General features: G+C 46.4%; 5 protein-coding genes across 5 annotated transcripts; 2 read left to right on the plus strand and 3 right to left on the minus strand.

Annotated features, from left to right (window-relative positions):
- Positions 1–25357: 25357 nt before the first annotated feature.
- LOC138788401 (aldo-keto reductase family 1 member D1-like) lies at positions 25358–54172 on the plus strand. The gene is made up of 9 exons (XM_069966239.1): positions 25358–25490; positions 44920–45087; positions 46837–46953; positions 48178–48255; positions 49086–49208; positions 49298–49407; positions 51436–51601; positions 51748–51830; positions 53915–54172. Exons 1-9 carry the CDS (start codon positions 25398–25400, stop codon positions 53955–53957), a joined length of 981 nt encoding a protein of 326 aa, XP_069822340.1. The 5' UTR covers positions 25358–25397; the 3' UTR covers positions 53958–54172.
- Positions 54173–55848: 1676 nt separating this feature from the next.
- Positions 55849–69349, minus strand: LOC138788381 (prostaglandin F synthase 1-like). The gene is made up of 9 exons (XM_069966190.1): positions 69146–69349; positions 68915–68977; positions 65154–65321; positions 64696–64812; positions 64351–64428; positions 62987–63109; positions 62298–62407; positions 56158–56323; positions 55849–55999 (listed from the first exon to the last, which is right to left on the minus strand). Exons 1-9 carry the CDS (start codon positions 69263–69265, stop codon positions 55913–55915), a joined length of 1032 nt encoding a protein of 343 aa, XP_069822291.1. The 5' UTR covers positions 69266–69349; the 3' UTR covers positions 55849–55912.
- Positions 69350–74776: 5427 nt separating this feature from the next.
- LOC138788475 (aldo-keto reductase family 1 member C1-like) lies at positions 74777–99933 on the minus strand. The gene is made up of 9 exons (XM_069966358.1): positions 99309–99933; positions 90859–91026; positions 84407–84523; positions 81377–81457; positions 80696–80818; positions 80071–80180; positions 79425–79590; positions 77534–77616; positions 74777–74841 (listed from the first exon to the last, which is right to left on the minus strand). The coding sequence occupies exons 1-9, from the start codon at positions 99384–99386 to the stop codon at positions 74799–74801; spliced, it is 969 nt and encodes a 322-aa protein (XP_069822459.1). The 5' UTR covers positions 99387–99933; the 3' UTR covers positions 74777–74798.
- A 6072-nt stretch (positions 99934–106005) lies between these two features.
- On the plus strand, positions 106006–115294 carry LOC138788444 (rho crystallin-like). The gene is made up of 9 exons (XM_069966310.1): positions 106006–106092; positions 107127–107294; positions 109002–109118; positions 109828–109905; positions 110290–110412; positions 114246–114355; positions 114420–114585; positions 114889–114971; positions 115120–115294. The coding sequence occupies exons 1-9, from the start codon at positions 106006–106008 to the stop codon at positions 115160–115162; spliced, it is 975 nt and encodes a 324-aa protein (XP_069822411.1). The 3' UTR covers positions 115163–115294.
- Positions 115295–121334: 6040 nt separating this feature from the next.
- LOC138788480 (estradiol 17 beta-dehydrogenase 5-like) lies at positions 121335–134087 on the minus strand. Its single transcript, XM_069966373.1, has 9 exons — positions 134010–134087; positions 127293–127460; positions 127013–127129; positions 125008–125085; positions 123491–123613; positions 123271–123380; positions 122723–122888; positions 121861–121943; positions 121335–121468 (listed from the first exon to the last, which is right to left on the minus strand). The coding sequence occupies exons 1-9, from the start codon at positions 134085–134087 to the stop codon at positions 121426–121428; spliced, it is 966 nt and encodes a 321-aa protein (XP_069822474.1). The 3' UTR covers positions 121335–121425.
- Between the last annotated feature and the right edge of the window lie 10092 nt (positions 134088–144179).

The raw sequence follows: 144179 nt of genomic DNA on the forward strand, positions 1-144179 counted from the left end.
TTCCCTGCTCTTCCTGCTAGTGTAAAGAAAAGTGTACTTCTTAGGGACACTCTGGTGGCGTGGAAAGCTAGCCTCAAGGATCTGGGTCTACCCTTTTGTATTGGCAAATGTATGCCCTTATGGTCACACCCTGAACTCCACCCTGAGATCAAAAGCAGGTTATACCACAAATGGAAAGAGAAGGGCATTATGCTAGTTGAACATGTATTACACGACACCGAACATAGATATCTCACCTTTGAGGAACTCAGAACCAAATACTCCTTGGGCCCAGGTCATTTCTTGGTGTACACTCAACTCATGGCCTTCTTGAAGCCCAGGCTGCGGGGGCTTTCGCCTTTATTTCAATCATCATTTTTAGATGACGTTCAACGAGTAGAGAACCCCATACATTCCCTATCCTATCTGTCATGGTCACTGAGGAGACAGATCTCGTTGCGTTCGGCTCCACGGGTGTTCACACATTGGGAATCCTATTTTGAGAAAACTGATCTCTCTAAATCAATCTTGGATGCTTGGTCCGCAATCTGCAAGGCGGTTGTCAGCGAATTGTGGAGAGAAACACACTTTAAGATTATGCATAAAGCCATTTATGGCTTCACTCTTCCGAGAACACTCGCTAACCCTGAACGTATCGAGACTTGTCCAAACTGCAACGAGCCTAAGACCGACCTAGTGCATGGCCTGGCCTTGTGTCCCTTAACAAGGCTCTTTTGGGTACAATTGAAGGGACTTCTGTGGAGCAAACTAAAGGTTACCATCTCTCTTGATCCACTGTCTCTTCTGTTCCATGTACCACAGACTGATGATCACCTTTCTTCCTTAACCCATATATTCTTACTGGTAGCTAAGAGATGTCTCCTTGCCAACTGGTTGGTCCCACATATGCCTACCCTTGGTGATGTGATTCTGCAAGTTACCCGCTATATGCAATATGATCAGTTGGAGGTTTTGCGTAACAAGGAGAAGTCTACACAAGGTTTCTTTAAAAAGTGGACAACCTTTATTTGTAGTTTCCTCTCCCGAGAGGATATTGCAAAGACTGTATTACCCTTCAAAGATACACTGTGGTACATGAAAAAAGATGTGGCAGGTACTCTGGGTAAATTGAAATTGCCTACGACGACACAACAGCAGTAGATTGCTAGGCGTGGTGCCGAGTGGGTGTAGCTGGGTTTTGTACTGAAGGACTGTGAGCAGGGGGGGGGGGGGGGGGAGGGGGGCGTTTTGTTTGTTTGTTTGGTTGGCTACTTTTTGGCTTGTTAAGTTCGCATCTTCCTTGTACGCAACTGCTTTGAATAAGTACCTTGAGACGTGCGTATTGATGATGTTTTCTTGTTTCAAGATGACCTTTACTGCTCTCCTTGTTGGGAGATTGTCTCCCTTCTCAGTATTGATATTTGTAAAACTGTAAAATGAAAAATAAATATATAAAAAAGAAAGGTATTCACCAGGAACACCACGGGGTTGACCATACACAACCCCCCTTGTCTCCTCGTACGGTAAGTAATGACCATACACAACCCCCCTTGTCTCCTCGTACGGTAAGTAATGACCATACACAACCCCCCTTGTCTCCTCGTACGGTAAGTAACCTCCCTCTTGACTAGGTTCAGTCTATTCCCCCATAACAGTTGGAAGAACACACTGTAGACCCGAGTCCAGAGAGGTTCTGGCAAAATGCAAACACTGCCCAGATATATCAGCAAAGGGAGCAGGAAAGTTTTGATCAGGTTAACCCTTTCCCTGAGGGTCAAAGACCAACCCTTCCACTGATCCACCCTCTGAGCGGCGATCTTAAGCCTGCTGTCCCAGTTTTGTTTGGGGTAATCCCCTTGGCCGAATTCGATGCCGAGAACTTTTGCAAACTCCTGGGGCTCTGGAAGGGTGTCCGGGAGATCAAATCCAGGATCTCCACCTCCCAGCCAGAGACTCTCACACTTATCCTGGTTGATCTTGGACCCAGATGCCTCTGAGTAGCGCTCCACCTCTGACATCACACACTGCACCTCCTCTTGCGAGGAGACGAATATGGTGACATCATCGGCGTACGCTACCACCCTCAGAGTTGAATCCGGCACCACAGGGTCCATTCTCACCCCTGCCAACGGTCCACAATCAATCCTCCTAAGGAAAGGATCAATTGCAAACATGTACAACAGTGGGCTCAAAGGACAACCACATGGCTGCCTGTAAGGTTACCCGGCAATACGCCAAACATATGGAGAGTGTCACATACCTGACAGTACTGATCCCCAGTATTATACCCCAGAGCTGCACTCACTATTCTGCTGGCGGGGTCACTGTGTACATACATTACTGATCCTGAGTTACATCCTGTATTTTACCCCAGAGCTGCACTCACTATTCTGCTGGTGGGGTCACTGTGTACATACCTTAGATTACTGTATACTCTTCTCACAGCCTGTATACAGTGTAGACAAACCTCTGTGTGCCCTCAGGGCTGTTACCTGCACTAATACACTGTAGCAAACAATCAGCAATGGAGAGAGAGTTGTGTCTGATTGTCTAGACTGAAAGAAAACATGACCTGTGAGATGTGTAGGGTCAGGAGCGCTCCTCACTCTTCACCCTGTAGATGTAAACCGCTGTGTCCCCAGTTACTGCAGTGCGCGGAGAACATGGTGAGGAGTATTAGGAAGTTACAGATCCCCAGGTCCAAGGTGCCGATCCCAACTCTGGGCCCAGGACTAGTAGTACATATGGACCAGGGCTGCACAACCCGCAGGCCGCATGTGGTCTACACAGCGGCCAATTGTGTCCTGCACAGGGGCGTCACTAGCATACCATTTACTGTCATTGGTTTTAGGAAATAGCCATGAACCCCCTCACTGCACAGGGAACATTATAACTTTATGGGGGGGCACAGGGGGCATTATTACTATATGGGAGCACAGGGGACATTATTACTATATGGAGGCACATTGGACATTATTACTATATGGAGGCACAGGGGACATTATTACTATATGGAGGCACACGGAACATTATTACTATATGGGGACACAGTAGGGGGCATTATTACTATATGGGGACACAGTACGGGACAATGTTACTATATGGGGACACAGCAGGGGGCATTATTACTATATGGGGACACAGTAGGGGACATTCTGACTAGAGATGAGTGAATCAGTTAAAAATTCAGTTTGCAGTGTTCGTGAACTTTGCAAACCAAAGATAACAAATCTATACTTACCTATCCATGCTCACCCGATGTTCTCTTACATGTGTTCAGCTGCGTGCTCAGGCAATCACTGACTGTGGTACAGCACTGCAGCCAGTGATTGGCTGAGTGAGTTGATACTCTTGAGACAGCCTGCTCAGCCAATCACTGGCCGCAGCGCTGTCCAATCTCACTTATTGTTACTTACTGGCTGAGCAGAAAGTGACAGCCCACTTAGCCAATCACTGACTAACTGAAAATGGGCAGCGCTGTCACTCTCTAGACAAAAGAGTGACAGCCCACTCAGCCAATCACTGGCCGCAAAGCTGTCTGAAATCAGTTAGTCAGTAACAGTAGGCTGTGATTGGCTGAGTGGGCTGTCACGTTCCACTCAGCCAATCACAGCCCACTCAGCCAATTACTGGCCACGGTGCTGTCCCTCAGTCAAACATATCTGACAACAAAATGGGCTAATTTTATTGATAACAATGTTGAATGTGGATAAAGCATCACTTATACTGGCGGCTTTAGAGGCGGTTATACAGGGCCACATTATTAGCTATATCAGTCATCAGAAAAAGGAACACTCCACCCTATTCCAAACGTTACATGCAAATCTCCGTAATGCTCAATTACAGCACTCCACCCAACCCTCCTACATTTCTGAGAAAGAGGTAACGCAAACTATACACTCCCTCGCAAACAACGAAACAATCTTACTACTTAAACTCCACAAAGACCCATCACTACCTCAATCCTACCGCTCCATTGCCCTTCGTAACCAGAACATACTGACCATGCTTCTTCTTAGCCATGGGCCTTCAATCCTTCGAGTACGTGTGGAAAGTGGTGGCAGGTACCATCAATGCTCTAAACCAAGCCATTTGTCCAACAATGCCTGGACGCAGAGAAGGCTTTTGGCAAGGTCTCCTCACCCTTTCTGTATGCCACCCTTTCCGAACATAATTTTGGACATATCTTCTTATCTTTCATACAACACATCAACGATCAGACTACGACATCCCTCACAGCCAATGACAAAAATAATCCACCCATAGACAGTTCAGTGGCACACGCAGGGTTGTCTCCTATCCCCCCCTTCTTTTCAACATCTCCATAAACCCACTACCACGTCATTGTCACCTCCGTAGGGGAATAGTCAGCCCTAACTGAACCCAGCCCACTATTCTTGCCTACTTGGACGTGCTGCCAACTGGGACAGACGTCCCTACGCTGCTAAGAGAGGATAGTCGGAAATCCACAAATCAGAATACAAAAGGAACGTCCGATCGAAAGCCAAGGGTCAGACTCTAGAGAGCAGATACAGTACCAATACAGAACCGATAAACAAGCCGAGTTCTAATACAGACCGGGGCGCCTGCGGCATCAGCAGAGCAGCCGGGTGTCTGGACACAGCTTCACCTCCTTTGAGCCCACGGACAAGAGGCGGCCAGTGCTGGGACATGGTCAGGTAAGATCCTTGGGTGAACCTTCGGTATTTTTAGTAGCGAAACCTACTGAAAATTATCGAGATCCCCAAACTTTTATACCTTTAACAAAGATCAATGGACGAATGAAACATTAACCTTTATCTAAGGTGATAAAAAAAATCTAAACTCTCCTACAGAAGCTAACAAAAAAACCAAACCCCCATGGTGGCCTCAATTTCTTAGATCAACACAAAAGAAATTCTTGTCCGGCACTACTTGATATTTCACACTCTACCTGTTGGTTGTGGATAAATCCAATGTCTTGACCCAGTATTGCTATATAGCAAGGCATAAGAAATATGTAGAGTATAGAAACAAAGAAAGGCTTGTGAGTGCCGGGCAGAGACAAAGTGTCGGGAAGGCATAAAACGGGCCGTCGATGCCCTGCGCTCACAGCCTTTCTTCCTCCCTTGCTATGTTTATGTTGAACACATGAAAATAAAGAAAACCGCTCGGCTGGTTTCAATATTGAACGTAATTCCTAAGACATTCGTGACTGTTTCCAACATACCGAAGTCCATACAGATGCGACCAGGGGCGGTCTTGGCATTTCTGGGGCCCCAAGCAAAGTTATGTCTGGGGCCCCCCCCTCGACATGCGTTCCAAAACAATAGACCGCTGTGTGTTGCCCCCAGTAGTATATACCCCTTGTGCGCTACCGCCAGTAATATATACTCCTTGTATGCTGCCCTCAATAGTATATACCCCTTGTGTCCTGCCTCCAGTAGTATATACCCCTTGTTTGCTTCCCCCAGTAGTATATAGACCCCTGTGTGTTCCCCAGTTATATATAGCCCCCTTTGTGCTCCCCCAGAAGTACATAGACCTCCTGTGTGCCTCACAAGTAGTATATAGACCCCCTGTATGTTCCCCCAGTAGTATATAGACCCCCTGTGTGCTCCCCCAGTAGTATATAGCCCCCCTGTGTGCTCTACCACTTGGATATAGACCTCCTGTGTGCTCTCCAAATTGTATATAGACCCCATTCTGCTGCCCCAAGTAGTATATAGACCCCCTGTGTGCTGCCATCAGTAGTATATAGACCCCTCTGTGAAGCCCCAGTAGTCTATAGCCCCCCTGTGTGCTCCCCATTTATATAGACCCCCGCTGTGCGCTCCCCCAGTTAAACAGACCCCTGTGTGCTCCCCCTGTTAAACAGACCCCTGTGTGCTCCCCCTGTGCGCTCATTACCAGTGCTTATAGTTACAGTTCAGATGGCAGCAGCGAGCGGGGCAGCGACCCTGTCCAGAGGTCTTGAGCATAAGAGCGGGGCGTGGGGGCCCCCCTGGATGTTGGGGGCCCCAAGCGATCGCTTGGTGTGCTTGGTGCCAAAGACCGCCACTGGATACGACCCTAGACCTAGACCTAGACACGGCCTCCACCCTCTCACTTTCCAACCTACTACACATTCCTCTAGCGGGCTAAAGGTGATCCCCTCATATTATCCTGAAACTAAATCCAAATTATCCCGCATCTTGACCCATATTCTTCTTATCACTCTAGAATTCCAAAATGGCCACCCCGTCCTCACATTTATCACATGGTGAAGACAAAAATACCAAACAACCTCTCGCTCTTTAAACTCTTAAGGACACTTATCCAAAATACCTCTGTACGTTACGGTCCACTGAGTGGGATACAACCTCAAAGTTCTAAAAATATTAAGTTCCTCTAGAAACCCAATATCCATATCTTATTGCTACCTCAACCCTTCCATACACTATAGAACAGAGACGACTGGCCTCTCCCGTTGGACCCAAACACAGATATACCAGACCAGCTAGACCTTGTGGAAATCCAGGGGTTACTGTATTAAGCTTTAGAAGACTTGAAGTCTGGAGAGTAGGTGGACTACCCTAAGGAGGACCTATTTGGACAGTATTGTGCTAAGCTAAGGGTAGAATTGTTGGCCATATACAACCTGTACTCACGGCTATGATTGATCCATCTATTGCTGGTTAAGGGCACAGTGTGAGGTGACACATCCAGTTAGGATTGAGCCAGCCATTGGGGGTCCCCGTCAGGTCCTGGCAAGTTGTAGCGGGGGACGTCCAAACCGCTGTCTTGAGACTGAAGCTCCTGGTGAAGTCAGGGCTTGGATAAATCAGGGTAGATCAGTGTCCAATTTCCCCGTCAACATTATTCGGTATTATTAGGTATACATACTAGTCTGACATGGCTAATAGTCAGGAACAGGATCAAGAGGCACTTGTGGAACCTAGTAGGTGGGCTCTGGTTGGATGTTCAGACCCAAGGAAGACACTTAGCACCAACCAACTAGACTATTCTCACTAGACTGGTACTAAAGAGCTAAAACACATGGCCCGCTCCACCCTTATAGACTTTCTGGAGGTTTCTGATTGGTGGGGATATAGAAAAAGTAAAAAATTTGGAGATTTGGGCATTGGACAGAAAGTCAACTCTCCACTGGTGTCAGACGGGGAAGACGTGCTTTGGTACATACACCAATAACCCTTATTACATTCACATTCAGCTGTACTTTGCCATAGTGCCAGAGCAGACAGTGACATCTAGTGACTAAAATGCAGTACTACCTTTACCATCCACAGAATGCCCAATGATATATACCGTCTGTGCCGACCCACATTTACATACAGTGGCACAAGGGTTCTGGGACTCTGCAGACATCTCGCTAAAGACATTACCCTTCATGAGGTTTTAAGATGAGTTTTCATCTGAAATATTGTGAACCCAGGACTGACACAGCCGGCCGCCTCCGGCAATGTATGGTGGTACATTCTTTCTGAGAGATTGCGGAATGATTTGCAAAATCTAATTTGTACCATACGGTGCTTTGCGGAGGCATCCATCCTAGAGGAACGTAAGGTAGAATTTTTTTTCACTCTTAGGGAAACCTTTGTTCTCATGGTAAAGCCATCGCCCAACCCCAACCTCAAGAGAAATCAGAGGTGACCCACCATTATAAGGACTATGTAGACCTTGCCCATGGCAAGATGTATGGATGTGAGGCGGGAGGACTCCAGACGCGGCACACCCCCTTCCTTTCAGCTCTTTTTTTATACTGTTTGTATGTATCTTTTATACATCTTATTTTCCCTCAAACTTTTCCACTATGGAACAAGAACGTTTGAAATGCCAGAGAAAGCTAAATGTGGTCAAGTCACTCAGTGTCAGTGACCCCGGAGGTGAACCTTGTGATCACATGTCCCTGGATTATCAGAGGAGGCGTCACTGACCGTCACCTGTGGTGCTACTAAACTAAGGAGCAACCACATCCGTCCTATCTATCCGTCTATCTATATCTAGTTATTAGGTATATTACTCTCCCCCCACCCGGACCAGTCTCCCTGTCCCCCCCACCACCACCACCACCATGCCTCACTGTATATAGATAGGATGGGGTAGGGATAAGCAGTGCCTGGTTTCCTCCAGATATGATGCTGACAACTGAGAACAAAAAGTTGAGCGAATCTTGTTTCTCACAATCCGAGTCCTTTGTGTGAACGTCCGTCTGCTTTCATGTGTCTGTCACGCAGAGCAGCTTCTTCCTGGCTAACCTGCCATAGAGCCGGACAGGTGGGGGCTGCAGTGATGGTGACTTTCTGGAAGTTTCTCCCCTCTGCACACAGGATCTTTGAACCAGACTGACCCTTGGGTTATTACTCGCCAAGACCCTTCTCCCCCCGATTACTTAGTGGGGTCGGGGAGGTAGATCTACGAAGAGTCCAACTTATTTCAAACCTCTTCATGTAGGAAATATGGAGGTCACTCTGCTTTTATGCACTTTAACATTTTTTCCCCTTAAGCAAATCTGCTCCTCCACACAATCCTGTCTCTGAGCTCTACAGGCAGGGGCGCCGCAATGATGAGGCGACCTGAGTCGTCTGCCTCAGGCGGCGCCACCAGCTATCTTCATGGGGGCGGCATTCGGGGCCGCTTTAACCAGAGGGCACATGGTGCACGTGCACCGGGCCCACTGGTTAAAGGGGCCCCCCCCCGAGCAGGCCGGCCGTTGCTATGTGCGACCAATGCGGTCGCACAGGGCTCCGGCCACCAGCCTGTCATGGGGGAGCGCCATGGATGGGTAATCTACTTACCCCTCCATGGCGCCCCCTGCAGGGCCCCCCCGTCCGCCGCTGCCCCCGTCCGCTGCTGCTGCGGCGCTTCAGCGCTGCAGCAGCAGCGACACTGACAGAGAGAGAGCCATTGGCTCCCTCCCTGTCAGTCACTCTTGTGGCCGCACTTCCTGCGGTCACAAGAGGCCGCGCTCTCCCTCTAGCGCCCGACGTCACTGGAGCGTCGGCGCGAGGGTAAGGGGAGTGCAGCCTCTTGTGACCGCAGGAAGTGCGGCCACAGGAGGGAAGAGAAGAGGAACGCGTGGACCCAGGTGAGTAACAGTGTTTGTTTTTTTCAATGTTATATGGGAGGGGGAGCTATATACTACGGGGGGGGGGGGGGGGGGGTTTAGGGGGGGCACAGGGGGCTATATACTATGGGGGGCCACAGGGGGCTATATACTATGGGGGAGGACGGGGCTATATACTATAGGGGAGGACAGGGGGCTATATACTATGGGGGAGCACAGGGGGCTATATACTACTGGGGAGCACAGGGGAGCTATATACTATGGGGGAGCACAGGGGGGCTATATACTATGGGGGAGCACAGGGGGCTATATACTATGGGGGAGCACAGGAGGCTATATACTATGGGGGAGCACAGGGGAGCTATATACTATGGGGAGCACAGGGAAGCTATATACTATGGGGGAGCACAAGGGGCTATATACTACTGGGGAGCACAGGGGTCTATATACTATGGGGGAGCACAGGGGAGCTATATACTACTGGGGAGCACAGGGGAGCTATATACTACTGGGGAGCACAGGGGAGCTATATACTACTGGGGAGCACAGGGGGCTATATACTACTGGGGAGCACAGGGGGCTATTTACTATGGGGGAGCACAGGGGGCTATATACTATGGGGGAGCACAGGGGAGCTATATACTGTGGGGGAGCACAGGGAGCTATATACTACTGGGGAGCACAGGGGGCTATATACTACTGGGGAGCACAGGGAGCTTTATACAATGGGGAGCACAGGGAGCTATATACTACTGGGGAGCACAGGGGGCTATATACTACTGGGGAGCACAGGGAGCTTTATACAATGGGGGAGCTTAGGGGGCTATATACTATGGGGGAGCACAGGGGAGCTATATACTATGGGGGAGCACAGGGGGCTATATACTATGGGGGAGCACAGGGGAGCTATATACTATGGGGGAGCACAGGGGACCTATATACTATGGGAGAGCACAGGGGACTATATACTACTGGGGAGCACAGGGGTCTATATACTATGGGGAGCACAGGGAATCTATATACTATGGGGGAGCACAGGGGGCTATATACTATGGGGGAGCACAGGGGGGCTATATACTATGGGGGAGCACAGGGGGCTATATACTATGGGGGAGCACAGGGGAGCTATATACTATGGGGGAGCACAGGGGAGCTATATACTACTGGGGAGCACAGGGGAGCTATATACTACTGGGGAGCACAGGGGAGCTATATACTACTGGGGAGCACAGGGGGCTATATACTACTGGGGAGCACAGGGGGCTATATACTACTGGGGAGCACAGAGGGGCTATATACTATGGGGGAGCACAGGGGAATATATACTATGGGGGAGCACTGGGGAGCTATATACTATTGGGGAGCACAGGGGACTATATACTATTGGGGAGCACAGGGGAGGTATATACTATTGGTGAGCACAGGGAGCTATATCATATTGAGGAGCACAGGGGTCTATATACTATGGGGGAGAGCACAGGGGGGCTATATATTATGGAGAGCACAGGGGGGCTATATACTATTGGGGAGAGCACAGGGGGCTATATACTATTGGGGGGAGCACAGGGGGGCTATATACTATTGGGGGAGAGCACAGGGGGGCTATATACTATTGTGGGAGAGCATAGGGGTCTATATACTATTGGAGAGCACAGGGGGACTATATACTATTGGGGGAGAGCACAGGGGGGCTATATACTATTGTGGGAGAGCACAGGGGGGCTATATACTATTGTGGGAGAGCACAGGGGGGCTATATACTACTGGGGAGAGTGCACAGGGGGGCTATATACTAATAGGGGAGCGCACAGGAGGGCTGTATATAACTGGAGGAGCACATGAGGGTCTATATACTACAGGGACACCTTAAAACTATGGAGGCACAGAGGGGTGTAACTATGTAGGAGTACAGAGGGGTGTAACTACTGTATAGGGGTACAAGGGACCTAACTACTGGATGTGTTGGAGCCTAAAATATTTGTCTGGCAGATTCTGGAGAGAAGATTCACAGCCAGGAGAAGACTTCAAGGTGGCCCAGGCTGGATGGAGAGAAAAAGAAAAGGTGACAGACTCTGATTGGAGAAAACACCCCCGGTGAGTCACTGGATGTAACTGCACTCTGTTATAGGGCCTGTAGTGTTAGGGGTCATGATGTGGCGGTATTATGTAATGGTATCATTGGTGATATCTTTCTGTTTTGTTTAGTGCAGTTTTTATGTAATATGTAATCACTGAATGGTGGAAATAGTGTTATAAGGTAACTACTGTATGTATTGGGGCTCTTGATACAGTGTGGGGGCAAATTCAGTACATTATACAATGTGCAGAAAGGTAAGGGGGGGGCCACTCTTGAGGGCTGTGCACTGGGCCCACCAATGTATTAAAACGGCTCTGGCGGCATTCAGTGGCAGATTATAATATGGGCGGTTCGGGCGGCCGCCCACATTATAATCCGCCACTGATTGTACCATGTACTGGAGTCCCCCCGCGCCCGGGCAGTATCTGTAATGAGATGCTGGGAGCGGGGGAGACTGTATTCATAAGCGCCCCGCTGTACTAAATCAGCCGCGCCGTGCTGATACTACAGCGCGGCGCTTATGAATACAGTCCCCCCCGCTCACAGCATCTCATTACAGATACTGCCCGGGCGCGGGGGGGGCTCCAGTACATGCAGACGGATCACGGAACGTGGGAATGCAGCCTTAGTCCCCCGGGTGATGTGCGGCTGCCGGGGGTGTCCCGTCCTGTCCCCGGCAGCGCACGCATCAGAGAGCTCCCTGTGCGCCGGAAGTCACAGGCGCACGGGGAGCTCTGTGATGCGCGCGCTGCCGGGGACAGGACGGGACACCCCGGGCAGCCGCACATCAGCCGGGACCAGACCAGAGAGGCTCGACGGGGGAACGGAGGGTAGGTGAGTTGTGTGCTGTTTTTTGTTTTTGTTTTATCTGCTGTGCAGGGGGGGGGGGGAGAGGGGGACCATCTATAAGGTAGGGTGGAAAGAGGGGGACGATCTATAAGGGAGGGGGGAAAGAGGGGGACGATCTATAAGGGGGGACCATCTATAAGGGGGGGGACCATCTATAAGGGAGGGGGAGAGGGAAGAGGGGGACTATCTATAGGGGGGGGAAGGGGACCATCTATAAGGGAGGGGGGAAAGAGGGGGACCATCTATAAGGTAGGGGGGGAAGGGGACCATCTATAAGGGAGGGGGGAAAGAGGGGGACCATCTATAAGGTAGGGGGGGAAGGGGACCATCTATAAGGGAGGGGGGAAAGAGGGGGACCATCTATAAGGGAGGGGGGAAAGAGGGGACGATCTATAAGGGAGGGGGGAAAGAGGGGGACGATCTATAAGGGGGGGGGCCATCTATAAGGGAGGAAGAGAGGGAAGAGGGGGACCATCTATAGGGGGGGAAGGGGACCATCTATAAGGGAGGGGGGAAAGAGGGGGACCATCTATAAGGGGGGGAGAGGGAAGAGGGGGACCATCTATAAGGGGGGGGGGGAGAGGGGGACCATCTATAAGGGGGGGGGGAGAGGGGGACCATCTATAAGGGGGGGGAGAGAGGGAAGAGGGGGACCAACTATAAGGGAGGGGCGAGAGGGGGACCATCTATAAGGGAGGGGGGAGAGGGGGACCATCTATAAGGGAGGGGGGAGAGGGGGACCATCTATAAGGGAGAGGGGACCATCTATAAGGGGGGGAAGAGGGGGACCATCTATAAGGGGGGAAGAGGGGGACCATCTCCTAAAAGATCAGCACCCTCCTCTCCTGACATCCTCTGTGCTGCTGGGACTTCTCCTATAGGATTAGCACCCTCCTCTCCTGACATCCTCTGTGCTGCTGGGACCTCTCCTATAGGATTAGCACCCTCATCTCCTGACATCCTCTGTGCTGCTGGGACCTCTCCTATAGGATTAGCCCCCTCCTCTCCTGACATCCTCTGTGCTGCTGGGACCTCTCCTATAAAGTCAGCCCCCTCCTCTCCTGACATCCTCTGTGCAGCAAGGGACCAAACATTATGTTTATTGGGGACAGCAGTGGGGGGGGGGGGGGGCAGTAGTGGATTATAATGTGGGCGGATTGACCGGGGGGGGGGGGGGGGGGGCGTCATTCTATAGTTCGCCTCGGGCAGCAGAGAGGCTAGAATCACCCCTGTCTACAGGCAGCTCTTTCCTCCTCCTTGCAGTCCTGTCTCTGAGCTCTACAGGCAGCTCTTTCCTCCTCCATACAGTCCTGTCTCTGAGCTCTACAGGCAGCTCTTTTCTCCTCCGCACAATCCTGTCTCTGAGCTCTACAGGCAGCTCTTTCCTCCTCCACACAGACCTGTCTCTGAGCTCTACAGACAGGCCCTTCCTCCTCCCACATAGTCCTGTCTCTGAGCTCTACAGGCAGCTCTTTCCTCCTCCATACAATCCTGTCTCTAAGCTTTACAGGCAGCTCTTTCCTCTTCCACACAGTCCTGTCTCTGAGCTCTACAGGCAGATCTTTCCTCCTCCATACAATCCTGTCTCTTGGCTCTACAGGCAGCTCTTTCCTCCTCCATACAATCCTGTCCCTGAGCTCTACAGGCAGCTCTTTCCTCCTCCATACAATCCTGATCCTGAGCTTTACAGGCAGCTCTTCCCTCCTCCTTGCAGTCCTGTCTCTGAGCTCTACAGGCAGCTCTTTCCTCCTCTATACAATCCTGTCTCTGAGCTCTACAGGCAGCTCTTTCCTCCTCCTTGCAGTCCTGTCTCTGAGCTCTACCGATAGCTCTTTTCTCCTCTACACAGTCCTGTCTCTGAGCTCTACAGGCAGCTCTTTCCTCCTCTATACAATCCTGTCTGTGAGCTCTACAGGCAGCTCTTTCCTCCTCATGGCTGGGTGGTTGCTCTGATACTTTGTCAGCTGTAATACCTTATATAGACAGGGGCGGAGTCTCTCAAGATCCCATCCAATCAGCTAACTCCAATCAAGGTGCAGAAACATCTCGGAGATGGTCAAGAGAAATGGGAAGAGCCAGAGCTAAATTTCAAGTGTCGCAGCAAGAAGTCTAAAAACTTGCGTCCATAACAAATTTTAGATTTTTCTTAATAAATTAGCAAAAATTTCTATTTAAATGAAAAATGATTTTTTCTATTTTGATTTTTTTTTTTACCATTTTAGCACAAGGTTTCAACATGAAGGGGGAGATTCATCAAACTGGTGTAAAGTGAAACTGGCTCAGTTGCCCCTAGCAACCAATCAGATTCCACCTTTCATTCCTCACAGGCTTTTTGGAAAATGAAAGGTGGAATCTGATTGGTTGCCGGGGGCAACGGAGCCAGTTTCACTTTATACCATATTTGATAAATCTCCCCCAAAATGTGAACAAAATTGCAATGGTCTGAATACGTTCCTATTGCATTGTATATATCAATCTGCTCAGCTACTTTTGCTTTACAACATGCTGCTAGAAGACCGGATTAAACGTTTAAAGTGACAGATCCCCTTTAAGAAATCTCATTAGTGAAAGGCCCCTTTAAGAAGCTGATGCTTGGAGTCTGGTTTGCAGAGTGTGAGGTTTCCCCTGGAGCGAAGGCCATGGATTAGTCACTGTCAGTACGAGGTTGCTGATTGTGAAGGATGAGTTGACATCGGGGGGTTGTGACCACGTTTCATAACAATCAGGACGTGGCGGTCACATGATGTTCTCAATCTGTACATTGTTCCCTAAAATCACAATGGGGCCCCTGAGTAGTAATTTCACAACAGCTGAAACTCATCATAGAAGACGGCTGACTGCTCCAGGCAGGATACCCCCACAATCCTATCCCAATGCCAGTTTCTTCCATTAGATGAAACTCAAGCCGATCCGGTTGGTTTTTTTTTTTTACCTGTCCAGTCTTGTGTTTCTCCTGAGATAACTAGTGTCAGATGTGTCTGGAAGATCCTGATCCCCACGGAAGAGTCAAGCTGTTATTTGGAAAAACTAAATATTTCATTGGAATCACTGTCAGGAATTAAAGGGGAAGTCCGGTGAATTTTTCTTCTTTCAAAAGTTATATAGTTACATAGATTTGTACTCCAGAGGGGGAAAAAAACAACAGATCAAACGGTGTCAGAAAGTTATACAGATTTGAAAAAAAAAAAATTCTATTTAAAAATCTCCAGTCTTCCAGTACTTATCAGCTGCTGTATGTCCTACAGGAAGTGGTGTATTCTTTCCAGTCTGACACAGTGATCTCTGCTGCCACCTCTGTCCATGTCAGGAACTGTCCAAAGCAGCAGCAAATCCCCATAGAAAACCTCTCCTGCTCTGGACAGTTCCTGACATGGACAGAGGTGGCAGCAGAGAGCACTGTGTCAGACTGGAAAGAATACACCACTTCCTGCAGGACATACAGCAGTTGATAAGTACTGGAAGAATGGAGATTTTTAAATAGAAGTAAATTACAAATCTGTATAACTTTCCGACACCAGTTGAATTTCTTTTCACCGGAGTTCCCCTTTAACATATAATATCACAAAATAAGTCATTCTGCGTGATATTATACGACACCGCACAGGGGTATTCCGTGTTACAACATAAGATTCGGTTTCACAAAAAAGTCGTTCCCTGTTCAAACATTGGCTCGGGGTTACTATGGCTGATGTGCTAAACTTTTGGCTCCAACTGCTTCAGAACCGCGGCAATTGTGACACAGCGATGACCCAGGATGGCCCAGATTCACCAGTTTGTCTGAGGACAAACATTTTTGAGAAGAGTAAGACTAGACAGACTGTCTAGTCTAAGTTTACACTCAACATGCCGTCACAAAAAGTATGTTTGTTGTACATTATATTCCCCGTTACAAACAAGTCCTTCCATTTCATTATATTGGGGCTGATTTACTAACGTGTTCCTTTTGGTGCGGTGTCCCACCACGGGTGTTGCTATTGGTTACACCCCTCGCAAACGCCTGTACTTCTTGTAAGTGGTGATGTAGTAGTGATAAAGTTTCGCCACAAGGTGTCGCTATTGTAAGTATGTGTCGCTATTGTAAGTATGTGTTGCTGCACAGCTGAAGGATGGAAAGGGTTACAGGGATCTGTGAACCTATGAGAGTATCTTTTTCTTCTGTCCTATCAGCTCTCACTTTACTTCTTCACCCATTCTCAGCGCACCTTGCAGGGAGCTGTAGATAGGAAATCACATGGATAGAGGAAGTGTATAAGTCTTTTGTATTGGACTCTGTAGGGGAAGGACACAAGCTGGAACGCTCCCTACAGTGGTTCCTTGGGGCCCTGGCCCTCTGCCAGGTCCCCAGCCTTCGTATGAGGTCTTTTGTCACTAGACTCTGTAGAGCTAGGACGCACCGAACAGTTTCTCTTCAAGTAACCTCACTCAGCACTATGCAGTGTTAAAACTCTTACAGGAGAGGACAAGTCAGAGATCATCTCAACCCACGCCGTGGACTAGGAGAGTCACAGTGCAGGACAGTATCCACAAAGGCAGAAAGCTAGGAACTGATCCGGATAAAGCAAAGTTGCTAGAAGCCTATGAACTCTATCTCGCGACGCGGTTGTCAGCAGTAAACCCTCAGCATTCCGCTCATCCCAGGTAACAGGGTCTGGGGCTTGTGTCACCCTCTAGGACGGGTCCCCCGACACTGGTAGGGCAACAGGTGGTTCATTCCGACAAGAGTCGATGCATGGGCACAAGTATTCTCTCTCAAGTATTCTTATATTTCTACTTCATCCTCCAACATCCCAGCAGAGTACAGTACTACTTGGGTTGGGACTCTCACAACATCCTCCTCTCTGATTCTTCTGTATACCTCTCAACAAGCAACCCAGTCAGCACGACTGTACTCCTCGCTATACTCCTATCACAGATCTGGATCCTGAACTATTAAGTGTTTTATCAAGTTTAACGTTTTCTGTCAATGCAAAGCTGTATGTTCTGCTGCACACAAGTATCTTCAGAGTAAAGAGATTTTATTTATGGTAAAGAGACTCTGTGATTCTTCATCCCGCACCGACACAGTGTACACACTCTCCTTGGGACATCTCCCCTTTCTGTGGGTGGCAGTGCCAATAGTCCGGGTGGGTCATTACACCACTCCGGCCCACCGTGACTATAACCCAAGGGACCCCGTAGCAGCCCGGCAGGTCACTGACCCCAGGGCAACAAGGTGTAACCAGCCCTCTAAAACAAAAGCAGGTGTGTCCCACATTCACATTTATATTTTGGCATTATTTTGGGGTTCAACGTTTTTCTTGTGATTTTTCTTGTATATACCCATGTGCCCAACCGGCACTGACGTCACGACAGAACACCCTAGGGTCCGGCTACATCTTGGCCAACCACCATAGAGCTGGCATCACACTCCACCACCTAGCAAGTGACCGGCCGTACCACCTCCATACTAACACGGGGGTGGCACACCACATTAGTAAATTATCAGGTTTTGTCCATTTCCCCCGCTGGTTTGGTGTTCCGACATCGTTACTATAGGTGTACCACACAGTTTTTCCAACAACCCATTAAACCCGTTATTTTTGTCCAAAAACCAGCCAAGTGGGTGTGTCATGGGTGTGTTGTGGGTGTGTCATTGGCATGTCATGGGTGTGTTATGGGTGTTTTATGGGTGTGTTGTGGGTGTGTCATGGGTGGTTTGTGGGTGTGTTATGGGTGTGTCATTGGTGTTTTGTGGGTGTGTCATGGTTTTTTTTTTTTGGGGGGTGTTGTGGGTGTGTCATTGGTGTTTTGTGAGTGTGTCATGTTTTTTTTTTGGGTGTGTTGTGGGTGTGTCATGGGTGTGTTGTGGGTGTATCATGGGTGTGTTGTGAGTGTGTCATGTTTTTTTTTTTGGGGGGGGTTGTGGGTGTGTCATAGGTGTGGTTCAGGGAAGAAACAGAGTGCTGCACCTCACACCTATGGCTGATACTAGTGCCGCTAGGCTAAATAAAAAACACATCAGAATTCTGTATGTGAATTGATCAAGCCATACTGCCCCATGTACCTCGTGCCGGTATCTGATACACATGGGTCCCTACACTAAGTCCACACCGTGCCAGTCAGTGGCCACCAACCCCGCAGGCGTGCACAGTCAGGGAACGGGGGCCATGGGACGGCCCTGCGACCCCCATGCCACAGGACCAGACCCAAAAACACCACACCAGAACCCGGCCAGCACCGCCGGCGGAGAAGGTCGCCCCCAGGCAGCACAAGTCTGGATAAGGAATTACACTCACCATAGCGGCAGCAAACAGAATGGGAAAAAACAGGAGGGATTAAAACCATGTGCACTCAGGTTTGTTTCTCTCTTTTCTCCGTGTTTTGCACTCCTCCTGGTGAGACCCACATGACCGCAATTAGCAGGAGACACCTGAGTGCACATGGTTTTAATCCCTCCTGTTTTTTCCCATTCTGTTTGCTGCAGCTATGGTGAGTGTAATTCCTTATCCAGACTTGTGCTGCTTGGGGGCGACCTTCTCCGCCGGCGGTGCTGGCCGGGTTCTGGTGTGGTGTTTTTGGGTCTGGTCCTGTGGCATGGGGGTCGCAGGGCCGTCCCATGGCCCCCGTTCCCTGGCTGTGCACGCCTGCGGGGTTGGTGGCCACTGACTGGCACAGTGTGGACTTAGTGTAGGGACCCATGTGTATCAGATACCGGCACGAGGTACATGGGGCAGTATGGCTTGATCAATTCATACACAAAATTCTGATGTGTTTTTTATTTAGCCTAGCGGCACTAGTATCAGCTATAGGTGTGATGTGCAGCACTCTGTTTCTTCCCTGAACCGCATTTTGTGTCATAGTTGTGTTGTGGGTTTGTCATGGGTGTGTTGTGGGTGTGTCATGGGTGTGTTGTGGGTTTGTCATGGGTGTTTTGTGGGTGTGTTATTGGTGTTTTGTGAGTGGGTCATGGGTGTGTTATGAGCGTGTCGTGAGTGTGTTATGGGCGTGTTGTGGGTGTGTTGTGGGTGTGTCATGGTTTTTTTGGGGGGGGTTGTGGGTGTGTCATAGGTGTGTTGTGGGTTTGTCATGGGTGTTTTGTGGGTGTGTTATGGGTGTTTTGTGAGTGTGTCATGGGTGTGTTATGAGTAGGTCATGGGTGTGTTATGAGCGTGTCGTGAGTGTGTTATGGGCGTGTCGTGGGTGTGTTATGGGCGTGTTGTGGGTGTGTTGTGGGTGTGTCATGGTTTTTTTGGGGGGGGTTGTGGGTGTGTTGTGGGTTTGTCATGGGTGTTTTGTGGGTGTGTTATGGGTGTTTTGTCGGTGGGTCATGGGTGTGTTATGGGTAGGTCATGGGTGTGTTATGAGCCTGTCGTGAGTGTGTTATGGGCGTGTCGTGGGTGTGTTATGGGCGTGTTGTGGGTGTGTCCTTTAAACCCGCCACAATCAACAGATTTACTAAGCAAACTGTTTTTTTTTACGGGTTTTCTATTCTAAAAACCATCCACTTCTAGGCTGGGTTCACACTACGTATATTTCAGTCAGTATTGTAGTCCTCATATTGCAACCAAAACCAGGAGTGGATTAAAAACACAGAAAGGCTCTGTTCACACAATGTTGAAATTGAGTGGATGGCCGCCATATAACAGTAAATAACTGCCATTATTTCAATATAACAGCCGTTGTTTTAAAATAACAGCAAATATTTGCCATTAAATGACGGCCATCCACTCAATTACAACATTGTGTGAACAGAGCCTTTCTGTGTTTTTAATCCACTCCTGGTTTTGGTTGCAAAATACTGACTGAAATATACATATACTGACTGAAATATACGTAGTGTGAACATAGCCCTAGAGTGTCAGGATGGTCAGGTTTTTACTAAGGACGTGCGCCACATGAATGAATTTGACCCGAAAAAACCGACACAGCAGCCGACAGCAGGTCAGTTCCTACGCTCGGTCTGCCACTATAAAACCCTCACAAATCTCCCTTCCCTTTTTATATTTTGTCCCCCCAAAAATTCTTTCTATGTTATATAATATTCTGGATCATAAAAGTTCATTCTGTTCTTACAACATTGTACAGTAACAGCTCGGTGTCCGAACATAATCAGGGGAGGTAACTGATAAGAGTGATCTATTGCTGGGCTGACCGTTACTGAGGTGTTCGGACACCATGGTTACAGGAGCGGGGATCCCTGTCATTATGAGGGGAATCCCTGCTCCTTCACAGTAAGTAGTGGTGCACAATGTCTTTACACTCTGTGGGCCGAGCGCGCTGCACCCATGGAGGGTAAGAACCTATTACACACATTAACATTGTTCCCTATGGGACCACACAGCTCCGTTCTGGAACTGCCCGGTTCTAGAACAGTCTTCCAGAAGCCATTGTGTTCAAGAACAGATATATTACTGTATTGTGTATGACAAAAATATCATCTGTTCTGTTACATTCTGTTCTATAACGTTGTGTCACAGAAAGGTCACATGTTACAGCATCACAGCCCCACCACATTACATTCTGCCCCACCACATCACATTCTGCCCCACCACATCACATTCTGCCCCACCACATCACATACTGCCCCACCACATCACATTCAGCCCCACCACATCACATACTGCCCCACCACATCACATTCTGCCCCACCACATCACATACTGCCCCACCACATCACATTCTGCCCCACCACATCACATTCTGCCCCACCACATCACATTCTGCCCCACCACATCACATTCTGCCCCACCACATCACATTCTGCCCCACCACATTACATTCTGCCCCACCACATCACATTCTGCCCCACCACATCACATTCTGCCCCACCACATCACATACTGCCCCACCACATCACATACTGCCCCACCACATCACATTCTGCCCCACCACATCACATACTGCCCCACCACATCACATACTGCCCCACCACATCACATTCTGCCCCACCACATCACATTCTGCCCCACCACATCACATTCTGCCCCACCACATCACATACTGCCCCACCACATCACATTCTGCCCCACCACATCACATACTGCCCCACCACATCACATACTGCCCCACCACATCACATTCTGCCCCTGTTTTTGTTATATTCTTCGCCTGCTACATATTAAAAGTTATAGAGATTTGTAATTTATTTCTATTAAAAAATCTCCAGTCTACCAGTACTTATGAGCTGCTGTATGTCCTGCAGAAAGTGGTCTATAACACAGTGCTCTCTGTCCATGTCAGGAACTGTCCAGAGCATGCCGCTTATCTCTATGGATTTTCTTCTGTAAGTACAGGTGAGCAGCAGTATATAGATGCCGCTTATCTCTATCAATGTTTCCCTGTAGGTACAGGTGAGCAGCGGTATATAGATGCCGCTTATCTCTATGGATTTTCTTCTGTAAGTACAGGTGAGCAGCAGTATATAGATGCCGCTTATCTCTATCAATGTTTCCCTGTAGGTACAGGTGAGCAGCGGTATATAGATGCCGCTTATCTCTATGGATGTTCTTCTGTAAGTACAGGTGAGCAGCAGTATATAGATGCCGCTTATCTCTATGGATTTTCTTCTGTAGGTACAGTTGAGCAGCAGTATATAGATGCCGCTTATCTCTATTGATGTTTCCCTGTAGGTACAGGTGAGCAGCAGTATATAGATGCCGCTTATCTCTATCGATGTTCTCCTGTAGGTACAGATGAGCAGCAGTATATAGATGCCGCTTATCTCTATGGATGTTCTTCTGTAAGTACAGGTGAGCAGCAGTATATAGATGCCGCTTATCTCTATGGATGTTCTTCTGTAAGTACAGGTGAGCAGCAGTATATAGATGCCGCTTATCTCTATGGATGTTCTTCTGTAAGTACAGGTGAGCAGCAGTATATAGATGCCGCTTATCTCTATGGATTTTCTTCTGTAGGTACAGGTGAGCAGCAGTATATAGATGCCGCTTATCTCTATGGATTTTCTTCTGTAGGTACAGGTGAGCAGCAGTATATAGATGCCGCTTATCTCTATGGATCTTCTTCTGTAAGTACAGGTGAGCAGCAGTATATAGATGCCGCTTATTTCTATCAATGTTTCCCTGTAGGTACAGGTGAGCAGCGGTATATAGATGCCGCTTATCTCTATGGATGTTCTTCTGTAAGTACAGGTGAGCAGCAGTATATAGATGCCGCTTATCTCTATGGATGTTTCTCTGTAGGTACAGGAGAGCAGCAGTATATAGATGCCACTTATCTCTATGGATCTTCTTCTGTAGGTACAGGTGAGCAGCAGTATATAGATGCCGCTTATCTCTATGGATGTTCTTCTGTAGGTACAGGTGAGCAGCAGTATATAGATGCCGCTTATCTCTATGGATTTTCTTCTGTAGGTACAGGAGAGCAGTAGTATATAGATGCCGCTTATCTCTATGGATGTTCTCCTGTAGGTACATGAGAGCAGCAGTATACAGATGCCGCTTATCTCTATGGATTTTCTTCTGTAAGTACAGGTGAGCAGCAGTATATAGATGCCGCTTATCTCTATGGATGTTCTCCTGTAGGTACAGGTGAGCAGCAGTATATAGATGCCGCTTATCTCTATGGATGTTTCTCTGTAGGTACAGGAGAGCAGCAGTATATAGATGCCACTTATCTCTATGGATCTTCTTCTGTAGGTACAGGTGAGCAGCAGTATATAGATGCCGCTTATCTCTATGGATTTTCTTCTGTAGGTACAGGTGAGCAGCAGTATATAGATGCCGCTTATCTCTATCAATGTTTCCCTGTAGGTACAGGTGAGCAGCAGTATATAGATGCCGCTTATCTCTATGGATTTTCTTCTGTAAGTACAGGTGAGCAGCAGTATATAGATGCCGCTTATCTCTATCAATGTTTCCCTGTAGGTACAGGTGAGCAGCGGTATATAGATGCCGCTTATCTCTATGGATGTTCTTCTGTAAGTACAGGTGAGCAGCAGTATATAGATGCCGCTTATCTCTATGGATGTTCTCCTGTAGGTACAGGTGAGCAGCAGTATATAGATGCCGCTTATCTCTATGGACGTTCTCCTGTAGGTACAGGTGAGCAGCAGTATATAGATGCCGCTTATCTCTATGGATGTTCTCCTGTAGGTACAGGTGAGCAGCAGTATATAGATGCCGCTTATCTCTATGGATGTTCTCCTGTAGGTACAGATGAGCAGCAGTATATAGATGCTGATTATCTCTATGGATGTTCTTCTGTAGGTACAGGTGAGCAGCAGTATATAGATGCCGCTTATCTCTATGGATGTTCTTCTGTAAGTACAGGTGAGCGGCAGTATATAGATGCCGCTTATCTCTATGGATGTTCTCCTGTAGGTACAGGTGAGCAGCAGTATATAGATGCCGCTTATCTCTATGGATGTTCTCCTGTAGGTACAGGTGAGCAGCAGTATATAGATGCCGCTTATCTCTATGGATGTTCTCCTGTAGGTACAGGTGAGCAGCAGTATATAGATGCCGCTTATCTCTATGGATGTTCTCCTTTAGGTACAGGTGAGCAGCAGTATATAGATGCCGCTTATCTCTATGGATGTTCTCCTGTAGGTACAGGTGAGCAGCAGTATATAGATGCCGCTTATCTCTATGGATGTTCTCCTGTAGGTACAGATGAGCAGCAGTATATAGATGCTGATTATCTCTATGGATGTTCTTCTGTAGGTACAGGTGAGCAGCAGTATATAGATGCCGCTTATCTCTATGGATGTTCTTCTGTAAGTACAGGTGAGCGGCAGTATATAGATGCCGCTTATCTCTATGGATGTTCTCCTGTAGGTACAGGTGAGCAGCAGTATATAGATGCCGCTTATCTCTATGGATGTTCTCCTGTAGGTACAGGTGAGCAGCAGTATATAGATGCCGCTTATCTCTATGGATGTTCTCCTGTAGGTACAGGTGAGCAGCAGTATATAGATGCCGCTTATCTCTATGGATGTTCTCCTGTAGGTACAGATGAGCAGCAGTATATAGATGCTGATTATCTCTATGGATGTTCTTCTGTAGGTACAGGTGAGCAGCAGTATATAGATGCCGCTTATCTCTATGGATGTTCTTCTGTAAGTACAGGTGAGCGGCAGTATATAGATGCCGCTTATCTCTATCGATGTTTCCCTGTAGGTACAGGTGAGCAGCAGTATATAGATGCCGCTTATCTCTATGGATGTTCTCCTGTAGGTACAGGTGAGCAGCAGTATATAGATGCCGCTTATCTCTATGGATGTTCTCCTGTAGGTACAGGAGGTGAGCAGCAGTATATAGATGCCGCTTATCTCTATCGATGTTTCCCTGTAGGTACAGGTGAGCAGCAGTATATAGATGCCGCTTATCTCTATGGATGTTCTCCTGTATGTACAGGTGAGCAGCAGTATATAGATGCCGCTTATTGGATGCGCAAGGAGGTCACCAATCTGAGAGCAGGAAGAATCCTAAAAAATTGGAAACCTCCTTTAATATCAGAAAACTTTAATAAATCTCCGCAAAGTCCCCTCCACCTGCGTCTATAGGAAGTCGCTAGCGACAATAGAGGCGCACAGAATGGCGCACTGATACCCAGTCCCCGATCATTGTGCGACCGATCAGCCCCAGTCTCCGGGGGTGCAGCTCCTGTCCCCAGTCTCCGGGGGTGCAGCTCCTGTCCCCAGTCTCCGGGGGTGCAGCTCCTGTCCCCAGTCTCCGGGGGTGCAGCTCCTGTCCCCAGTCTCCGGGGGTGCAGCTCCTGTCCCCAGTCTCCGGGGGTGCAGCTCCTGTCCCCAGTCTCCGGGGGTGCAGCTCCTGTCCCCAGTCTCCGGGGGTGCAGCTCCTGTCCCCAGTCTCCGGGGGTGCAGCTCCTGTCCCCAGTCTCCGGGGGTGCAGCTCCTGTCCCCAGTCTCCGGGGGTGCAGCTCCTGTCCCTAGTGCCCGGGGGTGCAGCTCCTGTCCCCAGTCTCCTGGGGTGCAGCTCCTGTCTCCAGTCTCTGGGGATGCAGCTCCTGTCCCCGGTGCCCGGGGGTGCAGCTCCTCTCCCTAGTGCCCGGGGGTGCAGCTCCTCTCCCTAGTGCCCGGGGGTGCAGCTCCTGTCCCCGGTGCCCGGGGGTGCAGCTCCTGTCCCCGGTGCCCGGGGGTGCAGCGGCCGGTCCTGTCCCCGGTGCCCGGGGGTGCAGCGGCCGGTCCTGTCCCCGGTGCCCGGGGGTGCAGCTCCTGTCCCCAGTCTCCGGGGGTGCAGCTCCTCTCCCTAGTGCCCGGGGGTGCAGCGGCCGGTCCTGTCCCCGGTGCCCGGGGGTGCAGCTCCTGTCCCCAGTCTCCGGGGGTGCAGCTCCTCTCCCTAGTGCCCGGGGGTGCAGCGGCCGGTCCTGTCCCCGGTGCCCGGGGGTGCAGCCCTCCTCCCGGTGTGGTCTCCTCCCCCTCCCGCCCCCCTCCTCAGCGCCACTTATGAGTTGCCGGTGCGCGGTGTCACTCTGGATCGCAGCAGCATGGAGCTGAGCGCCGAGCAGCACCGCATCCCCCTGAGCGACGGCAACAGCATCCCGGTCCTGGGGCTCGGTACCTACTCCTCCCCGGCCACGGTCAGTGCCATAGCCGAGAATATAGATAATAATAGACATCCCGGGACTGATGGAAACTCTGCGGCTGTAACCGGACTGCTTCTGTTCTATCACTGGTACTGCCATACTGGTACTGCTGCTATACTGGTACTGCCATACTGGTACTGCTGCTATACTGGTACTGCCATACTGGTACTGCTGCTATACTGGTACTGCTATACTGGTACTGCTGCTGTACTGGTACTGCTGCTATACTGGTACTGCTGCTATACTGGTACTACTACTATACTGGTACTGCTGCTATACTGGTACTACTATACTGGTACTGCCATACTGGTACTGCTGCTATACTGGTACTGCTGCTATACTGGTACTGCTGCTATACTGGTACTGCTATACTGGTACTGCTGCTATACTGGTACTGCCATACTGGTACTGCTGCTATACTGGTACTGCCATACTGGTACTGCTGCTGTACTGGTACTGCTGCTATACTGGTACTGCTGCTATACTGGTACTACTACTATACTGGTACTGCTGCTATACTGGTACTGCTGCTATACTGGTACTACTATACTGGTACTACTGCTATACTGGTACTGCTGCTATACTGGTACTGCTGCTATACTGGTACTACTACTATACTGGTACTGCTGCTATACTGGTACTGCTGCTATACTGGTACTACTACTATACTGGTACTGCTGCTATACTGGTACTGCTGCTATACTGGTACTACTACTATACTGGTACTGCTGCTATACTGGTACTGCTGCTATACTGGTACTGCTGCTATACTGGTACTACTACTATACTGGTACTGCTGCTATACTGGTACTGCTGCTATACTGGTACTGCTGCCATACTGGCACCACTACTACTATACTGATACTACCTGATAACCTGACTGCTTCTGTTCTATCACTGGTACTACTACTATACTGACACTACTACTATACTGATACTACCTGATAACCTGACTGCTTCTGTTCTATCACTGGTACTGCTATATTGGTACTACTACTATACTGGCACTACTACTATGCTGGTACTACTACTATACTGATACTACCTGATAACCTAACTGCTTCTGTTCTATTACTGGTACTACACCTATACTGGCACTACTACTGCTATACTGGTACTACTGCTATACTGGCACTACTACTATACTGATACTACCTGATAACCTGACTGCTTAGTACTACTACTAATATACTGGTACTACTACTACTGCTATACTGGCACCACTACTACTATACTGATACTACCTGATAACCTGACTGCTTCTGTTCTATCACTGGTACTACTATTATACTGGTACTACTGCTATACTGGTACTACTACTACTATACTGACCCAACTGCTATACTGGCACTACTACTACTATTACTATACTGATACTACCTGATAACCTGAATGCTGTTACTATCTAAAAATACTGGTACTACTTCTGCTATACTGGTACTACTACTATCCTGGCTACTACTATACTGGTACTGTCCCTACACTTCTGCTACTATTATTAGAGTGCTGGTAATGTTATAAATAATTCAATTACTCTTGTAATATTTCTACTCCTGGTACTGCTGTTATTATATTGGTATTACTGGTTTACCTCTCTCACAGCCTCTATCCTGGTATAACTTTAAATTCTACTACCTGCGTTATGGGTACTGCTTATACTCCTGCTACTACTGCTTTACTGATACTATTACTGCTACACCCCTGGTAATATTACTGGTACTACTGTTTTACTGATGATACTACTACTGCTATACTCCTGGTAATATTACTGATACTACTACTGCTATACCCCTGGTAATATTACTGATACTACTACTGCTATACCCCTGGTAATATTACTGATACTACTACTGCTATACTCCTGGTAATATTACTGATACTACTACTGCTATACCCCTGGTAATATTACTGATACTACTACTGCTATACTCCTGGTAATATTACTGATACTACTACTGCTATACTCCTGGTAATATTACTGATACTACTACTGCAATACTCCTGGTATTATTACTGATACTACTACTGCTATACTCCTGGTAATATTACTGATACTACTACTGCTATACTCCTGGTAATATTACTGATACTACTACTGCTATACTCCTGGTAATATTACTGATACTACTACTGCTATACTCCTGGTAATATTACTGATACTACTACTGCTATACTCCTGGTAATATTACTGATACTACTACTGCTATACTCCTGGTAATATTACTGATACTACTACTGCTATACTCCTGGTAATATTACTGATACTACTACTGCTATACTCCTGGTAATATTACTGATACTACTACTGCAATACTCCTGGTATTATTACTGATACTACTACTGCTATACTCCTGGTATTATTACTGATACTACTACTGCTATACCCCTGGTAATATTACTGATACTACAACTGCTTCTTCTACTTCTTCTGCTTCTTCTTCCAGCCATTCTTCTGCAATTTATACAGCTTGAACCGCTTTACGCACAGACTCCATTCAAACTGTGTTTCGAAGCCCTCGGCGGTGACAGGTGTGCTATCTATTTTTGGATTTGATTGGATTTGTAATTTTTAAGAAATTTATGTTTAAAGACCCCTAATTTCCCATAGGAAATAATGGCCCATTGGTCATTGCCTTACAACATCCACACAGTCACATGTCCACTATTGACCAATAGAAGGGGTAGAAGATGGAAGCTCCTTAACGATTTTGTCTCACTGACATGAGTAAGATTGTCATGGTAACCGAGCAATGTTCTTTAAGTAGCAGAGTTCAGTCAGTAAAGTAGCAGAGCTGAGCCAGCCATGTAGCAGAGCCTATACCTGCACTACGTAGCAGAGCTGAGCCAGCCATGTAGCAGAGCCGATACCCACACTACGTAGCAGAGCTGAGCTAGCCGTGTAGCAGAGCGATACCCGCACTACATAGCAGAGCTGAGCGAGCGGTGTAGCAGAGCCGATACCCGCACTACGTAGCAGAGCTGAGCCAGCGGTGTAGCAGAGCCGATACCCACACTACGTAGCAGAGCTGAGCTAGACGTGTAGCAGAGCTAATACCCACACTATGTAGCAGAGCTGAGCCAGACGTGTAGCAGAGCCGATACCCGCACTACGTAGCAGAGCGGAGCCAGCGGTGTAGCAGAGCCGATACCCGCACTACGTAGCAGAGCTGAGCTAGACGCGTAGCAGAGCCAATACCTGCACTACGTAGCAGAGTTGAGGCAGCCATGTAGCAGAGCCGATACCCGCACTATGTGGCAGAGCTGAGTACGTAAAGTAGCAGAGCTGAGTCAGTAAAGTAGCAGAGCCGATACCTGCATGATACAGCAGAGCTAAATAAGTGAAGTAGCAGAGGTACCAAAGTCACTCTTAAAGGGGCATTACATAAGTCGCACTTAAAAACACGGTACCAAAGTAGCTCTGAAAAGCACAGTACCAAAGTCACTCTTAAAGGGACAGTACCCAAGCCACTCTTAAAGGAACAGTACCCAAGTCACTCTTAAAGGGATAGTACCCAAGTCACTCTTAAAGGGATAGTACCCAAGTCACTCTTAAAAGGACGGTACCAAAGTCACTGTTAAAGGGACGGTACCCAAGTCACTGTTAAAGGGACATACCCAAGTCACTCTTAAAGGGACAGTACCCAAGTCACTCTTAAAGAGACAGTACCCAAGTCACTCTTAAAGGGACAGTACCCAAGTCACTGTTAAAGGGACATACCCAAGTCACTCTTAAAGGAACAGAACCCAAGTCACTATTAAAGGGATGGTACCCAAGTCACTCTTAAAGGGACAGTACCCAAGTCACTCTTAAAGAGACAGTACCCAAGTCACTCTTAAAGGGACAGTACCCAAGTCACTGTTAAAGGGATGGTACCCAAGTCACTCTTTAAGGGACATACCAAAGTCACTCTTAAAAGGGCGGTACCCAAGTCACTCTTAAAGGGACAGTACCCAAGTCACTATTAAAGGGATGGTACCCAAGTCACTCTTAAAGAAACATACCAAAGTCACTCTTAAATGGACGGTACCCAAGTCACTCTTAAAGGGACGGTACCCAAGTCACTCTTAAAGGGGTTGTCCGGCGAAAAAAAATTATTCACAGAATAACACACATTACAAAGTTATACAACTTTGTAATGTATGTTATGTCTGTGAATGGCCCCCTTCCCCGTGTTTCCCCCCACCCACGCTAGACCCGGAAGTGTGGTGCATTATACTCACCGCATGTCGTGTCGTCCACGGTCTCCGATCGTCAGCAGTGACGTCTTCTTCGGGAGCTTGGCGGATCTTCCCGAGTGCCGGCCGCCCTCTGCAGCGTCATCCGAAGCTCAGCCGCGATTGGCTGAGCATAACTGTGCTCAGCCAATCGCGGCTGAGCGGCTGATGACGCGGCCACGTCATCAGCTGCTCAGCCGCGATTGGCTGAGCACAGTTATGCTCAGCCAATCGCGGCTGAGCTTCGGATGACGCTGCAGAGGGCGGCCGGCACTCGGGAAGATCCGCCAAGCTCCCGAAGAAGACGTCACTGCTGACGATCGGAGACCGTGGTCGGCACGCGACAGGTAATGTATAGCGCACCACACTTCCGGGTAAACGGGTGGGGGTGGTGGGACACGGGGAATTGGCCATTCACAGACATAACATACATTACAAAGTTGTATAACTTTGTAATGTGTGTTATTCTGTGAATAATTTTTTTTCGCCGGACAACCCCTTTAAAGGGATGGTACCCAAGTCACTCTTAAAGAAACATACCAAAGTCACTCTTAAAGGGACGGTACCCAAGTCACTGTTAAAGGGACGGTACCCAAGTCACTCTTAAAGGGACGGTACCCAAGTCACTCTTAAAAGGACAATACTCAAGTCACTCTTAAAGGGCCGGTACATAAGTCACTCTTAAAGGAACAGTAATAAAGTTGTTCTTAAAGGGCCAGGGTCAAAGTCACTCTTTAAGGGACATCACTATAGTTACTCTTCAAAGGATGGTACCTAAGTCTCTTTTAAAGGGACAGTACTTAAGCTGGTCTTTTTTTTTTTTAATAAATTGTTTATTTTAAAAGTTTTTAAGTAATACAACACAAGGAGTAAACCCGGAGATAATCCAGGTAACAAGGGCCTCAAGGCCTGTATAACTTATACATAGATCATAGAACCGCCATGCTGCGTCAGGTCAGCAAATAAACATCAACTTTCCAACTGGGGAAAAATAAGACAAGGACAAGACCACGACAGGCAGTACTTGGCTAACAGACATTTTTCAGTGGTTAATATGGAAGGAGCAGTCTGGCTGAGGACCTCGGCATAGTATTAGGTGGGACATTAAGAATATAGGTCACTGGGTCCAGGGGTAATACTCTACCCAGTACCGCTGCTAATAAACCTTGTATTCCGGGCACTCCGGGAAGATGTGCTGTAGGGTCCCCACCGCCCCCAGACATCTCCAGCATACTGAAGGGGCGTCAGGGTAAAGCCAATGGAGGAACTCAGGGGTATGATACCAAAAGAACAGTATTTTATATTGGTTCTCCCTAAAAGAGATGCAAGAGGACACTTAAGCTGGTCTTAAAGGGACAGAATATAGGTCACTCAAAGCATTCGCACCAAAGTCGCTGTTAAAGGGAGGGTATCAAGGGTTAAAGTTTCTCTTAAAGGGAAGTCACTGTTAAAGGGGAGCTCTTTTTCAAGCACTATGTATTTCCCTGGAAGTGCAAATCTAGTTACCTCCATATTATCCCTGTAAGGCTGTGCCCTCCCTATTACTCCCCCTATTATTCCTCTATCCTGACTACTCCTGCAGCATTCATACCGCCAGTGTATTATACTACCCCAGGAGAGCTGTAATACCCCGTATACCTGCACAGTACCCTATTACCTCACAGCTACTCTGCTTCTTCTATAATACTATGTGTATCTCTTATTTATACCCTCATCACATGACCTGATACAATGTCTCCATCTGGGCTGAGCCCGTATCCCCTGTATCCCCCCTATCCTCCGTATCCCCTGTATCCCCCCTATCCCCTGTATCCTCCGTATCCCCTGTATCCCCCGTATCCTCCGTATCCCCCGTATCCCCCATATCCTCCGTATTCCCTGTATCCCCCCTATCCCCTGTATCCTCCATATCCCCCGTATGCTCCGTATCCCCTGTATCCTCCGTATCTCCTGTATCCCCCTATCTTCCGTATCCCCTGTATTCCCGTATCCCCTGTATCCTCCGTATCTCCTGTATCCCCCCTATTTTCCGTATCCCCTGTATCCCCCATATCCCCTGTATGCTCCGTATTCCCTGTATCCCCCATATCCTCCGTATCCCTTCTATCCTCCGTATCTCCTGTATCCCCCCTATCTTCCGTATCCCCCATATCCCCTGTATGCTCCGTATTCCCTGTATCCCCCATATCCTCCGTATCCCCTGTATCCCCCATATCCTCCGTATCCCCCATATCCTCCGTATCTCCTGTATCCCCCCTATCTTCCGTATCCCCTGTATGCTCCGTATTCCCTGTATCCCCCATATCCTCTGTTTCCCCTGTATCCTCCGTATCCCCTGTATACCCCCTATCCTCCGTATCCCCTGTATGCTCCGTATCCCCTGTATCCCCATATCCTCCGTATCCCCTGTATGCTCCGTATCCCCTGTATCCCCCGTATCCCCTGTATGCTCCGTATCTCCTGTATCCCCCATATCCCCTGTATCCCCCATATCCTCCGTATTCCCTGTATCCCCCATATCCTCCGTATCCCCCATATCCTCCGTATCCCATGTATCCTCCGTATCTCCTGTATCCCCCCTATCTTCCGTATCCCCTGTATGTTCCGTATTCCCTGTATCCCCCATATCCTCTGTTTCCCCTGTATCCTCCGTATCCCTTGTATCCTCCGTATCTCCTGTATCCCCCCTATCTTCCGTATCCCCTGTATCCCCCATATCCCCTGTATGCTCCGTATTCCCTGTATCCCCCATATCCTCCGTATCCCCTGTATTCCCTATATCCTCCGTATCTCCTGTATCCCCCCTATCTTCCATATCCCCTGTATGCTCCGTATTCCCTGTATCCCCCATATCCTCTGTTTCCCCTGTATCCTCCGTATCTCCTGTATCCCCCCCTATCCTCCGTATCCCCTGTATGCTCCGTATCTCCTGTATCCCCTGTATCCTCCATATCCCCTGTATCCCCCGTATCCCCCATATCCTCCTTATTCCCTGTATCCCCCATATCCTCCGTATCCCCTGTATCCCCCATATCCTCCGTATCCCCTGTATCCTCCGTATCTCCTGTATCCCCATCTTCCGTATCCCCTGTATGCTCCGTATTCCCTGTATCCCCCATATCCTCTGTTTCCCCTGTATCCTCCGTATCTTCTGTATCCCCCCTATTCTCCGTATCCCCTGTATCCTCCGTATCCCCCCTATCCTCCGTATCTCCTGTATCCCCCGTATCCTCCATACACCTATTATAGTGGATTACACGCAGTACTCGGCAGCTGTGTGCCTACAGATGGTCTGTGCCTCCAGCACTTCATGTATCATTACTCCCCCCCTTCCTCCTCCTCCTCCTCTTCACATGACTTCTGTATACAGACCAGGCAGCTCTTACAATACAATATAGAGGAATTCTCGGGGGTCTATAGGGATAAGGGGGTAACATGGTACCCCAACTCTGCAGAATGGGATAATCTGTAAATAATACTGCTATACTACTGTTACATAGGGAGCATTGCCTATAGCCAGGTCCTGGGCCGTCATATAAGTGCTGAATATCTCGGACTATACATATGACTAGGCATGTGTGCTCAGTGCCAGGCGGCTGCCAACAAGGTATATAGATACAGGGCTAGGCCATTATCTCCCCACCTTAAAGGGATTGTTCACCAAAATCTTTCTTCTTTCAAATCAACCGGCGTCAGAAAGTGCCAGAGATGTGTAATTTACTTCTATTAAATAAATCTCCAGTCTTCCATTACTTATCAGCTGCTGTATGTCCTGCAGGAAGTGGTGTATTCTCTCCAGTCTGACACAGCGCTCTCTGCTGCCACCTCTGTCCAGAGCAGCAGCAAAAACCCATAGAAAACCTCTGCTGCTCTGGACAGTTCCTGACATGGACAGAGGTGGCAGCAGAGAGCACTGTGTCAGACTGGAAAGAATACACCACTTCCTGCAGGGCATACAGCAGCTGATAAGTACTGGAAGAAATTTTTTAATAGAAGTAAATTAAAAATCACTGGCACCAGTTGATTTGCCTATGAGTGTATATATACTGTATATATATCGCCACTCACTGCCCTCACTAGGACACCTCTCCTTTCCATCCTCTATACTGTGGTCAGTATGAAGCCGGCTGCTGCAGTCAGTGTGTGCAAATATTTTTGTTTGCCCGACACCCGTCCCAGTAGTTTCCAGTTCTCTACCTAAATACCTTGTGAGAAGAATGGTTAATGAATACAGTCTCTGTATGGCGCTGAGTCATATAAATAAAGTGTAATGGTAACATTGAGCAAAGGTCTCGCCACGGTCGTAAAATCGAATCAGATATTCCCTCCATGGTCTCACCTGGACGGGACGTACTTTGGAAGGGTGCGAGCGAATGGGCAAATAAAGTTATTACCTGCTGGGGTGAAGTTGTTCCCAACCCCCCCGCCTGTGAGGTGGAAGAGGTTCTTCTGTATTCAGCATTTTTTTTTCTAGTCCAGATGTGACTAATTTCCACTTTTTTACGTCCCCCCCCCCCCCAATTATTATTATTCTGCTGATTTGAATTTTTCTTTTTTTTTTTCTTCACGGTTTAAATTTTTTTTTAATATTCTTTAAAATATCAAAAACAGATACGAATAATGCAAACTTAAAAGGAACAGTTTAAGGGTACGTTCACACTTACCAGATCCGCTGCGTATTGTCTGCTGCGGATCCGCAGCAGATTTCATTTAAATAACTGAACACAGCATCAAATCTGCTGCAGATCTGCTGCGGATCCTGTAGGTGTGAACGCACCCTAAGGCTATGTTCACACAACGTTAGGCTATGTTCACACAACGTAAAACTGCGGCCGTAGTTCTCGCTGCAGAAATACGGCCGTAGTTTTGCGGTGCGTAACAAAGCCTTATGTGCAATGGGATCCCGGCCGGAGCGTACACAAATAGTATACACTCCGGCCGGAATCCCATGTGGCGCCGGAAAAAACTGACAGGTCAGTTTTCTGCGGCCGGAATTCAGTGAATTCCGGCCGCAGAAAGCCCTGTCAGTTCAAACAGTGAAGCGAGCGGCTCCGGCCACTGTGGGCTATGGTAAGCTCTGATGCGGGCGCGCGCTGATGCGCCCGCATCAGAGCTCTGCGGCCGGAAAGATCACCCGGCCGGTACTTAAGTACCGGCTGAGATGATCCGGCCAGAGACAGAATTTATTAAAAAAGTTTACATTTGGGGGGAATTTTTGGGGGGAATTTTTTGAAGCCTTCGGGGGAAAAAAAAAGTTTAAAATATTAGTGCAAATGAATAATTGCTCGGAGTGTTTTTTTTTCCTTTGTAGAGTTTCCACATTTTGAGGCCGTGACCACACCGCGTCGTTTTGTGGACGTCTTTTTTTGGATGGCCGTCATTTTGCCCCCAACAACAGTTTTTTAAAATACTGATCACGTCTTTTTGTGGCCATTTGACGGATGTTTTTATTGAGAGCTGTAATTTTGCACCCAAATAACGACCGTTCTTTTGAAATATTTCCCCCCCCTCCGTAAAATGTTTTTTTCTTTGTAAATTTTTCACATTTTGAGGCCGCGACCACATCGCGTCTTTTTCTAGTCGTTGTTTTTGGACGGTCCTCATTTTGCATTCAAATAATGACTGTTGTTTTAAAATACTACTGTGTTTTGTTTTTTTATTAAGAGAGTTTTCACATTTTGAGGCCTTGACCATTTTTGTGGCCGTTTGACGGATGTGATTTTGCACCCAGATAACATCACTTATTTCAAATTCCACAAATACTAACCATTGTTTTGACATATAGGCGGTTAATTGTGGCCGTTCAAAAAAAGTGGCCGTCAAACGGGCAAAAAAAAAGACGTGGTGTGGTGGGGGCATAATGGCATAGTGACGTAGGACCGTCTCCAGGACTGATGTCATCCAGGTTTTCTACAGACCATATTTTACACAGAGCTTATTGGCTGATTAGTGATCATGTGGTAACCCAGGGGTGCTAGGTGGAACGTGCAAGGGCAGATGTTGCTTGGAGTGGTATATGCCCCCCCGGATCCCAACAACGCATGTGTTAAAGGTATAGTCCCTGTGGTGTGGTGTACAGAAACAATACGCAGACTCCAGAATAAACTTAAACAGGTTAATACTTGTAGTTCTCTTAAAGGTTTTCTTAAAGCTTCAGTCCAGTAAAAGTAGCCTGAGAGTTGGCTTGAGAGTCCCTGATGACACTTGAGGATACTTAGGAATACTTGAATGACTGGAAATCCTCGAGTTACTGCTTGCAGCAATTTTGAGTTTTGATAAGAATAGTCTTAGTTTGATAATGTCTCTTTAGAGGTGGATTGTTTAGTTGCTTGACTTGAAGACCAGGGGGACCACCTTAAGGGGGACCTATCCCATTAGTACTGTACTCTACGCAAAGTGGCTCTAATAACCTTGGAGTTAGTGGCGATATACTTTAATAAATACCTGTACTCACGGCTATGACTGATCCGCCTAATGCTGGTCAAGGGCACCGAGTGACACATCCAGTAATACAGGATCTACTTAAGGGTTCTCTGTTAAGTTCTGGCAAGGTGCAGCAGGTAAACCAGCTTTATGGTACCCTAGGGAGGAAAAGCAGACATGGTAGCACATACATATACTTATAACTGATCCTTCTGCTCCTCAGCACTATATACTACTAACAATCCGCTGAGTGAAGCCCCTGGTGAAGTTTACACGGCTTAAAGAGAAGAATCAGGAGAGCCCCTTGGCCTGGATAGGATTCGGATAGCAGTGGCACTTGGGTTCTGGGCTGATCTGCTTGTTGTGACCTGTGATGGCAGTACCTGAGTGATCCAGTGATTGTTTACGCAGATGAGGATGCTGGAGCTTTTTTATAGACCATGTAAACGAGGAACCTATCCACAAGATTGCCCATAACGCTATAACCAGGAGTAGAGCCTAGCTGTATATGCATCTGACCTGCCTTTCGTTCTCCTGTGTATGGTGACCTTAGAGAGTCCATGTGAATTCTGCTTCCCATTGTTTTCAGTCGGACGCCCCACCATGGTTCACACTGTGACATGGTGCACGCATGGGTTAGCAATGAGGCCACACTGCAGATGACCCCATGGCTGAATATACAGTATAGATGGTGCAAACCCTAAAGGCCCTATTCCACGGAACGATTATCGTCCGTATTCGGCCGATATCGGGCGCTACGGACGATAATTGTCCCGTGGAATAAGAGTGCAACGATCAGCCGACATCATTCATGTCGGCTGATCGTTGCAGTCGCTTGTTTTTCAACATGTTGAAAAACAAGCGACTGATATAGCAGCGATCTGCTGCTGTCGCTCAGTTGAATAGGAGTGTCGGCAGCAGACGCTGCTGTATCCTATGGGCTGCCCGGACGATCTAGCGATCACCTGGGCAGCCGCCCTGCAGCTCCCCGCCGCCCCCTCCCGCACTCACCCGCTCGCTGCAGCCGCGTTGAATAGCGGCGGCAGCGAGCGGGGAACGAGGAGCAAACGAGCGCACGTTTGCTCCTCTGACGACCCGTGTAATAGGCCCATAAGAGTTACTCCTCGAGAAGAGCGTATGTAATACAGGTGGAGACTTGTAGGCCATTCATGCTTCACTGAGAATTCCCGGCAGGATATGCACAGATAGATGGGTAACGTCTAGAGATGAGAGACACAAATACTTAGTACCAGATACCGACACCTTAGAGGGACATGGACGATATAGGGTTAAAGTCTTTTTAGCAGCATATTTGGATGCACAGTATTTTTGAAGTCACTGGTCACTTTCCCAAGAAACCAAGTACATAAATTACTCAAAAAGAGAAGAAGCAGGAGAGGGCAATTTATAAATTGTGATCTTCTTTATTTCAGTGTTCAATAAAAAGCACACGGGACATACTGGCCTAATTCAACAGGACGCCAGCACTGCGATGTATACAGGCAACAGCTGGTTCGCGCATGCGCGCTTCTTCAGGGTCTGAAGAAGCACACATGCGCGCAAACCAGCTGTTACCTGATTACATCGCAGTGCTGGCGTCCTCCTCCTCTTCTCTTTTCGAGCTAGAGATGAGAGAAATTCAAGCACGCTCAGATTTGTCCGAACCTGAACGTTCGCCATTTGATTACCGGTGGCTGGAGAAGTTGGATGTAGCCCAAAGGTTGCCTGGAAAACATGGATACAGCCATAGGCCATAGCCTGTATACATGTTTTCCAGGACTCCCTAGGGCTGCACCCAACTTCTGAAGCCACCGGTATTCAAATGCTGAGAGTTCAGGTTTGGTCGAATCCGAGTGTGTTTGAGGTTCATTGCTCTCTAGTAACGTTTTCTTCTGAGGAGTTTCTGGCCTGGCTTATTAAAATCTCCAGTCATGTTCTGAGGCTTCTTAAAGGAGCCATACACAGGTTAGGCCTTTAACATGTAGTCAGGCCAGGCCCGATCACAGAAACTCCACTGTCTATGGGGCTGTTGCCCACACCAACCAATCACAGACAGCTCTAGAAAAATGAAAGCTGCAAAGGGATTGGTTGCTATGGGCTATGGGGATCCTCATAACTCTGACGTGAAACCGATCTCTGCTGAGATTTGGGATCTAGGAATCTGGTTGCTATGGTGACCATGGCGACGGCTATAGGCATACATAAAGCTGGCGGCACATTGTACTCTGTGAGAATCTCTGATGGATATGTGACCGCCATGTCTGTGTGTCGGTGGAGCGGGCCTTGAATTCCGTTCGCCATGTATTGGTTTCCTCCCTTTGTGCTCCTGTCAGTCTGATGTTCCTCTCGGTTAATTTGCAATAATGAAAGTGACAATGGAGTCGGAGTTCACTGCAGCCGCGTTATGAATGGTCAGCTACTCCCGTTCAGCTCTTCCGCTCTCACATCGGGTCCGGAGGGTAAATATTTCAGGCATTTATCCTTCAATGGAGCCACAAAGTCTGTTGTCATGTCCAAGAATAGTGGCAGCCAGAGTACCCCTATAAACAATGCCTGAAAGAGTGCCCCCATAAAAGGGCCATCCAGAGTCCTCCATAAACAGTGCCTGATAGAGTGCCCTATAAGAGTGCCATCATGTTCTAGAGTGCTCCATAAACAGTGCCTAATAGAGTGCCCTATAAGAGTGCCATCATGTTCTAGAGTGCTCCATAAACAGTGCCTAATAGAGTGCCCTATAAGAGTGCCATCATGTTCTAGAGTGCTCCATAAACAGTGCCTAATAGAGTGCCCTATAAGAGTGCCATCATGTTCTAGAGTGCTCCATAAACAGTGTCTGATAGAGTGCCCTATAAGAGTGCCATCATGTTCTAGAGTGCTCCATAAACAGTGCCTAATAGAGTGCCCTATAAGAGTGCCATCATGTACCAGAGTGCTCCATAAACAGTGCCTGATAGAGTGCCCCATAACAGTGCCTTGATGAGATTTCCAGGCAGTGCTCCATGAACAGTGCCTGATTTACTGACATTGTAAATAGAGGCACCCCATCAGGCACTGTTTATAGGGGGACTCTGACTGACACCGTTAAGAGGCACTCTGTCAGCCACGGTTTAGGGAGAACTCTGGCACATCTTATGGCAACTATTGTATTTGGGGACTCTATTTGCCAGAGTTCTCTGTAAACTGTGTGTGACAGTGCCTTTTAATTATTAGTCTCTCTATAAAAAGTAGTATCTAGAGTGCCCCCATAATAATGCCTCCCCAAACAATACCAGACCGCTTGCATAAACAGTCCCTAATAGAGTGGCTCAATTTGGAATGGCAGTCATAGCCACCTATAAATTACCAGCTAGAGTGTCCCTTTAAATTATGCCTAATAGAGTGCCTCCATTAACAATATCAGAATCCCCCTATAAACACTGCCTGCTGGAGGGCCTCCATAAGAGTTCTTCAATGAACAGCGCCTGATAAGGTTCCTAAGGTAACAGTGTCAGTCGTTCTATCGGCCAATGTCTATGGGGGGGGGGCACTATTATGGAGGTACTATAGCAAACACTTCTTATAGGGCAGTCATGTCAAACTCTGGCCCGCGGGCCAAATCTCGCCCGCGGTGCCATTATTTTTGGCCCGCCGTGCTTTTCCATTGCTGTGTTAAATCTGGCCCTCCTGACGTTGCAGCCGATTATAATATGGGTGGTCCGGGTGGCCGCTCAGACCGCCTATATTATAATCTTGTAGGCTGCAGGCTACTATATAAGAGACTATTTTAGGGACTGGCTTCTACATAAGAGACTATTAGGGAGGGCTGGCTACTATATAAGAGACTGTGGGGGAGGGCTGGCTACTATATAAGAGACTGTGGGGGAGGGCTGGCTACTATATAAGAGACTGTGGGGGAGGGCTGGCTACTATATAAGAGACTGTGGGGGAGGGCTGGCTACTATATAAGAGACTGTGGGAGAGGGCTGGCTACTATATAAGAGACTATTGGGAGGGCTGGCTACTATATGAGAGACTATGGAGAGGGCTGGCTACTATATAAGAGACTATTGGGAGGGCTGGCTACTATATAAGAGACTATGGGGGAGGGCTGGCTACTATATAAGAGACTATGGGGGAGGGCTGGCTACTATATAAGAGACTATTGGGAGGGCTGGCTACTATATAAGAGACTGTGGGAGAGGGCTGGCTACTATATAAGAGACTATTAGAAGGGCTGGCTACTATATAAGAGACTATGGGGGAGGGCTGGCTAATATATAAGAGACTATGGGGGAGGGCTGGCTACTATATAAGAGACTATTAGAAGGGCTGGCTACTATATAAGACACTCTTGGGAGGGGGGCTGCTATATGGGACACTATCGGGGGGGTGGGGGGGGGGCTTGCTACTATATTGGGCACTATTAGGTGTGTGTTGGCTACTATATGGGTAGTAGGCCTGGCTAGTATGTGGGTCACTATTGGGGGGGGGGGGGGGGCTACTACATGGGGTACAATTATGAGATTACCTACTGCTTGAGTGATATATGTGGGGACCATTACTTTAGGATAGGCAGTGCCAGGAACGCCGCATGCCCTCTTCATTAAATATCATGGTTGGCCCGCGTCTTTGTCCCTGTGTATTAGAGTTTGACAGCCCTGTTCTTGGGTAATATGCTGTACTACTTTCCATATGGCACACCAGTACTACAGTGAGGGATTTGAGGCTCGGGGATCCCTGTTGCGGTCAGATTTATAAGCTGGGAGACATCTTCTGTACGCTTCTCTATGCCAGGAACCAGCTTCCCGCTCTCCCGGCCTTCCCATATTAACATTTATGTTCCTGTTCACATTAATGGAGCTTGGCTTCCCTCCCTTCATGTTCGGAGAGTTCCTCCGAGTCCTGAAGCGATGCTCTGTGCAGCCGGGACACTTAAGCCGGGGTGATGGTAGTTCATCTGTTCTTCCTTCCCAGCCCGGACGTCTTAAAGGCGGAACTATCACATTACTGGAAAAGCCGTACAAGCGTTTAGACAAGCCGCTGCCGTGTAGGAATCCTTGGCTGCCATCTGGCCGCTCCATCCTGGACGGCTTCCAGTGCGCACATTAGGGGGGCTTCTGCCCCCACTTGTGGACTATACAAGCCTGATCCTCTGCTTTTTTACACACCGCTATACTGTTACATCCTAAACGCCAGGAGACCACCCCGAGGGCAGCGCACGGGGGTCTATAGACCTATTGATAAGCGAGATCGGCATTTGTTTGTATTGGCTGTACAAGGTTGGGCCGCACTAATGATCACTGTATTGTTTATGCGGCCATTAATATTCATTGTTATCGGCCGCACGTCTCCTGTTCACATAGAGAAATGTGCGGCCGTTAGAGGTTTTACCGCCGCACATAAAATCAAATCAGCCGAACAGCCAGCGTTTTCCCGCTCATCCGCTGATCGGGAAAAGGATAGTGAAACTTGGGGTACAGGATAGTGACACTTGGGGTACAGGATAGTGAAACTTGGGGTACAGGATAGTGAAACTTGGGGTACAGGATAGTGAAACTTGGGGTACAGGATAGTGACACTTGGGGTACAGGATAGTGAAACTTGGGGTACAGGATAGTGAAACTTGGGGTACAGGATAGTAAGACTTAGAGTACAGGATAGTGAAACTTGGGGTACAGGATAGTAAGACTTAGAGTACAGGATAGTGACACTTCGGGTACAGGATAATGACACTTGGGGTACAGGATAGTGACACTTGGGGTACAGGAAAGTGACACTTGGGGTACAGGATAGTGACACTTGGGGTACAGGAAAGTGACACTTGGGGTACAGGATAGTGACACTTGGGGTACAGGATAGTGATACTTGGGGTGCAGGATAGTGACACTTGGGGTACAGGATAATGACACACTGACACTTTGGGTACAGGATAGTGACACTTGGGGTACAGGATAGTGACACTAGGGGTACAGGATAGTGACACTTGGGGTACAGGAAAGTGACACTTGGGTTACAGGATAATGCCACTTGGGGTACAGGATAGTGACACTTGGGGTACAGGATAGTGACACTTGGGGTACAGGATAGTGACACTTGGGGTACAGGAAAGTGACACTTGGGGTACAGGATAGTGACACTTGGGGTACAGGAAAGTGACATTTGGGGTACAGGAAAGTGACACTTGGGGTACAGGATAATGACACTTGGGGTACAGGAAAGTGACACGCTGACATCTGGGGTACAGGATAGTGACACTTGGGGTACAGGATAGTGACACTTGGGGTACAGGATAGTAACACTTGGGGTACAGAATAGTGAGACTTGGGGTACAGGGTAGTTACACTTGGGGTACAGGATAATGACACGGGGTACAGGATAGTGACACATGGGGTACAGGATAGTGACAGTTGGGGTACAGGATAGTGACACGGGGTACAGGATAGTGACACATGGGGTACAGGATAGTGACAGTTGGGGTACAGGATACTCATACGCTGACACTTGGGGTACAGGATATTGACACGCTGACACTTGGGGTACAGGACAGTGACACTTGGGGCACAGGATATTGAGACTTGGGGTACAGGATAGTGAGACTTGGGGTACAGGATAATGATACGCTGACACTTGGGGTACAGGATAGTGACACTTGGGGTACAGGATAGTGACACCTGGGGTACAGGATAATCATATGCTGACACTTGGGGTACAGGATAGTGACACACTGACACTTGGGGTACAGGATAGTGACACTTGGGGTACAGGATGGTGAGACTTGGGGTACAGGATGGTGAGACTTGGGGTACAGGATAGTGACACACTGACACTTGGGGTACAGGATAGTGACACGCTGACACTTGGGGCACAGGATAGTGAGACTTGGGGTACAGGATAGTGAGACTTGGGGTACAGGATAGTGACACACTGACACTTGGGGTACAGGATAGTGACACACTGACACTTGGGGTACAGGATAGTGAGACTTGGGGTACAGGATAGTACCACGCTGCCACTTGTAGCCATGGCACATGTATGTTCCCCGGGTCGTTCACCTGCTACCTTTATTTTTACCTCAGGCCCCGCCCATTGCAATTAGTTTTATGCTTTCTGGGTCGAGGGTCGTGTTATTGTAAGATTCCGCGGCGTTCGGACCGGGGTCATGGTTTATAGTTCATCTCGTACAGAAGTTTTGTTTGGCTTCTCTAAGGAAATCGGAGTAATCATTAACACAAGGAACAGCGTGTTATATTGTTATATTACCAGATTCCAATCTCCATTTTCTATTTAAAGGGTACCTGTCATGTAAATCCCCTCCAATACGGTGGTGGTGTATCGGCCATCTTTGGCGGCGGTGGTGGTGCAGTTTCTGGTGAAAAGGAAGCCCCCTTTAAGTGGAATGTCCTGTAAATATAGTGATTTAGAATCTTATCGTTTAATCGTTCCTTTTTTTTCCTTGAAGGCAGAGAGCCACGAGAGTGAGGTAACGCTCCGGTCTATGGCGCACAATGCTTGTATTATATAATCCTACAATAATGTTTGAACATAAAGTCGGTCTGAACCCGGTGACTTTCCTCCACATGATCTCACACTGAGCTATGAATGGAGCGCTCTCTCAGGGGGTTTGATGTCATCTACAATGTGCAGCGCAGAACACCCTACGGCACATTTTGTACTCCAGGAGCAGAGCTTCTCCGGTCCTTAGATGACCTAAGTTCACGACAAATACAAAGTTCTGCTTAGCGTTGTTAGTTTAACCTACAGGTGTCCATGGAGGAACCCGGTTATCCCATTAGGTTATGTTCATACACCACATTTTTGGCCATTCACACCTCATAAAATGGCCATTTGGAGTCCTGTTGAGCTTAAAGGGACTCTATCTTCAAGCTTGGACGTATGAACCTTTTAGTATCTTCTGATAGCTGCCGAAATCCTGAGCCAAGTGGTGCTTTTCTTATTTCGGTCCAAGGTTCCGTTCCCAAGAAATTCACCTAAAACCATTGATGTCAATCAGCTCTTTTGGTGCACCAGCGGTGGTCCTGAGCCCTTATGGTGCACTTCTTCCGCCGTAACAGGACTCGTACTGTGCAACCACAGGTTTTAGGAGGCCAAGGAGTCAACTCAACTGCAGAACCAGTATCAGAAGATACTAAAGTGAATGTATGTCTAAGTTTGATGATAGATTCCCTTTAGGGGGGGGGGGGTTTACAGGCAAAACTGACCAGGCTATCCAGAGGATAGGTCAACAGCCACAGTACAAAGAGGTTCCCCCCCCATGTGGCTCGTACAACTTGATGACCATAGACGGTAGTGATTGGCTCTATTCACCGTGACCTGGTCACCTCAGCTCAGCTGATCAGCGGTGGTGTCTTGTGTCGGCACTCTGCTGATCAGTGACTGATGACTAGAGATGAGTGAACCTGGAGCAGCTGGAGTCCATCCGAACCCGAACTTTCAGCATTTGATTAGCGGTGGCTGCTGAAGTTGAATAAAGCCCTAAGGCTATGTGGAAAACATGGATATAGTCATTGGCTGTATCCATGTTTTCCAGACAACCTTAGAGCTTTATCCAAGTTCAGCAACCACCACTAATCAAATACCGAACGTTCGGGTTCGGATCGACTCGAACCCGAACCCGGTTCGCATATCTCTACTGATGACCCATCCTATGGTTAGCTCATCAGTCTGTTTTGCTGAGAAATCCCTTAAATGGAAAACCACTCTGTAATTCCCATTCATTCAAAGTTGACAGTCATAAAATTTTGCCCCCCTGCTGGACATTCTCTAAAAATTACTTTGGATTTTGCAGACCCCTAAAGGAACCTGCCTGGAATCCGTCAAGTTGGCCATCGACATCGGATACCGTCACATCGATGGGGCTTTTGTGTATTACAACGAGCACGAGGTCGGGGAGGCCATCAGAGAAAAGATCAACCAAGGCAAGGTGAAGAGAGAAGACATCTTCTACTGTGGAAAGGTAGGTCGGCGACCGCTATAGAACAACAAGGACAACAATTAATCTGGAGAAGTAATTAAGTTGTCGCAGTCAAATCCAAGTCAGTAACTTAAACAATAGGTAGTTTTATCCTTGGCCAAGATTACCCATCTTCCACCCCAGGAACCACTCTCGAGATGTAGAAGAAAACATTCAGTATATGAGTAATAGAATATCCTCCTGGCAGATGGTCTTCTGCCAACCAGCGCTTGTCGTGACCTCTTCCAAGATGAGAGAGGACACATCATTGGTTTTCTAGTTGGAAGCACTCCTGGTCCTACAAGGCAGTTTCAGGTTCTCCTAAATTTCCAGGAATTCTATGGCCCACCAGACAACTCCTGGCTCCGTCTCATGGCTTCTGGCCACAGACACAAATAGCTGAATGGTTTCTGAGGAATTTTCTTCCAGAAGTTGAGATGTGTTCCCTTTGCCGCCATTGAAATATGTCTTCACCCCGCAGTCTTAAGGACAACACAAGATTGTTTTCCTCGATGCAATCCAGAAGAGCCTTTTCTCTATTATATGTGTCCTTACTATTTGTCTAGTAGATGTGGCCTTCTGTGTTCTGTATATATATATATATATATATATATATATATATATATATATATATATAATATTTTTGTGCCCCTCTTAAATAGGTTAACAGATTAAGGCTGGGTTCACACTACGTATATTTCAGTTAATATTGTGGTCCTCATATTCCAACCAAAACCAGGAGTGGATTAAAAGATACAACAGCCGTTGTTTTAAAATAACAGCAAATATTTGCCATTAAATGGCGGCCATCCACTCAATTTCAACATTGTGTGAACAGAGCCTTTCTGTGTTTTTAATCCACTCCTGGTTTTGGTTGCAATATGAGAACCACAATACTGACTGAAATATACGTAGTGTGGCCCCCTGCTTAAAGGGGTATTCCACTCAAACATAACTTTTGATATGTCGCTGCCCATGGTGATATTAACAATTCCTTCCATACCTGTTTTCATCTATTCAGTCTCCTTCCCCCAGTTCTCAGCTGCTGCTTTCTGCTGAAGACACAAAAATCTGTGTGAGCTTTTCTCTCTGTCTCCTCCTCCTCCTCCCCCCTCCCTTCTGAGACAGCTGATGTAAACAAGTCCCTGACTGGCTGTATCTGCATCACTGTAGCTTCTATGTAATGCTGGGAGGGTGACTCTGAGGTCAAGTTGCTGATGAAGTCCCTCCTGGCATTACAAACAAGATACAATGTTGCAGATACAGCCGGTCAGGGACTTGTTTACATCAGCCGTCTCCTAAGGGAGACAGAGAGAAAAGCTCACACACAGATTTTTGTATCTTCAGCAGAAAGCAGCAGCTGAGAACTGGGGGAAGGAGACTGAATAGATTATTACAAGTATGGAAGGAATTGTTAGTCTCACCATGGGCAGCAACATATCAAAAGTTATGTTTGAGTGGAATACCCCTTTAAGCAGGGGGCCTCCTCAAAAACATTGCCAGCAGAGGGCACTGGTAGGCCTGTGAATGCTGAAGTCCTTACCATGCCTGTACGGCCACTTCGGCCTGAACTCCATTCACTCTCTGTGGGGTCACTGAGTTCAGTTCTTGGAAATGTTTGGCAGCCTTATGGAGACTGACTAGGCCAAGAAGACGGGATTACAAGCTGGAATGGGAATCTCCCTTTTAAGCAAATTCATCTGAATTGTAAAATTATTTTTATTTTTTAATTTCAACTTTCTGTTGTTTTAGCTTTGGAATACCTGTCACCCTCCCGAACTTGTTCGACCAACCTTGGAAAAGACGTTAAAAACGTTAGGCTTGGATTATGTGGACTTGTATATAGTGGAGCTGCCAATGGCCTTCAAGGTAAACGATAAACTTTATTATCATTATTATTGTTATGATTGGGAAATGATGAGTTTTCTCTCTGTTTTTTTCCTTTAAAGGGATATTCCAACCATAAGCAATTATGACCTATTCATATCTGATAATTGTTAGTCCTGTGACCTCTAAGAACTGTGCGGTATCTGCAGTATTATATAGTAGTATGCAGTAGTATCTGCATAGCGGGGTCTACAGCCCTGTACTCTGACCCAGGAAGTCTCTCTCACCTTCCAAATCATAGGAGATCCACTTCAGGCTGGGGCTTACATCAGGGGACAGGACTGTGGAGGAAATCTCTCCATAGCTGTAACCCCTCTCACCCTGGACAGAGAGTGCTGCTATACTGTGCCCACATCTGTCCTGCTCATTCCTTCATGCTCCCTGCAATCTCTGTCAGCCCTTGTTTCCCATCTTCTCCATTCCTTCTATAATGTGCCAGCACTCACACTCAGCTATACACACTGCTGCTATAATGTGCCTGCAATCACACTTAGCTATACACACTACTGCTATAATGTGCCTGCACTCACACTCAGCTACACACACTGCTGCTATAATGTGCCTGCACTCACACTCAGCTATACACACTGCTGCTATAATGTGCCTACACTCACACTCAGCTATACACACTGCTGCTATAATGTGCCTGCACTCACACTCAGCTATACACACTGCTGCTATAATGTGCCTGCATTAGAAAAGTTCCTTTCAGTGTCCTCCTGCACAGCTCTGTGATTCTCACTTTCTGATTTTTTCAGGGTTAAGCACTTACTATACATTATACACCACATGATGCTTGCTGAACTGTACAGTAACTTATAATATCACATATTCTGCTTTTTAAATGTTTGGGGTGGGGGACCAATTTTCTGCATTTCAATGATTTCTGCATGTTTGCATGTTTACTTGCATGTTAGCTTTACAATAAATTATACTTGGGAAAGCTGTCTGGGTCACCAGGCACTACGGGGGCGCTGCGGCTGCAGCACTAGTGACACAGACAGCTTGCCCAAGTGTAATAATGTCTACCCTATGGCTAAAGTGTACTAGAATGGATATCAGGGAGGTTCAGTATCGCTTATGCAGTGCGGTGCTAGCGATATGTGACCGTGCCGCTGTTCCCTACACAGCCAGAGGTGGCAGGAAAGGGGTCAGTCTATAACTTAATGTCGCTCAGTCCTAGTGACGACTGTTTATCTCTTGCAGCCGGGAGATGCAATTTATCCAAGAGATGAAAATGGAAAATTTCTGTATCACAAGACAGATCTGTGCGCTACCTGGGAGGTAAGATACCATATACCGTGGTGTACTCCGGGACCGCTCATAGAGGGGGAACATTTCACCCCATTAGATAGATGCTCCCACTTGGTGGATCATTTCCCCCCCACCCCATATTAAATGGATAAACCAGTAGGTAAATATTCTGCCCCCAGTGGGTAGAAGCCCCCTATAGGTAGGTAATCTCCACCAAATAAGTAGGCAGTAAAGTTCTGTGTCCCTTAGGGGGCATTCACATATTCTGTGGACGGTCCGTAAATATAGATCACGTGCTACGGAGCGGACTCCTGAGTTCCGGCTGCTCTGGATTTAAAGGGACAATTGGTTATGCACCCAAACACCACCTCCTGTAAATATGAGCACCTGTCCTGCCCTTCCTTGTTGGAGCCTCTGCACGCTTCCCATAAGTGTGTGGTCCCAGCTCTCCCATGATTCCTGACGTTCCTGGTTACAGCTATCTGTGGTTCCTCCCTGTGACTGCCATCCCGGTTCCTGTCTCCAGCTGCACCTCGCCACCGCCACTAGCAAGCCAAGCCAGGGGTAGTGACCTAGGGGGTCATCTGCCACAGTAAGTTCATCCCGCCTTGCAGTGGGCATCGGTGAAGACCAGCGGCCCCTTAGACTCTGCTCCCTGGTTCGGCTTACGCCATCGCTAGCAGCGGTACACGGATCCACAACTCCAGTCGTTACATATACTTTACATTACTTATACTTTGCCGTTGCGAAAGCCTTGGCTGTATTGGACCCCGTGATGAGGAGGCGCTATTTTCTTGCTGGTTGTATCTGGAATGTAACCGCACGTTATTATAACGAGACTTTCTCTATTCTCGGCCCAGGCTTTAGAAGAGTGTAAAGATGCCGGACTCGTAAAATCCTTGGGGGTCTCCAATTTTAACCGCAGACAGCTAGAGCTGATTCTCAATAAGCCGGGACTAAAACACAAGCCCACCACCAACCAGGTGAGACTGGGAGGGGACAATTACAGGGGATGACTTTGGGGGGGGGGGGGGGGGTACATGTTGTACTCATCCTGTCTGTGTTGGTGCAGGTTGAATGTCATCCATACTTCACCCAGCCAAAGTTAATGGAGTTCTGCCAACAACATGGAATTGTCATCGTGGGCTACAGTCCGATTGGGACATGTCGTGACGCATCATGGTAGGTGGAGTAAACCATTATATGGTAATATACACACAGTCACATTACACCCCCGTGTGACCCCGACCGTGCCCATAAGCATGACCATTGCTCCATCCATTCTCTATGGCAACTGCAAGAGAAAGGCAAGCTCTGTACTCCACCAACTCCAGCTTCTTGGAGAATGAAGAGAGCGACGTTCCTGTGTGCGCATCACTGCTTCATCTGATTGAAGACTGGGGTCCCCTTTCTCTTAATCCCTGAGATTGGACCCCCCATGATCAGGCTACCATTTTCCCCTATCCACCTTTTAATGGTGCCATAACTCCTTTGATAAGTCAAAAGGTTTTTTTTACAGTCAAAATTTACTGGCCTAAAAACAAAAAAATCAGCTTGCTCGGTGCACTCGAAGCTCTCCAAGTGCCCCAAGTGTACCAATTTCCCACCCAGTGATAACGTTGCTTCATCAGTATTCAGTATTATTCACAGCTTAATCATCATGAATATCGGTGAAGCAATGTCATCAGCCATCAGGGAAGGCGGGTGCACTGGGGGCTGTTGGACAGCTTCTGGTGCACCAAGCTAATTTGCATAAAACATTTATCTCCCATATCTCTGGAACTATGCATCCAATTTGAAAGCCGAGGACGTTGTTGGGCTCATCATCTCCATGCTGATCTGCCCTGAAGAACCCACAGGGGTTTATTACCCCTTCCACCCCCTCATTTTAACTTTTTCTGCCGACTTGATTCAGGTTTGTTTTTGGATAAGATGTTAGCTTTTCCATTCATGACTGTAAGAAAGCTGAAATCAGTGGAAGCTCAGTCGGAAACCATATTGTTTTTTCCGAAAATGGATATTACACAGAATGACGGAATAAAATATAGAAAAACTTGACTGCAGAGAATGACTCAAATTTTTTTTTTTTATATCTTTATTTGTATGCTTAAAATTTACAAGGGGGGAAATAACCCTTTGGTAAAGTTATCGTTGTGATGGGAATCTGTTGATCCCTTCACACACACTTTTTCAGCCGTAAGAGGATTTCAGTCGAGCCGAGTCTTGACCTACCGCTTCTCTTCTATAGAAAGTGAAGTTGTAAATAAGTAACAAGGCGGTCGAGTTCAGTGTCGTAACTCCATGCACACAAGAAACGTTGAGGCTCGGTTAACCCCCCCCCCCCCCCCCCCCAGTCAGTAAAAGTAGAAGCAGCAAATCCTCCTAGAAACCATGAATGGTGGCCACATAAGGGTCTGTTCTGGACTGGAGGGTCCAGAAAAGTTTCCGTGATGACTCGTGATTACATGACATGATTACATGATAAATCACTGATGATCACTCGAACAATCATAATGGAAGAAAGTTAGTGTTGAGCTGACTTGCCGAATTGTTCAGGTTCATGCAACGTTCTCCAAACACGATGCTTGGCATTTGACTCCAGCAGCTTCAAACGTTGAATGCCGCTATTAGGCTGCCAGGAAAACATGGATACAGCCTATTGCCTGTCTTTGTCCATGTTTTTCAGGACATCCTTGGGTGACATCCAACTTCTCCAGCTGCCGGGAGTCATTTGGGTTCAGAGAGCATTGCCGAACCCAAACAATTTGGCAAGTCTGCCCAGTGACCACATCTCCCATTATGAGGGATCAGTGGTAATTTGTCCATACAACATTACACCTCTCTAGAGTGATTGGTCACTATGATCCCAATGTCATGAACTGGATGTCATCATGTGACCCTCACAAGAGGCAGGACATATATCAAGAATAAAGGCTTCAACTTTACGTATGTTATAAAATTTTTGTTTTTACTTTTAAGGTAAGACCACTTTAAAGGTGTTTTCCATCTGCAAAACATGGTGTAAACTGGTCTCTCTCAACATGGACTTGCGACCACTGCAGTCAAACACTGACCACATTAGTGACCCACTATCTACATCTAGAGGGACCAGGAAATGTACCGACTGGTGGGACAGGTCTACAAAAAAAAAAAAAAAAAGTAAAAAATGATGCCCCCATAAATGAGACTGTACCATGTTTATGATTGTAGGGTAAACGTGTCCTCCCCGCCTCTCCTGGAGGATCCCACCTTAATCCGTATCGGCAAAAAGTATGACAAGACCGCTGCTCAAGTTGCATTACGATTCAACGTCCAGAGAGGGGTTGTGGTCATCCCGAAAAGCTTTAACCCAGAGAGGATCAGAGAGAACTTCCAGGTAGGTAGGAATAGCTGAGCACAGTTGCAGTGAGCTCCCCCTAGAGGTGGCTGCAGGCGGACAGAATTTTACTATTCACCTTCCCCACCCCCCCCCCATAAGATATTATTGGTAAACTTTTTAAAATTTTTCCTTTAAATGCACAGATATTTGACTTCTCGCTGACCGACCAGGAAATGAAGGACGTCGAAGCGCTGAACAAAAACATTCGCTATGTGGAGCTGTTAATGTGAGTGGATAATAATTCATTCAGATTTTTGAAACAACTTACACAATTTTAGTTTGTCTTTAAATTTACTAATATAGTGTTATGACTAATAGTACTGACTAAATGTGATTTATACTTGACAGGAAGTTATGTAGTTCTTCTATTTTTAGTGTGGTGTTGTCTCCAACTCCCCAGCTCCGCTCTCTTTCCTAAAACAACATGTTATCCTCTGCTAGCTCAGTAGGTGTGGCTGGATCTTATCGCTAAGCTCTAACCCCACCCCCTTGTGTGATGTCATCAAATTTAAAGGGCAACTATCAGAAGGTTAGACAAATCTGACCTGCTGATATGTCCCTATTGCGCACGGGGCGCTGAGGAGGACGGTATGTCTTTTACCTTCCTCCTCTGCACTGTTCCTGTGCTGTTAGTAGTTGAATCTTCGGCCTGGAGCATTGTTAAGATCACTGCCCCGCCTACATCACGCTCAGCGCTTTGGGGGCAGAGCATTGCTGAAAGCCGAGGAATCAACTACTAACAGCACGGGAGCGGCACCGAGGAGGAAGGTAGGAGACATATCTTTCTCCTCTGCACCTCATGGGCAATGGGGGGCTATCAGCAGGTTAGATGTGTATAACCTGCTGATAGTTCCCCTTTAAATGACCCCGGAGGCCATACAGTACATAGTGTAAAGTATCTCTGGTCTGATTGAGGAATTAACATATGGTAACCAATACTAGGTCCTGTCACCCACGATCCACCAATTCAGTTAAGCCCACCCTCTTAGAGTATGATGGGAGGATGATGGTTCCCTAATTAAAAGTGATTGACAGGAGGAGCTGAGCCACAAGAGGCCACTTTTTGTCCCAGCTCGCCGATGCATTAGTGATGTCACTCTTGCGCTTCAAAGCTGGGAGAAAGAAGGGACTTCTGGGGCACTGCACCGGGCCAGGTGAGTATGTTTTTTTTTGTTACTATGGGGATTCTACAGTAGGATCACTACATTACTACCTACAGGGGGGCTTACTATGGGGAAGGGGGTGGGGATCTACAGTAGGATCACTACATTATTACCTACGGGGGGGGGGGGGGGGGTTACTATGGGGAAGAGGGTGGGGTTCTACAGTAGGATCACTACATTACTACCTACAGGGGGGTTACTATGGGGAAGGGGGGGGGGGTTCTACATTAGGATCACTGAATTACTACCTACATGGAGTTACTATGGGGGAAGGGGGTGGGGTTTTACAGTAGGATCACTACATTACTACCTACAGTGTGGGGTGAGGTTTTACAGTAGGATCACTACATTACTACCTACAGGGTGGGGTGGGCTTTTACAGTAGGATTACTACATTACCACCTACGGGGAGGTTACTATGGGGAAGGGGGTGGGGTTTCTGCAGTAGGATCACTACATTACTACCTACAGTGTGGGGTGAGGTTTTACAGTAGGATCACTACATTACTACCTACAGGGTGGGGTGGGCTTTTACAGTAGGATCACTACATTACTACCTACGGGGAGGTTACTATGGGGAAGAAGGTGGGGTTTCTGCAGTAGGATCACTACATTACTACCTACGGGGAGGTTACTATGGGGAAGGGGGTGGGGTTTCTGCAGTAGGATCACTACATTACTACCTACGGGGAGGTTACTATGGGGAAGAGGGTGGGGTTTCTGCAGTAGGATCACTACATTACTACCTACGGGGAGGTTACTATGGGGAAGAGGGTGGGGTTTCTGCAGTAGGATCACTACATTACTACCTACGGGGAGGTTACTATGGGGAAGGGGGTGGGGTTTCTGCAGTAGGATCACTACATTACTACCTACAGAGGGGATGTTACATACTGGGCAGGTTAACAACCAAGGTGGGGCGTTCCATCTTTTGTTATGGGGCCCCATGAATCCTAGCTACGCCCCTGATGGCTGGATGATAAAAAAAAGCATCTCCTTAAGAGCCAATATGGCTGATGGCGTTAACCATGAGACAAGTATTGACAGAATTATCCAGTTTATTGCGTTGTGTGTATTATAAAGCCATAGACAATACTGTAGCAGACAAGCAGACTTGTAGACGTGTCACCATGTTGTGTCTCTTTAGGTGGAGCGACCATCCGGAATATCCCTTTAAGGATGAGTATTGATGGGGAAGGATTCATCTTCGTCTAATCCACATTGTAAAAATGATGATTCGGATGACCCTCCCACCTACGTCAGATAAAGAGAATCAATGCAGTAAGACGTCCATCCAGCCCGTACCAAGAGGAAGGCTACAGTCCCTGTTGCTCCTGGCTCACTCCCCCCTCTAATCCAAAATGGTATTATCCAGCCCAATTGTAATAAACCTGTTTTTATAGAAGTTTTCGTGTCGCTATATATGTTTTATTGGTGCTTAAAAGGGCTTTAAAAAAACACTAGCTGCTCTTTTCTACAAATAGCGCCACCCTTGTGCTCAGGTTGTATGGAGTATTACAACTCAGCTCCATTCATTTCAATGTATCTGAGCTGCGATACCACCCCCTAACTGTGGACAAGAGAGGTGCTATTTCTGGAAGAAAGCATCCATGTTTTTCTAATCTGGGATAATCCCTTTAATTATATGCCGCCATTAATTTGTCACCAGTAGAGTATGGTCCCAACATTCCCAAAGTCATTCCCATAGCCATTGATAACCATTGCTGAGAATCACACCACTTACAGGGGGTTTTACCTCTGCCAATCCTCTTACTGCTTGCTCTGGGGTTACCATGGCAGCATCATTCTTTAGAGTGGAGATTACAGGACAGGAAGTCCATGTATGGCAGTTTGGTGGTGCTACCATGACAACCCCAGAGCAAACGCAATATTTAGGCAGTAGTTACCAGATCAAAGGTAAAATCTAGTAAGTTTTTATTATTATTATTATTATTATTATTATTATTATTATTATTATTATTATTATTATTATTTTAAATGAAGCTTTGTCACAATTTGTCAATATGGAGAAGCACAGCCTTTTTTTTTTGCAATGCAATATTTTTCTTGAAGGTTCTGCTGCCTCCTAGTGGTCACTAGTAGCAAATGTTTTTTTTTTTTTCCAAATCTGGCGTAATTTTTTTTTACCATGGAGCCTTCCGTAAATACCTCCATAACGGCGGGCCAGTGCTTGGAATAGACTGGTGCCATGTGCAGGAACTGGGCTGTGGTTAAAAAAAAAGGACCAGCACCAGCATCCCCGCGCTGATCTGTTAATGTAAAAAATCTGAAAAGGAGACAAAGGAGACAAACTGCTTCCAGAACCGTTCACTGTATAGTGGGGGGTGCTGAACAGCTGATCGGATACTGATCAGGGATCGATGACCTATGCGCCACACTACTGTCATCTACCTCCTGTTCATAAAAGCTGAGACAGGCAGAAACCTATCACAAGGAGACAGGCTGAAGCTGCATCTCATATGAATACACAGAGACTCTATAGTGTGAGTTGAAACTGTGTTCTGTATGGTTTTTGCATCGATTTTCCATATATTTTGCAAAGAATTACAGTGAAATGACAAAATTGCAGCATAAACCATTCATATAACACCATGTGTGAATACACAACCAAACTAGTTCTATAGAATCTCAGGCTGAAGCTGCATCTCATATGAATACACGGAGACTTTATAGTGTGAGTTAGGTTGTGTTCACACATGGTGCTTTTGTTGTATTTTTACTGCAATTTTCCAGATATTTTGCAGAGAATTGCCGTGAAATAGCACAATTTTTCTGCTATTTTGGCAAAATCGCTGCAAAATTGTGCTATTTTACATCAATTTGTGACAAAATTGCGGTGAAAACGAATCATATAACGCCATGTGTGAACTAACTAATGCTATAGAATCTCAGTGTATTCATATGAGATGCAGCTTCAGCCTATCACAAGGAGGCTGAAGCTGCATCTCATATAAATACACTGAGACTCTATAATGTGACACAAGTTCTCGGTTACTGATCCATCACTTACTGCACTTAGGTAGGATCAGAGGCATGATGGGAAATGAAGGCTGCATGAGAGGAACTGTATACTAGGGGGAAGAAGTAAACAAAATTTAGAGCACCAGACCTTCTCAGATTTTACTTACATCGGAAATTTCCAGTAGCGAAGGTTTTGATTGAGGCCGTCGATGGCTTTCATGTCTTCCTGGCTGAGCTGGAAATCGAAAACCTGGTGCAATTGGAAAACAAATAGGGGATACAAACAGGTGTAAAATAATAAAGCTATGGTAATAGTCAACCATCTTGGAACCCTTAAAGCTAGTAATGTATCTGGTATGGAACCCCCCGACCCCCCCCCCCCCCAATGAACCGCATTTCAGTCTTTACCTCGAAGTTCTGCCGTAGACGCTCAGGGTTGAAGCTTTTAACAATGGGCACAATCCCCCGCTGTAGGGTGAACCGGATAGAGACCTGGGCTGGAGTCTTCTGATATTTTTTACCAATAGAAATCAGGACCGGATTTTCCAGAAGTTTTGGAATGCTATTATCCACCCTGCAGTACAAAACAGGGACTGTCTGCTTAAGACTGATAATAGGGGGCAGAGCCTGACCGCAGACAGAGACGGCTGCTTGCTAGCACAGCTCCTCTCGGCAACGGCCCTTTTCCTCTTTCAGAAGCGCACCACCGCACTATAAAAGAAACAGAAAGGGAAGGAGAAGTCCAGAGACTCATCTGCTAAACTTAGAATGCAAAAAGGTGAAGGAGATATGGAGAAATTCTTTGAGAAAAAGGCGCCTCAGAGCCTGGCGCGCGGGTCCAAGATGGCGCCGCCAGAGCAGCGCCTGCAAAGCAAAGGAGACGAATCCGACCCTGAGAGCACCATCAGACGGACCCAGACGAGGCTGATGCCGCGCAGATCACTAGATCTTACCTCAAGAGAACCATGCAACAGGCCCTGCATAAAGCATTATCTCCGGTGCTGAGGGAGCTGGCGTCTCTTAAACAGGAGGTACGTCATGTGGGTGGACGAGTGGAGCACCTGGAGTCGGTGACCTCTGATGCTGTAGGGTTTTCCGATGCGACCTCCTACGCCATACGGCAACGTGAAACCCACTTGAACCAGACATATCTCCTCTTAGAATATCAGGAGAACAGGAGTAGGAGGAAGAACATTCGCTTTAAGGGCATACTAGAGAGCTACGCCACAGAGGCCCTGCCCGCCATTGCTAAACAACTCTTTGCTACCCTGCTGGGCGAGGAGAGAGCTGAGGCAGTAGTTATTGAGCGCATTCACAGGGCGCTGCGACGCAAGCCTAAGCCGAATGAGCCACCGAGAGACATAATATGTGGGCTCCTAAGTTTTGTGGACACTGCAGCTATACTGCAAGCTAATAGGGACCAGCCAGGTCTCCAGTTTGAGAACAATCCTATTCTCCTATTCCAAGATGTGGCGGCCTCCACACTAATGAAAAGACGTATCCTGAAACCGCTGCTTATGCGATGCCCTGGCCCCTAGGGGCCACTCCGCAGTACAGATGGTGCTAACAGGCAGGAACCGGGGCAGCTGTAGGATAATGTGGTCACGGTGTAGGCACGAGGGTGATACAGCTGGAAACCGGGCTCCTGACCATGCGGGAATACTGGGCATGCGATTCTTCGTTGTCCTTAGTCAGGGCATCAATTATCACACCAATGCCAAGGTTCAGAAACAACGGTAGCTGTATATTTATTGTATCGGTGGTAACTAGTAGTAACAGTCTCTCCGGATGCAACCGGGTATAAGGCAGACTTGGATAAGACAGAGTAATGGGTGATGCTGCAATAGGCTGTGAGAGTAGTGTGCTGAATGATGGGAGTAGTAGTGATACTGAAGTTGAGATGCTGGGTGGATTGAGACTTGAATGAAATACTTGCTGTTGATGCTAAGAGAAGATGATGAGAGGAATGACTGAAGAATCGACACCCAGATGAGAATCTTGAGACTTGAGACAGGAACAGAGCCAGTGGACTGGAGCAGCAGAGCACACGCAGGCCTCTCTCTTAGCAGGGAGAGAGGACGGACAGAACTTACCATGGAAGCAGGGCACAGTCATGTGACATCCAGCCATTGCATCACCACACCATTAGGCATATACAGAGAAATATACATGAGAAGTACCATACTTGAACACTGGGAGGCGACATAATACCATTAGGCACTGATACCTGAATATACATGCAATAAATGAATGAAATAGCAGACCTGAATACTGCAGGGGTGACACAATACACGCAGTTTGCAGTGGACCATAGCTTTCCAGAACAGAACTGGTTATAATAAAAGTATGAGCATAAGAAGGGCTGTTCTGGGACACTGCACTTATGCGCCTGAGGGAAGCGAAAATACAATACAACTGGCTGTATCCCTTTGGCCTCACTATCCTAAAAGAAGGCAAACGCATTGTGATCCACACGCCAGAAGACCTGCAGAATGCCTGGGAACCCTTAGAGATGGACCCCATAGATATCCTTTCGTGGATACCGGTCCAAACGGGACCCAGTCTACCGGAGCTCCCGCAAGCACCCCCGTGGACCAAAGTGACGAAGCAGAAATCACCGAGGTCCAGGAAGCATCAGCCGCGCTCCCTAGTTGAGCCATTTATAGCAGTGGATGCTGAGATGTCGGCCTAGGTTTCTTCATTGAACTGTTTTTTTTTTCTCCTTTTCCTCCTTTTTTACACCTGTGGTCTTCCTCATAGGTTCTTGTGAGGATTTGAAAAGTTCTCCCAGTGTATTTGCTTCTCTGGACACCCTTCTCCTATTCCCATCAACATGTCTCCCTCCCCCGCATCCCCCCCCCCTCTCTCCCCTGACTACCCCCCTTCACCCCCCCCCCCTCCCTCACCTCCCTCATCCCCCCCCCTCTTCCCTGATCACCCCCCCCCCCTCTTTTAAACCCCGTCTATCCTAGTTATTCTATTGTGGTGCCTCACCTTTTGTTACAGGTTTCTTAATGCCGAGTGGGCATGATGGGAAAGGGCCGTGGCATCGGATCAGGATGTTCACTTCTACTCCGGCCCCTCTGCAAGTAACTGTTCACACATCATATACCATGGATAACTCGCACATGTTTATGGTTATGTTTTTGTATATAGTTCGCAACCCCTGGGTTGCCCTCCCACTACCCTTTCCCTACCCCGCCCCCTCCTGGTGCACACCTAACCCGCATATTGGCATATGGCCACCCCTGAATCGCACAGATGGAGTCCCTTAAAGTGGTATCATATAATGTAAAAGGGTTCAACTCTCCTCAAAAAAGGAGCCATGTAATCTCTCTATTGAAAAAGGAATTGGCTTCGGTCATATTCTTACAAGAAACCCACTTTAAAGTGGGACGCATCCCTACCTTACCAACTAACTATTTTTCTCTTTGGTTCCATAGCCCCGGCGACAGCTCAGCCTCGAGAGGAGTCTCCATAGCCATCCGGAAAAACTTTCCCTTCCTCCCCATCTCGCATCATAGCTCTGGCGATGACAGATCTTTATTTGTTAAAGGTAAAATAGGACAGCTCACATACACATTAGCCAATCTGTACGCTCCTAACAAGAACCAGGCTGCTTGGATTGGGCGCACGCTGGATGAGTTAAGAGCCTACGCTGAAGGCCCTGTTATCCTTGGTGGGGATTTGAACCTTACCTTGGAGCCGGTCATGGACTCCTCTACCCAGCGTTTGGCCATTCCCAAGGCTGCCTTAAGCAACATCAAAAGACGTTTCAGGGAAATGGGCTTAGTAGACACGTAGTAGGCTCATGAATCCCTCCTCTGCGAATTTTACTTTCTTCTCTGCCCCTCACAGATCCCATCAGAGATTGGATTATATTCTCTTACATGAGAGCCTAGTCCCCTCCTCTCCTCTGACATCTTGCCGCGTACACTATCAGACGACTCACCTGTCCTGACTGCCATCTCACTTTCACAGATACCGCCTAGAGATTGGACATGGCGTTTAAATGACACCCTCTTGGGTAACACTTCCCATATTGAGTACCTTACCTCTCACCTTACATCTTACTTTCAGATAAATGCCTGCCCCGAAGTATCTATGCCTATCACATGGGAGGCCCACAAAGCCTATATTCGGGGTCTCTTCATCTCTCTGGGAGCGAAAGTAAAGAGGGAACTGAACAGGGAAATTGACTCTCTGCTGTCCCAGATAGCTTCATTGGAAGCTCGCCACAAGAGCTCTAATTGCCAGACGACATTAGAGGAGCTCAAGGGCCTACGGGAGAGATTGAGAGACATTCTGAATGTGAAATTGGCTAAAAACCTCCTTTACTTTCAACAAAAAATATATGCACTCGGGGACAAGGGAGGTAAACTAATGTCTGCCCTCATAAAGAGGCGAAAGGAGAGGTCCCACATTCATGCCATTAAATCGCAGGATCAAGGTCACATCGAAAGACATCGCAAATGCCGTCGGTGAATTCTATACTTCCTTATATTGCCTGCCCCCGCCTCCCTCTTCCTCCTCCACCCCTAGAGATCACAAGATTTCAATGTTCCTACAATCCTTGAACCTCTCTTGTCTCACGGGAAGAAGCAGAAGACTTACTAAAACCCTGCTCCCCCAGTGAGATTAGGGAGATTCTGATGTCATTCCCAAAGGGAAAGAGCCCAGGGCCTGATGGTCTTTCAATAGCGTACTATAAAAAGTTCCATAAAATCCTGGTCCCCCACCTCACTGACCTATGTAACTCACTATTAGGTGGGAAATCACTCCCTCCGCAAACACTAGAAGCCCACATAGTCGTGCTTCACAAGGAAAACAAAGATCCCCTGTTATGCTCCAACTATAGGCCCATATCGTTGCTTAACCAGGACCTAAAAATTTGGGCGAAACGTATCAGTATACTTCTCCCCCGCATTATACACAGGGATCAGACCGGCTTTGTAAAAGGGAGGGAGGGAAGACACAACGCCCACAGAGTCTTACAAGCAGTGTCCTATGCCCATAAACACTGCATCCCGCTTGTCCTTCTCGGCACTGACACCGAGAAGGCATTCGATAGAGTCGCGTGGGACTATATGACTGCCACCCTTCAGAGATTCGGCTTCCCCTCTAAATTTATTAATGCAATTTTAACTCTACACTAACCCTACCGCCAAAGTGAAATCCAATGGCATTCTGTCTTCCCCATTCCCAATAAAAAACGGAACTCGACAAGGGTGCCCCCTCTCCCCGACCCTGTATATTTTGGTAATGGAGATGCTTCTTCAAAACAGGACACTGTCATACAGGGCCTGACTGTGGGCTCTTGCACCCATTTGGCGGCTGCCTTTGCCGACGACCTTCTCCTCCTAATCAATCTGATATGTAATAGCAAGATTACCCTGACCCCGGCTCTTGTGTTGTTGGCTGCACCGTCAGCCTCGTGTCGCCCGTCCAAATATTCCCTGGCCACGCATATGATCGCAGCTGCTAAGCTTCTGATCCCCCTGCTTTGGCTGAGTGTAACCCCGCCGACCATCCATCAATGGCACGAAAAGCTGAATCACATCTGTAGACTAGAAGAACTCACTAGCTGGTCAGAGTATAAACACGACGGTTTTATCAAGACTTGGGGCCTATGGTTGCTCTTCAAAACTAATAACATGGCCGCTGCTCCACCTCAACCCTCATAAGAGCCTGCAGATCGCCCCCCCTGTTTTCCCCTACTCCCTCCGCCTGGCTTTGGACCTCTGGAGACATATAGGGTAATAGGAACCATCGCATCGCCCCTTCAGGTACCCATGGTCTGGTACGGGACTATAATTGGACTGTCCATGGACTGGACTTCTCAGTACACACTGAAGGGACTGGTGTTGCACCCCCCCCCCATCCTGGTTTTGTTTGTTGCTTATCCAATGATTATGTTGTTCCACTATACTTGGACGCAGCTGCGGCTTATGTAACCATGTCATTGGCGTCCTTGTACTGTCCTCATTATCCTTGAAAAACATGCATAAATAAAGATTTGTTAAAAAAAAAAAGAGTGATAATAGATCCCATGTTATACCAGCTAAGGGAACTCCGGAGGGAAGAAAAAATCAGATCAACTGGTGTCAGAAAGTTATACAGATTTGCAAAACTAGTTCTGTTTAAAAATCTCCAGTCTTCCAGTACTTATCAGCTGCTGTATGTCCTGCAGGAAGTGGTGTATTCTCTCCAGTGTGACACATTGCTCTCTGCTGCCACCTCTGTCAATGTCAGGAACTGCCAGAGCAGGAGAGGTTTTCTGTGGGGATTTGCTGTTGCTCTGGACAGTTCCTGACATGGACAGAGGTGGCAGCAGAGAGCACTGTGTCAGACTGGAGAGAATACACCACTTCCTGCAGGACATACAGCAGCTGATAAGTACTGTAAAAATGGAGATTTTTTTTTTTAAATAGAAGTAAATTACAAATCTGTATTACTTACATTGATTAAAGAAAAAATACCCCCACGAAAAGATTCCCACATGATGCAGCTACAAGGAATTGTATTGGAGCACAAGTGATGTGACTCACCAGCTCCCAGCTTCTGAGGATCCCAGCACCCCGTAAGCAGTAAGAACAATGTCCTTAGATTTACAGAACTCCAGTAGTACACTCTGGTTCAGGTACGGGTGACATTCTACCTGTAAGGTACAAAAATGAAATGCATAAAAAAAAATTCTAAACACCCAACTTTTCCCAATTTTTTCAATTTATAATGAATGTAACAATTAAAGGAAATTCCGGCCAAAATGTATTTTTTTTTAAAAATAAGTTCTATTTCCCTCAATTTAGTAGATCAGACAGGCTTCAATTTCTCTAAAAATAAATGTGACATCACGACCCGGTCTATACCTGAAGGGTCCAGCAGGGGGCGCAGTATATGTAGAAATTACATGTAAAAAATTATAAATTATCATATGTAATTTCTACATATACTTGCCGGAGTTGTCCTTTAAAATAAACACAACTGGTATTGGTGCATGTGGACATGTGTGAACTATTAAACGGATGCTGTAGTGACAAACCGTATGGTCGCACTGAGTCTTCCAGGAGAAGCGATTGAAGATCTATAGGTCTATGGTGTGAGGAAAATGAGCAGGGGCGTGGTCATCACAAAGAACGGATTTGATTGGCTAAAAGATGTTCTTACTCCTCCCACTAGGAGCCGCTCTAATATGATACAAAGTATGAATGTGCTTTAATTCCAGTCTCATTACAACCTGATTGCAGACGGGTTTGTACTTCAGTCCCGGCTTGTTCAGGATCATGTCCAGCTGCTTGCAGGAAAAGTTGGACACTCCGATAGACTTCACCAGCCCGTCATCTTTACACTTCTCCAGAGCCTGAAAGAAGGAGAACATTAGCGCCCCCAGGAGTAATTAGGCCGCTACATTTGGATCTGACATGTGCCAAGAAAATCCAATGTTGTAATGGAAGCCAGGCCCCCGGCTCTCGGAGCGCACCGCTGGGAGCTGAGTCCTATTTTCAGTACATTATAAAGGTATAAATAAAGAGGCCCCGGGCCAGGAGGGAGCCGAGCGTGTAACATTGTGTAACAGGCAATGGACCCCGTCCAAGAAAGCCATCATCCTATTCCAACCCTGTGAGAATACTGTGAACTATTTACTACTCTGGAGAAGTGTACGATCTGTGCTCACACTAAGATGTTATTACAGATGGTGGAAGGGTCACTACACTACATATACCGTTAATATACCGCCATACCAATGTCTATATAATATGGTCCACTACAGTGTGCTCATGGTAGTGCCTGCTATAATCATCCTATACTAGGGGTAGTGCCTCTTGGTATGGTGTCAGCCATAGACATATTAATAATTACCACAGTGATTGCCAAAGTGCCTGTCCAAGTACATAAGACCGGCCATGTAATGCCACACAATTGTTAGAAGAGCAGCTAAACCACCTGCCCCAGCTAAAATCGGGGGGGGGGGGGGGGGCGAGAACCTGTTGTAACCCTCTAAAAAATTGTGGGCGAGGGGGGTGGGTGCAAGGCAAGGCCCACCGTCTCCACCCACACTACCCTGAGACATGGGAAGCTCAAAGCTTTGGGGATGGGTGGACATCATCTCCCCCTGAGCCTCCTGAACCGTTAATTCAGAGTTTGTGGTGGCAAACTGACTGGCTGCGTTATCCGCCATCCACGTTAACGCCTGCTCGCCCTACTCTGCATTCAGTAGTGGCGTACTGCGTGTCCATGCTAACCAGAAGCGGTGGCCAGGGATCCTGCATAAGCCCTGATGTTGTGCCATAGCTCAGTCCCATGACTTGTGCCCGCACTCTCATCGGTACGCCCACGTCCTTATCCACGTATATACACCCAGGTCACCTAATACAGCTGTCCAATCACTGCTATGACAGCGGCCAATATAGCTGTTATATAGCCGGACTGGAGCGTGTTTAATAGCTAATAGTGGAGTGTGGAGAATAAAGCAATAAAAGTTGCGTAAGAGGCGATGCCCCCAGCCATTATGGGTTTGTACACCATACATGTAGAGGCCTGTTAGGAAAAACATACTGATAATACCAACAGGGCAGCCGGTAATAACCAGACAACACTCACCTCCCAGGTCTGGCAGAGATCAACACAATCAAATATAGGCGCTCCCTTCTCATCAACAGGTAAGATCTCGTCTCCTGCCTGCAAAGACAACACAGAACCAAACAGACTAGTGTAAGCTCCTCCCCCTCTAATTGTCTCCACCCACAAGACACTTCTCTGGTGACCCAACCCTAAAACAATTATATATATATTTAAATATGTACCCCCCAACATCCAAAAGTAAAACACCCCTTTAAGTGAAGGAGGTTCCCATACCTCAGATAACTCTAAGGCCTCTCCACCCCCTATAGCTATGGCAGAGGATGATGATGGCATGTGGTAGCCTTCACACAATCTGCAATGTACCTTTAAAGATATAGGGAGATGGATGATGTACAGGTCAACGTAGTCCAGCTGAAGAGAATGAAGAGATCTTTCCAGAGCTGGGCGGACAAGATGAGGCTGATGGAAAGAGCTCCAAAGCTGAAAATATACAGGAGAGGGTCTTAAACAGTTGACACATGACCAATAGGGCACCCAATCTCTCACTGGCGTGGTAGTATTTTAAGTCATGATATGACCACGTGTACCCACATGGACAATAGTGGTCAAAGAAAATGCTGCCATAGAAGAGACTGCACTTTTGTAATAAGCCCCTCCCATGAGGAGCGCGGAGCACAAATGATGATACTTCAGGGTAGAAATAAAAAAAAAAATAGAGGCTAAAAAGGAAGGATAAAAAGCAAGTATAGGTTAGATGCTATTTATGTACCGAGACAGAGGCTTATGGGAAATAGTCTATGGGAAGCTACTTAGTCACTTACCTTCGTTGTATAGAAAAGATCTTCTCTTTTTAAAGTTCCATCGGAGAACTTTTCCTGAAAGACCTTCCCAATGATGTGTTCTGTCCTATAAAGATCGGCACAGTCCACGTGGCGGTAACCAATATCCAGCGCAATCTTGGTAGCCTGCTCCACGTGACCTGTCATGGTCTATAAAAGGCCAATGTGTGATTCTGCTGTCGGATGCAAAATTTCAGAGCAGCTAGACATAACTACTTATTGATGACCGTGGATAAAACTTTGGGTGCTGATAGCTACAATGCAGTCATGTGATTATATGCAGCTCCCATAGCATTCAATAATATGTCTGTCTTTAGGAAGCTTCTAAGCTCCATCTAGTGGTGGCTTCAGTTATCCAGACTTTTATCCCTGTCCTCACATTTGATGTACATTCTACATATATGTTCACTCATCTCTGCATAGAACCCTTCACTAAGAATGCATCACATTCCTGGGGGTCACTGGAGGCCAAAGGAGACCACAACCTAAATTTTGAGTGCTTAGATGCCACAGTCACTATTGACTGTGGCACCTAGGAAGTTAAACTGCTGGGACCAGAGTCATCTCTGATCCAGGCTGAGTATGGTGAGCGTTAGGTTCTGTTAAAAGATTTTGAGGGATGAGAAAAGTTATTACCTTTCCTCACTCCCACTTCTACCATGTTCCTGTCTCTGATGTATAACTTCTAAAGGGGGGGGGGATTTTTTGGGATCATCACATGAGATTGAAGTCATACCCTCATGGGGTGGCCAATAGCTGCACAATATTGCCATAAAAGTAAAAACATTTCTGGTCCCTAAATACCCTATTTATATATAGCTGACTCCCATCATTAACAACCAGGATTGGAGATAACTCTGAACTATTTAGCTCCCTAGATGCCATGGTCAAAAGTCACTGTGGCATCTAAGCAGGTAGAATCTAGGCTGTGATCTCCCTTGACTCCAAGTTATTTCCCCCCCCCCTTGTGATCCTAGTGAAGGTCCCTAAGACTTTTGATTGTACTAACAGAGCAGCCGAATCACAACACGCCACATTAGTAATGTTGTGTATAGCATCTAGGGAGGTATAAAGTATAAACTTAAATTAAAAATTAAAATATTTAAATCTAACATCCCCATATCCCATATAATGGGATAAAATACGTTATAATGGATGTTAAGAAGGAATATTCAGTGCCAGATTTGCTGTTTTTTTGGTCACTTTGGGGAGGATTTGCTGTATATGTACGTCACCCATGTCTCTTGCTGATGTACTTAATTGTAACCCCCTGCTGCTGTACCTGCTTGTCACCCCTGTCACCTATTGGTGTACCTGATCACCTCCGGTTGCTGTACCTGATCGCCTGTCCTGTTACTATTCCTGTACGTGATTGTCGGTCCTGTTACTGTACCTCATCACGATCCTGTTACTGTACCTGATTGTCGCCCCTTTTACTGTCCCTGATCTTTGCTCCAGTTACTGTACCTGTTCGTTGTCCCTGATACTGTACCTGATCATTGCTCTTGTTACTGTACCTGTTTGCTGGTCCTGTGGTCCTGTTACCATACGTCACCCATGTCTCTTGTTACTGTACTTGATTGTAACCCCCTGCTGCTGTACCTGCTTGTCACCTATTTGTGTACCTTATCACCTCCCGTTGCTGTACCTGATCGCCCGTCCTATTACTGTACCTGATCATCGCCCCTGTTACTGTACCTGATCGTCACCTGTGTTAATGTCTGTGAAATTTAAAAAAATTGCTACTAAACTTCTAAGCCCTATAACTTCCTAAAAAGTAAAAAGACCTTTACCAAATGTCCCCGTAAGGTAAATGGGAACTATTATCTCATTTGTGATTATCTTTGTTACAAGCTGAGAATTTTAAACTTAGAAAAATGCAAACGTTTTCGTTTTTTTAATTCAAATTTTTCAAAACAATTAAGTACATTTTGTCATGGAAGTTAAAGGAGTATACAAATCACCTAGATTTTTGTTGGGGGATGAGAAATTAGCATTAGCAAAATTGCTTTCTTTTGAAGTTTGGCCCCTTTCTCTAGGTGTCGATGTGACAGCGGTGTCCTTGGAACCCAACCACCAATTTCAGCTATAAGAGCGGAGGTCGGGCAGTGATGGCACTCAGGTGGTTAGTTGCCGGTAAGTATGTTTTTACTTTTTCTACGTCTACCTCTGACATCCCACATGTCTCCAGGCAGGGGTGCATTATAATGTGAATGGTTTGGGTGGCCACCAGGGGCCCAGGACTCCTGGGGGCCCATGGCGATCCAGACCAACCACATCATCGTAAATCCTCTGGTGGGCCCCTAAGTAATGTGCTGCACTGCATCCTGGGACATGTGTGTGCCGGGATGTCTGGCGTCTGGTGTCTGTAATGCTGCCTGTGCCAGAAGACAGAAGAGGAGAGCTGTGCTGGGAGAGGAGCTACAGTAACGGGGCAGCATGTTTAAGTTGAGTTTGTTTTTTTATTTTATTTTTATCTAGTCATCAATACGGCAATCTATTATAGAGGGGGACTACTCTATAGGCAGCAGCACAGGGGGACATCTACTATAGGGGGCAGCAGTACAGGCTGTCCATCTATTATAGAGGCAGCAGCACAGGGGCATCTACTATAGGGGGACAGAAGCACAGGGGGCCATCTACTAAATGGGGCAGCAGCAAAAAGGGGAAATATACTTTAGGGGGAACCAGCACAGCAGGTAATCTACTATAGGGGATAGCAGCACACCGGTCCATCTACTACAGGAGCAGCAACACAGAGGGCCACCTACTATGGGGGCAGAAGCACAGCAGACCATCTACTATAGGGGATAGAAGTATAAGGGGCCATCTATTTTAGGTGCACCAGCACAGAGACCATCTGCTATAGGGAGCAGAAGCACAAGGGAGTATAAGCTAAAGGTGGCAGAAGCCCATGGGGCCATCTACTATAGGGACAGCAGCAGATGGGCCGTCTACTATAGGGGGCAGAAGCACAGGGGGCCATCTACTGTAAGGGGAAGCAGCACAGGGGGTATCTACTATAGGCAGAAGCAGCACAGAGGGCAATCTACTATAGGAGAAACAGCACACAGGGGTATCTACTATAGGGAGAAGCAGCACGGGGGGCATCTACTATAGGGGGGAGCAGCAAAGGGGGACATCTACTAAAGGTGGAAGCAGTACAGGGGGCCATCTACTATAGGGGAAGCAGTACAGGGGGCCATCTATTATTAAAGAAGCAGCACAGGGTCCATCTACTATAGGGGCAGCAGTACAGGGGGCCATCTGCTATAGACGCAGAAGCACAGGGGAATATCTACTAAAGGGGGCAGCAGCAGATGGGCCATCTACTATAGGGGGCAGAAGCACAGGAGGCCATCTACTATAAGCGGAAGCAGCACAGGGCGCATCTACTATAGGGGGGAAGCAGCACAGGGGGGCATCTACTATAAGAGGAAGCAGAACAGGGGGGTGTCTACTATAGGCAGAAACAGCACAGGGGGTAATCTACTATAGGGGAAGCAGCATTGGGTGGACACAGCCCGGGGTCCAAGGTAAATTTAATCATGAGAGGCATGCATAATGCCAAATGGAGACAAAGCAATGCCAAGCCTAGTCAACCCAGCACCGCTGTGTCCCATGCTGGCACCCCACGTGGCCGAACTGAAAAGGGGAGCTGAAAACCCCCTTAAAGAAGAAGCGGTAAAAGGGAAGTAGTGGAGCCGGTCTGTGCCGCTCTTTATGTGCAGTGAATCACTTACCGGGTCCAGCGTGGCTGTAGAAGTGACCTTCGGGGAATCGTGTTTAGTTAATTCAGCCGACACCTACAGATGAGATTAACCAGTCCAGTGATACACGCAGAGGGTTATATACGGGTCACCATGAGTCAATATCAGTGACTAATAATCGGCCTTTTGCTAATTTTAGAAAGCTTTCAAAAATAACTATATGTACAGATAGAAGAAAAGTTACATAAGGAAGATCATACGTACGATTTCGGGGCTGAAGGTGCCCAGTGCTATCACCGGCATCTCGTGTCCATCGCTGAGGAGAACACGGCTGTTTTGGTGAAGTTTCCCGGCATGGTTGTTGAGCTTTGAGGCTGCTGACATGTTGTGGGATTCTGATCCTCTGAGGATTAATCCTGGGTGTAAAAGTTGCAGGAAGGTGGCAGGTGCTTCCTAGAAGAATTAAGTAAAATTGACGTTTGAACTTTTTGGAAACAAATTGTGAATGACGCCTTGTGCGGGTTTGTAATCCTATATATTCTCTGGGTAGAAACCAATTAATACAAATTATGTTTTTTTATGGTTTCTTACATGTTACACCTTACCCTGAGGCCACATGACTAGAAAAAAATTATTTGAGTAGAAATCAAAGCAGACTGGATTTCTCTTAAAGGGAAACTTACCCTGTATAAGTTCTGTAAGATTATGACATAGATAGGTTGCCCTATTAAAGTTGATATCAGGAGCTGAACTCGCTTCACAGTGGACCGAGCCCTCACCATCAATAGCGGGCTGCTGCGATCACGTGGCCGACCACCATTAACCTCTTAAACGCCGCAACTGCGACATGACTGCAGCATTTAAGTTTAAGTGACAGGAGAAGCTCCTGTCACTTACCGATTAGGACCCATCGCATTGCCTGACTGCCAGAGGTCTCTTATCTTCCTCCATGTAGTCAGCTCTTCGGTCTTCAGATAACACTGATCCCTGCTATCCTATGGCATAGCAGTGATCACTGTTTGCAATCTAATATATGTATGTAATAGTACCCTGGACTATTAAAGAAAAAAAAAAAAAAGTTACACAAATGTTTTTAAAAACGTGCCAAAGCCCCTACCCCAATAAAAGTCTAAATCAGCCCCCCCCCCTTATAAATAAAATGCATAAAAATAATGAAAAAAATAAACATGTTATATATATGTCAGGACGGTGAGGCAGAGACAAGACACGACAGTGAGCCCTAATACTGAGCCCACCCCCTGGCCCTACCTACTTGCCTCAAATGGCCCTAGGCAGCAGCGGACAACCACGAAGACGTTCCCTGTACTGGATATGTGCACACAGATTAAGACAGACAAACAAACACAATAGCGAATAGTCAAACAAGCAAGGTCAGAACCAAACGGGCAGCGCAGTACAAAATCAGGTAACAATTGGATAGTCAAAAAGTCAAGCAAGAGGTCAGGTAACAAAGTCGAGCAAGCAGACGAATTAGGTACGGGGAGCGCAGGAATAGACGGGGGGAGCTGGGATAAGGGTATGAACCTAAATAGCCATTGCTGGGAGACTGCCTTAGCCTTCTTTTACGCTGAACAAGAGCCCGGTCCAGATCCCCATTGGACCGGCGCTCAGATCTTTCAGGTTCTAGATAGGCAGAGAAACCAGTCAGTCTAAAGACCTACTCAGCTGCATTAATAAAGTCTTCCAGTGTAACTTCCTGGATAAGATGGTGATGTCACTTCATGGATAAGATGGTGATGTCACTTCCTGGATAAGATGGTGATGTCACTTCCTGGATAACATGGTGATGTCACTTCCTGAGTGACATGGTGATGTCACTTCCTGGATAACATGGTGATGTCACTTCCTGGATAACATGGTGATGTCACGACCTGACTCCCAGAGCTGTGCAGGCTGTGGCTGCTGGAGAGGATGATGGCAGGGGGACACTGAGGGACACAGGACACTGAGCATCCCTCTGCCATCACCTCTCCAGCAGCCACAGCCTGCTCAGCATCTCTCCTGCTGGGAGTCTGGAGGTATCAGAAGCTCAAACACACACAGACACACGTGGGGACCACATGCTCCAATCCACCAGTCACTTCAAGAGCTGCACTCACTATTCTGCTGGTAGGGTCACTGTGTACATACATTACATTACTGATCCTGAGTTACATCCTGTATTATACCCCAGAGCTGCACTCACTATTCTGCTGGTGGGGTCACTGTGTACATACATTACATTACTGATCCTGTATTATACTCCAGAGCTGCACTCACTATTCTGCTGGTGAGGTCACTGTGTAGATACATCACATTACTGATCCATGCCATGTATGAATATAAATCAGACTAGGGGGGTTTTGTGGTCTCTTATTGGTAGGTATACCAGTCATCCATTTTGGGATCTCCCCTGGATGAAGAGGAACGTGAACGCCCCCAGGAGTTATTAGGCCGACACATTTGGATTGCGTCTATGTCCAGAATATCCTATTTACTAATGGAAAACACTAGTTGTGCTGCCGGTGCACACTGCTGGGATTAGGCACATTATAAGATATAAATAATGAGGCCCGGGGCCAGGGGGGAGCCAGGCGTGTAACATTGTGCAATATGGACGGGGTCCAAGATAGTTATTAGCCTTGTACATACCCTGTGACATGGATAAATCTTCCAGAAACAAGAATACATTAACTGCTGTTAACTATGGCATTTAAGGACATGCTGGGGGGAAGGGGTTAACTACAGCACTAGGGACATTGTGGGCGGAGGGGGTTAACTACAGCACTAGGGACATCCTGAGGGGAGGGGGTTAAATATAGCACTAGGGACATCCTGGAGGGAAGGGATTAACTGTAGCACTAAGGGCATCCTAGAAGAGGAAAGGGGTTAACTAGAGTATTAGGGACATTCTGAGAGGAAGGGTTAACTACAGCACTAGGGGCATCCTGGTTAGGGGGTAAACTACAGTTTTATGAGCATTCTGGGGAGGGGGCTTAACTGCAGTGCGATGACCCACCTCGGGTGTTGCTATTGGTTACACCCTTCGTAAAAGCCTTACTTATTGTAAGTCAGTGGTGATGAAGTAGTGATAATGTTTCGCCACTAGATGTCGGTATTGTAGATATGTGTACTTAAATGCTGCACGGCTGAAGCATGGAAAGGGTTATTGTTTATTTATGTGTCACATGGATCTGTGAACCTATGGGAGTATCTACTTCTTCTGTCCTATCATCTCTCACTTTACTTATTCTTTATGCACTCTTCACCCACTCACAGCGCCCTTTAGGTACACTGGATATAGGAAGTCACAAGGGTATTGGAAGTTTAAGGAGTCTTTTGTGTTGGACGTTGAAGGACCCAAGCTACACAGCTCCCTACAGTAGTCCCTTTGGGCCCTGGCCCTCTCCCAGGACCCCACCTTCAGAGTCAGACTTAGTCAGGTTGCTGTATGGGTAATTCTACACAACAGTAATTCTACACAACACTATGCAGTGTTAAGCCCTGACACGTCAGGGATCCCTGACACGTCAGGGATCATCTCAACCCACGCTGTGGACTAGGAGAGTCACAGTGCAGGACAGTATCCACAACAAAGCCAAAGAAGCTAGGAGCTGGTCCAGATAGAGCAAAGTTGCTAAGAGCCTAGGAACTCTATCTCGCAGCGCGGTTGTCAGCAGTAAACCCTCAGCATTCCGCTCATCCCAGGTAAAAAGGTCTGGGGCCTTGTGTCACCCTCATAGGACGGGTCACCCGACACTGGTGGGCATTAGGTGGTGCGAAGACCCAAAGGTCAAAACACGGGCACAAGTATTCTCTTCTTCTTAAGTATTCTTCTATCTCATCCTCCAACCTCCTGGCAGAGCACAGTACTTCTTGGGTTGGGACTCTCACGACATCGCCCACTCTGCTTCTCTGATTCTTTGTATCTCTCAACACGCAACTCAGTTAGCACGACTATACTCTCCACTATACTCCTATCACAGATCTAGATCCTGTATTATCAAGTGTATTTCCAAGTGTATTATCAAGTGTAACGTATCCTATCAAAGCAAAGTACTTTCCAAGTAAACCAGAGATTATTTATGGTAAAGAGACTCTGTGATTCTTCGTCCCACACCAGCACAGTATACACACTCTCCTTGGGACATTTCCCCTTTTCTGTGGATGGCAGTACCGATAGTCCGGGAGGGTCACTACACCACTCCGCCCACCGTGATAACATCCTAAGGGACCCCATAGCAACCCGGCAGGACATTGTCCACAGGGGAACAAGGTACAACCAGCCCCCTAAACTAAAAGCAGGTGTGCCACCATACCTGTGTGCCCAACCGGCACTGGCCTCACAACATAGCATCACTGGGCCGGCAGCTTCTCCGCCATAGCACCACGGGGGCTCACCACAGCAGTACTGGGGGAAAGGGGCATCTACTTAATTGGGGAGGGGTTAACTACCTACCATGGGTAACATGGGGGGGGGGGGGCTCAGGGATCATCTACTTAATTTGGGGTGTGGTTTAACTACTGGAGGCATCTATTTATTAGGGAATGGGGGGTTAATTAACTTCTGGGGGCATATTCCCATCTGAGCTTAATGTCCTAAGTATTGGGGATAACAAGCTGACCACTCGGCACAATACTTTTCCATGCCCTGGGTGCTGCTGTAGTGTCCCACTATGGGTGGTTCTTCTTGTCTTTTCACATCCAGGTGAAACTAGTTCACTCAGGTGCCACAGCTAGTGCAGTTAGTTACTTGGCCCTACGTCAGCCACTAGGTGTCTCACTTCCCCTGTGCACAGCTGCAGTACATGTAGGAAGGTTTAGCCTGTTTTAAACTCTCTTACTCAAACACTTCCTGTGTGGTGGTATTCTGTCTCTAGTCCAGTCAGGAAGTGGTTGTGGTTAGCCAAAGAAGGGACAGCACCTGTACTTAAACGAGAAACTAACAGCAGTTATGCACTGCTACACCTAGACCCGGGGTAACCGGACAAATAGGAAACACCCTTGCCTACTCAGAGGATCTTAGCTTCAGGATATTTACCCCCTAAGAAGAGAGGGACTGATCCACAATAGAGCACAGATGCAAGTTAGCCGCTCTCTACTGACTACACTCAACTATGTGGGAAAACTTCAACTAGTAAGCTTTACTCAAAGGCAGAGGCAGTGCAGGCAGAAGACAGATTTATCTAAACGTGACTACAAGGTTTTCTTTAAGATACACTTCACACACATCCCAGCAGAGTATCGTACTATTTAGAAAAGGGCCCCTATCTACTGCTTCTCCTTAACTCAACTCCTACTCTCTTTTCACCTCAAGTTGCCTGTTTTATTGCACTGAGTACCTAAAGCACTGTTATATTTTTGTATCTCTCTGAAGCTCAAAGTAAAGTTCTACCCAGGTTCAGTTGCCGGCGTGTCCAGTGGTGGGTATTACCACTCCTAGGAACCGTGACAAGTTGCCCCCAAAACACCAGAGCCCACCAGCTGGTGCAACACCGGTATCCATCCCCCTGGGCCGCGGCACTGCCAACCCACGCTACATCACTACTGCTTGTTAAAGTGCTCTAGAGACTGAACAGTTAAAGGGGTATTCTAACTAAACCTGGTGCATTATCTTCAGATCCCGTCTGAACTATACCGCCTCCACTTCCGAGGCTCAGACAATCACTGGCCCCCCCGGAGCTGTCCCGTCTCAGTCAGTGATTGGCTGAGCGGCCTGTTAGAGGCGGGATCAAACATTCCAAGGCGGGAGAAGAAAGCTGTTGATTTTTAAATTTTTATTACAAATATTGACATTACACATTGTCAAAAAAATCCACAAGAACAAAAACAACGGATCTAAAATGAATCACTTCTACTATTTATGGCAGCGTTCCTGTGATGTGTGATCCAAAAATGTCTCTTTCAATAGTGTTCTTCAGTATTCATCCTTAAAGGGGAACTCTGGGTGAGCACCAAACCTGTAAGAATATAAAAAGTTAAAAATTTTTGCTTCTTGAAAAATGAGCTGCAATACTGGACACAACATATGTAAGAATAAGTGGAGAGTTTTTTTTCTTCTTTTTAATCACAGAAAACCCCTTTGACCTTAGGTTTATAAAAAAAAATTCACAAATAATCAAAATTTCTAGATAAATTCTGTTCTTAAAAAAAGATCTGAATTTTAAGGGAAAAAAAATTGCAGCTTGAATTTTGAGATGTCTATATTAAAAAAAAAAGTAGAAAAACATAAAATTCCTACATTTTAATCTCTCAATTTGTAATTTTTTAGTTCAGGATGACAATCGTCTTTTGTTACGGCTGGTAGGGAGTCTTAGTACAATGCTCTCTTGTGCCACCTATAGGACACTAAGGGCACACTCTGCCCCAAGACGAGAGCAAAAAAAAAACAGTAAAACGCTCAGGCCATATTGGCCTTGCAGTATGTCTACCTATAGGTAGTGTTGAGCAGACTTACCAAACTGGTTGGGTTCTGCAACATTCTCTGAACCTGAATGCTCAGCATTTGATTTGTGGAGGCTGGAGAAGATGGATGCTGCCCTAAGGAGTGCTGGAAAGCATGGATTAAGCCATAGCCCATAGGTTGTATCCGTGTTTCCCTGGCAGCCCTAGGGTGGCATCCAACTTTTCCAGGAACCAGCTTTCAGGTTTAGAGAACATTGCAGATCCTGACCAGTTTGGCAAGTACGCTCATTACTACATATAGGTGTAACTATAGAGTAGAGATGACTGAACATCTTTTCGTCTTTTTTTCTTTTCTTGTCAATTAGTAGAGTAGGGATTCCCAAAAATTTTTGAAACTATGTTTTTTTTAAAAAGAAAATTCTAAGCAAATTTGATTAGTTCACAAACATCTTTTTTAGAATTAAAATTTTTTTTAGAGTGCTATTTATTATTAGAATAACATCGCTCAGAATTTTCAGAGAATTTTAGGAAGAACGGATATGCAAAATAGCTCTCACACCTCTTGAGCAAAGAGATGTCCCTTCAAGTCAAGTCTCGCTCAGTCAAGGAGCCTTAGAACATTGACCGGTGATTTTTATGCCAAGCCTAACAATCTCTCCAAAAGGAAAGATTTTCCATCTGCATACAGCTGTTTTTGAGGGTTTTTTGCCCCTCATCAGTGCAGAGCAGGGTCTTTATGACGGGCTCTCCTTAAGGAGAGTCACTTAGAAATTTAAAAATTTTTGGAATTTTAAATTTCTTAGAATAACAATTTTTGTTCTGGCTAGTAGGAAGGCTTTAATACAATGCTCTCTGACTAGACATGAGTTTCCAAAAGTTTGGTTAGGTAGGTTTATGAATTTTTTGCATAAAATTTACAAACTTGGGAACCAAACCTTAACAAATATCAATACTTACCAGTCGCGTGGACTGGTGTCCTCTTTTGTGTTTCCAGTGTCCCCATAGCCAAAATCCTGCTCAGCCAATCACAGACTGAGAGAGAGCACCACGACCAGTGATCGGCTGAGCGGGCTGTCACTCTTGTCTGGAGTGCTGTCCTGTCTCCGTCAGCTACTGGTTGGCTGAGCGGGCTGGAGGCACCAGAAACACAGAGAAGGATACTGGGGGAGTGTGGACAGGTGAGTGTGCCATTTTTTTTTATGCAGCCACCATTACAAGCTAATTTGAAAACAAATTTTGCAAAAATTTGCTTTGTTCATCCCTATCTGTGACCCAAACTTACAGCACGATATGAACAAAAATTTTAGTTTTGGGTGAATTCAATCGTATCTACTGAAATAGGATGTCCTGTTTTTGACAAGTGTCCCTGCTCCTGTATGATATTTGCCCAGACTGAACCCCGTATGTTTTGGATCTATTTATTTTATTTTTATTTTTTTTGGATTTAAAGCAAATTTGATTAGTTCACAATAAATTTGAGAATTTTTTTAGAGAATTTTCTTCTTTTATCAACTTTTTGTTTAGGATTTGAAGTTTTTGTTATTTTTCCAGAATCTTATATTTTTACATTCAAATTGCAGATTTTTTTTATTTTTAATTTTGTGCTAATTTCCTAAGCCAAATTACCCTTTTTTATTTTTTAATTACATTTGATCTAATTATATTCGTGTGACTCCTGATCCACAGTATTTTGTCAGCCGCTCTCCGGATAGGATTACACTACGATGTCGTAATAACGAGGGGAGATTTGGGTAAATAGAATTTGATAACCTGTTGACAAAAATAAGAAAATGTTTTCGATTCAGAATCTGGGGAAAATGTTGAAATGACCCAGTTAGGATATTGCACAAAGCCTCATTGTTATACGTTCATTGTGACTATGGACGGAGTTCTTCATTACTATCGGGCTTGGGGGTTGCGTTTTCGGTGCCAAAAACTATTCCTGGCAGCTTGACCTCAGCCGATTCCCCGAACACCTCGCTGCTAATGGAGGCCGTTCCTAAACTGTTTACATGTGGGGATGTGATTGCACCTCAGGTCTGCTTCTCCTCCAGCCAAAGAGGAAATGAAGGTTTCAATTTGTGTAGATTTACACTAACAATGAAATCTAAAGAGAACCAGGAGGCTCGTAAAAATGGATCCAAAAATTTTAAATATTAAAAAATTTGAAAAATACTTAAAAATACACTAAATACCTAAAAAAAAAAACAGAGGTTCAAACTGATATTTTAAAGTTTGAAGACGTACAAAGGTAGATCCACATAGCGCAGGTTTCTGTCAATTCCATCGATGGTTTTCATGTCCTCGGGGGTCAACTCAAAGTCGAAAACCTGCAAAATGAGCAAAAATCATTCACCCATAAGGAAATGTATCAGTGAGTGGAGAAGAGCTGTATAAATCTGTATGTAGTGAGCTCTTCCTAGTGGTGTCTGTATAAACCTGTATGTAGTGAGCTCCCCCTAGTGGTGACTGTATAAACCTGTATGTAGTGAGCTCCCCCTAGTGGTGACTGTATAAATCTGTATGTAGTGAGCTCTTCCTAGTGGTGTCTGTATAAATCTGTATGTAGTGAGCTCCCCCTAGTGGTGACTGTATAAATCTGTATGCAGTGAGCTCCCCCTAGTGGTGTCTGTATAAATCTGTATGCAGTGAGCTCCCCCTAGTGGTGACTGTATAAATCTGTATGTAGTGAGCTTCCCCTAGTGGTGACTGTATAAATCTGTATGTAGTGAGCTCCCCCTAGTGGTGTCTGTATAAACCTGTATGTAGTGAGCTTCCCCTAGTGGTGACTGTATAAATCTGTATGTAGTGAGCTCCCCCTAATGGTGACTGTATAAATCTGTATGTAGTGAGCTCCCCCTAGTGGTGACTGTATAAATCTGTATGCAGTGAGCTCCCCCTAGTGGTGACTGTATAAATCTGTATGTAGTGAGCTCCCCCTAATGGTGACTGTATAAATCTGTATGTAGTGAGCTCCCCCTAGTGGTGACTGTATAAATCTGTATGCAGTGAGCTCCCCCTAGTGGTGACTGTATAAACCTGTATGTAGTGAGCTCCCCCTAGTGGTGTCTGTATAAACCTGTATGTAGTGAGCTTCCCCTAGTGGTGTCTGTATAAACCTGTATGTACTGAGCTCCCCCTAGTGGTGACTGTATAAACCTGTATGTACTGAGCTTCCCCTAGTGGTGACTGTATAAATCTGTATGTAGTGAGCTCCCCCTAGTGGTGACTGTATAAATCTGTATGTAGTGAGCTCCGCCTAGTGGTGACTGTATGAATCTGTATGTAGTGAGCTCTTCCTAGTGGTGACTGTATAAATCTGTATGCAGTGAGCTCCCCCTAGTGGTGACTGTATAAACCAGTATGTAGTGAGCTCCCCCTAGTGGTGTCTGTATAAATCTGTATGCAATGAGCTCCCCCTAGTGGTGACTGTATAAATCTGTATGTACTGAGCTTCCCCTAGTGGTGACTGTATAAATCTGTATGCAGTGAGCTCCCCCTAGTGGTGACTGTATAAATCTGTATGCAGTGAGCTCCCCCTAGTGGTGACTGTATAAATATATATGCAGTGAGCTCCCCCTAGTGGTGACTGTATAAATCTGTATGTACTGAGCTTCCCCTAGTGGTGACTGTATAAACCTGTATGTAGTGAGCTCCCCCTAGTGGTGTGTATAAATCTGTATGCAGTGAGCTCCCCCTAGTGGTGACTGTATAAATCTGTATGCAGTGAGCTCCCCCTAGTGGTGTGTATAAATCTGTATGCAGTGAGCTCCCCCTAGTGGTGACTGTATAAATCTGTATGCAGTGAGCTCCCCCTAGTGGTGACTGTATAAATCTGTATGCAGTGAGCTCCCCCTAGTGGTGACTGTATAAATATGAATGCTTTATAAGCTCCCCCTAGTGGTGGCTGCAGACAGTATCAATGAACTCTCGTGAAAAGGAAAGTACAGAATGGGGCTCAGAACCGTATAACAATTTGGGGGCATTTATCTAAGTAGCGGCAGGTACAAGACCATGCACTGTAAGCCACACCTCCTGTAGGCTCTCGGCTGTGATGAGGTGTCCCCCATCTCGGCTCTGCTATACGGCTTATAAGTAAATAGTTATTAATTGGACTTTCCCTGATTTAATCTTTGACCTTGAAGTTTTCCTTGATCCGGGCCGGAGTGTAGCTTTTGCTTACGGCCACCACTCCGCGCTGGATTTGGTAGCGGATGGCGATATGTGCCGGGCTTTTACCATACTTCTTCCCGATCTCGGCCAACACGGGGTCCTCCAGCAGGACAGGGGAGCTCTGATTCACCCTGAGGGGGGGGGGAAGTGGCTGTTAAATTTTTTTTTTTTTTTTTACTGCCCAATATTTATATTACCAAAATCAGGACATTTAAAGGAGAAGTCCAGCAAAAAAATAAATAAATAAATTTTTTTTCTAATGAACTGGTGCCAGAAAGTGCCAGAGATTTGTAATTTACTTCTATTAATAAAATAATCTTCCAGTACTAATCATCTGCTGAATGTTCTGCAGGAAGTGGTGTATTCTCTCCAGTCTGACACAGTGCTCTCTGCTGCCACCTCTGTCCAGAGCAGGAGAGGTTTTCTATAGTGATTTGCTGCTGCTCTGGACAATCCCTGACATGGACTGAGGTGGCAGCAGAGAGCACTGTGTCAGACTGGACATGCAGTAGCTGATAAGTATTGGAAGACTTCTTAATAGAAGTAAACATCATTGAGAAGGTTACCGAATCCAGACGGGAGCTTATATACAACAACTGACGGGAACGCACCAGTCCTTGTGTCTGTGTGACCCCAGGATGCTGTACCCCGCCAGCAGGATGTCCTTAGATCTGCAATATTCCAGCAGTTTGCTCTGGTTCAGGTACGGGTGACATTCAACCTAGAAAAAAAAAGCATAAATGTGACATAAAGTTAAAGGGACACTTCGTTTCAGATTTGCAATTTACTTCTATTTAAATATCTTCAGTCTTCCATTACTTATCAGCTGCTGTATGTCCTGCAGAAAGTGGTGCATTCTTTCCAGTCTGACACAGTGCTCTCTGCTGCCACCTCTGTCCATGTCAGGAACTGTCCAGAGCAGCAGCAAATCCCCATAGAAAGCCTCTCCTGCTCTGGACAGTTCCTGACATAGACAGAGGTGGCAGCAGAGAGCACTGTGTCAGACTGGAAAGAATACATCACTTCCTGCAGGACATACAGCAGCTGATACTGGAAGATTTTTAAACAGAAGCAAATTGCAAATCTGTATAACTTTCAAACACGAGTTGATCTAAAGAAAAAAATAAATGAATACAAAATTTCTGAAGTTCCCCTTTAAGCATTACATACTGTTCCTGTAGAGGAAATGAAGCTCTGACCATATAGAATGTTGGGTCCATGTAGCTTCGTCCTTACCTGGTTCACAGCTGGTTTGTACTTCAGACCCGGCTTGTTGAGGATCAGTTCCAGCTGACGGCGGTTAAAGTTGGAGACGCCGATAGATTTCACCAATCCGGCATCTTTACATTTCTCCATGGCCTAGGAATAGAGGAGAGTCGTGGTATGATAGAGCAGGTAAAAGGGGTACTCCAACGAAAAGCTTAGACATTCAAGTCTTCCCGTACTTATCAGCTGCTGCATGTCCTGCAGGAAGTGGTGTATTCTCTCCAGTTTGACACACTGCTCTCTGCTGCCACCTCTGTCCATGTCAGGAACTGTCCAGAGCAGTAGCAAATCCCCATAGAAAACCTCTCCTGCTCTGGACAGTTCCTGACATGGACAGAGGTGGCAGCAGAGAGCACTGTGTCAAACTGGAGAGAATACACCACTTCATGCAGGACATACAGCAGCTGATAAGTACTGGAAGACTGGAGATTTTTTTAATAGAAGTAAATTACAAATCGGTATAAATTTCTGTAACCAGTTGATTTGGAAGAATATGATTTATACTGGACAACCCCTTTAAGGTGAACAACCTAAGAGGGATTGAGCGACTAAGCTATGATGCTAGTTCCCCTCCTGAGCCCCAATGTTCCTACACAGTGTAAGAGAGAAGGACATGATCCATCCGTCCGGGGATCAAATACTATCACTTACCTCCCAAATTACACACAGATCTGTGGTTGTATCGAGTAGCGGCTGCCCATTTCCATCCATAGGGATCAATCCTCCTCCAGCCTAGGAAATAAGAGCAATCCATCAATCGTGTAACAGCTCGGAGTATACACAGAGTGCTGGACCATCCACTGCCGCACAGGCCAGGTGGCAGGAGACCAAATCTGAGTCAGCCGAGCCGAGTGTTCATGGGAGAGTTATGTAAGATTACCGGGCGGGAAACCTATGGTGTGTATAACGCTAGATACAGGATAGATAGGAGATAGATATGTGGTGGCCCCCGAATGGTGTTGTAGCGGTGGGACGGCCGGTCACTTACTAGATGGAAGTGTGACACCACTCCGGTGGTGGATGGCCGAGATACAGCCGGACCTTAAGGGTTTTGTCCTGTGACGCCAGTGCCTGGTGGGCACATAGGTGTGATGGCACGCCTGCTTTTAAGGTGTAAGGCCGGTTGTACCCTTGTTCCCTGTGATCGGTGTCCTGTCGGGTTGCTGCAGGGTCCCTTGGGATAGTGTAGTCACAGGTGGTCCGAGCGGTGTAGTGACCCTCCCGGACAGTAGGACCCGCCACCTACAGAAAGGGGAATCTCCCAAGGTTGCGGTGAGTATGCTGTGCAGGTGGTAGTGAGTAATCACAGACTCAGTAATAACGTTGACTTGGTTACTACTTGTAAATGTGCAGCAGGGAATACAACCAATCTTGAAATACACTTGATACAGTTCCAATAAATACAAGAACATAGAACCACCAGATCTGTATGAGAAGTGCTGAGTAGGATGTAGTAGAGTTGATAAGGTGGTACTGAGGTAGCATTGTAGAGAGGAGAGTGCCGTGAGAGTCTCAACAATAGGTAAAGGGCTTTGGAGGTTGGAGTGTAGAGAAGAATACTTGTAGAAGAAGAAAAAACCTGTGCCTGTGTATTGATTTGCTTATAGTCTTCACACCACTTTATGCCCACTAGCGTAGGCAGAACCGTACTAACGGGTGACACAGGCCCCTGGGATGGGCGGGATGGGCAGAATTGTCCGAGTACACCCGCGCTGCGAGAGTTCATAGTCTTTTAGTAACTTTGCTCCACCCGGATCAGTTCCTAGCTCTTTGGCTTTTGTATGGATACTGTCCTGCACTGTAGTGACTCCTAGTCCTCGGCGTGGGTTGAGGTGATCTGTTGGCTAGTCCTCTCTTGAAGGGCTTAACAGTGCATCACACAACGTGTTTGATGCTTCAAGAAAGAGGTTGGTAAGAGAGCTCTGTTCTGCACCTTACCCATGCGGGGCACTGACTAAAACTAACTTGCAGAGGGGACCTGGCAGAGGGCCAGGGCCCAGGTAGAACCACTGAGAAGAGTTATCTGAGCTGCATCCTTTATTCACCAAGGATAAGCTAAGACTCCTCCTCACCCAAGGAACTAACTTCCTAACCAGCATGTAAGGTGCGCTGTGGTTGGGTGGAAAGAGTGCAATAGAGAAGGGAAAAGGAGAGAGAGAAGATAGGACAAAAGAAAGAAGAAATCCTACTGGTTAACAGAATCTGGGACTTACACAAATCTTTAAGACACTTCAGCTGTGCAGCTTCTAGACCAGGGGTGGGGAACCTCCGGCCCGCGGGCTGCATCCGGCCCCTGAGACCTCCTGATGCGGCCCGCAGCTCCCCTTTGATGCGCACCGCTCTGGAGGAGGAAGGAGCCGGCATACACAGCATCCTCAGGTGTCTGTGACAGCTGCCAGGAGGATGCTGTCTGTGCCGGCCCCTTCCCCACTAGAGCGGCGCGTGTCTTCAGTCTCCTGCGGGCCGCGCGCGATGACGTCATTTCATCGCGTGCCGCCTGCAGGAGAAGACCAGCACAGAGGACCTGGGAGAGAAGACGACCTGGGAGAGAAGAGGACCTTGGACAGAAGAGGACCTGGACAGCGTGGGAGCGGAGGTAAGGTGAGTGGGATGTTTATTTTTTTTATTTGGGGGTTAACTAGGCTACCAGGGACAAGACTGATGGGGGTTAACTAGTCCACCAGGGACATGCCTGATGGGGGGGATAACTAGGCTACCAGGGACATGCCTGATGGGGGGGGGGGGGATAACTAGGCCACCAGGGACATGCCTGATGGGGGGGATAAATAGGCTACCAGGGACATGCCTGATGGGGGGGGGGATAACTAGGCTACCAGGGACATGCCTGATGGGGGGGGGGGGGGGATAACTAGGCTACCAGGGACATGCCTGATGGGGGGGGGATAACTAGGCTACCAGGGACATGCCTGATGGGGGGGGGGGGGATAACTAGGCTACCAGGGACATGCCTGATGGGGGGGGGGGATAACTAGGCTACCAGGGACATGCCTGATGGGGGGGGGGGATAACTAGGCTACCAGGGACATGCCTGATGGGGGGGGGGGATAACTAGGCTACCAGGGACATGCCTGATGGGGGGGATAACTAGGCTACCAGGGACATGCCTGATGGGGGGATAACTAGGCTACCAGGGACATGCCTGATGGGGGGTTAACTAGGCTACCAGGGACATGCCTGATGGGGGTTAGCTAGGCTACCAGGGACATGCCTGATGGGGGTTAGCTAGGCTACCAGGGACATGCCTGATGGGGGTTAGTAGGCTACCAGGGACATGCCTGATGGGGGTTAACTAGGCTACCAGGGACATGCCTGATGGGGGTTAACTAGGCTACAAGGGGCATCACTGGGGGTTAACTACAATAGCAGGGGCATCACTGGGGGTTAACTACAATAGCAGGGGCACTAGGGGAACAATACTTTGCCTTGCCCTGTGTGCTGCAAACCCCCGCTACTAACTGCTGCGCACAGTATGTGGCCCTCGAATGATTTTATTAATGCCCGACCGGCCCTCAACATTGAAAAGGTTCCCCACCCCTGTTCTAGACCTTAGTTATACAATACAGCGACATCTAGTGGTCATCTTTGTTAATACTGTAGCTACAACAGGACCACAAGCAAGTACAGACTTTTGCAAAGGGTGTGAATAGTAGCAGAACCTACCTGAAGGGAAAACGGCCAGTGTATAAGGAAAAGGTCCATATAGTCCAGCTGCAGCGTCTCCAGGGATTGTCTCACATTCGGTTCCACCATTTCTGGTTTGTGAAATGTCGACCATAGCTGAAAAATAATAAAAGATATATGCAAAAGCGACCTGTTCTGCTTCACCCCTCCAAGCGACTCCCTGTGTGCATTTCAGAAGACACAAGATGGTGGTCCCCGAGTCTGGACGTGGCTGTGAGACTCCGGATTATAATAAAGACTCACGTAATAGGAGGGAACTCCGCATGCTTCCTGAGGTGACCCAGGCTTCCTGTATACTCCTCAAGGTTAGCACAATAGTCCACCTGCAATGCCCACAGCAGGATATCATGTATTAGTCATAATGGGGGAGATTTATCAAACTGGTGTAAAGTGAAACTGGCTCAGTTGCCCCCGGCAACCAATCAGATTCCACCTTTCATTCCTCACAGGCTCTTTGGAAAATGAAAGGTGGAATCTGAGTGGTTGCTAGGGGCAACTGAGCCAGTGTCACTTTACACCATGTTTGATAAATCTCTTTAGGCCCGGCCTAAGGCCCCTTCAGGTCCTATTAAAGAGGTACTTGTACGAACATCTCCTCCAAAGTCTCTGAAAATCCTCTTTAACGTCTCCTGTATTCCCTCAGGTAGTACTGGATATAATCTGGGATGTTTAAACTCATTTTCACAGGCGTCCCAATAAAAGTGCATGCAGTCCCGAGTGGTGAGGCCTAGCTAACCTAAGGGCCCTATTACACGGTACGTTATCGTGCGAAAAATCGTTAAATCGTTCATATTCAAACGATAATCGTTCTGTGTAATTGCAGGCAACGATCGAAAAATCATTCGTACGTCGTTGATCATTGATTTAGATCTGAACCTAAAATTATCGTTATTCGTTCGGTAATCGTTCAGTGTAATTGTACATTGTTCATTGTTTTGCTGGGATCAGAAGAAGTAAACGATCATAGAAACGATAATGATGATTGTAACTAACGATTATCGTTCTGTGTAATATGGTGAACGATTTCAGGTTAACGATAAACAATCTCGTTTGCGATCGTTTATCGTTAAAAATCGCTCAGTGTAATAGGACCCTCAGAAGTGGAGACCTGACGTGTCTCTCATCTTCCCACTCTTAGCTGGTCTCCATTTAGCCACCATTGCTCCATTTCAGGATAGGTTACCATCTTCTCTAGCCTTGTAAGTACTAGGTTGGTATAGCTTCACGAGGAACTCTGGTTCCAAGTAAGTCAGCGTCCTCTTCTTGGGGCCTGAAGAAGCGGAGACACTGTGGAACGGGAGTATCAGCAGATAGCCCTGTCCCAGACAACGTTTGTTACCGCTTCTGCTTTTAATTCCTATGGACGACCAATAAAGTCTGCATCTTTGTATGTCCACGAGGGTGAGTGCCACCGCTTCTTCTCCTTGTTCATGAGTTTATGGAAAGGGACTGCGTACCATCTGTGAGCTAATCCAGGCCTAATCTGCATCGGACAGCGCGCGGAAGAAAGCGTTTGTCTTTGGTGGTAGATTGGTTTGGTGGTAGTCTACTTTGTCACTATGGATGTGGTGCACGTCTTGAAGTAGATGTGTGCTGTGATAGCTGTGAAATTCTCTAGGCCTGGCCTGAGGCCTAACAGGTCATAGATATGGAGTGAGGAACTCATACAAACTCCTTATCATAGTCTCCTTCCTTCACAAAGGACTGAATGTAATCCAGGATGTTTCGGCTCACCTTCACAGGAATCCCAAGTGATGAGGCCTAGCTTATGTAATAAGAGAAGACTAGACAGTTCTCTCACCTCCTGACATTACTAGACTGAACTACTCCCTCTAGATAAAGTGAGTCCTGACTAGTTATTGGACAGTCTATCCTCTCTGTTTTTTTTCTCCTGAGGTGAACATACTAGGCCTGAATCTTCACCGAGGTCATCTTCACTGGTTGGGTTTGAACGTAGTAATAATGGACCTTAACCCAAGGCAGGATGAAGGTCTTGAAATGGGTGGTGGCTTTAGCCATGATTGTTTCTAGGCCTGGCCTGAAGCCCGGTCTGGTCTTAGATATGCAGAACCACTTCCACACTCTAGGGGCCAGGCTAAGGAGGCTCCTCCCATGCACCAGAACAGATTGTGATTGCTTTATATATAGGTTCCATCTCATAGCAGCATACTACAGCTTAGCCCCGCCTCTTTGACACTTTAGCTCTGAGCATGACCAATAGCTGACATATTCCCTTGGGGTTTTCTATATTGGTGACTCAGTATTGAGTGATGGGGTGGGATAAGGGGTCAGGGGGTCTAACAGAGGTCCTCCTCATCTTTTAGGGTCTATCTGCTGACTACGCTACATTGACCCGCAGATGTTTGGCAGAGAAACAACTACAAATCCCTTCCCCAGCCAGCAGCACATGTCAGGATACCGAGTCTTTGTTATAGGTTTTACATGCAGATATTTGACCCCTGCCTGGAACAACTTGGCTCTCCTTCATTACTTATAGCAAGAAAGTTCCATTCCTTAAGGAATAGGCAGCTTAATCCAACCACATGTGCCTGTGCCGCGGCCAAAACCAGATTTACCGCTGCAGTTACTGGGTCCGGAAGAGAAGAGGCCACCTGAAGAGGGGAGCCGCAGCAACCGACCAGGAAATTCCCATAAATCCAAGGTGCTGAGTGGCCGCTTTACATCTATTGTGTGTTATATAGATATAGAATGCTGCCAGATCTATTGTTTTTGTGTTATATATATTATGCTGTCATAGCTATTGTTTGTGTCATATCTATTGTTTGTGTGTTATGTATATTGTGCTGTCTTGTATCTGTTGTGTGTTACATGTAAGTTATGCTCTTATATCTATTGTTAGTGTTGTTGTATAGGTATATTGTGCTGTTTTACATATATTGGTTGTGAGTTATATATATATATATATATATATATATATATATATATATATATGTATACCGTATATTATGCTTTCATAACTATTGTTTGTATGATATATTATATATATATATATATTTATATTTATATATTTATGTTTTATAGCTATTTTTTGTGAGATATATATATATATATATATATATATATATATATATACATATATATACATACATAGATATGAAAGCATAATATACTGTATACATATTATATATAAACACACAACCAATGTATAACAGCACAATACACATATAGAACTCACAAACAATCCATAAGACACTAAATACATATAAAGCAAACAAATAATAGATATAAAACAGCATAATATATATACATATCACACAAATAAATATAAAAAAGAACAATAGAACTCACAAACAATAGCTATAAAACAGCGCACTATTCATATAGATCAGACAAACAACAGATAAGACAACATGAGATATATATATGAAATGTTGTCCTATCTGTTGTTTATCTGATCTATCAGAATAGTACGCTGTTTTATAGCTTATGTTTGTGAGTTCTATATATTTATTCTGCTGTTTTATAGCTATTGTTTGTGTGATATATTACGTTGTTTTTAATCTATTGTTTGTGTGATATATTACGTTGTTTTATGTCTACATTTTGTGTGACATATTATGCCGTTTTATATCTATGTTTTGTGTGTTGTTTATGTGTATTGTGTTGTCTTATATCTATGGTTTGTGTGTTCTATATGTATATTGTATTGTCTTATATCTATGGTTTGTGTGTTCTATATGTATATTGTATTGTCTTATATCTATGGTTTGTGTGTTGTATATGTACTGTATATTGTGTTGTCTTATATATATGGTTTGTGTGTTCTATATGTATATTGTATTGTCTTATATCTATCTTTTGTGTGTTCTTTATGTATATTGTATTGTCTTATATCTATGGTTTGTGTGTTGTATATGTATATTGTGTTGTCTTATATCTATGGTTTGTGTGTTGTGTATGTATGCTGTGCTGTTTTTCTTTCGGAGGACAGATGTCGTACCTCTTTGCTATCCTTGGTGTTAATGTGCCTATATTTGCTTTACACATAGGAGCAGCATTGGCCGGCGGCTGTCCTGGGGGAGAGAACAGAGACTGCAGAGAATCCTGACGCCTCTTCACCTAAGTATTATTATTGTTTAGGGGCTTTTTTGAATGAATAGATGCACAGAGGGGGCCTAATTACCGTATGGACACAGAGAGGGGGCTTATACGCACAGAGCGCCCTTCTATGATATATGGACAAAGAGGAAGCTAACTGCTATATGACGGCACGGAGAGGGGCCTAACTACTGTATGGATGCAAGGAAGGGCCTAACTACTATATGGGGGCACAGAGAGGCCTAACTATTATATGGATGCACAGAGGGGGCCTTACTACTCTATTGCAGGACAGTGGGGCCTAACTACTATATGGGGGCACAGAGAGGCCTAACTACTATATGGATGCACAAAGTGGTCTTAACTACTATATGGATGCACAAATGGGGGCCTTGCTACTCTATTGAGGCATAGAGGGGAATTAACAACTCTGTTGGGGCACAACAGGGACCTGACTACCTTATAGTGACACAGAGAGTCCTAACTAATATATGGGACTACAGAGGGGCCTTGCACCTCTATTTGACCAAGGAGAGGGCCTAAATACTATATGGATGCACAGAGGAGCCTAACTACTATATGGATGCATAGAGGGGGCCAAACTACTATATGAGGCACAGAATGGACCCAACAACTCTTTGAGATACATAGGGATCTAATTGCTATATTGGAGAAATATAGTGTTTTCCCCAGTTGGTGTCGCTATTGTGTTTCCTCCATGTATTATGTGTGTACTGAACAAGCACAGCTGAAGAAAGGAATAGGTTAACTGTTGATGTGACATGTTGTGTTTTGTCCCGTTACAGGTGCAGGCTCTCTTCCCTCACTTTTCCTCCTATCACCTCTCTTCTCGATAATCCACACACAGCCCCACCAATCACACACTAGCTAATGTACCCCTATAAAAAGAAGCTGGTTCCTGGTGGCAGGGTCTAGAAGTGGGGAAGCACTGAAAGCACAGTTCCTGCTGCAGTGATGCCAGGGCCTGGCTCAGGCCTTGTCAGGCCTTGTCAGGGACCTAGAGACTAATCTTTTCTTATGCAAGTGACTACTGCTAGCATGCAGCACTAGAAACCTTAGGAGGGAGTGACGTCCCCTAAGAAACCTTGTCCACACCAGGGATACCTTCTACAAGACACAGGGCAGAATCCACAGCTAGGTACTGACCCCAGTAGGACAAATAGCTTTAGGTGAGCAGACCTGCGCAGGGAACTGGGACCTGATACTACGCTAGCAGGAGGGGTAACCCGATACTATAGGGCAAAAGGCAGTAAGATTAAAAAATCTATACGTGAGAGTGAGTGTCTTCTTCTTCTGTTCTCCAGTACATCATTTATTATAAGACAAACTTGGTGGAGGGCATTTTTGCACAGGGGGCCATGAAGCCAAGCCGGCCCTTACCATAGGAAACCCTGTAGTAGACCCTGTAGTTCTGAAGAAATGGGGGCAATATGTGAAGAACCACAGAGAGAGAGAGAGAGAGAGAGAGAGAGAGAGTGATAAGTGAGAGGGGGGGGACTGCTGATAAAGATAGACGGATGGAGAGAGGAGATTGCTGGAGCAGTGCTGAGAAAGAGAGAGTGATGAGAAAGGGAGGGAGAGAGAGAGAGAGAGAGAGAGAGAGAGAGAGAGAGAGAGAGAGAGAGAGAGAGGAGACTGCTGGAGTAGTGAGGAGAAAGAGATAGTGTGAGAAAATGAGAGAGAGAGAGAGAGAGAGAGAGAGAGGAGACTACTGGAGCAGTGCTAAGAAGGTGAGAGTGAGAGAAAGAGAGAGAGAGAGACACAGAGAGAGAGAGGAGAGACTGCTGGAGTAGTGCTGAGAAAGAGAGAGAAATAGAATGAGAGAGAGATAAAGAGAAATAGAGAGAGAGAGAGAAAGAGAATGAGAGAGAGAGAGAGAGAGAGAATGAGAGACAGAGAATGAGAGACAGAGAATGAGAGAAAGAGAGATGAAACTGAGGTTAGTGACTTCCATAGTGTCTATGCTACACTGTGGCCGTTGTGGTGTGCTGCCCCATGTTTGTACTCTAATGTATTTGCACTTTGTCTCTTTCTTCATATTGCTTATGTATGATAAACTGTGAATGTTGCCGCCACCTAGTGGTTACCTGGAGTTAAGGGGAACGTATTGCTCAGATTTTTTTTTTACCGCTCAGAGCCAGATACATGCATTCATTTTCTAACCTGTTTCTGTTTTTCTTTTATAATTTCAATTTTTTCACAGGTTGGGGAAGGCTGAGCTGTGAACATCACCATATGTCTTTGCTATGCACTGGTGTCACCATTTGCTGCAATGCTGTATGGATCACTTTCCAGCAGGCTCCTCCTTATCATTACACACAGAACAGGAAGTCTCGTGGCTACATCCTCACCTTCCCAGTGTAGAACAGATCTTCCCGTTTTACCGTCCCATCTGCTATCTTCTTTTGAATCGCCCGGCCGACTTCTTTCTCATTGCTGTACAAGTGAGCCCCATCAATATGGCGGAAACCGACTTCAATTGCAACTTCAGTGGCCTGTTCACTCTCAGAGAGCGGGATCTAAAAGATGGAAAAGATGTAAGAGCAGTATGGAAGATGGGAGAAGATGTGCAACCATTAAAGGTGAGCAAAGTTTTCAAAAGTTCAGTTCACCGAAGTTTGATGTAAAGTTTGGATCTGTCTGAACCGAACCTTATACACACCGCACGTGTGTTAGTTCGGTTCAAAAAGTCTGCTCATCACTATTTACCTGTCCGTACTCTACCGGTGTCCTTCTTCTCTGGGGTTCCCCACAGCCAACAAAATCCCGCCCAGCCAATCACTGACTGAACTGAGGCCAGTAACTGGGTGAGCAAGCTGTCACTCTTGTCTCAACATAAGAGTGACAGTCTGCTCAGCCAATCATTGACTGAGTTGAGACAGTGCTGCTGCCTGCTTAGCCAACCACTGGCCACGGCGCTGCCTGGGCTCAGTCAGTGACTGGCTGAGCGAGCTGGAGGCAGCTATGAACAGCAGGGGACACCAGAGACCCTAAGGAGGACACCGGGAGAGCATAGACAGGTGAGAAGTCACCAAGGAACACCCTGACCCATGCCAGGAACACGTCAGAAAAGAGCAGGGCAGTATCTTGACAAAGATAGGAACTAGCCTCAGTAGGACAAAGCAACCAGTATACAAGGTCTACGTATCCTACTGCGCAGCACCGTTTAAAAAGTTCGCTCATCACTACTTACCTGTCCGTACTCTACCGGTGTCCTTCTTCTCTGGGGTCCCCCACAGCCACCAAAATCCTGCTCAGCCAATCACTGACTGAATCAAGGCCAGTAACTGGGTGAGTTGGCTGTCACTCTTGTCTCGAGATAAGAGTGACAGCCTGCTCAGCCAACCATTGACTGAGATGAGACAGTGCTGCTGCCTGCTTAGCCAACCGCTGGCCACGGCGGTGTCCGGGCTCAGTCAGTGGTTGGCTGAGTGAGCTGGAGGCAGCTATGAACAGCGACAGACACCAGAGACCCCGAGGAGGACACCAGGAGAGCATAGACAGGTGAGCACACCCTTTTGTAAAGATATTTATATGTGTGGCCGCCATCTTTACAAACAACTTCCGAACTTTGCAAGGTATATGGCAACACCGGCGCTGGCACACTAACGTTATTTCACAGCTTCAGAATCCCTTCTAACCGTAGATATCGGGGAATTTGACATGTGATATCTGTGACCATAAAGATCATATAACAACAGGATGTCAAACAACCGATCTACCTAGTGTGGTCCGTGTACCCGCGTAAAAATACTGAAAACGTGAGTGTAAGTGCCCGTCTCGCTAACAGGAAAAGTCTAGTATGTTTGGCCAGTCTATCCTGGATTTCTGGTCCCTGCTTGTACCTGTAGTGACGTCACTAACGCAGCGTTATAGAGTTTTCCCTGGAACTTTTTTGGACTGCGCACACAGTGAGACGCCACCTGCACTGAGTTATCGGATGGACTTCTAAGCTTGATCCACAGAGGATTGGAGAATTCTTGTTACAAAGTTCTCTAGATCTCCATCACCATCTAGTGTCAGACATAGAATATTACAGTTGTGCAGCTCTGTGGTGATAAAAACCCTGAAATTTAGGTTAAACTGAGATATTGCAGAAGATGCATGTTATATGTGGTGACCGAGGGGTCTGCAACAGGTGTTATAGCGCAGGCTAGCGGATGTTACGGTACTTGCTACGCCTGATACGCATGGACTTGCTACGCCTGGCTTGGCTTGCTAGTGGCGGTGGGCGAGCTGGGGACACGTAGATAGGCCAGCGCAACACACAGCTGGAACCACAGGTGGCAGGAATCACGGGCAGCTGGGACCACATGCTATGGGAAGCATGCAGAGGCTCCGACACTAGGGTCAGGGCAGAATGGGATTTATAGGGAGGTGATTGGTGCACTTGGCCAGATGCAGGACCCAAAGCACGGGTCGCAGCCACGTCCTTGACAGGAGCTGACATGTCACAACCCAGCTGATGGTCGCTCCAGTCACTGATTGGCTGAGCGGCCAATCAATTGTTCTTTGTCCAGTTACAGGTGCAGACTGTGTCCCTCCTTTTGCCCCAACCAATCACAGAGAAGCTTAGTATGCCCTAGAAAGGGAGCTTAGTTCCTGGTGGGTTGGTCTTTCTAGTCAGTCAGTGGAGAGAACACACAAGAAAAGACACAGTTCCTGCTGCAGTGAAGCCAGGGCCTGGCTCTGGCCAGGACCCTTTGTCAGGAAAGAGAGCAAGAGAGACAAGACACGGAGAGTTCTACAGCAAAGCAACCACTAGTATGCAGTGCTAGGCACTTTTAGGAGTAAAGGACGTCCCATGAGGAACACCTTGCCCACGCCAGATATATTAGCCACATCGTACAGGGCAGAGACCTGGATCCAGTTAGGCACTGACCCCAGTTGAACAAAGCAGTGGTTAGCCTACGTATTCCACTGCGTAACGCACGGCTGTTCTGGAAAGCTTCGGGAAGTCTGCTCAACCCAACCTGGGACCTTGTACTACCCTCACAGGACGGGTACCTTGACACTGTAGGGCATTAGGCAGTTGAGTAAATGTGAGTACAAGGATTTCTTCTTCTCTACTACAACTCAGCTACGCTATCCCCAGTAGAGCACAGTATTACGTTGGGCAGGGCCCTCAAGACGCTCCACTACTCCACTCTCCTCAACTCGCAGCTATACACTTCACTCTCCTGTCCCCACCTATTGTTGTTTCTGAGGCAGAAACCTATCTTTGTGTATTGTACTGTAGTTTCAAGTAAATGGACTGGTTAAGTCATTGGACTCTGTTTATTTATTCGCACCAACACACCAGTGTACACTTGGGCTACCTAAACCTGTGGGACCGGAGGCTAACCAACTGGAAGTGGGTAACAAGGCCACGCCAGGCTACCGTAACAAGTGCCCAAGTGACCTACACCGACATAGCTGCCACAACACTGCTATAGCTACCCCGGTTACGGGACTCAAAACTTACCTGGACCTTTCCTGGTCCACCGCACATATACAGCAGAGTTCCAGGACACTACATATACAGCAGGGTTCTGGGACACTATATATACAGCAGGGTTCTGTGACACTACATATACAGCAGGGTTCTGTGACACTACATATACAGCAGGGTTCTGTGACACTACATATACAGCAGGGTTCTGTGACACTACATATACAGCAGGGTTCTGTGACACTACATATACAGCAGGGTTCTGGGACACTATATATACAGCAGGGTTCTGGGACGCTACATATACAGCAGGGTTCTGTGACACTACATATACAGCAGAGTTCCAGGACACTACATATGCAGCAGGGTTCTGAGACACTACATATACAGCAGGGTTCTGGGACACTACATATACAGCAGGGTTCTGGGACACTATATATACTGCAGGGTTCTGGGACACTATATATATCGCAGGGTTCTGGGACACTATATATACCGCAGGGTTCTGGGACACTATATATACCGCAGGGTTCTGGGACACTACATATACAGCAGGGTTCTGGGACACTACATATACAGCAGGGTTCTGGGATACTACATATACAGCAGGGTTCTGGGACACTACATATACAGCAGGGTTCCAGGACACTACATAAACAGCAGGGTTCTGGGACACTACATATACAGCAGGGTTCCAGGACACTACATATACAGCAGGGTTCTGGGACACTACATATACAGCAGGGTTCTGGGACACTACATATACAGCAGGGTTCTGGGACACTACATATACAGCAGGGTTCTGGGACACTACATATACAGCAGGGTTCCGGGACGCTATATATACAGCAGGGTTCTGTGACACTTTATATACAGCAGGGTTCTGAGACAGACACTACATATACAGCAGGGTTCTGGGACACTACATATACAGCAGGGTTCTGTGACAATACATATACAGCAGGGTTCTGGGACACTATATATACAGCAGGGTTCTGGGACACTATATATACAGCAGGGTTCTGGGACACTATATATACAGCAGGGTTCCGGGACACTACATATACAGCAGGGTTCTGGGACACTACATATACAGCAGGGTTCTGGGACACTACATATACAGCAGGGTTCTGGGACACTACATATACAGCAGGGTTCTGGGACACTACATATACAGCAGGGTTCCGGGACGCTATATATACAGCAGGGTTCTGTGACACTTTATATACAGCAGGGTTCTGAGACAGACACTACATATACAGCAGGGTTCTGGGACACTACATATACAGCAGGGTTCTGTGACAATACATATACAGCAGGGTTCTGGGACACTATATATACAGCAGGGTTCCGGGACACTACATATACAGCAGGGTTCTGGGACACTACATATACAGCAGGGTTCTGGGACACTACATATACAGCAGGGTTCTGGGACACTATATATACAGCAGGGATCCGGGACACTACATATACAGCAGGGTTCTGGGACACTACATATACAGCAGGGTTCTGGGACACTATATATACAGCAGGGTTCCGGGACACTACATATACAGCAGGGTTCTGGGACACTACATATACAGCAGGGTTCTGGGACACTACATATACAGCAGGGTTCTGGGACACTACATATACAGCAGGGTTCTGGGACACTACATATACAGCAGGGTTCCGGGACGCTATATATACAGCAGGGTTCTGTGACACTTTATATACAGCAGGGTTCTGAGACAGACACTACATATACAGCAGGGTTCTGGGACACTACATATACAGCAGGGTTCTGTGACAATACATATACAGCAGGGTTCTGGGACACTATATATACAGCAGGGTTCTGGGACACTACATATACAGCAGGGTTCTGGGACACTATATATACAGCAGGGTTCCGGGACACTACATATACAGCAGGGTTCTGGGACACTACATATACACCAGGGTCCTGAGACAGTACATATACAGCAGAGTTCCAGGACACTACATATACAGCAGGGTTCCGGGGCACTTTATATACATCAGGGTTCTGTGACACTACATATACAGCAAGGTTCTGTGACACTACATATACAGCAGGGTTCTGGGACACTACATATACAGCAGGGTTCTGTGACACTACATATACAGCAGGGTTCTGGGACGCTATATATACCGCAGGGTTCTGTGACACTACATATACAGCAGGGTTCTGGGACACTACATATACAGCAGGGTTCTGTGACACTACATATACAGCAGGGTTCTGGGACACTACATATACAGCAGGGTTCTGAGACACTACATATACAGCAGGGTTCTGTGACACTACATATACAGCAGGGTTCTGTGACACTTTATATACAGCAGGGTTCTGAGACAGACACTACATATACAGCAGGGTTCTGGGACACTTCATATACAGCAGGGTTCTGGGACACTACATATACAGAAGGGTTCTGAGACACTACATATACAGCAGGGTTCTGTGACACTACATATACAGCAGAGTTCCAGGACACTATATATACAGCAGGGTTCTGGGACACTACATATACAGCAGAGTTCCAGGACACTACATATACAGCAGGGTTCTGTGACACTACATATACAGCAGGGTTCTGGGACACTACATATACAGCAGGGTTCTGTGACACTTCATATACAGCAGGGTTCTGTGACACTACATATACAGCAGGGTTCTGTGACACTACATATACAGAAGGGTTCTGGGACACTACATATACAGCAGGGTTCTGGGACACTATATATACAGCAGGGTTCTGAGACACTACATATACAGCAGGGTTCTGTGACACTACACATACAGCAGGGTTCTGGGACACTACATATACAGCAGGATTCCAGGACACTACATATATAGCAGGGTTCTGGGACACTACATATACAGCAGGGTTCTGGGACACTATATATACAGCAGGGTTCTGAGACACTACATATACAGCAGGGCTCTGGGACACTACATATACAGCAGGGTTCTGGGACACTACATATACAGCAGGGTTCTGTGACACTACATATACAGCAGGGTTCTGGGACACTACATATACAGCAGGGTTCTGTGACACTACATATACAGCAGGGTTCCGGGATGCTACATATACAGCAGGGTTCTGGGACACTATATATACAGCAGGGTTCTGGGACACTACATATACAGCAGGGTTCTGGGACACTACATATACAGCAGGGTTCTGTGACACTACATATACAGCAGGGTTCTGGGACACTACATATACAGAAGGGTTCTGGGACACTATATATACAGCAGGGTTCTGTGACACTACATATACAGCAGGGTTCTGGGACACTATATATACAGCAGGGTTCTGGGACACTACATATACAGCAGGGTTCCGGGATGCTGCATATACAGCAGGGTTCCAGGACACTATATATACAGTAGGGTTCCGGGACACTACATATACAGCAGGGTTCCGGGACACTTCATATACAGCAGGGTTCCGGGATGCTACATATACAGCAGGGTTCCAGGACACTATATATACAGCAGGGTTCCAGGACACTACATATACAGCAGGGTTCTGGGACGCTACATATACAGCAGGGTTCCGGGGCACTTTATATACATCAGGGTTCTGAGACACTACATATACAGAAAGGTTCTGGGACACTACATATACAGCAGGGTTCTGTGACACTACATATACAGCAGGGTTCTGGGACACTACATATACAGAAGGGTTCTGGGACACTACATATACAGCAGGGTTCTGGGACACTACATATACAGAAGGGTTCTGGGACACTACATATACAGAAGGGTTCTGGGACACTACATATACAGAAGGGTTCTGGGACACTACGTACATGATTAGGAGAAATATAGTATATAGAAGATTCCTGTATATGGAAATACATCAGGTCATTACATATAATTGTGCAGCCCATCTACAATGATATATGAGGAGGAGCCTATATAGTAGAAGGGGCCCCATTACATGGACAATGAGGACACAGGATCTATTATGCTTCACTGTGAAAAGAATCCAAGAACTTCTCAGCTGATGGAATGAGTTCCGGCTGTACAGAGGCCATGAGAGGAGCCTATGGGGTCACATATATTGTGCTGCATATGTGACTCTCGCCTACATCCCTCCCTACTTGTGTATAGAAAGAGGCTGGGAAGGCTGGGAGAAGTCCTCCAGGACTGACCAGGAGACTAATACCAGGCACAGTATCCTAATAGCCTGCCCTATAGTGATCTCAGCAGCTCCATAATACAGCCATCTACAGTACTCTATATAAGAGCCAGATCCACGGAATATAATGGACCCATAACAGAACCAGCCTCAGTGTCCCATAACAGAACCAGCCTCAATGCCCTAAAACAGAGCCAGCCTCAGTGTCCCATAACAGAACCAGCCTCAGTGTCCCATACCAGAACCAGCCTCAGTGCCCCATAACAGAACCAGCCTCAATGCCCTAAAACAGAGCCAGCCTCAGTGTCCCATAACAGAACCAGCCTTAGTGCCCCATAACAGAACCAGCCTCAATGCCCTAAAACAGAGCCAGCCTCAGTGTCCCATAACAGAACCAGCCTCAGTGTCCCATAACAGAACCAGCCTCGGTGTCCTATAACAGAACCAGCCTCAGTGTCCCATAACAGAACCAGCCTCAGTGCTCCCATAACAGAACCAGCCTCAGTGTCCCATAACAGAACCAGCCTCAGTGTCCCCATAACAGAACCAGCCTCAGTGTCCCATAACAGAACCAGCCTCAGTGCTCCCATAACAGAACCAGCCTCAGTGTCCCCATAACAGAACCAGCCTCAGTGTCCTAAAACAGAGCCAGCCTTAGTATCCCATAACAGAGACTGCCTCAATGCCCTAAAACAGAGCCAGCCTCAATGCCCTAAAACAGAGCCAGCCTCAGTGTCCCATAACAGAACTAGCCTCAGTCTCCCATAACAGAACCAGCCTCAGTGTCCCATACCAGAACAAGCCTCAGTGCCCCATAACAGAACCAGCCTCAGTGTCCCATGACAGAACCAGCATCAGTGCCTAATAACAGAACCAGCTTCAGTGCCCCATAACAGAACCAGCCTCAGTGCTCCCATAACAGAACCAGCCTCAGTGTCCCGTAACAGAACCAGCCCCATAACAGAACCAGCCTCAGTGCTCCCATAACAGAACCAGCCTCAGTGTCCCATAACAGAACCAGCCTCAGTGTCCCATAACAGAACCAGCCTCAGTGTCCCCATAACAGAACCAGCCTCAGTGTCCCATAACAGAACCAGCCTCAGTGCAGTTGCATCAAATTCAGATCTACACATCTATAGTAGCTACACTGTTACTGGGTTGGTATGTAAGACCTCCCCATATGGGTGTAACTCTCTGCAGTACTCACATACTCAGGCGCATAGGTCCCAAATCCAATAACCGGTATCCGGTTTCCATCATTCATTAGGAATGAGATGGCTGCCATTTCTGAGGACTGGAGAGTAATGTCTGCGAGGGTGGATAGTAAGGTCTGTGAGGGTGGATAGTAATGTCTGTGAGGGTGGATAGTAATGTCTGTGAGGGTGGATAGTAATGTCTGTGAGGGTGGATAGTAAGGTCTGTGAGGGTGGATAGTAATGTCTGTGAGGGTGGATAGTAAGGTCTGTGAGGGTGGATAGTAATGTCTGTGAGGGTGGATAGTAATGTCTGTGAGGGTGGATAGTAATGTCTGTGAGGGTGGAGAGTAATGTCGGTGAGGGTGGAGAGTAATGTCGGTGAGGGTGGATAGTAAGGTCTGTGAGGGTGGATAGTAATGTCTGTGAGGGTGGATAGTAATGTCTGTGAGGGTGGATAGTAATGTCGGTGAGGGTGGAGAGTAATGTCGGTGAGGGTGGATAGTAATGTCTGTGAGGGTGGAGAGTAATGTCTGTGAGGGTGGATAGTAAGGTCTGTGAGGGTGGATAGTAATGTCTGTGAGGGTGGATAGTAATGTCTATGAGGGTGGATAGTAATGTCTCTGAGGGTGGATAGTAAGGTCTGTGAGGGTGGATAGTAAGGTCTGTGAGGGTGGATAGTAAGGTCTGTGAGGGTGGATAGTAAGGTCTGTGAGGGTAGATAGTAAGGTCTGTGAGGGTGGATAGTAAGGTCTGTGAGGGTGGATAGTAATGTCTGTGAGGGTGGATAGTAATGTCTGTGAGGGTGGATAGTAATGTCTGTGAGGGTGGATAGTAAGGTCTGTGAGGGTGGATAGTAAGGTCTGTGAGGGTGGATAGTAAGGTCTGTGAGGGTGGATAGTAAGGTCTGTGAGGGTGGATAGTAAGGTCTGTGAGGGTAGATAGTAAGGTCTGTGAGGGTGGATAGTAAGGTCTGTGAGGGTGGATAGTAATGTCTGTGAGGGTGGATAGTAATGTCTGTGATGGTGGATAGTAAGGTCTGTGAGGGTGGATAGTAATGTCTATGAGGGTGGATAGTAATGTCTCTGAGGGTGGATAGTAAGGTCTGTGAGGGTGGATAGTAGTGTCTGTGAGGGTGGATAGTAAGGTCTGTGAGGGTGGATAGTAATGTCTGTGAGGGTGGATAGTAATGTCTGTGATGGTGGATAGTAAGGTCTGTGAGGGTGGATAGTAATGTCTGTGAGGGTGGATAGTAATGTCTGCGAGGGTGGATAGTAATGTCTGCGAGGGTGGATAGTAAGGTCTGTGAGGGTGGAGAGTAATGTCTGTGAGGGTGGATAGTAAGGTCTGTGAGGGTGGAGAGTAATGTCTGTGAGGGTGGATAGTAATGTCGGTGAGGGTGGATAGTAAGGTCTGTGAGGGTGTATAGTAGTGTCTGTGAGGGTGGATAGTAATGTCTGTGAGGGTGGAGAGTAATGTCGGTGAGGGTGGATAGTAATGTCTGTGAGGGTGGATAGTAAGGTCTGTGAGGGTGGAGGGCACTGTGTATGTTATGTAAAGTGCATAACATAAACGGTGTGATGTCTGTGATGGTGTGTAAAGCAATGATGGAATTTGTGCAAAGTTTCATAACACAATCCAATCCCAGTGCTGACATGTCCTGTGCTGGGGGAGGGGTGGGGACCGTACAGACAGCACAGCAGCAGGCACTGTGTACAGAACATACAGTACTAACACTGAGGCATACAAGAAATAGTATAACAACACAACAACAAGGCAAAGCGCACAGCAGAGGAAAGGTTCTGCCTGGTGATCTAATATAGAGTGAGACCCCCTCTAACTGACCACCCATACCAGTGCAGAAAAAGGTGTATTTATAGTATTTATGTATTTAAAGCCCTTATAGGAGAGGACAAGTCAGAGATCATCTCAACCCACGCCGTGGACTAGGAGAGACACAGTGCAGGACAGTATCCACAAAGGCAGAAAGCTAGGAACTGATCCGGATAGAGCAAAGTTGCTAGAAGCCTATGATTTCGCAGCGCGGTTGTCAGCAGGAAATCCTCAGCAGTCTGCTCATCCCAGGTAACAAGATCTGGGGCTTGTGTCACCTTCTAGGACAGGTCCCCCGACACTGGTAGGGCAATAAGTGGTTCATTCTGACAAAAATCGATGCACAGGTGCAAGTATTCTCTCTCAAGTATTTGTATATTTCTACCTCATCCCCCAACATCCCGGCAGAGCACAGTACTACTTGGGTTGAGACTCTCACGACATCCTCCTCTCTGCTCCTCTGATTCTCCTTTATACCTCTCAGTCAGCACGACTGTACCTCTTGCTATACTCCTATCTCAGATCTGGATACTGAACTGTTCAGTTTCCTATCAAGTATAAACTACTCTGTCAATGCAAAGCTGTATGTTCTGCTGCACACAAGTATCTTCAGAGTAAACAAGATTTCATATATGGTAAAGAGACTCTGTGATTCTTCGCTCCACACCAACACAGTACACACACTCCTTGGGACATTTCTGTGGGTGGCAGTGCCAATAGTCAGGGTGGGTCACTACTCCACTCCGGCCCACCGTGACTATAACCCAAGGAACCCCGCAACAACCCGGCAGGTCACTGACCACAGGGCAACAAGGTGTAGCCGGCCCTTCAAAATAAAAACTGACGCACATACAGACAAACACACACTGACACTCATACACACACACATTCACACACACTGACACACACACACACACACTGGCAGACACACACACACACACACACACACACACACTGGCAGACACCCCCCCCCCCCTAAACCACCATCAGACACTACTGACACACTTAGATAAACACACACACACACACACACACTGGGTGACACATAGATACACTTACTGACACACAGATACACACACACACACACACACTTACTGATATACACAAACATACAGTACATACACTCGCTGACACACACAGCCCTTACAGCTCTCAGTCCTCCCCCTCTCATCTCAGTCCTGGTCCCAGTATGCCCCCCCATCTCAGTCCTGGTCCCAGTATGCCCCCCCCCCATCTCAGTCCTGGCGCCAGCTTGGTCCCCTCTCCCTCCTAGTCCACAGTATGGCTTCCCATCTTATTCTTAGTCTGAGAACGACTTTCCCTTCACATTTAATGATAATACTGCCATATACAGTACAACCACATACCATCATATAGTGCCAAGATAATTCTGCCATATACAGATATACAGCCACATACCAACATATAGTGCTGGGATAACCCTGCCACATACAGATATACAGCTACATACCACCATATAGTGCTGGGATAACCCTGCCACATACAGATATACAGCTACATACCACCATATAGTGCTGGGATAATCCTGCCACATACAGATATACAGCTACATACCACCATATAGTGCTGGGATAATCCTGCCACATACAGATATACAGCTACATACCACCATATAGTGCTGGGATAATCCTGCCATATACAGACATACAGCCACATACCACCATATAGTGCTGGGATAATCCTGCCACATACAGATATACAGCTACATACCACCATATAGTGCTGGGATAATCCTGCCACATACAGATATACAGCCACATACCACCATATAGTGCCAAGATAATTCTGCCATATACAGATATACAGCCACATACCAACATATAGTGCTGGGATAATCCTGCCACATACAGATATACAGCTACATACCACCATATAGTGCTGGGATAATCCTGCCATATACAGACATACAGCCACATACCACCATATAGTGCTGGGATAACCCTGCCACATACAGATATACAGCTACATACCACCATATAGTGCTGGGATAATCCTGCCATATACAGACATACAGCCACATACCACCATATAGTGCTGGGATAACCCTGCCACATACAGATATACAGCCACATACCACCATATAGTGCTGGGATAACCCTGCCACATACAGATATACAGCCACATACCACCATATAGTGCTGGGATAATCCTGCCATATACAGCCACATATTACCATGTACTGTAGTGTCCAGATAATTTGCAATATGTAAGTAATATTCTCCTAAACAATCCATATAATACTGCCATATAGTTCCCTCACTATACACAACACACAACTATACACAACTTCTCTTCTTACCTATAAAGACTCAGCCACCTGACACTGACACAGAGCTCCAAACCCCCTGCTCCCCTTCCCACAGCCGCAGAGTTGCATTATAAACTACGTGAAGCTGCCACTAGGGGGGCGGTCACTGCATATGGATCTACAGTGGTAACTTCGATTTAGAGCGTTTTGCAAGAAGAGCTCACAGTTTTTCGAAATTGTGACTTGGTATAAGAGCATTGCTTTGGTGTAAGAGCTCCCTGTACTGGGTGGGAGGGGGAGTGCGGGAGGGGCGCGGTCTGCATAGCGGGGTCTACAGCCCTGTACTCTGACCCAGGATGTCTCCCTCACCCTCCAAATCATAGCAGATCCACTTCCTACTTCATGCTCCATGCAGTCTCCGCCAGCCCTAGTGTTTCCCATCCTCTCTATTACTGCTATAATGTGCCTGCACTCACACTCAGCTACACACACTGCTGCTTTATTGTGCCTGCACTTACACTCAACCATACACACTGCTGCTACAATGTACCTGCACTCACACTCAGCTATACAGACTGCTGCTATAATGTGCCTGCACTTACACTCAGCTACACACACTGCTGTTATAATGTACTTGTACTTACACTCAGCTATTCACACTGCTGCTATAATGTACTTGTACTTACACTCAGCTATTCACACTGCTGCTATAATGTGCCTGCACTTGCACTAGGCCATTCACACTGCTGCTATAATGTGCCTGCACTTACACTCAGCTATACACACTGCTGCTATAATGTGGCTGCACTCACACTCAGCTATACACTCTGCTGCTATAATGTGGCTGCACTCACACTCAGCTATACACACTGATGCTATAACGTGACTGCACTCACACTCAGCTATACACACTGCTGCTATAACGTGCCTGCGCTTGCAATCAGCCATTCACACTGCTGTATAGAGAAGTTTCTGTCACTGTCCTCCTGCACAGCTCTGTGATTCTTACTTCCTGATTGGTCCATGCTGAACACACCCCCTTCCCACATTGCTGTCATGTGACCACACAGACCTCTGACAGCAGCCCTGCTACTCTATTCTAGCATGTTGTACTACACTACTGCATTATGGGGATCTGCAGTTCCATCCTGTATCTACAAACTGCTGCTGTGTTATCAGGGTTATGCAGTTACTATACATTATACTCCACATACTGCTATACTGTACAGTAACTTATATATCACATATCCAGCTGCTGTGTTATCAGGGTTATACAGTTACTATACATTATACACCACATGCTGCTATACTGTACAGTAACTTATATATCACATATCCAGCTGCTGGGTTATCAGGGTTATGCAGTTACTATACATTATACACCACATGCTGATTGCTATACTGTACAGTAACTTATATATCACATATCCAGCTGCTGTTATCAGGGTTATACAGTTACTATACATTATACACTACATGCTGCTATAATGTACAGTAACTTATAATATCACATATCCAGCTGCAGTGTTATCAGGGTTATACAGTTACTATACATTATACACCACATGCTGATTGCTATACTGTACAGTAACTTATATATCACATATCCAGCTGCTGTGTTATCAGGGTTATACAGTTACTATACATTATATACCACATGCTGCTATACTGTACAGTAACTTATATATCACATATCCAGCTGCTGCTGTATTATCAGGGTTATACAGTTACTATACATTATACACCACATGCTGCTATACTGTACAGTAACTTATATATCACATATCCAGCTGCTGTGTTATCAGGGTTATACAGTTACTATACATTATACACCACATGCTGATATACTGTACAGTAACTTATATATCACATATCCAGCTGCTGTGTTATCAGGGTTATACAGTTACTATACATTATACACCACATGCTGCTGTTTTGGGAAAATCTGCTTTGGTGTAAGAATGGATTTGGATTACAAGCACAGTGCTGGAACGAATTATGCTCGTAATCCAAAACACCACTGTATAAGATTCCCTCTAATGAATCCTTATACAAGAGCTCCCCCTAGTGGCAGCACAAGGCAACCATAAATCTATCACTTATATACAGTATATATATTACCTTATATCTTATCTCCGGTGCTGCCTTTCTATTTCGGCTTTGTAAAAGAGAAGTATAAGATAAGGATGAAAGGTTTCTGGAGACAGGAATGACGCAGAGTGACTCAGCAAGGGTGTTATATACCCTAGACATAAAGACAAGTGAGTGCAGCTCTGGAGTATAATACAGGATGTAACTTAGGATCAGTAATGTAATGTATGTACACAGTGACCCCACCAGCAGAATAGTGAGTGCAGCTCTGGAGTATAACACAGAATGTAACTCAGGATCAGTGCAGGATCAGTAATGTAATGTATAGCTCCTGTGTTATACTCCAGGACCAGTGTAGATCTTGTAGATCTTATGTCAATGATCTTTTCCTCACTTTGCCCTCCAGCCCTGTTATCTCGGCTTATTAGCTGTAACCCCTCCCCTAGCTAATAGTCCACACCCTGGATATATAGTTCCTATATATCCAGGTGAGGTGACAGCTTCCCTGCACACACAGCATGGCGCTCACCAAGGACACCCGCATCACCCTGAGCGATGGAAACACCATGCCCGTCCTAGGACTGGGCACCTATGCTGCTCCTGATGTAAGTCCCACTTATCCTCTCCCATTGTAGGCTCCTGTGTATGGTTTTGTGGTGTGGGGGTAATATAGTACATGTCTGGCACTATTAAAGGGGTAGTCCATGGGAGAAGGTGACACAGGTGACCTCTATGATCGCAGACCACTAATCATTTCCAACGTGTTTCTCTCCCAGTCTGAGGTTTTCTCAGGGGACATAACCAACAATGGCTTCTCTTTTTACCATTACTCCTCTGCAGCAGTGTGAACGCTGTTATAGAACTTATGGGACCAAGTATTGATTTATTTTTTTATTTTAGAACCATATAAAATTTTTGCTTAAAACCTAAAACATCTGTGACTAGCGTCTGGTACTCTCATAAGCTTTAATAATGCCTCTGTATTGTACAGTGCTGTGGAATACGTTGGTGCTACACAAAAATTATCATTTTTAACCCAGATCTGATCAGACCCTTAAAAGGGCTGGAACATTTTTATACTTGATATAAAATATTGTTAAATCTAAGTCATACTCACCCACCCTGATCCCCTGTAGCTCCCAGTCCCACGAGAATCTGAGTCAAACTTAAGCTACACTTCCTCCCACCAAGTGACTTCCTACAGGGATATGTAAAAGACCCTGTGAGTGGGACACGTTGATCCTATAGAAACTCTGGTTAAGGTGGATCCCTGCTGTGGCCAGTAAAAAATCACAAGAACCTGGGAAACAGCAGGGATGAGCAGGGACCAGGAGGCATCAGCAGGGGGATCATGGATCTGGTAAGTATGACATATTTTATTATTGTGATATCAACTCTGACCACATCTGTAATTTTAATCTGCTCCATGGACCTTACAGATGTGAGGGCGCCAGATCACGGATTGGCATACAAAGTTACTATAACGTCTGAGAACAAAGTCCGCCTTGTGTTTGTAGCGTCCTGTGTGTAGGGTGTATGTGAGATCTCCGAGCACTGTGTACACACGGTTATTGTATTCATGGGGTAGGGAGGCAGGACATTGTTATATGTAGGTGAAGGAAGTCCTTTCATCTTTTAGGTCCCGAGAAATATCGGTGAAGAAGCCACAAAAATCGCCATCGATCTCGGCTACAGACACATTGATTGTGCCTACATCTACGGCAACGAGGTTGAGATCGGCAACGCCATCCGGGCAAAGATCGCTGACGGTACAGTGAAAAGAGAGGAGATATTCTACACCGGGAAGGTAAGGAGAGGGGTTGTTGTCAGAGTTAGGTCCCGTCCCTAGAATAGGTGTGACGTCCTCTAAACACTCAGCAGCTTTTAGGATCCGTCAACAGCATGTCAGCTCTCCATACTTTGCAGGCCCTAGTTGCAATATCTAAGGCGAGTTACAGTCCATTACTATCTACAGTCCATCCATTATTGACCCTGATGCAGGACTATTTGTCCTTATCAGTAGCAGAACTTTCTTAAGACCTGCTTGGCTTTATAGCCGGGCCTATTTCCCGGCCTCTTGGAGGGGAAGGTGCACAGTCCTTAGATGTAGTATGTAGTGTGGTGTCCCGCTACGGGTGTTTTGTGTTTCACACCTGTCATAAAAAGCCTCTTACTCAAAGCTAAGTGGTGATGAAAGTAGTTTGTTATTTCACCACTAGATGTCAGTGTTTTCTATATGGGCTCTTTTTTGTTGCACAGCTGAAGTAAGCAAAGGGTTACTGTTTCTTATATATTATGTACTTTTATTGACCAATAGAGATACTCTTCTTTTCTGATCTATCCTTTCTCTTCTCTTCTTTGCACACATTCTTTTCTACCACTCACAGGGTCTTTTACACATCCCTGTAGGAAGTCACTTGTTGGGAGGAAGTGTAGCTTCAGTCAGATTCTTGTGGGAAGAGGACACACAGAGCAGACGTCCCTGCTGTAGCCAAACCAGGGCCTGGCTCCGCCAGGACCCTTGTTCGGGACAGTTCAGTTGTGTTAGCAAGTCTAAGACACACGTGTATAAAGCAGCCAGAGACACTTAGTTTCTTCAGTCTATCAACTATTTCTATGATGCAGTGCTAGACACTACAGAGGGAGAAAAACAGGGATAAACCCAGCCCACAACGAGAACCTCTCTACAAAGTGCAGGCCAGTGTCCTGAAACAAGAGATACTAGCCTGGATAGATCGAAGCTACCATAAAAAGTTCTATGTATTCTATCTCGCAGTGCAGGTTACACCGGGAAACCTCGGACACTCAGCTTCACACAGGTAACCACAGCTGGGGCTTGTATCATCCTATTAGGACGGGAAGCCCAACACTGTAGGGCAGAAGGTGGTCAGACAACAGTCTAAACACAGGTACAAGTTAACTTCTCACTCTGAAGTCTCAAGTATTTCTCTAACGTTCCAGCAGAACACAGTACTACTTTGGGTTGGGACTCCCTTGACAAACTCCTATTCTCTATGCTGCTCCACTCTACTCTAAACTCTACAAGCACTGCTACAACTACGTCTCTCGTATTCAGCCCTTACAAGTATCTCCGCAGCACAGACCCAGTTGAGCACTGTTACCTGTACAAAGGTTATCTACTTGCTGCCAAAGTGTTCTGTATTATTCAGGGACTGCACAGTAAAGCTGTTCTATTTTATTTTTTTTAAGACCTGCTTGGCTTTAAGGCCAGGCCTATCTCTAGCCACCTAGAGGGGAAGGTGCACAGTCCTTAGGTGCAGTATGTAGGGCTAGTTACAGTCCATCCATTATTGATTCAACCCCGATGCAGGTGTATCAGTTGCAGAGCTTCCTTAAGACCTGCCTAGCTTTATGGCCGGGCCTATCTCTCAGCCTCATGGAGGGGAAGGTGCACAGGACAGGGCATGCTCTTCATTAGTCCTTTTTTATGTATTTTTAGTTATTTATTAACTTTTTTGCTCATTATTTAATTTAATATTATTTATTTTTCTAGCTATGGTGTACGTTTTTTTCTCCCAACCTTGTCCGCAAGGGTCTAGAAAAGTCCCTGCAGGACCTTCAGCTGGATTACCTGGACCTGTTCATCATGCACTGGCCTTTCGCCCTCAAGGTATGTGAAGGTCCTGGAATGAACTTGTCAGGTCTGGACTCGCTAGTCTCACTATTACAACTGGGGTAGTCTTGTTTGTTTTGTAGCTCATATATATATATATATATATATATATATATATATATATATATATATATATATATATATATATATAGATATAGATATACAGATATAGATATAGATTTTAATCTAGTCATGGTCTAAACTGCTTTATTGGAAGAGGTGATAATAGTGACTTAAAGGGGTACTCCAACAAAAAAATTATTTCAAATTATGTCAGAAAGTTATACAGATTAGTAATATTTAAAAACATCCCGTCTTCCAGTACTTATCAGCTGCTGTATGTCCTGCAAGAAGTGGTGTATTCTCTCCAGTCTGACACAGTGCTCTCTGCTGCCACCTTAGTCCATGTCAGGAACTGACCAGAGCAGGAGAGGTTTCTATGGGGATTTTCTGCTGCCCTGACATGGACAGAGGTGGTAGCAGAGAGCACTGTGTCAGACTGGAGAGAATACACCACTTCCTGCAGGACATACGGCAGCTGATAAGTACTGGAAGACTGGCGAATTTTAATAGAACTAAATTGCGAGTCTTTATAACTTTATTGCTGGAGTTCCCCTTTAAATAGTAGTTTTAAGCATCGTAGCAAGTGATGAGCAAACTGTATCCGTGCATCCAACTTCTGATTGGTTGTTTTTATGTTTTTCAGCCCACAGGAGCCGAGGAGCCCAGCAAATCAGACAAGCCCTTTGAATATGATGACGTAGACTTCTGCGCTACCTGGGAGGTGAGTTATTAAAGGTAAATTCTCAGCAATGAACATATAGTCTGACCTGATAATACAGGGGTACTCGGCTCCTAAGGCTGCTGCATGCTCCTTGCTTGACATTCTGACCTATGTGTATAGGGAGAGGTTAATATAGCCTAACACTGGTCAGAGTCTACCTGCCACTACCACTAGGGGGCTTAGAAGCTGAGCGCATACAGAATTATCATTGTGTTCTATGCATATACAGTATGCAGTCAGCTCTTCAGCTCCCTCTATGGGTGACTGCATCTTGTCATGTGCTTGTTGTCACCTATATTTTTATATTGTGGTCACCACCACAGACACAAGAGTTAGTCCACATGTCAGCCCACATTCACCAGGTGACCTCTGATATGTTTATAGGCTCTGGAGGCGTGCAAGGACGCCGGTCTGGTGAAGTCCATCGGCGTCTCCAACTTCAACAAAAGGCAACTGGAACGTCTCCTGAGCAAACCAGGACTGAAGTATAAACCAGTCAGTAACCAGGTATGATACATGGGGACCAGACAGGGAAATACATCTATGTATATGGAGGGCTCTGTATACAGTCACACACCAGGCTGCTATATACATGTATATGGAGGTCTCTGTATACAGTCACACACCAGGCTGCTATATACATGTATATGGAGTGCTCTGTATACAGTCACACACCAGGCTGCTATATCTATGTATATGGAGGGCTCTGTATACAGTCACACACCAGGCTGCTATATCTATGTATATGGAGGGCTCTGTATACAGTCACACACCAGACTGCTATATACATGTATATGGAGGGCTCTGTATACAGTCACACACCAGGCTGCTATATCTATGTATATGGAGGGCTCTGTATACAGTCACACACCAGGCTGCTATATCTATGTATATGGAGGGCTCTGTATACAGTCACACACCAGGCTGCTATATCTATGTATATGGAGGGCTCTGTATACAGTCACACACCAGGCTGCTATATCTATGTATATGGAGTGCTCTGTATACAGTCACACACCAGGCTGCTATATCTATGTATATGGAGGGCTCTGTATACAGTCACACACCAGGCTGCTATATCTATGTATATGGAGGGCTCTGTATACAGTCACACACCAGGCTGCTATATACATGTATATGGAGGGCTCTGTATACAGTCACACACCAGGCTGCTATATACATGTATATATGGAGTGCTCTGTATACAGTCACACACCAGGCTGCTATATCTATGTATATGGAGGGCTCTGTATACAGTCACACACCAGGCTGCTATATACATGTATATGGAGGGCTCTGTATACAGTCACACACCAGGCTGCTATATACATGTATATGGAGGGCTCTGTATACAGTCACACGCCAGGCTGCTATATGTATGTATATGGAGGGCTCTGTATACAGTCACACACCAGGCTGCTATATACATGTATATGGAGGGCTCTGTATACAGTCACACACCAGGCTGCTATATACATGTAAATGGAGGGCTCTGTATACAGTCACACACCAGGCTGCTATATACATGTATATGGAGGGCTCTGTATACAGTCACACACCAGGCTGCTATATACATGTATATATGGAGTGCTCTGTATACAGTCACACACCAGGCTGCTATATACATGTATATATGGAGGGCTCTGTATACAGTCACACACCAGACTGCTATATCTATGTATATGGAGGGCTCTGTATACAGTCACACACCAGGCTGCTATATACATGTATATATGGAGTGCTCTGTATACAGTCACACACCAGGCTGCTATATACATCTATGTATATGGAGGGCTCTGTATACAGTCACACACCAGGCTGCTATATCTATGTATATGGAGGGCTCTGTATACAGTCACACACCAGGCTGCTATATCTATGTATATGGAGGGCTCTGTATACAGTCACACACCAGGCTGCTATATCTATGTATATGGAGGGCTCTGTATACAGTCACACACCAGGCTGCTATATACATCTATGTATATGGAGGGCTCTGTATACAGTCACACACCAGGCTGCTATATACATGTATATGGAGGGCTCTGTATACAGTCACACACCAGGCTGCTATATCTATGTATATGGAGGGCTCTGTATACAGTCACACACCAGGCTGCTATATACATGTATATGGAGGGCTCTGTATACAGTCACACACCAGGCTGCTATATACATGTATATATGGAGGGCTCTGTATACAGTCACACACCAGGCTGCTATATACATGTATATATGGAGTGCTCTGTATACAGTCACACACCAGGCTGCTATACCTATGTATATGGAGGGCTCTGTATACAGTCACACACCAGGCTGCTATATCTATGTATATGGAGGGCTCTGTATACAGTCACACACCAGGCTGCTATATCTATGTATATGGAGGGCTCTGTATACAGTCACACACCAGGCTGCTATATCTATATATATGGAGGGCTCTGTATACAGTCACACACCAGGCTGCTATATACATGTATATGGAGGGCTCTGTATACAGTCACACACCAGGCTGCTATATCTATGTATATGGAGGGCTCTGTATACAGTCACACACCAGGCTGCTATATCTATGTATATGGAGGGCTCTGTATACAGTCACACACCAGGCTGCTATATACATGTATATGGAGGGCTCTGTATACAGTCACACGCCAGGCTGCTATATCTATGTATATGGAGGGCTCTGTATACAGTCACACACCAGGCTGCTATATACATGTATATGGAGGGCTCTGTATACAGTCACACACCAGGCTGCTATATACATGTATATGGAGGGCTCTGTATACAGTCACACACCAGGCTGCTATATACATGTATATGGAGGGCTCTGTATACAGTCACACGCCAGGCTGCTATATCTATGTATATGGAGGGCTCTGTATACAGTCACACACCAGGCTGCTATATCTATGTATATGGAGGGCTCTGTATACAGTCACACACCAGACTGCTATATCTATGTATATGGAGGGCTCTGTATACAGTCACACACCAGGCTGCTATATACATGTATATGGAGGGCTCTGTATACAGTCACACACCAGGCTGCTATATCTATGTATATGGAGTGCTCTGTATACAGTCACACACCAGGCTGCTATATACATGTATATATGGAGTGCTCTGTATACAGTCACACACCAGGCTGCTATATACATGTATATGGAGGGCTCTGTATACAGTCACACACCAGACTGCTATATCTATGTATATGGAGGGCTCTGTATACAGTCACACACCAGGCTGCTATATCTATGTATATGGAGGGCTCTGTATACAGTCACACACCAGGCTGCTATATCTATGTATATGGAGGGCTCTGTATACAGTCACACGCCAGGCTGCTATATCTATGTATATGGAGGGCTCTGTATACAGTCACACACCAGGCTGCTATATACATGTATATATGGAGGGTTCTGTATACAGTCACACACCAGGCTGCTATATACATCTATGTATATGGAGGGCTCTGTATACAGTCACACACCAGGCTGCTATATCTATGTATATGGAGGGCTCTGTATACAGTCACACACCAGGCTGCTATATACATGTATATGGAGGGCTCTGTATACAGTCACACACCAGGCTGCTATATCTATGTATATGGAGGGCTCTGTATACAGTCACACACCAGGCTGCTATATACATGTATATGGAGGGCTCTGTATACAGTCACACACCAGGCTGCTATATACATGTATATGGAGGGCTCTGTATACAGTCACACGCCAGGCTGCTATATCTATGTATATGGAGGGCTCTGTATACAGTCACACACCAGGCTGCTATATACATGTATATGGAGGGCTCTGTATACAGTCACACGCCAGGCTGCTATATCTATGTATATGGAGGGCTCTGTATACAGTCACACACCAGGCTGCTATATACATGTATATGGAGGGCTCTGTATACAGTCATGCCAGGTTACTATATACAGTATATGTATATACTGTATATGGAGGTCTCTGTATACAGTCACCCCCGCCCTGTACATATATGTATATAGGCTATGTTCACATGTATGTGTATACGGACACTGCTTATACATGACTTTCTATATCTCCCATGCGGTTTAATGATTAACCTGGCTGAGGTCACCTACAAGTCACCGCATTGATTTCTCTGCAACGTCTTTCATCTTAAAGGGACACTACAGATATGTTCTACCAGTACAGGCTGTTGCTTTCTGTTATCAGCCACTCCAGGCTGGGGATTGTAGCATTGATCAATGGGATAAGTGCCAATACTGATACCTATATCCATATGTGAGTGATATTGGCGGCCGGTCACGTCCAGTGCTTATAATGTTGTCTTGTGGATGACAGGTGGAGTGTCATGTCTACCTGAGTCAGAGTAAGCTGCAGGCGTATTGTAAATCCAAGGATATCGTGCTGGTGGCGTACAGTGTGCTGGGGTCACATAGAGACAAGAACTGGTAGGTGTCATCATTGCTTTATCCTGGAGGTTATAGCATTATTACTGACAGCGGTGTTCTATAGGGTGGACCTAAGCACTCCTGTCCTGCTGGAGGATCCCGCCCTGGCCAGTGTGGCAGCAAAGTACAACCGTTCTCCAGCAGAGGTCGCTATGCGCTTCGTCCTCCAGAAGGGGATCGTGGTATTGGCCAAAAGCTTCTCTGCTGCCCGACTGAAGCAAAACCTTGGGGTAACTATGAGGTCTCATGGACTGTTTTCTGGTGCTCACCTGTCAGATTATCTGTGTAGACTGGGAAAGAGTCAGCAGAGTCATCTCATTATCATTAGAGGGGCGGGGTCAGCAGTCATCTCATTATGATTAGAGGGGGGTGGGGTCAGCAGAGTTATCTCATTATTTTTAGGTGGCGGGGTCAGCAGGATCATACTATTATTATAAGGGGAGGCGTCAGCAGAGTCATCTCATTATTATCAGACAATTTTTTTTATAACTGTTGCTGTGATCATTACTAACCAGGCGTCTTCTCTTTTTCAGGTGTTTGACTTTGAGCTGAAGCCTGAGGACATGGAAACTTTAGAAGGACTGGATAAAAACCTGCATTATGGACCTTTTAAGGAGTAAGTTGGCTACAAAGGTTTATAGACAGCAAGACAATTGTCATAAGATATTTGTGGGAATAGTCTTGGAAAAAGCCGTAGTCGTAGTCAGCACAAATGTATTATTATTTTTTTCTATAAAATTTTTTTTGTTCCTTTTTGTTTCCAGAATGAAGCAGCACCCCGAGTATCCCTTCCATGATGAGTACTGATTGGTTGTGGTAGTAGACACGGCCATCACTATACATTAAAGAAAATATTGTAGTAAATATGTAGTCAAATTGAATATTTATGGGTGCGGCGATTGTACAGTAATATGTACGAATTTGTATGTTTATTAGTTCTTGCAGCATGCCTAATATATAAAATTAAAATATAGAAAGAAAAGTTTTTTTTAAAAAGGATTTTATAAACATATTCGTCCCACTGTTGATAAAACTACACATTAGATGATAAGGAGGAGCTCAGGGGGGTGTCATTACTGCTAGAGGCCCAACGATGGCCTCCAGGCCTACAGTAAGTGATGTACCATCAATGGGGGTCCTGGCCTTCTTGCATCAGCTCTGTTTTCGACTGTATCGTCAGTACCCCAGTCGAATACTGTGACAGGGCAGAGAGCCATCCACACCCTGCCCCACCACTGTTTGTTAAAGGGGTAGTTCACCACCAGAAAGTTTCAGAGATTTGTAATTTAACTTCTATTAAAAAAAATAAAAAAATCTCAATTTTCCAGTACTTATCAGCTGCTGCATGTGCTGCAGGAAGTGGTGTATTCTTTCCAGTCTAATACAGTGCTCTCTGCTGCCACCTCTGTCCATTTCAGGAACTGTCCAAAGCAGTAGCAGATATCCATAGAAAACCTCTCTTGCTCTCCACACTGGAAAAAATACCATTTCCTGCAGGACATACAGCAGCTGATAAGTACTGGAAGACTCAAGAGTTTTTTTAATAGACGTAAATTAGAAATGTCTGGCACTTTTTGACACCAGTTGATTTGAAAGGGAAAAAAATAGTGAACAACCCCTTTTACTGCAGGCCACTCTAAGACTACAACCTACATATGGTCAGGAGCAGCTGACATCTGTGTCCTGGCCAGGAAAAAGGACCAGCTGCTTGATTTGGGAACAGAAAGAGGTAAGCTTCGGTTTTTTATTTCTTTTTGAACAAATAAAGGGTCTGTTGTTATAGTGTAAGGCAACAAAGGGAGCCTAACTACTGTACGGGGGCACAAAGGGAGCCTAACTACTGTATGGGGGCACAAAGGGAGCCTAACTACTGTACGGGGGCACAAAGGGAGCCTAACTACTGTACGGGGGCACAAAGGGAGCCTAACTACGTACCGGGGCACAAAGGGAGCCTAACTACTGTACGGGGGCAGAAAGGGAGCCTAAGTACTGTACGGGGGGTACAAAGGGAGCCTAACTACTGTACGGGGACACAAAGGGAGCCTAACTACTGTACGGGGACACAAAGGGAGCCTAACTACTGTACGGGGGCACAAAGGGAGCCTAACTACTGTACGGGGGCACAAAGGGAGCCTAACTACATACCGGGGCACAAAGGGAGCCTAACTACTGTACGGGGGCACAAAGGGAGCCTAACTACTGTACGGGGGCAGAAAGGGAGCCTAACTACTGTACGGGGGGGTACAAAGGGAGCCTAACTACTGTACGGGGACACAAAGGGAGCCTAACTACTGTACGGGGGCACAAAGGGAGCCGAACTACTGTACGGGGGCACAAAGGGAGCCGAACTACTTTACGGGGGCACAAAGGGAGCCAAACTACTGTACGGGGGCACAAAGGGAGCCTAACTACTGTACGGGGGCACAAAGGGAGCCTAACTACTGTACGGGGGCACGTCTACACTTTGGTTTAAGCAGCAATGAGGAAGAAAAGTGAGAACATATACATATGCAGAGCCTGCACACAGCTAGTACCAGTCACTATATGGTCACTGTATAGGGGTCGTATTGGTGTTGATATACTCATTTTTATTCAGTAACAGTATGGCGGCACTATTCCTTCATTACATGGTGGTAATTTATGGTCATGGTGGGAGGATATTTTGGCTTCTTATACTTTATAGTTAAGGTGCTCTATATATATATATATATATATATATATATATATATATATACAGTAATACCTCGGTTTTCGAACGCTTTGGAACTCAAACTGCTTGGTATTCGAACGAAAATTTACCCAGAAGTAGTGTTTGGAATTCAAACTTTGCTCGTTTTCCGAACGTTTTCTGAACGTTTTTGCGAGCGTGGATGGTGGGTTATACCTGGCGAGTTAAGCAGTGGTGAGGCTTCACATACAGTACAGTGCTGTATAAGACTGCTGGAGTGCATATACAGTGCAGTAGTAGTACAGGCAGTGCACCACCATCTCCCATACATTACAGTGCTTGGATGGGGGGGGCGCTATACAGTAAAGGATGGGTGAGGAGGTGGTGACGACTGTACTATAATTGCTGGTTCTGATGAACATTTCTTATGTGTAATGTCCTGTACAGTATATAGTGCTGTTCTGTACTGTAGGGATTATACGGAGCACTTATCAGTGTAATAAATGAGGATTGTAGGGAATTATTGGCTGCTGGAACCAATTAATCACATTTACATTATTTCCTATGGGAAGACACTGCTCGGTTCTCAAACTGCCTTCCGGAACCAATTAAGTTTGAGAACCGAGGTACCACTGTATATATATATATATATATATATATATATATATATATATATACTCTGCGTGCCCCAAACAAAGGCTTAGAATGGAGCCATAAAAATAAATTTTATTGTTTTTTTTATACCAATTCCTGTACATAACTGTATCCTTCTTCTTTATCAAAAACTGTATAATTTATCTACATCTACAACAAACACCAACAATGAAGCTTCTGTTCTCACATTGTAGAGTTCCGCTTCCCTGGAATGTGCGTGATTTCAGCCTCCCCGGCCCCCCCACCAAACTATAACATTGTGGGCAATTTTTTTTATCACATTTTATTTATTGTGACGACCAGAAGAAGTGAGAGAAATTCCATTTAAGATACATTTGGTTTCTGAAATTCTGACAATGAACAGCTCGCACATACGGGCTTAAAGGGATCCTGTCATGTTGTCTGACTGTAGGCGGCTAGAGATGAGTGAGTAGTAAAGGGAAGCTCAAAATTAGAGCAGGATAGTTTGCGATGTTCGACTATTTGATCGAATATCGAACCCCATTGAAGTCAATGGGAGAAAAATGCTTGTTTCTTGGAAACCAAAATTTGACCACTTAGAGGTCACCAAGTCCACAATGACACCTCTGGAAATGATGGCCTTAAAAAATCCTTGGAGGTAGTGACAAAGTAATAATATATTGTTTCTAAGAGGACCTGAAATTTGAGAGGGCAAGTGCGGTAGCCCTGGCAAACGTAGGCATTTAAAGGGGTACTCCAGCGAAAAGCTTTTTCCCAGTAATTGAAAAACATTACAAAGTTATATAACTTGCTGAACTCAGTGAGTTCAGCAATCTGTTTCTCTTATGGATCTATTAGGCATTGCTCCCACCTAGCCAGAATCCTGCTCCTCACTGATGAGGGGCAACACCCCAAAACAGCTGTATGTGGATAGTTACCTAGACTTGGCTTATCCCTTGTCATTACACTGACTTATAGGGCCACTTAATATGGTGGATTTGGTGGTTTCCTAACAGGAGCTTCCCCTCGGCTGGGTCCTTCCCGGAGGGATATCTGGCTAGTCCTGTGTTTTGAGACTCTTCAATGAGGCTCCACGGGCTCCTCTTTTGCAAAGTTATATACCTGTAATATGCTTTAATCGCCTATCTGCCCCCCTTCCCTATTCCCCCCCCCCCCCCTCAATCCCCCACCAGGAAGTGAAGTAAACTCATTCTTACCTAATGACTGTTGACCCCAGGCTGCTCTGTGGCAGCCATTTTGTGACAATGACATCATCAAGAGGGAGATGGGCCTAAGCCCTGTTAAGCCAGCCTCTCTTTGTCAGATGACTGAGGTTGCTCAGCTCTGATTGCCTGAGCAAGGTGTAAGCTAGCTAACAGTTCTACAGAGTCAGTTAGACATCACAGGAAACAAAGTGCATCATGGGAAAGCCCAAACCAGGAAGTGAAGAAAAAAAGAAGACACCAACTGGAGGTTCACGGACCTGCAAACAGCGGGAAATTCAAACGGATACAGACTCATGAGGGATGGTAAATGACCTGGTAAGCCTGGCGTATACAGTATATATTATTTGTAAATGAATGTTTATTGAACAGTTTTCATAAAATAATACAAAGCAAGAAATAGACCCCCGGAAAAAACCTGGGAAAGGCATAGTACAATAAAAATAGACTCATACAGAGTGGTATATAAAAGTAACAACCTGTGATGTCGATTCCAATTGTCGGGTGACATCTACCAGGTGTGGACAGGGCAAATAATACAGTGTATTTTTTGAACTTTAACATCTGGCAGCAGTGGATACATGAGAGTTTTTTTTTTTTTCCAAACTGGCGCAAAGTACAATAAACTGTCCTGTCAAATGTAGGACAAAATAGGCCAACACAGGTCTATGCAGGAGAATTCTAAGCTGCCTGCCTGTCTGTCTAACTAGCTGATATGCTGTTAGTCTATGCACTGTATGGAAGAAGCTATATGCTGAGTCGTGTAGTAGCCCTAACAACGGCTTTTGTCTTTCCTGCCTACAATCTGATAAGAGCCTCACTGTCCCTACTGCAATCTCTATCCCTCAACTACCTGCAACACTTAGACTGTATGAGCAAATAGATAAACTGAAGCCTATTCTTCATAATGAGCAGCTGCCTGCCTGTCTGTGAGAACAAGCGGCTGCTGTGCTGTTAGCCGGCTGCTGTGCTGTTAGCCGTCCTTTTGTTAAAATAAATAACATTTAACCCCATCTATAACATCTAACCACTGTATATCTAGAGCTCTATGCTGTGCTATGTATTGTAGTAGCCCTAAGAAGGGCTTTTGGGGTATTTTCTTCCTACAATCAGCTAAATCCTCACTGTCCCTACTCCAAGATCTCTCCCTCATTACCTTCAAGATGGCATCTGATGACGAGCAGGAAAAGGTCACATGAGTAAGCCAGCCGATTATTCTATTGTAGCTGAGCACGATTTTCAACCCAGTTTAATAATTTTACATGGCTCAGAATAAAAGGTTTAAAAAAATTCCACTTGTAGCGTACATGTGCTCCGTTACTCTCTACCTGCTCTGGGTCAGACTGCGCTGTAATCATCTCCCTTCTTTCAGCCTGCTTGTCCTCTTGCTGTGAGCTGGCCTCCTGGCGGGCCGGGCTCCCTCTAGTGGCAGGCATGCGCCTGTCCACCTGTATTTATAGCTCAGCCCACAGGCTATGGAGTCTTCTGGCATGTTCTCCTGAGGGTATATGTAGTCTTCACTCACCTCCTCACCTCTTTGTTTGTCAGTCAGCAAACATGTCTGTGCTCCCTGGCTATCTGCTACTTCCTAGCAATCTTCTAGCTATTTGGATCTCAATCCATTCCTAGTTCCAGCTCAGCTTTAGTCTGAACTACTATAAAGGAAGAGCATCTAGTCCCGGTCTCCAGCACTCCTTGAGTTCTTCAGTCGGTGGTCACCGAAGTCCTTCTCTGAGGGTAGCGACCTGGGAGTTTCCCGCAGCAAAGTCCAACTGGCCTAAGTCCAACAGACTTAGGCACTGGTAAAAACTGAGAGCTCCTTTGACTTCGCTCATCGGGGAAAGAAAGCCAGTAGGCCTCAGTGATCCAGGTCATCTACCTTCTCATGCTTGGACCATACATTGCACAGTACCAAAATTTTTATGTATCTTTGGTTGTGTTAGAAGTGTAAAAAAAATGGTGGAATAGTTATACCCGATACAATGGTAAATTTGCCCCAAGGGGCCTCGTACATCAAAGTTAAGGTGTAGCAAACATCGGATTTCAGCCCAGAACAGGTTAAAAAGACAAAAAGTGGTCAACAAGGCAACCTTGACTCTCCTGATGGTTTGCCTACTAAAAGCATCCTGGTAAAATAACCTTCAAAGCCTTGTTGGCCCATTAGAAGCCGTGGAATTAGGGCACTCGGAGAGAACCCACCATCTTATTGATTTGGTAGAATAGTATTACAAGTTACCCCAGTGCTCCACATAGGCCAAGAGGGCTTGACAAAGCTTTCACTACTTGCAGCCAGTGTTTATGTTTTTTTTTGGCCCCAGATGGGCAGCATTTTGCTGGACGGTTACTTGGGTGAACATGAACCCATTGGCTTTACTCCATGAGGACATCTAGCAGATGGTCCAACTCAAAGGGATCTTCCATAATTTATCTTATATGCCATGATGTTTGAAGGATATCAAGACTAAGGAACATACTTGTTGGCGGGGTCTTGCTTTAGCCCACTACAGTTTGAGTCTGGATAGGTAGAACATACAAACTTGTATTTTCAAGACATACTTGTTATTTCAATAGTCATCAAAGTATGGACATTTTGGATGGTCTTGCCACCTGCGAAAAAGAGACATGAATCTTTTACTGTCATTGTAGATGTGAATAATAAATATTTATTAATAAAATTGCATAGGTCCCCAATGACAGTGCTGTGACTACTGAGGATACTGGGGAAAAAGAGGGAAGCCCTGATGTTACTATTAGGATAATACAATCCTCGCTGTACAGTTTTTACTGTCCTGCAAACCCAGTGATAGTTGATGCCTAGTGATTTGGGGTTCTTCTACCCCCAACTTACAGAATCCAATAAATCACGGCACAAAATAATAAAAAGGAAACTCTCATATCTAATAATATCTAATATTGGCAAAAAGACAAAGGTACCCAATGGTCAACATTGTCAAAAAGTTACCAAGGCAGCCCTGACCTAAGGTACGTAAAACACTTACAAGCGTCCATTGGTATAGCGCATGTTTCTGTCCAGCTGATTCAGAGTCTCCATGTCTACATCACTTAACTGAAAGTCAAAAACCTGAAATATAAAATGTAAGAAAACAAAGGTTGGAGACAACCCACTATGCCCAAAGGGGGCGAGTGAAGATCGAATGGGGTGTATTTTTAACCCATCCAAATATTTGTGTTCCAGGAACATGAACAGCACCAGAGGTATTTGAAAAAGATGGTTCATAAACCTCGTAAAGCTTGTAGGGTTGTCCCCGTGGCCGGGTTCACATCATGTTTCCTGCCTTTGAGGCATGCAGACGTTGGCAGAATCTGGAAATTGGCTGCTAAGGTGTTCAGATCAGCATGGCCTTCTTCAGTTCAATGACCCGAACATAGTCAGCTAGTGGTTGCGTTGGATCAACATGGGCTCCATTGTGTCAGCATTCACATAGAGACTATGTTCAGGTCATTTGCTGATGTATACCAGTTTTGGTTTGCAGCACTTTTCCATGTGAACCAAAACTCATATACACCTGAAAATGATCTGAACATAGTCTCTATGTGCCTGCTGACACAATGGAGCCCAAGCACGAATATACCAAAAGTCCATTTTCCAATTTTGCCATAGTTTGCGTGCCCGGGAGGCACAAAACATGATGTGAACCCCTAAGCTTGTGTTCTTCAGGAGACAACGATATCTCCGAAATGTGTGACTAGAATAAGAGAAGACTTTATACAAGAGGACAACCACACTGTAGACGGTTCAAACCTTTTGGAACTACGACTAACAATTTGGTTGATTTGTCACTGAAACACATGTGACAGAGGTCAACGAAATTTACTTCTGTTTTTTTTTTTTTTTTTTACCTCAAAGTTCTCCTTGATCCTTTGTGGAGTGAAGCTTTTTGGAAGCACTACAATGTCTCGTTGCAGAAGATGCCTCAACGCCACTTGAGCGGGGCTTCGTCCATACTTTTTAGCAATTTCAATCAAGACTGGATCTTGAAGGACGTAGGGACTGTTCTGATCTATCCTGGAGGAAAAGGTTTGGATTAAAGGTAAACTCTCCATATGTTATGGATATTGTAGATAAAGGGGACCTGTAGATGTAGAACGTATCATATAGTAGCTTGGACCACCATTTGGTGGCTTACTAAGGGTCTAGGGATCTAAGGGGAGTTTTGTCACTTCCTAGGTTCTTCTCATTTCATGTGGTATGAATCCATGATACTGACTAGCCTTTACTCATGCACATTAGAACATTAAGGAACCTTTACATTCACAATGAAGATCCATAGAGGCTCCGTTTGCCGTCATTCAGGTTCCTTTCACTACCGTTTGCATGACCTACGCCAAGTTCACCCTTCAAATGGAAATTTTAAAAAGTCTTTGTTCCTCTATGATTTATCATTTACCAGCCGGCATCTCGACTGGACCCCAAAACGCTAAAGGCTACCAGAACGATGTCACGTGACTTGCAGAACTCCAGTAATTTACTCTGATTGAAGTAGATGTGGCATTCCACCTGGGGAAGAGCAAGAAAGTTTATAGGTTTTAAAAATTGTTTGTAACAAAAATAGTCAAGGATGACAGGAGAAGGGGACGTTGAATTCATTGGTGTTGACCATTGGTTACCTGGTTACAGACCGGCTTGTGCTTCAATCCTTCCATGTTCAGGATCAGTTCTATCTGCCGCCGGTTAAAATTTGAGACCCCAATGGATTTGACCAGCCCGGAGTCTATGCACTCCTCCATAGCCTGTAAGATAGATATACATCGTACTTAAACCCAGCTTAAACCTTTGGCCCTTGGATCTGGATTTTCTGGATTACTGGATGCTCAGCACCCAGTGTCAGGGCTCTGGTCAGCCGACTGTAACCAGGGATTATATTTAGAGTAGGGCTTATATTTAAGCCTATTCTAAAAGCCTGCAAAATGAAGCTAGGTCTTATTTTTGGAAAAACACTGTAAACTTGATCAACAATCTGGCATTTTTCGAGGAAAAATGAGATGTAAAGAGAAGAAAAATCATGTATGGTATTGGTCTCCTCATATGGTGCAAAGAGACCTTTGGGACCCCTCAAGCTCCTCTGCGGCCACCTCTCATCCATATTAGTTATTCTATTGTCCTGTAAAAGGGATGGTCAACAGGATAGTGTAGTGTCCCAGCACAGGTGTGCCATTAATCTTTATACACCTGGGTAAAGTAACTCTCTCAGGTTCACACAGAAGGGGATGAAGGAGATTGTATTGTGTGTTTTTCCCCCACTAGGTGTCACTGTTGTATTTATTTTGTGCTGTACTATACACAGCTGAAGGTCTAAGGGTTAATTGTTTGATGTCACCTGCTATGTTTCCTCCTATCACAGGTGCAGGTTTTCTTCCCTCATTTTTCTTCCTATCCTGTCTCTTCTCTCTTACACACACAGCCCCACCAATCATACACTAGCTAAGCTGTCCCTATAAAAAGGAGCTAGTTCCTGGTGGGAGGGTCTTAGTCTTCTAGTTAAGTGAGTGGAGAGAGACACACAGAGAGCACAGTTCCTGCTGCAGTGAAGCCAGGGCCTGGCTTAGGCCAGGACCATTGTATTTTCTTTATGCAAGAAACTATAGCTAGGATACAGTGCTAGGAAACTTGGGAGGGAGTGCCGTCCTTTGAGGAAAACCTTGTCCAAGCCAGGGATAACTTCTACAAGATACAAGGCAGTCATCTAGAGTTAGGTACTGACCCTAAGCTTAAGTATCCTACTGCAACGCTCCGACCCGCACCGATCCTGAGATGGAAAGCTCCTTGAACCCCTTTGGTTTTCTTGTGTTTTCCAGAGAAAAAACCAAAAAGCCAAAAACTGAAAGCAACTCCCATTCACTTCAATGGGAGTTGCATAGATGGCAGAGCACCACAAGCTGCCCTATTTCTGTAATTTCTAGTTACATATTGTGTATCCTCTTTACGCAACTCTCAATACGAGTTGTTTGAACTGTCTGGCACATAAAAGAAAGCTGTAGGGGGCTGGGGAACCCTTATAGCCAGATGAGTATGCCCCTTTAAGGTTATGCACTTGACATATTGGCTGCTTTGAGTGCCAAAAGTGTTTTTGACTTTTTTGGCTGAACGGCTATAGCACTAAACGTCTGGTTACCCATAATTATACCTTCCACGTGTCACGGATGTCAGTGTTGTGATAAATCACTTTTCCATTTTCATCCATCGGGTAGCGCTCCTCTCCTGGCTGTTAAGGGGTTAGGAAAAAAATAAAATTTAATGTATAGAAAAACTGCAAAAGAGAGTAGAAATTAATATAATGATCCAAAAAGTGTTAAAAACCTTAGGGCCGGGGTCCCAAATATGCGGCCTCAGCTGCCCTTTGTTACAGTATGGGGCACAGAGGGCAATAAGACAGTATAAGGGCACAGGGTGCGCTATTACTGTATGACATTTAGCAGTATGGGATCACAGGAGAGATTATTACCATATTGGGGCACAAGGGGTACGATATATTATGAGGGCATCAATACAATATGGAGGCACAGGGGGACACTATTACTATATGGGGGCAATAATACAGTATGGGAGCACAGAGGGCACTATTACAATATGGGGCATTAATACAGTATAGAGGTACAGGGGGCACTAATAATATATGGGGCATTAATACAGTATGGGGGCACAGGGAACACTATTACTATATGGGGACAATAATACAGTATGGGGGCACAGGGAGCACTATTACTATATGGGGGCAATAATACAGTATGGGGGCACAGGGAGCACTATTACTATATGGGGGCAATAATACAGTATGGGGGCACAGGGAGCACTATTACTCTATGGGGGCAATAATACAGTATGGAGGCACAGGAGGCACTATTACTATATGGGGACAATAATACAGTATAGAGGTACAGGGGGCACTAATAGGGCATTAACGGTATGGGGCACAAGGGGCACTATTACTATATGGGGGTAATAATACAGTATGGAGGCACTATTACTATATGGGCACACTTACAGTATACAGGAAGGAGGCTCAGGAGGCACTACTACTTTATAGGGGCATTAATACAGTATGGGGGCACAGGGAGCACTATTACTATATGGGGCAATAGTACAGTATGGGACACAGAGGGCACTATTACTATATGGGGGCAATAATACAGTATGGGGGCACAGGAGGCACTATTACTTTTTGGGGGCATTAATTCAATATAGAGACACCGGGGCATTATAACTATATTAGCGCAATAATACAGTATGGAGGTACAGGAGGCACTATTACTATATGGGGACATTAATACAGTATGGAGGCTCAGGGAGCACTATTACTATATGGGGGTTATAATACTGTATGGAGGCACAGGGGGTACTATTACTATATGGGGACACATACAGTATGGAGGCTCAGGAGGCACTATTACTATATGGGGGTATTAACACTGTATGGAGGCTCAGGGAGCACTATTACTATATGGGGACACTAATACAGTATGGAGGCTCAGGGAGCACTATTACTATATGGGGACACTAATACAGTATGGAGGCTCAGGAAGCACTATTACTATATGGGGGTAATAATACTGTATGGAGGCAGAGGGGGCACTATTACTATATGGGGACACTAATACAGTATGGAGGCTCAGGGAGCACTATTAATATATGGGGGTGTTAATACTGTATGGAGGCCCAGGAGGCACCATTACTGTTTAGGAGCCCAGGGGGCACTATTACAATATAGGGTCACAGAAGGGATTATTATCATATGGGACACAAGGGGCACTATAACAGTATGGAGCCGCAGCGGGCACTGGTACTATATGGAGCACTAATGCAAAATGGAGGCACTGGAGGCGTCATTACTATATGTGGGCACTAATACAGTATGGAAGCACGGAGGGCATTATAACCATATAGGAGCATAAGGAGCACTATCACTGTGTGATGGCACAGGGGGCATCATTTCTGTATTGAGGCACATAGGGCATTATCACTGTATGGGGGAACAGGGGGGGGGCATTATTACTATAACTATTTGAGTAACAATTATTTTGTATTCTATCAAATTTAAAAAGGAGTGCGGCTTATCAAATGTGTGGCCAAGTTTGAGGACATGCAGTAAATTTCTTGAGAAATCCCTAAGGCCCTATTCTTGTCAAGCCCACCTTGAGTTCCATGGGGCTGTGGATGAGGAATAGGTCAGCGTAGTCTAACTGTAGATCTTTCAAGGATTTCTCCAGGGAAGGACGGACTCTCTCCGGACTCTGGTCAGTCAGCCACAGCTAAAAAAGTCACATATGATAGGTTCATTTTTTAGTATTATCAATGTAAACCACGATTACGGCAGCTACACCAATTATGGGTCGTATCACTGCCCCGAAAACGTTTGCTTATAGATTATTACACCCAGTAGACACCTGTGATAGGACCCCAATGTATCGTCACCTTGGTGGTGTAGAAGACGTCTTCTCTCCTCAGGACGCCATCGGCAATTTTTGCCCTGATTGCTCGACCAACTTCCACCTCATTGCCGTATATCGATGCACAGTCAATGTGACGGTAACCAATATCGAGGGCTAGTTTCACAGATTCTTCTGCTTGACTCTTGGGGACCTACAAAAAAATCAAATTGAGGAATTTTGTCAAATTAAAAGCGTCCTATTGCCCCTGGAGATGTCCCAGTTGGTTATATCAGTTATATGGCACACATGGCCTGGCACTTGTCACTTGTGGCACACATGGCCTGGCACTTGTCACTTGTGGCCAATAGATTGTCACAGGGCTGGAATGGTGGCTATCTCTTCCCTCTTATCCCTACCTACAGTATGTTGGCGCCAGACACAATCACAGAGAGTACAGGGATGAATGCAAAATGATAACTTTATGTAAAAGTTCTTTAAGGTGCAGATACAGCATAATGGAATATACATGTCTATACAGTACTGTACTCTGCTGAAGAGAGCCAGTGATCATGGTAGAGAATCCGTTTTAGGAGAGTCCAGTGTAGTACAGTGTTGACTGCCTTATGCCCTCTAGTTGCGAGCTACCCATCCTAGGTGGGTAATACGAGCCCCAGGCCTTGTTACCTGGGTTAAGCAGACTCCCTCGACTTCCCAGTTGTCCTGCGCTGTGCAGTGGAATACATAGACGTTCCGTACCTTTGTCCCACTGGGGTCAGTTCCTAAGACTCCTAAGGTAACTGCCCTGCACTTTGTAGAGAGGTTCTTGGCATGGACAAGGTGTTCCCTAATTGGCTTCTCTCCCCTTGTAAAGGTTTAGCACTGCATAGTGGTTCTAGTGCTCATCAGAAGAAAATTGACTTGTCTGGTTGTGTCCCTTTCAGACCATGTCACCATGTTAAGATGTCCTCAGAGACATGGTCCTACTCTAGCATTCTCACACTAGCAATGGCCTCTCCTGGGCTAAATAAGCCTACAACTAGTCAGATAGGAGCCAAATCTTTATAAATAGCACTTACAAGACATGGCTGGAGTGCAGGCCAACAGGCGCTAGCCACACCCCCCTAACATGCAATAGAAAAAAAGCAAAAATTAGCCGCACCTCTATGCCTATGTTCACACTGCAGATGGCAGTATCCTGGTTAAAAAAAAAAACAGAAAGTGCAACAGCAACCTACAGGTGCAAGTGGCTACCATATATATTACCCCCAGCGTATGCACGATAAGTTACCCTGCTTAAGCTATTGGAATCTGGTCTACACTTGCAGCTAAACACCTATTCACACTTGAGTTAGTCAATCCTCGAGCACAATGGCCGTTTGTCCTGGGGTGGGTTCCAACAACACTCCCAACCGCCGTGACAAGTGCCCAAGTGACCTTTCACCCCCACAGTAGCCACAACATGGCATAGCTGCCCTGGCATACTGCAAGGTGACCTGTGACGTTTGGCAGTAAGGACTCAGCAAAAGCAGGGGGGCACTTCGGCAACTAATGCAGCTTCTCCAACCCTGACTAGACTTGAATGCAGGACTTGACTAAAGACTTTAAGCATGGACAGGTAGATTCTCTCCAGGGAAGACACCTATATAGGGGGAGGGGCTAAATAACAGGGAAGATGCCTAAATGGGGGGTGGGGGGAGGGAATTACTAGGGCAGAAACCTACGTAGCTGGGGGGGGGGGTCTTGATGCCTACATAGGGGGCTAATTCACAGTGGGGCAATGGGAATGTCTTTTTTTCCTTTTAAACATATTTTTATTATTTTTCTATAACAATTACACAGGGATAAATACAATATTACAGTGTCATAAACAACCTTTACCAGGTGTCCATAATAAACACAATATCAACCCCCCCCCCCCCCCCCCCAACTCCACCCATCCCAGGGGCATGCAGAGAGAAAGAAAAACAACAACTCCAAACCTGTTCAATTCCTTACTTTCTTACGTATCCTTCTCATTATGTTCAGCACAATGTATACATTCATTCAATCAGGGTCGGGAGGAGAAGATCCAATTTCTCATTATTACTAGTTTCGCATAAAATAACATCCCCAGCAAGGTTTCCTTTGGTTTCCTAGATAGCTTTATATTAGTCTAAAGCCCCTATTCAACGGGCCGACATAGAGGAGCAAACAGGCGCTAACAGCGCTCATTTCCCCTTCGTTCCCAGCTCGCTGCTGCCGCTATTACACGTGGCGGCAGCGAACAGGTGAGTAGGGGAGGAGCCACGGAGGGGCTGCCCGGGTGATCGCTAGATCGTCCGGGCAGCCCATAAAGGATAGTGTCGGTCTGCTGCTGCTGCTCCTATTCCACGGAGCGATGGCAGCAGATCGCTGCTATCCCAGTTGTTTGTCTTTCAACCAGTGGCGTTGTCACCGCGGTCGCGACACCTGGCCCGGCGTCGAGGGGGGCCCACGCCCCACAACCTATCCCCTGCCCCTGGCTGTCGCATTGATCAGGGAGCGGTGTGCGCCGGGGTTGATACTTCCGGGTCAGGGAGAGCGTCGCTCTCTGACCCGGAAGTAACAGCCCCAGTGGCGCACACTGAGCTCCCTGGTGCATATGCTGCCCGGGAATCCCGGGGACACCACCAGGAAGCTGAGCATCTCAGGGGGTCTGTCTGACACCTCATAAGAATAGATGAGAGGGGAGCTGCGACGGCTTTGTGCTGTTTCACTATGCAATAAATCACGTTTGCCTTTGCTAAACCTGGAGTGCTGTGGGAATTTCTACGTATATCTATCTATCTATCTATCTATCTATCTATCTATCTATCTATCTATCTATCTATCTATCTATCTCCTATCTATCTATCTCCTATCTATCTCCTATCTATCTATCTATCTATCTATCTATCTCCTATCTATCTATCTATCTATCTATCTATCTATCTATCTATCTATCTCCTATCTATCTATCTATCTCCTATCTATCTATCTATCTCCTATCTATCTATCTATCTATCTATCTATCTATTATCTATCTATCTATCTATCTATCTATCTATCTATCTATCTATCTCCTATCTATCTATCTATCTATCTATCTATCTATCTATCTATCTATCTCCTATCTATCTATCTATCTATCTCCTATCTATCTATTTCCTATCTATCTATCTATCTCCTATCTATCTATCACCTATCTATCTATCTACCTATCTATCTATCTCCTATCTATCTATCTTCTATCTATCTATCTATCTATCTATCTATCTATCTATCTATCTCCTATCTATCTATCTATCTATCTATCTATCTATCTATCTATCTCCTATCTATCTATCTCCTATCTATCTATCTATCTATCTATCTCCTATCTATCTATCTATCTATCTTCTATCTATCTCCTATCTATCTATCACCTATCTATCTATCTACCTATCTATCTATCTCCTATCTATCTATCTATCTATCGCATCGCTTGGTTGAGGAAGGGGGGGGCCCAAATTGAACTGTTGCACCAGGGTCCAAGGGACATAAGCTACGCCCCTGCTTTCAACATGTTTGAAAGACAAACGACACAATGATCAGCCCACATGAATGATGTCGGCTGATCATGGCCCTCTATTCCACAGGATGATTATTGGCCTGTAGCGGCCAATATCGTCCAAATATGGCCGATAATCGTTCTGTGGAATAGGGCCTGTAGACGTGTCTCCCAATAAAACCAACCGATAATCCCTCCCTATCGGCAGTCCCATATCAATACACTCTCCCAGAATGAATTCTATTTTACACATGACCATAACATATGACAGAGGACACCGACTTAAACACAGAGCACAGTTACCGTCATCTCATTTTTTAACTCTATATAGGAAGGCCTCCTCCTCCTCACACCCAGTGGGGGGGGGGGGTATCCTGGAGGGGACAGAAGTTATATAAATTACTGGGGGCATCCTGGAGCGAGGAACCTAAAATATTTCTCTCGCAGATTCTGGAGAAACATCCTGGTTGCCTGGTTGGAAAGCAAAAAATGAGCGATTGATCAGAGAAGATGGCCCACATGAGTCACTGGATGTAACTGCACTGATCTGATGCTGTGTAACCCAATTCATCTAAATTTCTAACTATTGCATCAAAGACTAGAGATGAACGAACCTCAAGCATGTGCGAGTCGATCCGAACCCAAACTTTTGGCATTTGATTAGCGGTGACTGCTGAAGTTGGATAAAGCCCTAAGGCTATGTGGAAAACAAGGATATAGTCATTGGCCGTATCCATGTTTTCCAGACAACCTTAGAGCTTTATCCAAGTTCAGCAGCCCCAGCTAATCAAATACCGAACGTTCGGGTTCGGATCGACTCGAACCCGAACCCGGTTCGCTCATCTCTAGTACTGACCCCATTAGGACAAAGCTGCAGAAAACGCCTACGTATCTTACTGTAACGCATAGCTATTCTGGGAAGTCTTGAAAAATCTGCTTAACCCATAGCAGGGACCTGGGACCTCGTACTACCCTAGCAGGACAGGTATCCCAACATTATAAAGCAAAAAACGGTCAGATTCAAAGTATCTATAGGTAAGTACAAATATCTTCTTCTTCTGTTACTTCTATTTTTAACTACTTTATCCTGGCAGAGTACACAGCTACATTGGACAGGGCCCTCAAGACTGTCCTCTACTCCACTCTACTTTCAGTTCATAAAGTCTATTATGACTACCTCCTGCCTGCACCTAACGTTACCACAAGTGTATTTATTCTGTATTGCACTGAAGTTTCTACAAGTGAACCAAGTTATTCTGGTTAAGCCACTGTCAGGAATGTGCAGTAACCTGGTGTGAACTGGGCCTGGTGTTTACTTTTGTGTGACACACCTGATTGCTTCTCAGCTTCCGGCAATGCAAGAGTTACACTTAGCTCTGCAAGACTTGATTACTGCAGCTGAGCAAGTCTTTTTGATTGACGTTTTCCTTTTCCTATCTGGAACCTTGAGGATCAGAGCGCCAGTCCAATGGGGATCCGGACTGGGCTCTTGATCCTCATAAAAGAAAGCTGAGCCAGTCTCTCAGCGCTGGCTATTAATACCATGATCCCAGCTCCCCCTGTCTATTCCTGCTATCCCGGTTCCTTATTCCTCTGCTTGCTCAACCTGTTACCTGACCTCCCGCCTGACCTTTAACTATCCGATTGTTTACTGATTTTGTACTGCGTTGTCCGTTTGGCTTTGACTTTGGCTTGCTGATTATCCTTTGTGTTTGTTTGTCTGTCTCGTTCTGTGTTTCACTTACACCAGAGTGTTGACCGTCCGTGGTTACCTAGGGCCGTTGGAGGCAAGTAGGTAGGGACAGTGGGTGGGCTCAGCTTAAGGGCTCACTGTCGTGTCTTCTGCCTACCTCCCCGGTCCTGACAGTCCCTGGTCTATTATTTTTGCACCTGCACCTATATACCTGTTCACACTTGGGTTATCCTCAACTTTTAGTGTGGTGCCCATTTGTCTAGGGGTGGGTTCCAACGCCACTCCAGGTTACCATGACAAGTGGTCAAGTGACTCAACACCCACAGAGCCGCCACAACACCACATAGACTACCCTGGCATATGGCAAGCACAGCTCTGGAGTATAATACAGGATCAGTAATGTAATGTATGTACACAGTGACCCCACCAGCAGAATAGTGAGTGCAGCTCTGGAGTATAATACAGGATATAACTCAGGATCAGTAATGTAATGTATATACACAGTGACCCCACCAGCAGAATAGTGAGTGCAGCTCTGAAGTATAATACAGGATCAGTAATGTAATGTATGTACACAGTGACCCCACCAGCAGAACAGTGAGCGCAGCTCTGGAGTATAATACAGGATGTAACTCAGGATCAGTAATGTAATGTATATACACAGTGACCCCACCAGCAGAATAGTGAGTGCAGCTCTGGGGTACAATACAGGGTGTAACTCAGGATCAGTAATGTAATGTATGTACACAGTGACCCCACCAGCAGAATAGTGAGTGCAGCTCTGGGGTATAATAAAGGATGTAACTCAGGATCAGTAATATCTGTACACAGCGACCCCACCAGCAGAATAGTGAGTGCAGCTCTGGAGTATAGTACAATTAATGTAATACATGGTCACACAGTATATAAGATGTCTATAATGGAGGTATGAGGTGACTATAAAGGGAAAATTTTCATATAGGACATTTTGTATTTTGCTGTGAAAAGAATCTGGACTTCTCGGCTCCTGGAATGCGGCTAAACTGGATGACACAGAATGGAGGCTGCAGGTATATACAGTATATACAGGTGAGAACTTCATGTACAGACTATAGCGAGGGCGTCTAACTAAAGAACGTCTTAGTCGCCCGACTAACTGAAGAACGTCCAGCAGCTATAATCTGGAACATCTGATAATCTGGAACTATCAGGACTCTTGATGCCAAATTAAAGGAAGTTTCCTGTATCGACTTTACTGAACAAACTTAATAAGGTTAAAAGAAGACAAGAGTCCATCAGGTTCAACCTAGAGAAACCCGACTGTGTTGATCCAGAGGAAGGCAGAAACAATTGCCTCCATGCCTTCCCTCCAATGGCAATCCCAGGATCAACGTATCACCAGAAATCTAATGCCCAACAAAATGAAAATTATTAATAGAGAGTATGGAAAAAGAAGCTGCTCCCTATGGATCTAGCTCCAATGCATCAATAGTAGAAGAGTCAGAGTGCCCCCATAACAGAACACGATCTGCCCGACTTACCTCATTAGTTGCATACGTCCCAAACCCAATAACCGGCATGCGGTTTCCATCGCTCATTAGCACAAAGCTGGATGCCATGTCGGAGGCCTGGAGAGCGTGTGACTAGTGCAGCATGCAGGCTATATAATGGGCTGTTCCCTTTAGGAGGGAGGTCATGTATGGCCGGCAGGAAGGTACAGGAACAGGTAATTACTGGGTGTGATTTGGGGCTTATGCGGGACAAGCAAGAATAACGGGATTTTTTCAATGTCAATGTTGTTTATAACAACACAAATAACCAGCGGTGACAGGTTTCCTCCCTGGGAGGTCAGGATGTCAGCGTGTCACTGCTGTATACAATGACTGGGCCCCTTTAAATGTGCATGCATAAAAAAGGTCTAAGCACCCGGACCAATCAAAACTTCTCGTTTTTTAATCCAATAGTGTATTATAATATGATAGTTACTAGTTTAAGTGCCAACATAAGCAACATATACAGCACCATAATATCTCCATATAGAATCAAAATAATCTCCCTATATACAGCACCATAATACCGCCATATAGTATCAAAATAATCTCCCTATATACAGCACCATAATACCGCCATATAGTATCAAAATAATCTCCCTATATACAGCACTATAATACCGCCATATAGTATCAAAATTAACTCCCTATATACAGCACAATATAGTATGAAAATAATCTCCCTGTATACAGCACCATAATACCGCCATATACTATCAAAATAATCTCCCTGTATACAGCACCATAATACCACTATATAGTATCAAAATTAACTCCCTATACAGCACAATATAGTATGAAAATAATCTCCCTGTATACAGCACCATAATACCGCCATATAGTATGAAAATAATCTCCCTGTATACAGCACCATAATACCACTATATAGTATCAAAATTAACTCCCTATATACAGCACAATATAGTATGAAAATAATCTCCCTGTATACAGTACCATAATACCGCCATATAGTTTTAAAATAATCCTCCTATATACAGCACCATATTACCACCATATAGTATACAAATAATCCCCCTATATACAGAACTATGATACCATCATATAGTATACAAATAATCCCCCTATATAAAGCACCACAATACTGCCGTGGCCCGGGGTGTCGGTACTGGTGTTGGGCCTGCTGGTGGGTTTGGTGTTTTGGGGGCTACTTGTCACGGTGGCCAGGAGCAGTAACACTCACCCCCCGGTCCTACAAAGCTGAGCGTCTTGTCAGGAGAGAGCAGATGAACTTGCACTGTGCTCTACTGTAGGATCAGTCTTGAGCTTGTCCATCCCTTTTGTAAGGTGGTCGTGTGGTGTCCCACCACAGGTGTTGCTATTGGTTACACCCTGTACTTATAAATATAAGTGGTAATGTAGCAGTACCAAAGTTTTACCACTAGATGTTGTTGTTCCAAGTATTTGTATCCAGATATTGCACAGCTGTAGGGACTAAATGGTTATTGTTTTGTTTATGTACCACATGGATCTGTGAGAGTTCTTTCTTCTTCAAACCTATCATCTCTCTCCTTGTATCTTACACACACACACACACACACTCCTCACCCACTCACAGCACAGTTGACACATGCTGTAGAAAGGAAGCCACATGGGTAGAGGAAGTGGTCTTTTGGCTGGGATTTTGTAGAGGAAGGACGCAAGCTAGGACGCTCCCTACAGCAGTCAAGTTGGGCCCTGGCTCCTGCCAGGTCCCCAGTCTAAGTTGTGGTCTATACGTTGAGCAGAGCACATGTCTCTATACACAGTTTTCACTCAAGCAACCTCAGTACACACTATGCAGCGCGGGTGTAATCAGAGAACTCTGACAACTCTGCTCATCCCAGGTAACAAGGTCTGGGGTCTGTGTCACCATCTAGGACGGGTCACCTGACACTGGTGGGCAATAGGTGGTGCAAAGACCAAGGAGTCAAAACACAGGCACAAGTATTCTCTCTACTTTCAAGTATTCTACTTATTCTACATCTAAAGTCCCAACTACTTGGGTTGTGACTCTCTTGACATCCTCCTCTCTACTCTTCTGATCCTTTTCTACCTCTCAGCACACAACCCAGTCAGCACGGCTGTATCACTCTCTCAATTCTCAGTACAGATCTGGTTGCTCAAGTATAAAGTAACTTATGAAGACAAAAGTATACTGTATTTTCCTGTATCAAGTATCAAGAGTCTCGAAACACAGGACTAGCCATAGGGGCAATGCATCTAGGATTTCACTGCATTGAGCGCTTTAGCTAGCAGACGGCAGTGTTATCTTTGGTTGATCTCCCTGAGATCATTGATCTGTTTCTCTTATGGATCTATTAGGCATTGCTCCCACCTAGCCAGAATCCTGCTCCACACTGATGAGGGGCAACACCCCGAAACAGCTGTATGTGAATGTATACCTTGGCTGAGTCCTTCCCGGAGGGATATCTGGCTAGTCCTGTGTTTCAAGGCTCTTAAATGAGGCTCCACGGGCTCTTCTTTTGCATATTCATGTTTCCTAGGAGGCAATGCACCTAGGATTTCACTGCATTGAGCGCTTTAGCTAGCAGCCAACAGTGTTATCTTTGGTTGGTCTCCCTGAGATCAGTGATCTGTTTCTCCTATTCTGGTAGTGGATCCTCAGCTTAGGCAAGGGTTGAGAGACTAAAAGGAAGTTGTCACAAAAAGGGAAGTTGTTACTAGAGAAAAGAGGTGTATGTGTAGCTAGACCTAAGGCCTCATTCACATGTCCAGTGTTTTCCACGAAGCATGATTTTGTCCGTTCCGTGAAAAACACTGGACGTCTGTTGATTGCATTTGCTTGGATGCACTGGGTTAGGAATTGGGAGGCGCTGGTGTAGTCCACGGGTGGAGTAGGAGGCTAACAGGAGCAGAAAGAGGTGGGAGCAGGGAAGATGGGAGCCTGGAGCCGGTGACAGGAGCGGGGGAGATAGAAGCGGTGACAAGAGCGGGGGAGATGGGAGTGGTGACAGGAGCGGAGAAGATGGGAGCAGTTACGGGAGCAGTGACAGGAGCGGAGAAGATGGGAGCAGTGACAGGAGCGGGAGAGATGGGAACGGTGACAGGAGCGGGGGAGATGGGAGTGGTGATAGGAGCGGGGGAGATGGGAGGGGTGACAGGAGCGGGGAGATGGGAGCGGTGACAGGAGCGGGGGAGATGGGAGCTGGGAGCGGTGACAGGAGTGGGGGAGATGGAAGCGGTGACAGGAGCTGGGGAAATGGGAGTGGTGACAGGAGCGGAGAAGATGGTAGCAGTGACAGGAGCCGGAGATATGGGAACGGTGACAGGAGCGGGGGAGATGGGAGTGGTGATAGGAGCGGGGGAGATGGGAGGGGTGACAGGAGCGGGGAGATGGGAGCGGTGACAGGAGCGGGGGAGATGGGAGCTGGGAGCGGTGACAGGAGTGGGGGAGATGGAAGCGGTGACAGGAGCTGGGGAAATGGGAGTGGTGACAGGAGCAGAGAAGATGGTAGCAGTGACAGGAGCCGGAGAGATGGGAACGGTGACAGGAGCGGGGGAGATGGGAGTGGTGACAGGAGCGGGGAGATGGGAGTGGTGAAAGGAGCGGGGGAGCTGGGAGCTGGGAGCGGTGACAGGAGCGGGGGAGATGGGAGTTGTGACAGGAGCGGAGAAGATGGGAGCAGTGACAGCAGCGGGAGAGATGGGAGCGGTGACAGGAGCGGGGGAGATGGGAGTGGTGACAGGAGCGGAGAAGATGGGAGCAGTGACAGGAGCAGGAGAGATGGGAGCAGTGACAGGAGCGGGAGAGATGGGAGCAAGGGAGATGGGAGTCGGGACCTGGTGACAGGAGCGGGGGAGATAGAAGAGGTGACAAGAGCGGGGGAGATGGGAGTGGTGACAGGAGCGGAGAAGATGGGAGCAGTGACAGGAACGGGAGAGATGGGAGCGGTGACAGGGGCAGGGGAGATGGGAGTGGTGACAGGAGCGGAGAAGATGGGAGCAGTGACAGGAGCGGAGAAGATGGGAGCAGTGACAAGCAGGAGAGATGGGAGTGGTGACAGGAGCGGGGGAGATGGGAGTGGTGACAGGAGCGGGGAGATGGGAGCGGTGACAGGAGCGGGGGAGATGGGAGCTGGGAGCGGTGACAGGAGTGGGGAGATGGAAGCGGTGACAGGAGCGGGGGAGATGGGAGTGGTGACAGGAGCGGAGAAGATGGGAGCAGTGACAGGAGCGGGAGAGATGGGAGCAGTGACAGGAGCGGGGGAGATGGGAGTGGTGACAGTAGCGGAGAAGATGGGAGCAGTGACAGGAGCGGAGAAGATGGGAGCAGTGACAGGAGCGGGAGAGATGAGAGCAAGGGAGCTGGGAGCCGGGACCCGGTGACAGGAGCGGGGGAGATAGAAGCGGTGACAAGAGCGGGGGAGATGGGAGTGGTGACAGGAGCGGAGAAGATGGGAGCAGTGACAGGAACGGGAGAGATGGGAGCGGTGACAGGAGCAGGGGAGATGGGAGTGGTGACAGGAGCGGAGAAGATGGGAGCAATGACAGGAGCGGAGAAGATGGGAGCAGTGACAGAAGCAGGAGAGATGGGAGTGGTGACAGGAGCAGGGGAGATGGGAGTGGTGACAGGAGCGGGGGAGATGGGAGTGGTGACCGGAGCGGGGAGATGGGAGTGGTGACAGGAGCGGGGGAGATGGGAGCTGGGAGCGGTGACAGGAGCGGGGGAGATGGAAGCGGTGACAGGAGCGTGGGAGATGGGAGTGGTGACAGGAGCGGAGAAGATGGGAGCAGTGACAGGAACGGGAGAGATGGGAGCGGTGACAGGAGCAGGGGAGATGGGAGTGGTGACAGGAGCGGAGAAGATGGGAGCAATGACAGGAGCGGAGAAGATGGGAGCAGTGACAGGAGCGGGGGAGATGGGAGTGGTGACCGGAGCGGGGAGATGGGAGTGGTGACAGGAGCGGGGGAGATGGGAGCTGGGAGCGGTGACAGGAGCGGGGGAGATGGAAGCGGTGACAGGAGCGTGGGAGATGGGAGTGGTGACAGGAGCGGAGAAGATGGGAGCAGTGACAGGAGCGGGAGAGATGGGAACGGTGACAGGAGCAGGGGAGATGGGAGCGGTGACAGGAGTAGGGGAGATCAGAGCCAGGAGCAGTGACAGGAGTGGAGAAGATGAGAGAAGTGACAGGAGCCGGAGAGATGGGAGCGGTGACAGGAGCGGGGGAGAAGGGAACGGTGACAGGAGCCGGAGAGATGGGAGCGGTGACAGGAGCGGGGGAGATAGGAGCTGGGAGCGGTGACAAGAGCTGGGGAGATGGGAACCGGGAGCCGTGACAGGAGCGGGGGAGATGGATACCGGGTGCAGTGACAGGAGTGGGGGAGATCAGAGCCAGGAGCATGACAGGAGCAGAGGAGATGGGAGGCGGAAACAGTGACAGTGTAGTAAGTGATGTACTCATCCAATGATGTTATATTGTTTGTCGTGACGCCAGCACTGTAGTAGTGCACAGGCGTGATGTTGGTACCTGCTTTGAGGCTGATTTATGTCCCCAAATGGTCGGTAACCTCCAGGTTTGTTGCAGGTCCCTTGGGCACTTGTCATGGCAACCTGGAGTGGTAGTAGACACACCAGGGATGTCAGTACCGCCACCCACAGAGAAGGGGAAAAATAACCCAAGGTAGACAGTGGTATGTGTGTGGGTGCAGGAAGACAAGTTAAGTAAGTAAAAATAGAACACTTTACTGGATAACGTTTGCAGGTGTACAGTACACTCAGTACAGGTAGTGCAAATCTTGATAAACGTAGTTGCTGAAGACCAGTGCTCTTAGAACTAGGTGCTTGTTAGGAGTAAGTGCTTGTAGTAGTAGTAAGTGCTTTTGTAGAGGAGAGGGGTTGCAAGAGGATCCCTGCCAAATGTAAATTCTGTACTCTGCACTGTAATTCTGCACCGTAGGATACGTAGACCTATTCCGGTAGCTTTGTACTACTGTGGTAAGCTCCTCTTGTATTATTAGTCTGCTCTGCATGTTTTTGAGAGGTTCCTGGCGTGGGCTAGGGTGATCCTAGGTGGCTTCTCTCTCCTATGTGGACTGAGCACTGTATAACTGTAGTGACTGTTTGTATAGAGAAAGTCTTTTGCTGAATCTGTCTCTGGTCTCTGTTAGGGGTCCTGGCCAAAGCCAGGCCCTGGCTTAACTTTTGCAGAAACTGTTTCTGTTGTGTCCTCTCTCACTGAAAACTTGTCTAAAAGTGAACTCACTTCCTCCACCAGGTTAACTCCTCCTACAGGGGCTATCTCTAAACCCTCCTGTGAGTGGGGCTGAGTGGGAGTAAGAGAGAGGCTAGATAGGATAGGACAGAGAGAAAGAGCACCTGTGACTGGTCAGCACACAAAACAGTTAACCCATTACTCTTCAGCTGTGTACATAGAACATAAAGACAGTAGTGACACCTAGTGGGGAAAACAAGGTACTTTATCTTTCACTTGTTCAACCTAAGTGAACGACCTACTGGGGTGCATATACAACACCCATGGTGAGACATCACAACAGGAGTGGGGGAGATGGGAGCCGAGAGTAGTGACAGGACCGGGGGAGATGGGATTTGGGAGTGGTGACAGGAGTGGGGGAGATGGGAGCTGGGAGCGGTGACAGGAGCCGGGACATGGGAGCCTGAAGCGGTGATGGGAGCCGATGACAGGAGTGGGGAGAGGCATCCATGCCACCATCCGCACTATGACCTGTCCTATTGTTCTCGGCAAGGATGGTGGAAATGCACACATAGGATTTAATGGGCCCGGACAATTTGAGGGGACGTGTAAATAAGGCCTAAGTGTTATCTGCAGCTGTGTGAGAGTGTGACATCTAGTGGTTGGAGTAAGGAACAACGGCCTTTGGTCCTATCCTGTGGCACTAGAGAGAAACAGTATAACCAAGGTGTAAGAAGAGAAAAGAAAACACGTAGTGGGACACTACATACCACCATATAGTATCAAAATATCTTCCCTGTATTATTTACAAAAAAATTATAATAATTTCCCTATATACGGCACCATAATACTGCTATATAACAGAAACATAATCCTGCCATATAGAGTCACATAATACAATGTTGAATGTTTCGATCGGTCTGGATCTGAACCCTCAGGCTCACTTTGATCACCATTTTTGATATCGCTCTGTGACAAGGATTCTTTCACATGACATTTTGACCCCGCGTCAATTCTGAACATAGTTGAGGACTGTTCTATCCCCCCCCCCCCCCCTCCACATTCCGAGAAGCAGCATAGCTGTCACACATGTCTTCCTCCGTGATGGTCCTGACACTATAGACATAACATCACTGCAGACTACTCTGTGGCATGAGGGTAGGGAAAGAATTTTGATAGTATCTCCTAGGGGGAAGCATTCCCAGGGACTCACAGAGGGGCTGTAGAATAACCAGAAGCTGACAGGTTTATGGGTACAAAGTGAGACACCTAGTGGCTGAAATGACAATCACAGCTCCTAGTGCTTGGTGTGTCACCTGACAGAGATCTTGTGCCATTGTGGTTAAAAGCTTAGTGAACCACCTGTACTGGGACACTAGGATCTGTCTGAGAGGGAGGATATAAAGCAGTCTGTGAAAAGTGGACATAAGGATCCTATGTGTAAGAGGGAGCATATGAAGCTGTCTGTGTAAGGGGGCATAAGGATCTTACTGAGAGGGGACATATGAAGGAGACTGGGAGAGATGGGGGTGTAAGGATCTGTCTAAGAGGGAGCATAGGGAGCAGTCTGTAAAAGGGGGGTGGATCTGTCTAAGAGGGGGAATATGAAGCAGTCTGTGAGAGATGGGGACATAAGGATCTGTCTGAGAGGGATCATATGAATCAGTTTGGAAAATGGGAAAGGATCTATGTGAGAGGGGGACTATGAAGCAGTCTGTGAGAGATTGGGGCATAAGGATCTGTCTGCAGTCTGTGAAAGGGGAGAGAAAATGATCTGTCTGAAAGGGAACTTAGGGAGCAGTCTGTAAAATGGGGAGGATCTGTCTGAGAGGGGGAATATGGAGCAGTCTGTGAGAGATGGGGGTAAGGAGCCCCCTTTACAGGTGGAAACTCTCTACAGTCAAAACTAGGAGTATGTATGGGAGAATGTGTTGTGCTCGGCCAGTGATGGTATTGCCAGTGCTAGTTCAGCACACAGGTGTGATGTTTGTACCTGCTTTAATGTGGCCGGTTGTGCTCCCCTGAAAGGGTCGGTAACCTGCGGGCCTGTGATGGGTCCCTTGGGCTCTTGTCATGGTGGTCCTGAGTGGTGCTGACATAAGGATGACTGAGTCCCAGTGAAATAAATAGAACAGCTTTACTGTACAGTCTCTTGAACAATATAAATGCTTTAGCAGTAGATAACTTATCTTGATACAGACTTAAAAGAGTCACTGTCGTATTTTTTTTTTTTTGCAGAAATCAATAGTCCAGGCGATTTTAAGAAACTTTGTAATTGGGTTTATTAGCCAAATCTGCCCTTATCTGCATGTAAAAAGCCTTTTCCCAGGTCCCTCCCTCCTTCCTCTTTTTCATCCACTCTGAAAAATCTGAAAATTGTGACTTGTTGCAGGAGACGTCCCCTGTCTGTTCTAGGGAGAGGGAAGGGGGGAGGAGGAAGGAGGGAGTTAGCCGGCAGCAGAAAGCAGATAACAGAGGATTACAGGCACTGAGCTGGGTGACAGCTGTAATCTGAGCTCAGAGAGGTCACTGGTGACTGTCCCAGGAGATAAAGGGTGAGGTATTTGTAGATTAACTCTTTGTTGTCCTGTTTTGGTCTTTTCTTTAGCTCTCTCCATAGGAGAACAATGAAGACAGGGGGGAGAGCTTCAAACTGCTTTTTCATGATAAAAATGCATTTTTCGGATAATAAACCCAATTACAAAGTTTCTTAAAATCGCCTGGACTATTGATTTCTGCAAAAAAAAATTCACGACAGTGACACTTTAAGTGCTTCGCTGAATCTGTGCTGTAGAGATACTTGTAAGTGCTGAACATGAGAGAGGTAGTTGTAGCGGTGCTTGTATAGCTGTTGGAGCAGCATAGAGGGGAGGAGTTTGTCAAGGGAGTCCTAACACAAAGTAATGATGTGCTCTGCCAGAACTTTAGAGAAAAGAACACTTGAGAGATACTTGAGAGTAAGAAGTTTCTTGTGCCTGTGTTTAGACTGTTGTCTGACCACCTTCTGCCCTACAGTGTCGAGTTACCCGTCCTAATAGGGTGACACAATCCCCAGTTGTGGTTACCTGGGTGAAGCTAAGTGTTCGAGGGTGTCCCGGTGTCACTTGCACTGCGAGATAGGATATGTAGACCCTCTGGTAGCTTTGTCCTATCCAGGCTAGCTCCTTTGTGTTGTAGGATACTGCACTCTGTAGAGTTGTTCTCGGTGTGGGCTGGGTTTATCCCCGACTTGTCCTCCTTATAGTGTATAGCATAATAGGAATAGTGGATAGACTGGAGAAACTGAGTGTCTCTGGTGGCTTCATACACAGGTGTCTTACTACCTCACCAGCACAACTGAACTAGACTGAACACACTACCTAGACTGTTCCGGACACGGGTCCTGGCACAGCCAGGCCTTGACTTGGCTACAGCAGGGACATCTGCACTGTGTGTCCTCCTCCCACGAGAATCTGCGTGACACTGACACTACACTTCCTCCCATTAAGTGACTACTTTGCACAGGTTCTCTGTCTGTAAAGTAAAAAAAGAATATACATACACTTTCATATAGAGTGATATAGGTTGCAACCTCCCATTTGTCCCTATATTCCTCCTTACATCATGTTCTGTCGTCAATATCATCTTGTGCTGATCACTGCCCCCTACAGGATCAACGTACTCCTTTCATGTCATTATTATCACATCTATTATGTTCTCCATTGATTATTGCAGAGGGTTACGGTGAGTTAGGTCACTCTGTATACTTCTTATCTCTGCTGCCTTTATGTATACAGCCATATAGAAGGGAAGTACAAGATAAGAAGGAAAGTTTTCTGGAGACAGATTAATTGTAGGAAGTGACTCAGCAAAAAATGACTTTGGGATTGTATGTCCTATATCATAGATCGGCTGCTGCCAGGGGTGTCTGGCAGCAGCGTACTTGCCTCTACACATTTATATAGAGGAATAGCTGACGGCCGAGCATCAGCTATCTAAGGTGTATTAA

The sequence above is a fragment of the Dendropsophus ebraccatus genome, chromosome 1 (genome assembly GCF_027789765.1).
Source record: "Dendropsophus ebraccatus isolate aDenEbr1 chromosome 1, aDenEbr1.pat, whole genome shotgun sequence".
Taxonomy (NCBI): domain Eukaryota; kingdom Metazoa; phylum Chordata; class Amphibia; order Anura; family Hylidae; genus Dendropsophus; species Dendropsophus ebraccatus.

Excerpts from the sequence above, each read along its gene's own strand:
- LOC138788381 (XM_069966190.1), bottom strand. The coding sequence starts at position 69,265 with ATGTCAGCAGCCTCAAAGCTCAACAACCATGCCGGGAAACTTCACCAA. Across the intron at positions 68,978-69,145 it reads GCACCTTCAGCCCCGAAATC|GTGTCGGCTGAATTAACTAA; the intron begins GTACGTATGATC and ends TCTCATCTGTAG. Across the intron at positions 64,813-65,153 it reads ATCTTTTCTATACAACGAAG|CTTTGGAGCTCTTTCCATCA; the intron begins GTAAGTGACTAA and ends GTATATTTTCAG.
- LOC138788480 (XM_069966373.1), bottom strand. The coding sequence starts at position 134,087 with ATGGCATCCAGCTTTGTGCTAATGAGCGATGGAAACCGCATGCCGGTT. Across the intron at positions 127,461-134,009 it reads GGACGTATGCAACTAATGAG|GTCCCCAAGAGTCAAGCAGA; the intron begins GTAAGTCGGGCA and ends ATTTTTTTGTAG. Across the intron at positions 125,086-127,012 it reads ACAGCCCCATGGAACTCAAG|CCAGGAGAGGAGCGCTACCC; the intron begins GTGGGCTTGACA and ends ACCCCTTAACAG.
- LOC138788401 (XM_069966239.1), top strand. The coding sequence starts at position 25,398 with ATGGAGCTGAGCGCCGAGCAGCACCGCATCCCCCTGAGCGACGGCAAC. Across the intron at positions 46,954-48,177 it reads AGCTGCCAATGGCCTTCAAG|CCGGGAGATGCAATTTATCC; the intron begins GTAAACGATAAA and ends TATCTCTTGCAG. Across the intron at positions 49,408-51,435 it reads ACATGTCGTGACGCATCATG|GGTAAACGTGTCCTCCCCGC; the intron begins GTAGGTGGAGTA and ends TTATGATTGTAG.
- LOC138788444 (XM_069966310.1), top strand. The coding sequence starts at position 106,006 with ATGGCGCTCACCAAGGACACCCGCATCACCCTGAGCGATGGAAACACC. Across the intron at positions 106,093-107,126 it reads GCACCTATGCTGCTCCTGAT|GTCCCGAGAAATATCGGTGA; the intron begins GTAAGTCCCACT and ends TTCATCTTTTAG. Across the intron at positions 109,119-109,827 it reads ACTGGCCTTTCGCCCTCAAG|CCCACAGGAGCCGAGGAGCC; the intron begins GTATGTGAAGGT and ends TATGTTTTTCAG.
- LOC138788475 (XM_069966358.1), bottom strand. The coding sequence starts at position 99,386 with ATGGCAGCCATCTCATTCCTAATGAATGATGGAAACCGGATACCGGTT. Across the intron at positions 79,591-80,070 it reads TCACACAGACACAAGGACTG|GGTGAATCAGAGCTCCCCTG; the intron begins GTGCGTTCCCGT and ends CCCCCCCCTCAG. Across the intron at positions 74,842-77,533 it reads CGCTATGTGGATCTACCTTT|GTTTGGTGCTCACCCAGAGT; the intron begins GTACGTCTTCAA and ends ATATTCTTACAG.